Source organism: Trematomus bernacchii, unplaced genomic scaffold, assembly GCF_902827165.1.
Source record: "Trematomus bernacchii unplaced genomic scaffold, fTreBer1.1, whole genome shotgun sequence".
NCBI lineage: Eukaryota > Metazoa > Chordata > Actinopteri > Perciformes > Nototheniidae > Trematomus > Trematomus bernacchii.
The window spans coordinates 1-127,500 of record NW_022987941.1 but is presented as its reverse complement, the minus strand read 5'-3'; the positions used below and the strand labels follow the sequence as shown (position 1 = coordinate 127,500).

Here is a 127,500-nt window from a genome sequence, read left to right as displayed (position 1 = left end):
ATGAATTAAGGTGTTTAAATACCAATTACGGCCTGATTTATTACGCCTTTTAGGACCTTTTAAAGGATCTGCAGGACTCCTTGTTGCAGCCGCAGAACAAAGACAGCCCTGTTTGTCTTTCTTTACACTTTGGGGAGGATATGGAGTCTTTACCATAACCTCCTGCACAGAGGAACTGATTTGAAACCGGATGTTAACATTACAGAGATAAATCTGCCGGCCTCACACACTCCTACACACACACAGACAAATAGAAAATTCCTGGCAAGCAGAAACTGAACTTCCGCCCCAAAAGTCCTGACAAACAGAGTGAGTCTCACAGGGGAGCATCTGAGCGGAGAAAAGCCTCTCTGTGATCCGTCTGCAGGTCCTGACGACACCTCCAGGACTCATCCCAGCCTCTCTGTGATCCGTCTGCAGGTCCTGACGACACCTCCAGGACTCATCCCAGCCTCTCTGGGAACGTCCACAGGAAACAGACCCTCTGCAGCGGGGAATGTTAATGTTTCTATCTTGGGAGTGGACTTCAGGACTTCATCTGCACCGGCTCTGGTTTTAATTAACAACGAAGAACATGGTGCGTTCTTCAAGTGGACAAAAGCTAGTTTGTAGTAAATGTATCATTAAGTCTCATTTAAGGATATAAACTTCCTTCTCTGAGCTTTTCCCACAGTTTCAGTTTGATGTAAGCTACATCACTCCCAAGCTTCTTCCCACCTTCAACACACAGACGGGCTTCATTGTGTTAGCGTCCAACAGACAGAAGGTGCCACTGTGACACTTCACCTCTGTGGAGCCACCAATCTTCAATACGCTGTAATGTACCATTTCATTGGCTGTCCCCCTTCCCACCTGTTGCTCTCTTCGCTGTATAAAGTCATTGCTGTTCTCTGTAACAGATTCTTGAGCTACGTCAGTGGGTTATCTGTCCTTCCAGCTGGAAATAGATTCTGTTAAATGCTATAACTCTTTATTAAACAACACAACGTTGGTTTAAGCTTGTGTATTTGTTCTTGTCTTACCAGAAGGTGATTAAGTGTGGATTTTCCACCACACTAAGTGGTCTTGGGAAGACTTTCATTTAAAAACCCAGGAACCACATGAATCCCAAGACTATTTACAATGCTGTAGATGAAGAGGCTTCTTCTGAGACAGAAAGGGATGATTAAATATCGGCACAGGAAGTTCTGTTTCCAGCAGGGTGACAGAAAAACTACCGACCTCATTTCCATAAAACTGGTGGAAGAGTGAAGCATTGCACAAGGAAGAACTCTTAACAATTTGAGAAGCATCCGAATCACGGAGAAAATACACAACTCCATTTCACTTTTCTTAAAATAGCAAGAGAGAGCATTTGTGCTGCATTCAATCCCAGAACAACGCACCCTATAATCGGAACAACAACTCGGAAAGTCGGCGAAAAAGTTGATCAGCTGATCCGTTTCTTTTGCTCTTCGTTGTGACGTAAATACTTGGAATAATCTGAGCATTATAGGACAACACAACTTCTTTTATTGCCTCTATGATGTTTCCACAATAAGACATGAAGCTCAGAGAGAAGCCAAAGATGGAAAAGAACGACTTGGAGTTGATCGTCCGTCTCCAAATGCTAGAAGAATTAAGACCAACTAAGCAATGCTTTGAGGCATCTCCCAAAACAACAAATATGCATTAAAGCAGAATATCTGGTTAAATAAAACATGCTGTGAGCTATCTTTAAATAAATGTTGACTTTTTGAATTTATAACGCTCATAAAACTCATGTTTATCTTCACAAATACCAAAACTATAAGAAGCTGTGCAGCATTCGAGGCGTGATATAAATGACCTTCTTCTTAGATGTTTTTCCTGTCCTCTCAGCGACATCTGAGGCTGAACACAAACAGCGTGAAGGAAGTGATTTATCTGATGACTTTCTTCACTCCTGTAAGTGAACAGAAAACGCTCCGTATCGTGTCCCCCTCACAGCTCGAAGACTCCTGCATATCAGGAGCATCTTCGGGCTGGAATTGGACTGGAGGTAGTGAGATGGATCTGTATGAAATGAGACTTTAGAGACCTGCATTATCATCTCTGTGCAGCCAAGCAAAGCATTTCTCTCTCCCATCAGAGACCTTATTGATCTGCAGGATGACTCAGCAGATTCATACAAAGAATGAATGCCACACGACTGGCAACTTAATAGGGTTTGAACATGAAAACAAAAGGGATACGACAAAACTACACAACTCAAATATACAAGTGTTCTTGGATGGTTTTCCTGTCTTTTAGAATCATATACTTGCAACAACAAAAACTTGTATATAAACACGGTGCATTTACATATAGGTTTATTATTTATTTATAAGTTGTGTTGTCTGGCCAAAGAAAACACAACTTTTCGGACTTTTTTAATCATTCATTTGTGAGTTTTTGTTCCGTAAATCCACCGCTTGCTCTGTGAAGGTCTTTTTATGCATTTATTTATTTGACCTACAAACCACAATTGAATACGGTTTGAACATGAAAACAAAGGGGATACGACGCCAAAGGAAACACTTCCTTCATCAAAACTACACATTTCTCTGGAGCTACACAACTCAACTGAAGAGCAAAGTGTGAGTTGCTTTGAGACTTTTAAATGCAGAGATAATGGATTATGAGGCCGCTGTGAGTTCTTATAAAGTCTTATTAACACATACTAATAACACCTCTCTCATAAGGGCCTTTTAAAACTTATTACAATCACTTTATCATAAAGCTTTACAGACAACACTTGTAGATGATGGGTTTGTATTCTTTACCACGCAGCTGAAGTTCATAAAGCAGCAGAAAAGTTTGCACAATGACGTAAGTAACAAGAAACTCATTTATTAATGTTTATTGTATTGTATTTATAGAAGCAGGTTGCTAATAATGTCTTATAATCTTAAATGAACAGGATTATGAAGCCATTATGAACTCTTATATCGTCTTATTAACACAACAAATACTTTTAAATGCAGAAATAATGGATATTATACTTTGAATTTGTATAAATAATCTCGTTCTTTAGGGTTTCAAAATGAAAACAAACTTCATTAAAACTACACATTTCTCTGGAGCTACAACTCAACTGAATAGTTAACAAAGTGTGAGTTGCTTTAAGACTTTTAAATGCAGAAATCATTTAAAATCCTAATTGATAGTATTTTTAAGACCCTCAAATACGGAGATTTGAAGAACAACATATTGAACCGACACAACAAGACATTTAGAGACTTTACGTTGGATTTTGTTTCCTGGTTGTTGACATTTTATAGACCTTAACATTAATCCATTCATTGAGAAAAGTACCATAAATTAGAGCCAGTGTTTCCTTATATATATTTAAGACTCCTATGCATGTTATACTTTGAATTTGTACAAATGCTCTCGTTCTTTTCCGAGTGCATTCCCGCTTCTGAACTCTGAAACATGAGTAAGAGTACTTCTTAATAGTAGACGGTACAGAAGAAGTGGACTTCATCACAACATTGGATTTGTGGTGTCGAGTTTAGTCTTTTTTGTGTGTTTCTATTAAATGTAGACGCAATGAGTATTTCTACACCTCGAGTGAGCAATTCTGGTCTGAAAAACTGTCTCATTTTGGGGTTTTAGGACTCATTCCCGCACCTTAAAGACTTATTTAAAGCATGTGAAAGGGTGTACGACTATTAGGTATAAGTGGGAATCAAGTAACTAAATATTTTTAGAAATGAGTGCAGAAACACAGCTCATTATGGAGAGTTAATGGACACGATAGACTCATCTGTCACATGTCACATGACCTCCGTCTCTTCACAACATAAACATGTGACCCTCCTCACACACACTCTCTCTTCTGACCCTGAAACATGACATATTTATATTGTTTAGGAGAGTAAAAGTACTTCTTAATAGTAGACGGTACAGAAGAAGTGGACTTCATCACAACATTGGATTTGTGGTCTCCAGTTTGGTCTTTTTTGTGTGTTTCTATTAAATGTAGACGCAATGGCCATCGAATGTCTTACTAGTAGTCTCAGATGTGTTTTATTAACTTCAACGTGGATTTTTTGTACGTAAAACTGTTGAAACTTTCTTTCCGTGTGCATTTGGTGCAAAAGAAAAAGGAAAGCGCCGCGTCACCCTTTCAGAGAACGGGGATTTGAAGCGCTGCCATGCCAGTTCATTGAAAGTGAAACAAACCCCTCTTTCTGCAGGATTCAGATCATCAGACCTCCTTTCTGTCTGAATGGATCGAAGGCAAAACGCCAGCATGGCAGCTTGACGCTTTCTTTCTAAGGAGCATCAATGGAAAGCATTTATTACGGTGCACTAACTCCTACTTCTCTGATGGAGCTTTTGAAGATAGAATGTAGTTTATAGGCAAGGCAAGTCTATCACTGACAAAACTGAAGCATTGACTTTCATTAAATGTGGTATGTCAACACATTTCACACAACTGTTTTAGGTCAGGGGTCGGCAGCCCGCGGCTCTCTAAGCCCTCTGCTCTGGCTCCCTTGAGCTTAGACAAAAATAAGAAGGAAATCTAATTAAAATATTTGTAGGACTATTTATTGTCACGGTTGAAAATGTTTGGTATCTTGTATTTTGAGGTGATACTGTGACACATAACTTCACCTGGTCCAGAACTCTGCTGCCCGCATCAAAACCAGAACCCCCTCCATTAACCACATCTCTCCTGTTCGTCAGCAGCTTCACCGGCTCCCCGTCAAATCCATAACCCCACTCCTCTGTACCTCTCCGACCTCCTGCACATCAACACACCCATCCGCACTCTCAGGTCTTCTGCTTCCCTCCACCTCACTGCACCCCCCTTCCGCCTAACCACCACGGGGTCTAGAGCCTTCAGCCGCTCTGCACCCCCCTTCCGTTTAACCACCATGGGGTCTAGAGCCTTCAACCGCTCTGCACCCCGCCTAACCACCACGGGGTCTAGAGCCTTCAGCCGCTCTGCGCCCCCCCTAACCACCACGGGGTCCAGAGCCTTCAGCCGCTCTGCACCCCGCCTAACCACCACGGGGTCTAGAGCCTTCAGCCGCTCTGCACCCCGCCTAACCACCACGGGGTCTAGAGCCTTCAGCCGCTCTGCGCCCCCCCTAACCACCACGGGGTCCAGAGCCTTCAGCCGCTCTGCGCCCCGCCTAACCACCACGGGGTCCAGAGCCTTCAGCCGCTATGCGCCCCGCCTAACCACCACGGGGTCCAGAGCCTTCAGCCGCTCTGCGCCCCGCCTAACCACCACGGGGTCCAGAGCCTTCAGCCGCTCCGCGCCCCCCCTAACCACCACGGGGTCCAGAGCCTTCAGCCGCTCCGCGCCCCGCCTAACCACCACGGGGTCCAGAGCCTTCAGCCGCTCTGCGCCCCGCCTAACCACCACGGGGTCCAGAGCCTTCAGCCGATCTGCGCCCCGCCTAACCACCACGGGGTCCAGAGCCTTCAGCCGCTCTGCGCCCCCCCTAACCACCACGGGGTCCAGAGCCTTCAGCCGCTCTGCGCCCCCCCTAACCACCACGGGGTCCAGAGCCTTCAGCCGCTCTGCACCCCGCCTAACCACCACGGGGTCCAGAGCCTTCAGCCGCTCTGCACCCCCCCTAACCACCACGGGGTCCAGAGCTTTCAGCCGCTCTGCACCCCGCCTGACCACCACGGGGTCCAGAGCTTTCAGCCGCTCTGCACCCCCCCTGACCACCACGGGGTCCAGAGCCTTCAGCCGCTCTGCACCCCCCCCTGACCACCACGGGGTCTAGAGCCTTCAGCCGCTCTGCACCCCGCCTGACCACCACGGGGTCCAGAGCCTTCAGCCGCTCTGCACCCCCCCTGACCACCACGGGGTCCAGAGCCTTCAGCCGCTCTGCACCCCCCCTGACCACCACGGGGTCTAGAGCCTTCAGCCGCTCTGCACCCCGCCTAACCACCACGGGGTCCAGAGCCTTCAGCCGCTCTGCACCCCGCCTAACCACCACGGGGTCTAGAGCCTTCAGCCGCTCTGCACCCCGCCTAACCACCACGGGGTCCAGAGCTTTCAGCCGCTCTGCACCCCCCCTAACCACCACGGGGTCTAGAGCCTTCAGCCGCTCTGCACCCCGCCTAACCACCACGGGGTCTAGAGCCTTCAGCCGCTCTGCACCCCGCCTAACCACCATGGGGTCCAGAGCCTTCAGCCGCTCTGCACCCCCCTGCCCCCTAACCACCATGGGGTCTAGAGCCTTCAGCCGCTCTGCACCCCCCTTCCCTTTAACCACCATGGGGTCTAGAGCCTTCAGCCGCTCTGCACCCCGCCTAACCACCATGGGGTCTAGAGCCTTCAGCCGCTCTGCACCCCGCCTCTGGAACTCTCTCCCATCTGACATCCGCAACACTGACTCTCTCCCCATTTTCAAATCACGTCTCAAAACACATCCCTTCACACTCGCATATCCACCCTGATCATTATCCATCACACATCCTCTGTTTTTATTTGATTGATTGATTGATTGATTGATATACTGCATTGTTTCTGTCTCTTATGCTGGTGTTATGTATTGTGTATCTTGTTTTTTATGTGTTTGTACGGCGACCTTGAGAGCCTTGAAAGGCGCCTATATAAAATAAATGCATTATTATTATGTGTTACATAATCCTTTTTTAAAAACTGTTTTAATTAGGTCAACTCAAAGATGCGTCACATCCTGCTACGGTCCCGAGCCAGCGCCTTTTCTTGCAGGCGAATAACCGGACCCCCGGCTCGATGAGCGAACTGTGGATACATCAAAGAAAAGTATGGGAGGAACACAGAGGGTTTCATTCTGCGTGGACAGAGTGATCTGCTTTCACAGCAGACGATGCTGGCTTACCGGGATGTCTGATATGTGGAGAGGAGTTGTCAAAGCTGCTGCAGCTTTACGTATCGAGGAGAAACACGGAAGAGGAAGACAGCTGACGATCTTCATCATAACTCAATCACTCTTTAGGGTGCAGCTATACGTTTGATTTATTTTAATTATATTCATGTTCTTCCAATGTGCAGAGGACTCCCAAGAGCTGTGGTGATTTATTTTAAAGTAGGCCTGTGTGTGTGTTCTAATTCTCCTGATAAGAGTTCTTTGTTTGTTATCAGAGGGAAACAGTTTTCTAATGTCATAAATAATGAATGCAAACAAACTGTAGTTTTTGTCTATGATGTAACAATAAATACAACTTTATAAGCTATCAAACTATCAAATATGTTTTGCGGCTCCAGACAAAACAATTGGTGGAAAAGGGGGCAAAAAGGCTCCTTTGGTCAGAAAGGCTGCAGACCCCTGCCCCTTAACCCCTGAGCTAGATGAAAGCAATAATCTCAAGGTTCAAATTAATATTATTGCTTTCATCTAACCCAATACAGTGATGTGACACAACACATTTAATTAATTAGTCAATGCTTCAGTTTTTTCAGTACCTTTTAAGATATTAACTATTATAATAATTATCTTTTTTCAGGGTTTTTATTGTCAAACTTTATGGTATTTTAACCTTTGTTGACATTTTTGTTTTAAGCAATATAAGAAACATCACTTGTATGAGGGCGTGTGGCGCAGTGGGTTGTCCATAGGTGTTGGGATCAGGGGGTCACAGGTTCAAACCCCACTGCAGTCAGCATGTCGTTGTGTCCCTGAGACACTTCACCCCAAAGTGCTCCTGTGGGGATTGTCCACAGTATTGAGTATGTGAGTCTCTTTGGATAAAAGCATCTAACATGTAATGTAATGTAACGTAAAGAAACGTTTTCTATAAATGGCGTTCATTTGTATTTGTATGTTAATATTTATTAATTATTTAAACATTTTTAAAACACATGGTAAGGCAAGTTTATATATAGCACGTTTCAACACAAGGCAATTCAAAGTGCTTTACAACAATTAAAGATATTAAGAAAATGGCATTTAAAAACAGTCATTAAAAAGCAAAGTTTAAAAGTAGTGAGAGTCAGTGATTCCCTTTCTGCAAAGCGTTATCAGTCCCTGCTGCACGAGAGTGACTGAAAATGAATTCATGCTTTTAAAATCTGCCCAACAACATCATTAAGCTGTTCATCAACCAATCAGATCCTTCTAATGTTGGTGAAGCTAAGAGATGAACGGAAACTCATTTCCTTCCAGAAAAACCTGCCGTTCTTTCTTCTGGAACGAATTAAGAAAAGCTTCCAGTCCTGATGCAACAACCTTTAAACCTTTTTAGGACATACATTTGAGACCAATCATTCATGCCGTTAACCCAAAAGACATTTGGTTCATATGTTGAACAAACGCCTTGATTTTAGGGCTTCTGAAAGATGGATTCAACGTGTTTAGATACCAATTTATTACACCTTTTAGGAGTTTTTAAAGGATCTGCAGGAGTCCTTGTTGCAGCCGTAGAACAAAGACATCCCTGTTTGTCTTTCGTTACACTTTGGGGAGGATATGGAGTCTTTACCATAACTTCCTGCACAGAGGAACTGATTTGAAGGCCTTTTCAGATGCACATAAATAAAGAGTAACACCCCAAAGGTCCGACTTACTCGTCAAAGTGTATCATGATTTAGTGGCAGCTTTCCTTCTAAAGATATGGTATTAAAAAGCCCACACATCTCTGTTGTAAATGTCTTTCAGTTATCAAGTATTCCCTCTACATGTGAATCTAAATCGACTGAGTGGAGGCGCACTTTGTGACTAGAGAGACAAGAGACTGAAAATAAAACGGAAAGAGACAAACAGACATGAAAAGGAAGTCTGTGGACGAGACAGAGAGACACTTGTCTAACTCTCAGAGCTCTTACACAGCTCATCCCATTCAAGAGCTTCATTACATAATTAGGAGAGGAGAGGAATTTCCCTTCATGTCTCTCTGGACTGGACGAAAAGAAAGAGAAATCAAGTTCTGGGGATAGAGACGGGCTTGAGGGATATTTCAAGATACCAGACTGCCATGCTGGTAAATCCTCTTACAAACAACCTTCATGTGTATGGTTAGAACAGTGTGTGTGTGTGTGTGTGTGTGTGTGTGTGTGTGTGTGTGTGTGTGTGTGTGTGTGTGTGTGTGTGTGTGTGTGTGTGTGTATGTGTGTGTGTATGTGTGTGTAGGTGTGTGTAGGTGTGTGTGTGTGTGTGTGTGTGTAGGTGTGTGTAGGTGTGTGTAGGTGTGTGTGTGTGTGTGTGTGTGTGAGCTCAAACACAGCCCCCCTTGTGACGATGACCTCTTCACACTGCATGAACGTCCTGAAAAGTGTGTGTACCGTCTCCCGCCAATCGACTCCTGATTGCATATAACACACCATGTGACCTGGCAGCTGGCTGTGGACCAATCAAAGACCTGCTTCTCCTCCGGATTGATGCAATGAAGCTCCTGGATGCAAAAGTGGTGGCCAAGCAGGAGGGGAAAGTGTGTGTGAAGTGTGTGCGTGAAGTGTGTGTGTGCGTGCGTGTGCGTGCGTGTGCGTGCGTGCGTGTGTGTGCAGAGGCAGGAAACATGCAGCACAATGTAAAGACGGGGAGGGGCCAGGAAGGAAGGAAATCCTGCCTGAAAAATGGCCCCCGAGACAAAAGAAGGAGAATTCTCTGCAGGGCAAGACCCTTAAAGGGTGGGGGGGGGACTCAGCAGAAAGTCTGAGACCCTGATCCTAAATTTAGGATTTAAAGGCTGCTGTCCAGAAGAGTCTTGTGGTGAAAATACATGAAATAAACTAAATGTCTCTTTCCAGGTTGTCATGACATAATTAATCCACCTGCTAACGAGATAGCAATGGGACTCTTCCATGTGATCCAGGTATCAACCAGACACACGTTGGCTAACCCATGCCTCCACTGGACACACACACACTGTTTACACACTCTGTGTGTGTGTTAAACTGCAGATTAACACACAGGAAGAGGAGAAAGGAACAAGAGGTCATGACCTTCAGGGTCATCAGTCGTCCGGAGAAAACGACCCCTGAACACGTGCTAAAGAAACCCCCTTCATCCTCAACACTGTATCACACACACTAACACACACACACACACTTAGACTTGAACACCTGGGTTTCTAGGAGCCGGTTAATGACCCTCTGTTTTCTCCATTAGTCTCTATTTCCTGACTTCCTGCAGAAAACACACTCTGACTTCAGAGGCCTGTACGACGAAGCCGGTTCAACCTAACCTGGATATGTTTGAGTTACCCGGTTGGCCTAATCCAAAACAAACGTGCTCTGGCTAAACGGTGCTACGACGCTGGTTATCAAGTCGTTAACTCAAGCCAGCCGTGTCCTATCTAGTTAGGTGCGCGTTCACATGAAAGGGGTGGTATCTGGAGCATTCGACCAATCACAAACATGGACAAGCGTACTGACAGCGCAGCGTCATACTTCCTGAATGAAAAGTCAACTTTAATATTAGTCAAATATGAAGAAGTTAAACTTTAAACATCCATGACTTAAACACTTTATCCAGGATCAAAGCCACATAGCTGCACCTGCAAGGTGAATACAGCTGGTAACAGAGAAAGTGTTTGAATGCGTACATTAACAGGTTTATGATATCACTGCCCCGTCCAAGACACGATCTGACTTTAATTACATTTGACTCCAGTGTTTCGTCAACTTAATGTGTTGCTTAAAATAATACTTCTGCATACAGTATGTGACACTGTGAGTGTTGCACGGCCAGATACGGCTCAGCTGACTCAGATAAGGAGATATATGATACATTATGATGTGATATGATATGAATGATAATGGGACACATCTACGTCTGCACTCACAGTGCCGCGGACTGTACGTAATGTTACTCTGATCCGGTTACTTATGTTGTGGCAGATATTTAAGTAAGCTTTCTTAACGCTAATGTTATAATAGTCAGATTGCTCTGAAGATGGGAGGGGATATTCTATTAATGTTCACGTTCACACAGTCGGTGATTTTTGCCGGCCGTCTTTCCTGCAACGGCAGTTTTTCTGTATTTCCTTTCTCCTGTAATATGTCTCCGGAGCAGGTTAGCCGCTCAGCATCAGTTACCATGGAGATCTAGCCCGCTAAGAAGAGAACCAGCGTCGTAGGACCGGAAACCCAGAGCTTAGCTCGCTAAGCAAAAATCCGGCTTCATCGTACAGTCCTCTGGTGACCACCGACATGTTGACCAACAACAATGACTCATAAAGCCTCGTAAACATGTCAACAAATAACAGCCAGTGGAGAAAATATCAAATAAGTTGGAGGACAACTCTTTAACTCTCTGTCTCAAATGAGCATTCAAACTGTTTCTTGCACCTTTGGGGTCTTTTCTGCTCCTCGTTCACATTCTTTAGGACCCTTTGAAGATTTCTATGGGCATTTTCTTTATTGATATGCAGCTAAACCTACATTTCTGTGATAATACACATGCAATATTTCTTAGAAGGCATCCCTCGATGATCAGCAGCTTTTATAAGAGAATTCAAAGAGAGGTCTGAGAGATTTCCTGGCTTTGTCTGAAATCACCTGTGTTTCATTAACCATGTTTGAAACACTTCTCTCAGCGGCTGACGTGAAGCTGAATCTGAGCGACTAATGCACTGCAGAGCTCTTAATATATAAAGTGAACTCTGCAGAAACACACACTCATTCAAATGTTTCCTTGACTCTTTATCTGTTCCCCTCATGCAGACGCTTCTAAGAATGGATGGCAGTTTATTGGCTCGTCGTCGTCGTCCAACATAAACACACCGCCCACTATCTGAAGATATAATTGTTCATTATGTAAGACAGGCTGAGACGACTTCCTCTCTAAACTACTACTGTGGACGCTTGTGGATTAAAAAGTGATGTTTTAATACAAAGAAAGTCCCATTTAGACTTTTAATATCCGACTAAAGTGGATATCTGTGGGCTTCTGACTGACAAAGGGGATGCAACTACCCTTTCATTTCATCATTTAGTAACCCATTAGTCAGGAAATGGTGAAAAGTCTCCATCCCAGTTGCTCAGAGTCTGGAAAAGGCTTTAGAAGTTGTTCATAGCAGTACGTTTCTTCATGTAGAAATCTCAGAAAAAGCCGTTTTCAGCCCCGAAATATAGACATTTCCTCCATTATCTGTTTAATATCATACTAAGTGAATATGTGTGGGTTCTGCACACACAAGACATTTGAAGACAGAAACGTTCATTTTGACATTTTTGCTCTTTTTCTGACATGAAACCATTCATCTATAATTAAAGCACTCGTTAGCTGCATCCCCCTTTTCTCAAAATAAGATATAACGTGCATACCCCCAGATAAAACACCCTCACACCGTCTCCTCTGAGGGGGGGGGGGAGTTCAGTAATCTCAGCTCATTGTTCCAGAACATTTCCGACCCTCGGAGGAATTCGTCCTGCAGGAAATATGGTTTTCAGGAACAGACCCCCCCCCCCCCCCACTCACCCTGTGATACCCTTTACCCCCCCTGAAGTTAAGATGAAGTTATGACCCCCCACCTCACAGTGGGGGGCCTTTGATCATCCTAATGACTTAAGTATAATTAACTTCTGCTTGTCTTATATCGCACTTCTTAAATATATATGTTCACATATATTACACAGCAGTATTCATGTGTTAATACGCCCACTTTTCAAATAAAGTCAGTCAATTAAAGTTGGAAACATGTTCTAACAAATCTAAGTTGATAAGAAAAAAGCCCAATAACTTATTTACACAACAACCTTGAAATCAACCCTTCATATTTCCTCTCATTATCAGAAATCTGAAGCTTCTGTTTTAAGGAATGAGCTGCTAACACGATAAAGTGAACCCTCTGGAGAGCTGATTTTTAAAAGCATTTTCAAGTATCAAGAATAATTGACCTCCATTTGATTGATTTTTCCAACTGAAACAGAACTTATGAGGCGATAAACCTCTAGTGAGCGGCCCAGAGCTTTGTATATTTTTCTGTGTGTGGCCGTCGGTGAAAAAAGTTTGGACACCCGTGATTTAAGGGGTCTCCCTGCCCCCCAGATTATATAACAGTTGATCATAGAGCTGCAACCATTAGACGACTAACACACAGATTTATATAAGTATTATCACCGCAATAAACCGGATTACATTTTGTACATATCCCATATTCTATTGACATGTACATAGACTTCTTGCACTACTTTTAATTTAGTATTTTAGTATACATGTTGCATTGTTGGAGGAGCTCAGGTCAGAAGAATGTCTACTCTGAAGCATCTGATGATACAACCTTTGAATCTTTGAATTGAGAAGAAGAGATGTTTTGTTTAAAAAGTTTATTTAAAAATAAACTGACACCAAACTATTAATTTATTGGTAGCCAAGTATGCCCTAGACCAGGGGTATTCAACTAAAATTCAAAGAGGTCCAGTTAGAGAAAATGTCCCCATGCAAAGGTCCGGAACATCAAAATGTCTAACTTGCTTTATGAATTAGTGTGATATATATTGAAGTAGCCTGTAGCTTTATCAACGTCTGCATGTCATCAACAACCGACTGCCAATCAAATAAAGAAAGTACAATTCAAAAACAACAATATTTATTGTCAATGAACATTGAACTATACAGATATACAGTAAATACTGTGGATATGTGTAATGTTCCTCTCGGGCTGCATTTAAAAATAAAATAGAGAAATAAATAAAATAGCTTTGTTAACCGTTTCACATCATGACTTAACAGTTTCAGACGATTATCGAACAATATCAGTCTTTACACATCATAACAATTGAACAGTTTTAAAGTTTCTCTTTCTTTCCCTCTTATATTGCAGTCCCTCACTCACTTTTCTTTAATTCAGTGCGAGAATTGAGCTTGAGCTTGTCCTGCCAGGAGTTTAGATCTGGGCTGAAATGGTGTCAGGGCCATTCTCATACACACATGCAGGTGCTCATTGGCTAGCCTCGGTTAGCCTCGGTTAGCTTCGGTTAGCCTCGGTTAGCCTCGGTTAGCCTCGGTTAGCCTGCCCTGGAACCATATTTAGTTTTAATCTTGATCCTGGTGGACTGATCATATTGGGCTCTGAGACTGCTTATTTTTTGTGACCTCAGTTCTGACTTGAGAGGGAATGTTTGGTCAAACACTTTGTGTTTTGTCTCATAGTGGCGTTTTGGCACTTTTAATCAGGGTTGGGAGGGTTACTTTGTAAATGTAATCGGTTACTGAATACATGGCTCTGAAAGTAATCCGAATACAGTTACAGTTACGTGTCTTAAAAAAGTAACGTATTCAGATTACTTTTAGAATACTTTTGGAATACTTTATTTTTCCATAACAGATGGGTATGTTTTGGTGAACAGGAGACACTTATTTTACTGTTTTAATGGCTTATCAAGAGCACAACTCAAACACAACATCTTGGTGTCATTCTGGACAGCTCCCTCTCATCTGCACCCCACATAAAAAACATCACCCGGACTGCATTATTTGTACTCTCTTAAACCTTTCCTTAGAATATGTTATGAATGGTCAGGTGTCCTTGGGTGCTTTGAAAGGCGCCCCTAAATAGAATGAATTATCATTATTATTTATTATCTGAAACGACGTAATCACTTTTAAAACTGTTTCCAGTCACTTGCCCCATGCATTCAGCAGCAGCAGGCCATTCACTTTGATTTGATCCCGTTATGAAATGTCATCATTTCGACAATAAAGAAATGCTACATAAACGTTATCTTGCCCATTTTATCGAACCATCTCCGTTTCTATATATTTTAAAAGAGATCTCTCTCTCTCTGATCTGCGTGCGGGGGCGGGGCCTCACAGACATGCTGCAGCGCTGTGCAGTGTGCACACAGTTCTGCTGGTAATGAATATTACATTTTATGAGGAAACTTTTCCACCAATAATTCCAAAAAGTATTCCAAAATGTATTCACATTCACCGCTTCTCTCCCTGTATCGCTAATTATTCTCTTCACTCACTTTCCTCTCCGCTTCTCTCTGCCGCTCTCTCGTCTCTTCTTCTGTGTTTCTCTCCCTGTATCGCTCACTCGTCTCTTCTTCTGTGTTTCTCTCCCTGTATCGCTCACTCGTCTCTTCTTCTGTGTTTCTCTCCCTGTATCGCTCACTCGTCTCTTCTTCTGTGTTTCTCTCCCTGTATCGCTCACTCGTCTCTTTCGCCCCCTGTCGGCGGCGGTTAAAATAGAATCGCCCCGTCAAAATTGAAATCCCCTATTAATGTATTGATTATAGGTCCGGGTCCGTATAGGTCGGCGTCTGGGTCCGGATCCGGACCGCGGTCCGCCTGTTGCCGACCCCTGCCCTAGACCATGGGTCGGCAACAGGCGGCCCGCGGGCCATTGTTGGCCCGCCAGCAATAATATTTGGCCCGTATTTTTGAGAATAAAAAATTAAAAAATATTTTGAGATTTCTTTTTTTTTTTTTTTTTTTTTTTTTACAACATCGGACCGACAGTCGCACATATAGGCTATAATGTCCGAATAGATTATCTACCTACACCTGAAGAATGCTTATTGTACTTTGATCTATGTTGAGAATGAATGACATCAAATCTGGATCAGTTTTTATCAGATCCGTTGCAGCCCCTTTTTTAGAGATTTGGGTATGGAGGAAAATAGTGAAGGTTATGTTTTCTGACACTTGGTGAGTTCCCTGGAACACCGGGGACACATATTCATGTATACAAGACGTACACAAGTGCATTTTGCATGATAGGTCCCCTTTAACTATTAAATACATTGAGTTTGAGTAAAATACTTGGTTACTGATTAATTTAGGTTATAATATATTAAATAAATTGCAAAGCAAAACATGCTGTAATTTATTTATTTTGTATTTTTTTAAAGGTTTTCAACCTGAAAGAATCCTAATGTGTCCTTGAAAAGTTGAAATAAAGAAAAGGAAAAAGGATTCCAGTTGTCCATGCGTCCTCTGTTGCCCCTCAAGCCTCTCAAATTTGGGCAAACACTCAAATAAATGCCAAAAACCCAGAGAACTTGACAATACTTATCAGAATAAAAGTATGTTAAATAACACTGCTACCTAGTTAATAACTCACTCAGTGAGGAAAGGGAGGACCATCCTCCCTAAAATTTCAGAAAAAAATAAACTTTGAAGAGAACAATAAATACACCTCAATTTAAAAGATAAGTCTGTTAAAATACAGATAATAGCCCTGACTTTTAACATGGGACTGAAATGGGGCTAGAGACGACGAGCCTCTATCCAGAGGCTCTGGATTGGGCGCCTATATCATCAGTGAACCAATCAGCGGATCTGACTGTGCATCAGAGTGTTGATGGGGAGGGTTATCAGCGATATCAGAGTTTTTTCTGAACCGGGGAACAGGGGCGCTGCGCCCTCTTACCAAAATCAATTCCTTGAATTAGGCTTTGATTATGTTCTGGCCCGCCATCTTGTGGCTCAGCAAAAAATTGGCCCACGGCCAAACTTACTTGCCTACCCCTGCCCTAGACAGTGGCGGCGCCAGGGTATGGCTGGGGTAGGCTACAGCCATACCAAGAAATGGCTTAGCCCCACCTTAGCCCCACCATGAAAAATGATGTTAAAGTAAGCAAAATAAAGTCCGCCAACTTGCGCGGAGTAAATTGCACAGACAGCAGTTAGTAAGATTGATTTCAGTAGCCACTTGTCTGGACATACCGAAGACTAGAAACGGTTTTGAAAACTTTTGTCACGTAGTGATAGTCTTCTCAATAGAACATCTTTGATAATGTCTTCTGGCCAATCAGAATCACGATAACGGCGTGGTGTTGTTGCAGGAAGTCCCGACGGAGAATACTTTTGCGGTAGTACATCTCTATACATCGATACAACATTACGTGTTGATAGAAATCAACACGTAATGAAATAAGACCCCACGGTTTGATGATTGATAGGTGTGTGGGCTGTCTTTCATTTTGACACACAGAACAATGGGGGCTATCCACCCTTATCCACAATGTAAAGTAATTCACACAGCCTCTTCCCTCTTCTCTCTGTGAGGAGCAGCAGGTTCAGCTTTCAGAACAAAGTCACACAAAACTAATATGGCATTCATTTTTTTAAATGTGTAGTAATAGATTTATTTATTTTTCTTCTCAAGAGAGTACCAGAATGTGTATTTTATGTTAGTATTTAAAAAAATCTCCTGGGGGAGAATCCCCCCAGACCCCCCTGCAGGGGGTCTTCAGCAGGTCAACTCTTTCACCTGTGGGCAAATTGCAGGATTGGCTCCAGGTCGCCCTTTTTATTTACTACAAGACAAATGTGCCTTTTTATTTCATACAGTTCAATTTTGATTGAGACAGGGACATCATCTAAACCTCACGCGTGGCGTTTCACTGTCAAGGGGGGCAATATAGCGTGTATGTAATTACATTGCAAATACTGACTTGAGCCCCACCACTGTATGGGTTAGCCCTAACATAGATTACCCAACAAAAATACTCTGGAGCCGCCACTGCCCCTAGATAAAGGTAAATGCACATGTTATATTAAATAATTCATATTTCCTAATTAATTTCTCTGTTTATTTCTAATAAGGTTGATATCTGTTGGTTTCTGACTGACAAAAGGGATGCAACTACCCCTTCATTTCATCATCGAGTGACCTATTTGTGAGAAAATGATGCATCTCAGTTTCTCCAAGTCTGTAGATGTTTTTACATTTCAAATGTTTTCGTGTAAAACATGTGTTTTCAGCCCATTATCTGTTTTATATCATATCACATGAATATCTTTGGGTTTTTCACTGACAGAACAAGACTTTTAGCAAAAGATTTGATAGCAAATGATCCCCTAGATTATTACAAATAATTCCTTTTTCCAGCTGTAGATAAAAGTGACTTTTATGTCCTTTTTTAATCACTTCTTCTTCATCAGCTGCTGACTTTCTGTCAGATCTCAGTCTGATGCCTCCCACAGAGTTTCCTTGTACAGATCAGTCACTTCTGAAATGAATCCCACTCCCAGCAACACAGGGGGGAGAAAGGGGGGGGGGCACTGCATTCCCCAAAACCCCCTCAAACCCCCCCAAATCAGGACAGAGGACACATCTCCTCCTCCACATCCACTGATGCTCTGCTAAAGGTCAGAAAGTAGCAGAGATGTTAAAGTACACACATCCTTTCCTCAAGTAGAAGTACAGATACTCGTGTTTATAAAAGTACTGACTAAACTTCTTTACTCAAGGAAAAGTAAAGAGGCTTCGAAATGTACTTAAGTAAAAAGATAGTTAGTCCACAACGTTATCGATGAATGACGTCCCTGTGAGACTGAGCTTCTCCACAGCGAGTCTCGCAGAAAGCATCTCTTTAAATCTTGGAGTTCACAAATCTTAGTGAACAAAAACCAAAACAACCGCTGAGTTGACGTCTCAACAAATACTAATATGTTATCAACCAATTAGATCAGTTAATGTAATCGACTAATGGGAGTTCCTCCATAGAGAATCTTGTTTTGATCAGAGAAGCACCTCCAGACTACTTATTGGACTTAAGGAATCTTATTCAGCGTAGACCAAAACCACCCTTTAGTATCTTTAAAGCAGTTTCTCCACACAGACATCTGGCTTGTATCAAAGATGTGTTCATAGGTTTCTTCAGCATTCAAATAAAACTATTTGACCAACAAATCTTAATTGACTTTGACCGAAACGTCCAAAGAGGAGGCAGCAGTACTCTGTAGTTTAAAATAAGCATTTCCAAGGTTTCTCTCTATAAAAACAGTGTGTGGTTTTGATCTGACTCCACCTGCACCGAGTCTGGATCTGACTCCACCTGCACCGAGTCTGGATCTGACTCCACCTGCACCGAGTCTGGATCTGACTCCACCTGCACCGAGTCTGGATCTGACTCCCACCTGCACTGAGTCTGGATCTGACTCCACCTGCACCGAGTCTGGATCTGACTCCACCGAGTCTGGATCTGACTCCACCTGCACCGAGTCTGGATCTGACTCCACCTGCACCGAGTCTGGATCTGACTCCACCGAGTCTGGATCTGACTCCACCTGCACCGAGTCTGGATCTGACTCCACCGAGTCTGGATCTGACTCCACCTGCACCGAGTCTGGATCTGACTCCACCTGCACCGAGTCTGGATCTGACTCCACCTGCACCGAGTCTGGATCTGACTCCACCTGCACCGAGTCTGGATCTGACTCCACCTGCACCGAGTCTGGATCTGACTCCACCTGCACTGAGTCTGGATCTGATCAGAAGTTGGCACAGGAAGCAGCTCAAAGTAACTCACTGTGTTTTATATACTGTGTGGGAAATCATATGAAGGGACAACTATAACTTACAGCTCATTTCCAGATGAATAAGTCAATAGTTTGGTGAAAGCAAAGTCAGGAAATAGTTTGAAAAGTCCGTCAAAGTTCCTGAAACTCCAAAGATGTCCAAAGATATTCACTTTACTATAATTTTAAAACAAATAAAAGCAGCATTTTCTGACATATTTGCATAAAAACTACTTAAACGATGAATGCATTATATAAACAAATAGATGATGTCTCAGCTTCAGTGTCCAGCAGAAGCCTGAGTATGAAATACAGATGTCCTTGCATTAGCTTCCCTGATGAATTTCAGTTGTTTTAGGAGTTTTAAGGTGAAGTACAACAACTGGACTGTAACTTGGAAGCAAACAGTGCATGTAGAGAGTGAAAACCACGTGAGAGAATGTTCATTTTAACAGAAAACAAGGTCTAAAACCATTAGATTTAGAGGTTTATGTGCATTATTGTCTCAGTGTCTTCCTCTCAGACCCCAGACTGTGAGGATTAAACTCCTCTGGCTGTTCTGAACTAAAGCTCACACATGCCTGCTTTCACAATGTCACCCCATCAGTCTGATAGATCAATCCCTCCATCCCAGAGAGACCAGAACATCTCCCAGTATGAGAATAAAGTGCTCCCACTTGTTGCTGCAGCCTCACGCAGTTTGCATACTAAACAGCAGCCTGGGATTGTTTGTCCCGGAGCTTTTTGGGCTTCTTTTAACCCCAGAAATGTGCTTTTAACTCACCGAGAGGAACTCCAGGGTTTGCACATAGTCCCGCTCCGTGTGCAGCAGCTCGCTGAGGACGCACACCCGGAGCCGGAGCTGCTTCTCCGGGCTTTCCTCCGTCATTGTGAGGAGGTTCATGCAACAAATAATAATCCTGTAATATGTATTAAATCCTGCAGAAGAAAGTTTCCCCTCGGCCTTCAGAGGAGGAAGATGTGCAGCATGGTCCGGTGTCTGCAGGAAGTGGAATTTAAATAAATAAAAGTCCACAGAAGAGAGAAGAGTGGGCAACAAGTGCACAGAAAGTTATTTCCATGTGACTAAAGTCTGCATCCTCGATCCTGCCTCCACAGATTCACTGCAGAGGATAGATGTCAAGCTGCTAGTGTGTAAACAAGGCAACTTCCGGGTGTGGATTTCAGAATGAAAGAGCAGCAACAGGTTTGATATCTAAAACACCAATTTACACATTCAAACTAAGTGTTTTTATGATCAAAAATAGTTTTTATAATGTAGTAGCATTACTGGTGGAAACAACAGGCAGTAAGAGAGTGCTAAACTGCCTAGATTCCTAGTTTTATGTTATGTATTCTTTTATTTTGAAGGAACAGCTAATAGACTTCTGGGATTTTTGTCTTTTTTTCCCGAAAAGTTCACAAACTCTATTTCCTTTATACAAAATATTTAACAAATACTAATGAGGATGTATTCAATTGGACAAAAATAAGATTTTATTGATAATTTTGTTAAATTTACGTGCTACAAAAAGTGTAAACAAGATCACTTCCGGCTGCGGTTTTCAGAATAAAAGAGCAGCAACAGGTTTGAAAACAACATGATTCATAATAGAGTATACTTTGATTGAATACAAGCAGGACATTAATAATTAACCTGCTGAAATGATGCTTTATATTACACACACACACACACACACACACACACACACACACACACACACACACACACACACACACACACACACACACACACACACACATACACAGAGACAGACACACACTCAGACACACATCATTTTTTATACAATATTATTTATTTATTGAATCAAACATGTTTCCCACATATCCTTGAAGTCCTTGGAAGTTTGTGAATAAGGGGTTTGAACTCGTTTATTTTGGGCGAGAATTTCACTTTTTTATACTCTATTTATTTAAATACTACTAATTCATACAATAGCCTTCCTCAGTGTTGTAACACCTTGAACTCGAGGGAATGAAGCCTGGAAAGAAGTGACAGTGAACATTTCATTTGAACAGCCTGAGAGTCCTGTGAGGGGATTTAAGGATTCACTTCTCAACAGGTGGGGAATCCATTTATTCTGCAGCACACTCATGACATTTGTTTTTATTTAACTCATTTAAAAGCACATTAATCATCAATAAATTAACCTCTTCTCATTTGAATCATCAGCACATGGAGAGGCGTTATTTTAGAGATGTCTTAATCACAGGTTAGACTCAGTTTTGTGAGATGAGGACAGGTAAATGTTGACATAGTGCCCTCTGGTGGAGTGTGGTGGTACTGCATGCTCCAGGTATTATATTGTAATGTGTGTTTGCTGCCAGCAGGGGGCGCTACACTTCCAGATGTCATTGTGCATCCTCTGCTGGAGGCCTTCATGCAGATGTAACACACATTAACACAACTTCTGTCTTTATTGAACTGTGATGCTGTGATGAAGGGTTACAGTCTAGATTTGACAATAAAGTTTAATCGTATGGTATAAAATGGAGGAAATGCAGCAAACTCACTTTATGGAAGGTAGGATAACGTTCTCTAAAAACATTCTTAACATTTTTGGTGATAACGTTCTTAAGATGGATGAGTGCATTGAGACAATGAATAGGACGTATAAAAACAAATTTGCAGTCAATATTCACTCACATGCACTTATAATCACACTAAGGTATGTAGGCCCACAGTATTCATAATATCATGTGTAAAATATCAGAAAATAATCACACTTTTTTCTGACTATAAAGGTTGTGTCTCGTATGTAGGTTCTAACTGTTAGATAAGCTATCTGGCCGTGTGTGGTTTGTGAGGGCTGCGTATAAACAGTGTCCGCTGTTTATGCATATTGGATACAAATCGTTATTGCACCCTTTAGATTTGAGACAGACAGACATATAGAGCAACGGACCGACTGTCACTGCCCGTCCCTGAAACCCCTGTTAGTGTTTGCATGTGTTTGTTTCTACTGTGTGTCTCTCTCTCTCCCCCCCCCCCCCCCCCCCCCCTGCCTGCTGGTCTGCTCTACACGGCTGGGAGCAATCTCCAATCAACCACACCTGCAACCTGCTCATCAGCCACACTATGAAAGCCTGCAGCCTGCTCTCATTCCCTGCCGGATTGTTGCGTGCCGCTCTAGCTTTTTGCCAGCATATTCTTTGACAACTTTGCCTGCTTTTGCCTCACACTAGTGATGGCGAGATGAAGCCTTATGAAGCTTTGAAGCTTTCCAGCCAATTGGTTCGCAAAAGGGTTCATCTCATGAGGCTTCATCATGGGCTTCACTTGAACACAAACCCCCCTGTTGGTCAAAGTGTGTAAAACAGACAGATTGGACATCTCAATAGTGTGCTGTATCTCATACCGAGTTCCCAATGAGTAAAGCCTTAGAATAACTCTAAACAACGAACATAAAATCATATTTTCATGTTAACAATATTGTTTTTATTCCAGTTGAATGATTGTGATTGAAAAGCCTAAGGAGGCTGGTAAACATTGCAAAGAGGGATTTGTATTCCTTAATAATATTCATAAACGTAACCATGTTGTAGCCTGAGAAAGGCTAAACCATATCAAAGAATACATTCATTAACTACATTATCTCATTTAGCTGTAGCTTTTATAAACAACAAAAAAGACGTATTGTTCAGTCGTTGAACCAGGGACCCTGCGGTCGTGAGTCAACTGCTTTCCAGCTGAGCCACAGCCCGCACACTGAATCTCCCCGAAAACACTCCATTGTATTTATTCCTGTATTTATTCATGTTCCTACATTTATTTATGCTTGTATCTATTTATACTTATGACATGTTCCGACCTCTATATGAGTGAGGGTCTGAGCTCTCTTAATTCCATCGTGTCACCAGCGGGCCCGGGTACAGGAGGGGTAATATGGTTCTTATTATACATCGATGGGTATTATGAGCAGCGTTGTGGTTCAACGGTTCAACCGATCTGAATCGCTTCCTGAAGCAGTCACGTGGTATCGACAGGCAGCGAGGCTTCGTTTGTCATCGATGACGTCACTGGCCCAAAACGTTACAAGCCTCGATACATGCTTCACAAAAAGCTTCGGGGATTACTCGACACACGCTCCGAAGCCTCGGCGCAATACGTAACATCACTACCTCACACTAATTGTTATGTCTCTCCCAGGAGGAATCCAAGGCCTTCCACACTCCCAAGACCAGCCAGGCCTCTCTACCCACTCTGGAACAACTGTTTCCCACTGCCGCCATAACCAACCTCCACTCCCAGCTCCCTTTTCTAATAAACAAATGTTACTTTCACCAGCTGATTCCGAGTCTGATTCTGGGTCCCCTCCAGTACATGTGAAGGCCCGGACACACCAGCCCGGGCAGTCGGGCAACCCGACTCAGGTTTGTGTGTCCCGCACCGTCGACTCTTTACGGCACCTTTTCACACCTCCCGACGCCTCACGATTGAAAGGTACGCTTTTTTTTGGGATGGGAGGCTCCATCATCGTTCAACACCACTGGGTAAATTCAATTTACCGGGAGAAGGGGGGCTCCGACTCTGATCCATATCAGCACTGAGCTGTAGAGTGCCCCGAAGAACCAGGCCGAGAGACTCATATCCGAGGCATCAATTCATGGTACTCACCAGTGGCGGCTGGTGGAAAATATTTTAGGTTGGGCTGTGGAAATGGTGACCAAACAATACTAGGGCGGTAAACATTTTTTGAGAAAAGACCCCTTAAATTATGACTTGTGGTGATGTTAGAGGGGGGGGGGGGAAGGACAAATTGAGGCTTAAAAATATGAGAAGACTGATCAATACCTCCATAATCTTCAGTGTGGTTAGCTATGAATCTTCCAAAACTTCCAAACACCTTGTCCTGGACATAGTTTATACAGCATAAACTGTGTAACAGTACAGTAGGCCCACACAAACTGCAGAACACCAGGGCTTTGGGAACACTCAAAATTACTTAAAATGATTTAATTCCCATTTAACCTGTTAAGGGGCTTTTTTCCCCCGTTTTTTTTTCTCACGAAACTGTGTCTCAGGGCTTCTAACAGAGAACACAGACATATGAAATACAGAGAACACAACTAAGAAAACAAAAGAGGAAAAAGCAGTCACTACATTGTGCACATTAGGACAGTAAGAAAGGTGCTACTTATTACTGCAAGAGCAGCTGGTAGTGTGACAAAAGTAGTGTGACTCATTACATTTCAGAGACAGTAATATTGTAATGTAACTTATTACATAAAAGAGACAGTAATAAGTAATATGTACTGTATTACATTTAACTTGCCCAACACTGGACAGGACACATGTTTCTTGATGCTGATTCTAAACATCTGTCTGAAATATTATGTAGGGTTTCTCTCTGAGTGAAAGCAGAATGGGTTTAGAAAGATCTCCATGTACTGTTGTCAGTGTTTCAGGCAGAATGAGCTGCAGTCTGATTGTTCTCTGAGTTCTCGTCATCAGAGAAAAATGCCGGGCGTGTCAGAACCCGCTCTAACAAGTCGTGACTGTTTCTATCTAACTCTTAATAGCAGTGGCGGCTGGTGGAAAATATTTTAGGTTGGGCTGTGGAAATGGTGACCAAACAATACTAGGGCGGTAAACATGGTATGTTTTGTCTCCTTGGAAACGAGTCCAAACAACTCACAGACTGCACCGGGCGCTGACGTAGGAGCCCTGTGACCATCAGATTTGACGACGCTGATTGGCTGAAATTATGTTTCGGCGGCATAGTTTAAAGATAGCAACAGTTGGCTTCTGCTGCACTTGCTGCACTCTCGTCTGGGCGCTGTGCTCGCGCCCAGACGAGAGAGGGTAATGATACACGGGCAAGGCCAGGCAGGAAACATGCGACTTATCAGTAACTTTAGACATCGTAACACAATTTAAACGAGATTTATTGTAGATTATACATTTTACTGATACCAATTATATAATATTTACCTTGTTATTAAAAATAAAAATAAAAAATATATTTTTTAAATATATCTTTTTTTAATTTAAATTTTTAATGTGGGAAGAGGGGGGGGGGCGGCCCCTATGGGCCGGCCGCCACTGCTTAATAGTCTGAATCAGGGAGGTGAGGGAGAGTCTGGCAGGCTGACAGCTACAACCTGTATGGCCGGTTTCCACGTGACTCTGACGTGTTTTTACTCTCTGGATTTCTGAGGGTGTGAAGCTTTATATATACAGTCTATGGTGTGAAGGCGTCCTCAGATCAGATGCAGGCAGACTCAGGACTGAAGAGGAAGAGATTAGCAGAGTTTCCTTCTCACCTGAAGAGAGTCTGTGAGTATATCTGAAGAGAGTCTGTGAGTAGACAGGCAGTGATATCATAAAACTGTTAATGAATGCATTCAAACACTTGGTAGTTTTTTTTTACCAGCTGTTCTGTATTCACCTTGCAGGTGCAACTGTGTGGCTTTTATCCTGGATAAAGTGTTTAAGTCATGGATGTTAAAAGTTGAACGTATTCATATTTGTCTAACATGATAGTTTACTATTCAAACGCTTGTCCATGTTTGTGAAACCCTGGTTGATTTACTGAGTTGATAACCAGCGTCGTAGGACCACTTAGCGAGATGTCGTTTGTTAGGGTTAGTTAAGATAACTCAAACATATCCAGGGTCTGTTTGAACGTCTGTCTGAAATATTATGTAGGGTTTCTCTCTGAGTGAAAGCAGAATGAGTTTAGAAAGATCTCCATGTACTGTTGTCAGTGTTTCAGGCAGAATGAGTTGCAGTCTGATTGTTCTCTGAGTTCTCGTCATCAGAGAAAAATGCACGGCGTGTCAGAACCCGCTCTAACAAGTCGTGACTGTTTTTATGTCTAACTCTTAATAGTCTGAATAAGGGAAGGAGTGTCTTCCAACACTGACCTGGTTTCACTGAAGAGCCTTGAAAATGTCAAATGTTTTTTTTTAGTTTTAGATTATACGTCTGGGACTAGATTGCCCGAATTTGAAAAACATATATAACAGTACATGTTTTGATATATATGTTGGGCTATACAAAACATTAGCATGAAAAATAAATGGGAGATTATATCAAATTTAAAAAATATTCTTCCCCTAGATTTGAACCTCATTGTAATTTAGTTATCAGGGAACTTGTTTTTCCTATTTTCAATGATATATCAAAAACACATTTCTTATCAGTTCACAAAAGACCTCATTTTAATTAAAGCCCGTAACTGCTTTCATGTAATTAACGTACATATTTGAAGCCAAAAAATTATGTTTTTCTAAACCTAACAAAGAAGTTTTATTGAATGGTTACTGAGCGCAGTTCAGTTGTGTGGGATATCTTGTGGGGGGCTGGGCTGTACATTACCTGTGGATGTACATTGAAGTGACTGTTTGTGTGTGCTGTGATACACTGCGACACACTAACACATATTTAGGGGTCAACACACTGGGTTTCTGTGTGGTTCTGGGGCTGTGGGGAACATTCTGGGCTGATCCGGTCCTGTTGAGGCTCCAACAAGGTTCCTGAATATCTGAGAGGAGGGGCTACCTGTGATGTAAAGCTTGTGGTAATGAATGAGCATGTTGTTGTGTTTGTGCGAAGGTGGGGGCTCTGCTATGGATCAGAGTGAGGACAGAGAGGAGGAAGCCCCCCCCTCTAAAAGCTCTGGGGAACATGACATCTCCACCTGTCCATCACTCTTCTCCATGTCACAGCTCAGCACTCATTATTCACTCAAAGCTCTGTGTCTCTTCAAGCCCATAGCAAACACCACACTCTGCTGGACCTGGACCTGGACCTGGACCTGGACCTGGACCTGGACCTGGACCTGGACCTGGACCTGGACCTGGACCTGGACCTGGACCTGGACCCAGCTCTGTGTCCAGTAACCAGCTTACTGCCAGAGACCAGAACCAGGTGTGTGGTTGCCGGCTGAGTCACTCTCTTATTTCTCTCATGGTACTTATTTGTACCAGTAGGTCAACTTGGTTTGCAGAAGTAAGAAAAGGTATCCATTGTGACACATGCTTCATACAATATAGACAACAGACACATCTTTAAAAAGTCCCTCTGGCTCCAGAACATCCAGAAAGCTGTTTTTAAACCTCTTGGTTCTACACCTTTAGGGAGATTAACCTCCGGCCCGAAGGAAGAAGCTGAAGCTCAGGTTGCAGGGGGTGGGAATCTTCATTGAACATGGAGTTAGACAGCCTCTGTAACTGTCTGATGAGGAACTGCACGGTTGCAGCTTAAATGCTCCCGTCTCCTCAGGTGGACCAATCAGCCTGTCGAGGGCAGCCAATCAGCTACCGGGCACCACCTGCTTACTCACACGCATATGGCAAGCCATTTGAGTATTTATTCCATATCCTTGATATCAGACGGCAGCTGCCTGCACTAGTTGGCTCTTTGATTTCACTTGTTAGATATATGGTCAAACTAGTTTGGCACTCTGCTTTACTAGTTAAATAAAACATTACACTAGTCACTCTTTTTCAGCAACTAGTGGCACTTTTGTCCGACTAGTTAGCACATAAGCCTTACTAGTGACGCCAGGAGCAGCACTAGTAGCACCAAAGTCCCAACTTGTAAGCTTTTTGATGAACTAGTGGCCCTCTGACCGTACTAGTGACGCTAAAAGTCTTACAAGTTAACTAGTGCGCTGCAAAAGCTCTGACATGTTAACTAGTTACAAAAAAGAAGCACAACTAGTTAACTAGTGGCATACATTTGTCTGCACTAGTTAACTAGTAGCACCCAGAATCACTCACTAGTTAACTAGTAAAGGCAAAAGGTTCACTAGTTAACTAGTTGACACCTCGTTTGACCTTACTAGTTAACTAGTGGGGCTCAAAATGTCTACACGTTAACTAGTGAACCCTTTGCCCTTTACTAGTTCACTAGTGAGATACATTTAAATTCCACTAGTGAACTAGTGAGGCTCAAAATGTTCACTAGTCACACTAGTTGCACATAATGCTAATGAGGAGGAGGGGAAAGAAGGCATCGAGGTCTCCTATTGGCCCTAAACTATAGAGCGCCACCCAGCCCAAATAGTTTCTTTAAGAGCTTAAATACACTGTGTTTTAAAATACAGTCATATGACCACATTTACACAAATATAAAACAAAAGTAGGCTATTTGTGTAATTATGATCATATGACTGTTTATCAAATTAGGTAAGAACATTGAAGACTTTGTTAAAATGAGAAAGTTGCCTTAGGACTGCAGACAGGAATATAGATCCTCTTTAAAACATTTTATTAAGCTGCAATTTGAAAGGTGCTTGGATTAGAATAGCATTGTGATAACAGAGTGACATTATTGATGGATAGAAAGATGGAATAACCCTCTTCGGATCACAGCGTTCCTGACGACGCTGAAGTTGGCTTCCGATTCAGAGCTTCCGATTCGGCAGTTAAGGGGAAAGTTAAGGGACATTTCATTTACAGCGCTGAGCGAACAATCCTCCGTGTTTGAACCTCTTAAATCGCTGCATAGCCGATTTATTTGGACTGGATTATCCCAGAGAGGCTAAACATTCTTTATAACACAGTTTGAGATTTGTGAAACCTTAATTCTATTTGTGAACATTTTAAAAAGGGAGATTTCAGTGCTTTTTATCTCGACCACATTGGACCAGGTCCTAATCTAAAACCCTACAAATCTAAAAATGTTTGGTTTTTGTGACCAGTTAGACTCATTAAGGCCATTGTTTCCCTTTATAAGTGCAACTACGGAAGTGGATTAGAGTCAGCAGGGTTCGAGTTATTTGGGAGCCAATGGGAGCTGAGCTCCCATAAGGAGGGGTCTGAGCTCCCACGGACGCAGTGAAATCATACATCTGTGGGGGTCGCTAATACATTACCAACAACCATTATTTTAATCACAAATAATGCATGTGTCAATGTAATGAGTATTATTGAAAAGAAAAACATGTTTTCCAAAAGAACAACGCATCTCTTGAATAACAATATGCCTGCGCTGCACCTCCAAGGTGCGCAATACTTTATTGCACAATCTATGCCTGTGAGCGTGCTGCGCGAGCCGAGATGATGTGTGTGTGCGTAGTTGAACCTTTTCATACATGGCCGTGGTAAGTAGGGGTGCTGAGGGTGCTGCAGCACCCCCTGATGGAGGACAGGGAATCTGCACGTCCACAAGATTAAATGGAAATATAATACAAATATAATACAAAAAAAACTTATTTTCGGCCTTGATGTTCACATTCATAATTAAGTAAAGATAACACCCTTTTCACCCCGGTTACATTTTCCATGTGCCCTGAGAGGCTCAGTGAGGTAAAGGACTCTGAATGTTTAGATAGTTCACTTTAGTCTAAGTTATCACAGTGTGTCTCAAACGGTTTTATCACAATTTATGTAAACAAATATTTCCAAGGCACACCTTTATAATTATTAGGATAAATAAAAACAGGTTTGAAATCATTCCAATGTATACTATAGGACAGTAAACCAACAATATCCTTTAAAACTGGAGAGATTAAAAAATATGGATAAATAAATAAATGTTAACTGGTAAAATAAGATATAAATGAACCAGCACAAATCTTGCCTAGGGCAGCAAACTGGTCAGAACCGGCCCTGGTGTCATCCCCACAGCACCCCCCATTTGAAACATGTTCCCGCGGCTATGTACAACAATACGCCCAAACTGCCCCTCCTTAAAAAAAATGACAGCTAGTATCTACCTCATTGTTTTGTTTTTAGAAAAACAAAAACTAGTTGTGTCTTGTTCTTGTTCTGTCAGATGTTTAATGATTCAACATGTTTTTACACTTTCCTGTTTAGATTCTGCCTCGTGTTTGTTCTCATTGGGCCGTATGGAACAACATGTTCTATTCCAATGCTCAATTGCTCTACGTCGGATTTCCTACTAACGTAATAGACACTTTGGACATTTATTAATCCTAGTAGATTGTGAGTCATCACTAGGCATTTATAGAGCACCTTTCAACACAAAGCAATTCAAAGTGCTGTACAAAAATATAAGACAATAAGATCCAACAACACTAACATGTGTAGTCAAATTTGTCTGAAAATGATTTAGAAATGTTGCTTCATTTGGATGGAAAATTTGCGAGGCGAAAATGTACCTCACTCTTAGTTTATGAAATCATCAACTCACTATATAAAAAAATGAAAATTGGCATCAACAGCACGAAAACAAAACCGGTTGCAACCATGTTGTCAAAGTAGCAGCAAAAAGAGCCGATGTGATGTACTGCCCGCTTGTTTGTTTGAGAGCTTGAACAACTACTGACAAGTGAAGAAATGCATGGATGACATGTTGATGTGTGGTTCAGTTGCCTCTATATGCATTGAATAAAAACTGATGATTATTTGCGATGCATTTATGTGAAGCAGTATTTTATTGGTGTTGCTGGTTAAGATAAGTATGATGTAACTATTTTATAGACTAATATGTAGCTTTATCAATAATGCCGTGCCACATTTTATAAGCTATTTGTTTTGAATGTAAAGTAGTGAAGTGGGAGTTTAAACTAACAGAGATTTCATAAGTAGAGCTACTTCCTTAGGCCCGGGCAGCCGGAAATATGTTTTGTGTGCACAATTTTGGGCCTTTGGGGACTCCGTAGAATCACCGCAGACAATTACATTTCAGGAAGTTACTTTGGAACTTGCATGTAAAGTTTCATGCTATTTTTTGCTAAATGAAAGTTAAAACGTTTCGCTATCACTCATATCACTTTGTCTGATATCACTTTGTCTGATATCCTCTCTCTCTCTCTCTCTTTCTTAATGTCAGTCTAAATAATACAATTATGTTGGTGCATCATGGCATGTGGCTCAAAAAAAGTACAGCTATTATCTACCTCTTGTATAACTGGTCGGCCCCACCTGCATTAGCACAATGGACGAAACAAATACATTCAAGTAAAACCACTTTCCAGCAGTCAGCAGCACATTGTAAAAGCTGTTGATGCAACTGTTCACATTCATAATTAAGTAAAGGTAACACCCTTTTCACCCCGGTTACATTTTCCATTTGCCCTGAGAGGCTCAGTGAGGTAAAGGACTCTGAGTGTTTAGATAGTTCACTTTAGTCTAAGTTATCTCAGTGTGTCTCAAACGGTTTTATCACAATTTATGTAAACAAATATTTCCAAGGCACACCTTTATAATTATTAGAATAAATAAAAACAGGTTTGAAATCATTCCAATGTCATTTCATTTCATTTCAAACCTTTATTTAACCAGATTGGTCCCATTGAGATCATAGATTTCTTTTTCAAGGGAGACCTGCAGCATATAGGTTCCACATGAAACATAAAACAATAAAGGACATCATACATTATATTTACAGGATACATTTACATAGTTATAGACATTTACAAGTACCCATAGTATCAACGAGCATTTCATTTAGCCTAGCTTTACAAACATGCAGAGGAAGAAGATTGTTCCAAGCAAGTGGAGCTGCGCACATAAAAGCTGTCTTACCTAAGACAGTCCTTGCTCTTGGCACATGTATACTATAGGACAGTAAACCAACAATATCCTTTAAAACTGGAGAGATTAAAAAATATGGATGAATAAATAAATGTTAACTGGTAAAATAAGATATAAATGAACCAGCACAAATCTTGCCTAGGGCAGCAAATGGGTCAGAACCGGCCCTGGTGTCATCCCCACAGCACCCCCCATTTGAAACATGTTCCCACGGCTATGTTTTCATATTTAAGTTTGTAGCAAGTAGAGGGCTGCTGGCAGGCCCGGACTGGCCATCGGGAGGGCCGGGAGGTTTCCCGATGGCCTAGCGATTTTTTTTTTTTAATGTAAGCTATTGTGAACGCAACGCTGCGCAAATGTGGGTTTGCCTCACACAGGGTGACTGTCTGTCTACATGATGTGGCATCTGTTTCATATGGGTGTTTCCATAGATCTAGTCTCTTTATTTTCCCCTCAAAATGCACCAGATTGATGCATTTAACTCCAAAATTTAAAAAAAATCTTACCAGGGGGGGCATGCGTGTGTGTGTGTGTGTATGTGTGTGTGTGTGTGTGTGTGTGTGTGTGTGTGTGTGTGTGTGTGTGTGTGTGTGTGTGTGTGTGTGTGTGTGTGTGTGTGTGTGTGTGTGTGTGTGTGATTGAGTTTGAGTGTGTGTGCGCATGCATGCATGCGCACGCGTTAGTTTCAAAGACCCCCATAGAGCTCAGTTTATAACTCGAACCCTGGGAGTCAGTGTAAAGCTATATGTACATTAGTAATCATAGTTTTTCTATGTCAAAAAAAGTATAAACAGCATGCAACAATATCAAAACTTGCTAAACATGCTCATGTCTTTATTATATTTGTGTTGCAAAGGTCATGCCACAGTCTGACAAGCATAACTTGTTTAAGAATTCAAAATGCAGCCCCCACTTCAATCCATAAAGCATTGCATATATATATCATGTGCAGTGCTCATTAGTAGCCGTCATCCCATGCAGTTTAAATATACTGGGACCCCAGCAAGGCAGCGTTACACTGGTGAGTACATGTGAAAGCATTTCAGGAGCCTTTTGCTTCATTTACATTATGTTAGTGGTTTGAGTAAGAGTACTTTTTAGAAGTTCTAACAATGTATTTTTGAAAATGTATGAAACTAAAAAAATTCTCCATACGTGTTAAATAACAAACTAACTTTCTACAAATAAATTCAAGATGTTTTTTAAGATAGACTACATACATATTCTGAAGCCACTGTGGCCTCAGGATGCTTCAGACACAACGTTCAATAGCTTTAGCCAACGAGCTGCTGGGTCAGGTGAGGCTGCAGCAGCTCTGTGCCCTGATGTGAGCTATCATCTGTCTTTTGGAGTATGTGGTGTTCTACGGCTCTGTGCCTGTTAGCATGTTAGCCTAGCTCCTGCTGGGTGACAGACCCTGCAGTTTGTGATGGACTCTTACCGCTGATGCACTGGCAGAAAGAACATCATTGTGAGGCCTGGTCTCCTGAAAAGCAGGTGCAGCCTACAAACAAGAGCAGGGAGGAGGAGACACATGTTGGCACAGTCATGCATTACAATCATAAAGCAGAACAACACAAACAGTTAGCCAAAAGCAAAGCAGCATGAGCAGAACACTGAGAACACGCTGTGGTGTCTCATAGCAACGCAGCATGAGCAGAACACTGAGAACACGCTGTGGTGTCTCATAGCAACGCAGCATGAGCAGAACACTGAGAACACGCTGTGGTGTCTCATAGCAACGCAGCATGAGCAGAACACTGAGAACACGCTGTGGTGTCTCATAGCAACGCAGCATGAGCAGAACACTGAGAACACGCTGTGGTGTCTCATAGCAACGCAGCATGAGCAGAACACTGAGAACACGCTGTGGTGTCTCATAGCAACGCAGCATGAGCAGAACACTGAGAACACGCTGTGGTGTCTCATAGCAACGCAGCATGAGCAGAACACTGAGAACACGCTGTGGTGTCTCATAGCAACGCAGCATGAGCAGAACACTGAGAACACGCTGTGGTGTCTCATAGCAACGCAGCATGAGCAGAACACTGAGAACACGCTGTGGTGTCTCATAGCAACGCAGCATGAGCAGAACACTGAGAACACGCTGTGGTGTCTCATAGCAAAGCAGCATGAGCAGAACACTGAGAACACGCTGTGGTGTCTCATAGCAACGCAGCATGAGCAGAACACTGAGAACACGCTGTGGTGTCTCATAGCAACGCAGCATGAGCAGAACACTGAGAACACGCTGTGGTGTCTCATAGCAACGCGGTGCAAATTACTTATGACTGGATCATTTATGAATTGCTGTTAAAGCATAAACAGTTAGAATGCTTTAGTAAGTTTTGCTTTAACTTTAATAAAATGATCCTGTGAGGATAATAAGTGAATTTGAAGCAGACTCAGTGTCAGGGGAACAATAGGACCCAAATGCAGTAAAAGGACTAAAAGGTCAGGTAACAAAAAGCGAGCTTTATAGAAAACAAGGAACAACTTAACATACCAAAACCCGGGGAGTGCGAGGAAGGATCAGGACAAAAAACCTCAGGAACAAACATGGAGCGTGACAGGTAGCATTTTTTTTTTTTTAATTAATTAAAAAATTTTATTCTGCCTAATTGTCTGCCCTTGATGTAATACATTTACATTAATAATTGGATAAAGTAAACACCCTTTGCACCCCGGGCCGGCAACATTTGCCCTGTACGATGTGCGCTGTAAGTGATGAAAGTGGGGGATGTTGACTTATCAGGCGCCCGCAGCTCACAGCCAAAGTGCGAGCGAGCCTCCGAGCGAGCAAGAGAGAGAGAGAGAGGGCGCGCATGCATCGGTACCGCGGATTGTTGTTGGATTGAGGCTGATAACTACAGCTCAGTGAGGTAAAGGACTCTGAGGGTTTAGATCAGGGGTCGGCAACCTTTTTGATATGAAGTGCCATTTAAAAAAAAAATATTATCAGCGTGCCAACGATCGAGAATTATCAACGGGGGGGGGGGGGGGGTTGAGGATGTTGAGGAGCTTGACGCTCGTGATCTACCAACAGGAGGGCGGGGGGGCCTCGCTGCGGGGAAGCAGTGTGTGGACCTGTCAGCGCAACTTACATGATACCGAATTTAACAAACACATTTAAATAATTGGTTTAAACGGCATAATAATAAGGACGATCGTCCGTTCTGTGATTCTCCAGAACACACATGTTATGATATTAGGGTCATGCAGAGTGAGATGAGATCGCTGTCCCTTTAAGAGAGAGAGAGAGGGGTGTGGCGTGTGCGTGTGAGTATGTTTCTGGAAGTGAAACGAGGCAGCAGAAAAACAGAGGTCTGTGATGTATTTTGTGAAACAGAAGAACAGCTAAATAAATGCAACGGCCTCTCAAGAAGAGCTCGCCTCTCTCCAGTCATTTAAGCTAAAGTGGGTTATTGAACCTGAAGCTCGTTGCTTCTGCCCTCCTCGACTACGGTCTGGGAGCCGACAGGAAAGTTCAACACACAGATGGCCAGTCCGCCCCTTTGTAGCATATTATTTCAATGAGAGATGAGCAGATCGCCACTGGGCTTTCAACTAAAGACACACACAGCCACGCAAAAACTGCGACATTTGTAAAGCTCCTTATGGGTACTGCAATTTGTGAAGTGCTTTCTTCCGTGGTGAAACGATCAGCACTGCACCACGGAGGAAAGCGGCAGAAAGTCACCTGGAGTTAAAGAGAGCGGGGCTGCGTTGCGTGCATGGCTTCCTTCTGCAGGTAACGGGGAGACGCGCTCTGGCGGCGGTCTCGTTCAGGATCCGAAAATACAATTTAAATATTTTGCACACTTATTCGACTTATTCCTAGTGTGCCACTGGCTACGGTGCCGCGTGCCAATGCTGGCACGCGTGCCAGGGGTTGCCGACCCCTGGTTTAGATAGTTCACTTTAGTCTAAGTTATCTCAGTGAGTCTCAAACGGTTTGGTCACAATTTAAGCACACCTTTATAATTATTAGGATAAATAACAACAGGTTTGAAATCATTCCATATACTATAGACAGTAAACCAAAAATATCGTTTAAAACTGGAGATATTCAAAAATATGCATGAATAAATAAATGTTAACTAGGTAAAATAAGATATGAATGAACAACAAAAAATAAAATACGTTACATTTATTTGTTATTGGCTATGGGTTATTGGTTATGTTCACATACTTATTTGATTATTAAAATGTAAACCGCTCTTTTTCAAATGGGTGTTTAGAGTTGTACCCCCTAGATCTAGTCTCTAGTCATTCTGCTCAAAGTGCACCAGATTGAAGCATTTTACTTTAAAATGTTAAAACAAATCTTTCCGGGGAGGGCATACCCCCGGACCCCCCTAGAGCAGGGGTCAGCAACAGGCGGACTCATTCATGTTCATCCTGTCCACTGGGAGCACAGAACCAGTGTGTCTCATTTGTTCAGAGACCGTGGCGCTCAAGCAGAATACAAAAATCAAGTAACTGTATTCAGCTCGCGTTATATTTGAAAAACGAGTAATCTGATTACAGTTACTTTCGTAAACCTGAAGTGAATACATTTTGGAATACTTATGGGAATTATTGGTGGAAAAGTTTCCTCATAAAATGTAATAGTCATTACCAGCAGAACTGTGTGCACATTTGTTCAAACTAGCTCCACTCGCTTTAATTGCTCCTTTGAATGTAATCTTCCTCTGTGGTTTCCTACTCAACACATTTTTGTATTGTAATGCCACTCATATTTTATTTTTTATTTTATTTTAAGGTGACATTGAATGTTTTGAAAGGTGCCCTAAAATAAAGTTTATTATTGATTAGTGCCTATATCACACTATTAATGTTCCTTATTTTAGACTAGGTTTTTCCTGGTGTCAATAGGGAAGATCTGCACTGTTCTCTACATAACATGTTCAGCAGAGCAGGTATTTCTCCTGCCAGATATGGCACCCCCCCTACAACTTTGTCCAGGACAGTCACACTGTCACCAAAATCACACTGGTGTTTGCTGTTCCCCTCTAGTTTGTGCTCGCAAAAGCATTGATTTTACCTTCGTCGTGGTCGTGGTCGTTGGCCACTGAATCCGCCGTTTGAGCGGCGGCCTCCCACACCATCGTGCCCAAATCGAAGGTCGATGCTGTGCCGGAGAAAGGTCTGTGGCCTAGCAGAGCATCCAAGCACTCGTACCATTTACTGGTCTTCCGGTCGTTACCACTCTTGTTATAATAGTCTTTAATTTGTTTGTAGTCCTACCTGAGTTTCTTTATTTTTAGCCGGCGTGCCGTGGCGCTGTGCACGATTCCCAGCTCGAGTAACTTTTTCGAACAACGCTCGAACATTTTGGAGTTGGGTACTGGCTTCAGTAGCATTCCCTGGGTCGCGTCCTCGGCGTAGATTTCCAGAAGCGCCGACACCTCCTCATCACTCCACTGCTCCGATGATTTATTGATGCTTGCCATAACTGCTTTCAAAACAAACTACTCTCCGTTGGTGCGCTGGGTTTATGTAGCGAGCAAATAAAATGGCGGCTCTACAAAACATTTCAGAGTTTTACGGGGCGCGGTTTGCAATTCGCCCAGCCAATCAGAACTGGGGCACTTTTTTCCCCAAGGAAAGTACGATCTCTCAGCAGGCACTAAAAATGGGGGTAAAAGTTCCCGAGATTAAGTGCTCTTTTTGGTGTGAACGCGACATAAGGGGTACTAATGGAACTAAATGCGAAAAGTACGGTGAAAAGTACTCCGGTGTGAACGCGTCTATTGAGTTTAAACATCTCCAAATGTCATCACATAAACACAATACATGTTACTAATCCTTACAGGGTAAGTGTAAGGCTTACACTTACACTTACAGTCATTGCTTTCTGACGGACTTGACCCTTTTACTCTTCAGGTTGCATATAGAAAATTAGTAGCATTCTACTCATAGACTGTATATATAAAGATTCTACTGCCTTTCTTGGGCGGTGTCCGTCAGACGAAAAACGTAGAGCCAATCAGGAACTGAGAATTTAGTCCAACTTCCTTTTCAATCAAACTCACTTCCTTTTCAATCATACTCTCTCACACTCATAACTATTCTTATGCACACACCCTATCATTCTGTTTTATACACATACCTATAGTCATTCACATGAACTATTATTACCTCTTATATAAGCTATTATTCGGCCTTTCATTCACTGCTATTCTGTTTTACATATATGACTATTGTTATTAACATGAAATACTATTCCCTCTTATATAGGTTATTATTCTGTATTTATGTATGATAGTATGATAGGAAATGAAGGAAGGAATGACAGTATGTTAAAGACAGCCTCTCACTGCACCACACGCCTCCCACACACTAAACTATTCACACACACACTAAACTCTTCACACACTGCACACACACACTCAACTCTGCACACACACACACACTCAACTCTTCACACACACAGTAAACTCTTGAAACACACACTAAACTCTTCAGTAAACTCCGAACTGTCTGTACTACTGTATTAACAACGTGTCACATTAGGCACATTAGGACAGTAAGAAAGGTGCTACTTGTTACTGCAAGAGCAGCTGGTAGTGTGACAAAAGTAGTGTGACTCATTACATTTCGGAGACAGTAATATTGTAATGTAACTTATTACTTAAAAGAGACAGTAATAAGTAATATGTACTGTATTACATTTAACTTGCCCAACACTGGACAGGACACATGTTTCTTGATGCTGATTCTAAACATCTGTCTGAAATATTGTGTAGGGTTTCTACCTGAGTGAAAGCAGAATGAGTTTAGAAAGATCTCCATGTACTGTTGTCAGTGTTTCAGGTAGAATGAGTTGCAGTCTGATTGTTCTCTGAGTTCTCGTCATCAGAGCAAAATGCAGGGCGTGTCAGAACCCGCTCTAACAAGTCGTGACTGTTTTTATGTCTAACTCTTAATACTCTGAATAAGGGAAGGAGTGTGAAGGGCCCGTCTTCCAACACTGACCTGGTTTCACTGAAGAGCCTTGAAAATGTCAAATGTTTTTTTTAAGTTTTAGATTATACATCTGGGACTAGATTGCCCGAATTCGAAAAACATATATAACAGTACATGTTTTGATATATATGTTGGGCTATACAAAAAATTAGCATGAAAAGTAAATGGGAGATTATATCAAACTTCAAAAATATTCTTCCCCTAGATTTGAACCTCATTGTAACTTAGTTATCAGGGAACTTGTTTTTCCTATTTTCAATGATATATCAAAAACACATTTCTTATCAGTTCACAAAAGACCTCGTTTTAATTAAAGTCCGTAACTGCTTTCATGTAATTAACGTACATATTTTAAGCCAAACAATTATATATTTTCTAAACCTAACAAAGAAGTTTTGTTGAATGGTTACTGAGCGCAGTTCAGTTGTGTGGGATATTTTGTGGGGGGGCTGGGCTGTACATTACCTGTGGATGTACATTGAAGTGACTGTTTGTGTGTGCAGGTGGGGGCTCTGCTATGGATCAGTGTGAGGACAGAGAGGAGGAAGCCCCCCCCTCTAAAAGCTCTGGGGAACATGACAGCCAGACCAAAGCTCAGAGGTGAGATCACCACCTGTCCATCACTCTTCTCCATGTCACAGCTCAGCACTCATTATTCACTCATAGCTCTGTGTGTTGTGTTCAAGCCCAGAGCAAATACCTCATTCTGCTGGAGCTGGAGCTGGAGCTGGAGCTGGAGCTGGAGCTGGAGCTGGAGCTGGAGCTGGACCCAGCTCTGTGTCCAGTAACCAGCTTACTGCCAGAGACCAGAACCAGGTGTGTGGTCGCCGGCTGAGTCACTCTCTTATTTCTCTCATGGTACTTATTTGTACCAGTAGGTCAACTTGGTTTGCAGAAGTAAGAAAAGGTATCCATTGTGCCACATGCTTCATACAATATAGACAACAGACACATCTTTAAAAAGTCTCTCTGGCTCCAGAACATCCAGAAAGCTGTTTTTAAACCTCTTGGTTTCTACACCTTAGGAAGATTAACCTGTTAAGCCCTGAGCCTGTTTTTCAGGTCTCAGACTCGAAAATGACATTCCCAGAACAAATGACCATATCTTCCCTTCTGAAATGGTTAAATTAATAATCTTTATTCTCAAAGTAATGATAAACCTGTGAGTTGGATGTAGAAAAGTCAGAATCAATATAGATGTGTTTATTTTAAAGAAAATTCAGATTGAACATAGTAAAAAACTGTAAATTATAGTGTCCGTCCAACAATTATTTTTTACTTATAGTGAAAACTACCCTTGGATGATGGGTTAGTAGACTAAAAGCTTTAGGAATCCAAAGTACAACATATAATAAGTACCCTGTATCAAGATTGATGCAACACAAGTGACATTTGACCTTTTTAGAGAGGTTTAGCAAAAAAAAAAAACACTTCTGGGGTCATTTGGGTGGATTTCACCTATCTCTGGCCCCCCTTGCTCAATTTTGAACAGGACACATGTTTCTTGATGCTGATTCTAAACATCTGTCTGAAATATTGTGTAGGGTTTCTCTCTGAGTGAAAGCAGAATGGGTTTAGAAAGATCTCCATGTACTGTTGTCAGTGTTTCAGGTAGAATGAGTTGCAGTCTGATTGTTCTCTGAGTTCTCGTCATCAGAGAAAAATGCAGGGCGTGTCAGAACCCGCTCTAACAAGTTGTGACTGATTTAAATATTAAGAATCCCTCAGACGCTGTTTCTGCAGATTATGGTTTTTTCCGCCCCGGGGGCGGGGGGATGGGGTTTAACAGGTTTTAACCTCCGGCCCGAAGGAAGAAGCTGAAATTCAGGTTGCAGGGGGTGGGAGTCTTCATTAAACATGGAGTTAGACAGCCTCTGTAACTGTCTGATGAGCAGGGGCTCCAGGTTTAGCTGAGACTCACCAGTCAGTCTGCTAGACCACTTTATGATCTGACTGAGACAGTTTCTGCTCTTTAACGTCAGGTTACCAAACCAAGACATTAAAGGAAAAGACAGAACTCACTGTGCTGACTGTCTTCCAGTTTAGGATTGACTTCCTGAATGTCTTTCGTGAAGTCTAAGGTATTAAAAACAAGTTCAGAACCGATTAGGGCATTTGCTAACTCGACCTCTGAATTGAAGCCATCCAAAGTCACATGGCGGCTGTTCTTTGGATCCCGAAGGCCTGTTAGGGTTAAAGTACAAAAATACAATACAACAACATATTGTTCTGTAAGATAAAGATGTTCATTCTTGGTATCTTTGCTCTTCAGGGAAAAAAGATGGAGACACCTAGAAAAGTCCTATTAAGAACTTTAGAAAGTTTGTTGGAAAAGGACTTTAAAGGATTCAAGTGGCACCTGCAGGAGGAGGTCCTAGAACTCCCAGGAATCCCAAAGAGTCGACTAGAGGAAGCAGACCGGATGGACACAGTGAATCTGATGTTTCTGCACTACCGCATACACACCATTAAAGTGACCAGAGAAGTTTTGGGGGAGATCAATCAGAATGATCTAAAAGAAAAATTATCAAACATCCCATCAGACCCTACAGGTAGGTCTTTAAAAAAGGGAGTGTACCAAAAGTGATTTTTGTTTTCACAGCCATGCATCATGTGTTTAGACTCCTGATATCCCCCTCAGAGAACCATCACCTCCACATGGTGTTGGGGCTGAGGTACCCCTGAAAGCAGAGGGGTCAGGGTCCAGGTGAGGGGTAGTAAAACCTTTATTGATCAGCATTTTAGGAAGACAATTACCTTTCCTGGATTAGGAAGTTTGGGTTTTGGTAAAATTGTCCAAAATATATCGCCTTTCGTCTCTCCCTAACCACTATTCCTTAACCTCTGTGAAACATATTGGGGTTAATGATAGGAGGATTCATCAGGACTTAGGAAAAGAGACTGCTGTGCTTTGAGAGTCCGGCCGCACTGACACTATCCAACGTCCTTATGATGCGCCAGCCGATGTTATTAAGAAGGAGAAGACGCTTTATTTCCTCCCTAAGGAGAAATTCACCTCAGTTGTTCACTCGGTTGAGTACAGACTGCGGCAGTAAAACACTCTGCTGCACTGGCTGGGAATTGGACCCGGGGGTCCAGGTGAGAATTATACCACTGAACCACCAATGCTATATTAACGAGTTTCACCTGGTGGGACATTGGAGATATGTAATACAAGTGGGTGTTGGGGAGGGGATGGATCAGAGGAATGACCAGAAAGTCATCAGTGGGTTCCCTTTAGAACACAGGATAGAATTTAAAATTCTTCTTCTCGCCTACAAAGCCCTTAATGGGAAGGCGCCATCTTACCTTAAAGAACTCATTATACCCTACTGTCCTACTAGGGCATTGCGTTCCAAGAATGCAGGGTTGTTGGTTGTTCCTAGAGTCTCTAAAAGTACAATGGGAGCCAGAGCCTTTTCTTATCAAGCTCCACATTTGTGGAATCAGCTTCCAGTTTGGAAGACAGGGCGCAGACAGCCTATCTGTTTTTAAGAGTGCGCTTAAGACCTTCCTTTTTGATAAAGCTTATAGTTAGGGCTGATTAGATTCAGCCCCTAGTTTTGCTGCTATAGGCTTAGTTTGTCGGGGGACACTTTACTTCTTCCTTCTCTCTGTCTGTACCTGTGTACTCTCATGTTCCCAATAACCCAGCTTCCCCACATGTATTTTTGGTGTCTATCTACGCCGGGATCTTGAGTCGTGGCTGATCCTGTTGCTGTGGTCCTGAGTCCTGGATCGCGAGCCCTGGATCTTGAGTCGTGGCTGTGCCTGCTGCTGTGGTCCTGGATCATAAGTCCTGGATGGATATCCTCGTGGATTCATCTTCTTATTACAGACACATGCATTTCCAAACATTTGGACTACCTATGTTGTAAATGTATTATCTTTTCAATTTACACACGGCATCTATTGCACGTCTGTCCGTCCTGGGAGAGGGAGCCCTCCTCTGTTGCTCTCCCTGAGGTTTCTCCCATTTTTTCCCTTTAAACTGTGGGGTTTTTCCTTTTTTTTGGAAGTGTTTCCTTGTACGATGTGAGGGTCTAAGGACAGAGGGTGTCGTATTGTCATACTGATATTCTGTACAAACTGTGAAGTCCACTGAGACAAATGTAACATTTGTGATATTGGGCTATATAAATAAACATTGATTGATTGATTGAGTGGGCTCTGAAATGGCAGTGAGTCCTTGAGTGCTACGTTTTCCGAGGAAACGGACAATTCTGTTAGGAATGAGGTTTGTCCTGCCGAACTGTCAGATATCTCAGGAGGGGGGAGTCATGGATAGACCCCGGCTGTTTTCCACAGTGTAGGTTAGCTGCTGACTCAGTCTCAGGATGTTGAATGGGACTGATGCACACTGAGTTCAGGAGGCAGAGCTGAGGCTTGGAGGGGCTGATACAGCATTCCCACTAAATGTTCTTCTACGGACACATTTTTTATTATTCCGCCGGAAGTTTGCACCTCTTCTCCTCCTGCATTCAACATCGCAGAAACTCCGTTCAAACATCAAAGCGTTCAGCTCGGTCGGGAATCGATGGCTATTATTTGTATTATTCATAACTTAAATAATTCCAGAGATACATCCCATAATACATCCCATTTTTAACCATTGAAGTCAATGGAGGAAATCTTCAGACTTGAACAATCTTCATGCGACTTCAACTGGTAACTGTTCATTCATACTTTCACTCAGAAACCTCATTCCAACTTTAAAATGTTACACATCTTTCTGACATTATTCGTGTAACACAACTTTTAAATCTGATTCTTACTTTTAGAGATATTAAACATTGTTCAGACCTTGGTAAAGAGGCTTTCTTCAGATTTTAACATTAACTAGAGTGCGTGATGTCACAGCTAGAGGGTAGGAAATCTTGAAATTTGCCTTTTTATATTTTTTTTTAAACTGCCATAATTCCCAAACCCTACATTCCTGAGACATAATCTTTCATGACAAACATAGGAAAACATCTCGTAGCTTGAAAAATGACAAATAATTAAGCAAAAATAATTAAACAAAATGCCTCTTGAGGGCATGAAGTGACAAAAACTTTCAACATGTCTCCATTAAAACCCATTGTAATTTCCGGCTGATATTTCCTCACAGCAGCAGCCGCACACCTTTAGTTAAACTGCCAAAAAGGCCACATTATTAACCCGAAAGTACACAAAAATTACACTTCAGATACTCAACTTCCTTGACATGCTTAACGTTTTGAAATTTCACAGATATCTGTTATCGTTCTTCCACAAAACGTTCACATGTAACAGGTTTATCTCTCATCCAGAACAATGCAAACCTTTGATCTCTACAGAGCTCGTTAGCTCAAATATAAACACCTGTGTAATGGAACACGATGATGTCATCACTCCAACTGACAGCATTCAGTTCTAACTGTTCATTTCTGCTCTCTCTCCTCTCTCTCTCTCCTCTCTCTCTCTCTCTCTCCTCTCTCTCTCTCTCTCTCTCTCCTCTCTCTTCTCCTCTCTCTCTCTCTCTCTCTCTCTCTCTCTCTCTCACAAACACAACAGACACACACTCTCTCTCACACACACACACACACACACACACACACACACACACACACACACACACACACACACACACACACACACACACACACACACACACATTTTAATACTTTATTTGGTTCCACAAATTATATTACATAAGACAGGGAATCAAATATACGGGGCTAAGCAGCACAGGAAACACTTAGGGGAACACATAGCATCTCCTTCTCCACACGGCTAAGCAGCAGCCTTAAGGGAACACATAGCATCTCCTTCTCCACACGGCTAAGCAGCAGCCTTAAGGGAACACATAGCATCTCCTTCTCCACACGCATGCCCGGCGCCGTGGGAGGGCCAGGGAGGGCCAGGCCCTCCCATTTGACATTCCTGCCCTCCCCCAATAAACAAGTTTTTTATTATTTATCAATTTATTTTTTTTAAAAGATCTTTATTTTTTTAATTATAAATTAACTGTGAACTTTTATGCTACGATGTATGTGATGTCAGATAGTAACTAAAAAAAAAAATCGCAGGCTACGTCAAATAAATTCATGTGTCTGTTGTGATTTGTGATTCGTCCACATTTAGACCAATCACAGCGTCACACTCCGCCTATTCTGGATTTGTTATTGTTATTGTGCATTTCTGTAGACTCCCATTTCTGTTTGAATTACAAAATGGACATCAGAAATTGGCTTAAAAGGTCTAAAGATTTATTAAAACTAAATAGCGATGAAAGAACTGCAGCCGATGGTGCTGCTGGCGACCCTGCACCTGCCGTTGCAGCAGCACAAGCTTGACCTCGGCAAACCCCGGGGCTGAGTTAGCGAGCCCAATCCTTGACTCATCAAGGCGGGCGCCACCAACGCTGTCCTCCGAGGCACAGCTCCTTGTCTCCCTACCATCCCCACCTGCGTTGCCACACCCTGTACCACACCCGCCAGCATCCTCCTCCTCCGTGCTTGTGCCTCCACTACAGACGCTATCTTGCAGCACATCAACAGGTACTATTGGTACGCTCAAAGACCAACAGCCCCAGATGATCTTGGGGTTAATAAACCCAACCAGGTGAAACTGGATCGTTATCCAGGGAGATTGTTTTCAGGAAAGAAGCACACTGTTGCCACTGCATGGTACAACAGACCATAGCTTGAATATTCGCTAAAAGCAGACGCAGCCTTTTGTTTCCCCTGTAGACAGTTTAAAGTAAATACGTCTTCATCTGATGCGGCTTTTACTGTCAAAGGTTTTTGCGACTGGAAACCCGCATTACAGACTGATAAAGGACTGCTAAGACATGCCGCATCAAAAGAACACATTTCATGTGAGAGTTTGTGGAGAGAGAGACAGATACGCGAGGAAACAAATAAGGAAATTAGTACTTTGGTGCACACAGATCAGCTGGCACGGAACCGTTATTACGTGTCAGCTGTTGTTGATATTATAGCTTTTTTAGCTGTCAACCAACTCCCTCTCAGAGGTGACCACGATTCACTCCACAGCATGTCCGAGTCAGGCAGTGGGCTCTTCCTATCGCTGTTTGAGTATACGCTGCACAAAGATGCAGAGTTGGCCTTGCTGTTTGATATATATTGTGCCGCAGGCCCGCAGCACATGACGGTTTTGTGTGCCCTCCCATGAAAATCATATGCCCTCCCTTTAGATTTGTTCTGGCGCCGGGTCTGTCCACACGGCTAAGCAGCAGCCTTAAGGGAACACATAGCATCTCCTTCTCCACACGGCTAAGCTGCCAATAATAGCTGAAACAGAGCAATATTTGGCAATTTGTTTGGCTTTTCTCTTTGACATTCCAGCAATTCTCATTCTCATTTATATACATGGCCAAGACTTCCGAATATGAGTATGCTATATCTACACTTGTACCCAAAGCTGGTTATGACATGGAGCAGTGGTTGGTATTTGATATACTTGTCCTGGAAAGCCTGGTCCATGTACAGGTCAAAGGCACAGCCTACTTCTAATATTAGCACCTCCCTGTGGTTGGTGTCAACAAAAACAACATCAGGTGTATTTGGGATGTTAGCAAAGACATCATTGGTAAAGCCAAACCATTCTGGTAACACTCTAGTGTGCTTTGTACATTGCTGCGCTCGATGGTAAGATGTTTTGTACCGCATCAGACACAATGTCCACAATACGGTCATGACTGGCTATGTACAGGCGTTTGTATGCATTACATCCATTTGTTATGTGTGCAATGGATCTCTGTGTTGTTGTGAATCCTGGTGGTTTTAAACAGAATGGAGTGTGAATGTGAGGGTACCAGGTGGACAGATTGTACTTAGTGGGTAATACCTGCAGTCTTGCTTTGATGGTAAATGTCAGAACATCCTCACCAACAGCGGCGTTCTTAAACACTGAGTGTGAGACATTGGATACCACATTCACAAAAGGCTGAGGCAGGTGTATTTCCTCTAATGCTTTTAGCATCACCTCATGGGAGAGTGTACCAAACGCGTCTCTAAAGTCCAAAAACACTGTGTAGAATTTAGATGATCCATGTTTGAAATCATCTATTCCGGTTTTTAAGCAAAACACATGTTCGTTCATTCCCTGTCTGTTGATATATGCTTTCTGATGGGGGGAGAGAATCCCTGTGTCCACCAGCCAGGGTAAGATGCGGGTGAGTAGGCACTTCATAAAGACTTTGTATATAGTGGGGCAATAGTGAAATGTCACGCCAAGTGGAAGGATCATCTGGGACATTTTCCTTTTTTGGTATCCTGTGAATGAGGGCCCCTTCCACGAAGCAGGCACCTTCTCATTGATCCGGCAGGCATTGAAGATGTGTGTGAGTGTCTGTGTTGACGTGGGCCTGGTAGCTCTCAGCGTCTCATAGATGACCCCATCAGATCCACTAGCCTTGTTATTAGGAAGAGAAGCCAGAACTGCATCCACCTCAGTTGTAAAATCCTGGGTATCTGGGAAATAGCCTGGCTCTATTCTGTCAATGAAATTGTACCAAGGGGGCGTGGCCAGGGGAGTAGCCCTCGGCACAGTTTGACATTTGGCTTTATAGTAGTTATACACATTGGCTGTATCACTAACAGTGGGCGGGGTTTCCGGAAAACAGATGTTATTTAAAATGATATCGATTGCCTTTGATTTGCGGTGTTGCCAGAGATATGCCAGCTTGTTCCTAGAAACTTTCCTTTGCTGCCGTAGTGTCTCTGTCCCGGCGGCCCGCAGCGCTGGTTGTATTCTCTCACGGATGAAGTGAAGCTGCATTTCTATCCATGGTGTCAGCGAGTCAGGTGTAAGGTCCACCGGGAAGTCGGCAGAAAGAGGGAATTTCTTCAGGATTCTGGCGACATATTTCAGAAGCTGGAATCCGTACGGACGCGAGTTTCGTTGCGTCGCGGAGAATATTCCATTAATGAAAAAAGCGCTGGTCAGGATTGTCACCAGCCTGCCCCACTTCTCTGCGCCTCCGTGAGTAACAGCAAAGTTAGATCTTACCTGGAGCAGTTTTGTGTCCAGTGTCCCCCTGTACGCTCTTTCATCTCTCTGGAAAGTAGTCCACTCACAATCTGACAATAATCGCGCATATTGCTCCAAGTCTACACGAACATCTCCGGCCGGTGTTGGGCTTGGGTCGCAGACGTTCAGGCGTTGTTTGTAGACTCGCCCGCTGTTCAGGGCTTGTTTAAAGGCCAATCTCAGCGTGGGGTAACGAGACACCATTGTGTACCAAAAGCGTCCAGTGCATCTTATATCCCCACTGCAATAACGATGGCAGTTACAACGGGTGTATGTGAGCTTAGATGTTCAAAAAAGGTGAGCGAGTTCCTCTCACCACTCACGCGTGGCCGCCATGATGCCATACACACACACACCTCTCTCTCTCTCTCTAGTTAGCATTCTTTCTTTCTATTTTCATGCTGATTTTACTGATCACTCTTTTCAACTGTTTTTGTTTTTTTTTGCTGTCCTCTACACATTGGAATGATTTCTGACTTTATCTTAAAGTCTCTCTCTCTCTTCTCTCTCTCTCTCTCTCTCTCTCTCTCTCTCTCTCTCTCTCTCTCTCTCTCGCTATCTCTCTCTCTCTCCTCTCTCTCTCTCTCTCTCTCTCTCTCTCTCTCTCTCTCTCAATTCAATTCAATTTCAATTCAATAAGCTTTATTGGCATGAATGTCAGGTGAACAATATTGCCAAAGCGTCAAGGATAATACAATTCAATAGTGATATGATAAGAAAAGAAATAAAAATACAAATACAATTCATTCATTAAACAATTTACAACAATATATTATTACAAAACCTCAAGTATCAAATGTAAAAAGAAAGAAAGAAAAGAGACCCATGAAGTAGAGGAGTGATCAGAGTGAGCTGTGAGGAACAGCTGTTATGTGTTGTTGCTGTCTCTTAGGCTGTGACATGTGCTCACATATTTCCCTGCTTCTATGCTGCTGGCACTATTTTCTCCAAGTACATGTTGCATTTTATTCTGGTCAGACAGTTATTAAAAATCTTGGAGTTTACATGTTATCTTTGTAAATAACTTTGTTCTAATGTCTTTGTATGTTTGACAGTGCAGCAGGAAGTGTTGCTCTGTCTCCACCTCTCTCTCTCTGTCTGTCTCTCACCTGTCTGTCTCCACCTGTCTCTCTCTCACCTGTCTCTCTCTCTCTGTCTGTCTCTCACCTGTCTGTCTCCACCTGTCTCTGTGGACAGAGCTGACACAGCCTCTCTTCTCTAGGCAGCCAGGTCTGTGTCGGCCAGTCTCTACGGCCAGGCTGTGGTCACTGAGTCTGTACATTGTTAATGTCTTCCTCAGTTTGGGATCAGTCACGGCGGTCAGATAGTTTGCCACCGTGTACTGTCTGTTTAGAGCCAAATAGCATTGAAGTTTGTTTTGGGTTTTTGTGGTACATGTCCAATAGTTGATGTACTTTTATTTTGCTTTAGCTATGATTTGGTTGGGCCAGATTGTGTGAGGGCTGTCCTGAGGCCTTGTCCTGTTAGAGGAGGTGAGCCTCAGCACCAGCTGGTTGAGGCCTTGTCCTGTTAGAGGAGGTGAGCCTCAGCACCAGCTGGTTGAGGGGACTCCTCTCTATGTTCTCCTCTTGGCAATGGAGGGCTTTGTAATGGTAGGAGTTAGGATCACTGGTTTTTAGGTGGTTGTAGAATTTGACTGCTCTTTTTTGTAACCTAATTAAAAGGGGGAATTGGCCTAGCTCAGCTCGGCATCCATTGTTGGGGGTGTTCCTGTGGACTCTCAGGATGCTCTTGCATATCTCCGCATGTAGGGTTTCTATTGGGTGTTTGTCCCATTTATCAAAGTCTTGATTTCCAAGGGGACCCCACACTTCGCTACCATACAGTATGATTGGTTCTATTATTGAATTGAATATTGTGAGCCAGATTCTAACAGGTATATCTATATTTGAAGACTTTTTGATAGCATAGAAAGCCTTTCTTCCTTTGTCTCTGTCTCTGAGGTTTTCTCATAACTTCAGTGAAAAGTGCCTTTTTACTTTCTTTTCTTCTCTCATCACACATTCAAGCCCCCAGTGTTCATGTATCATTTCAATCTAAATTCTTCACTTTCTTCTTACACATTACATTTCAGCATAGCAGTTTAGCGTCAGCTTTTCAGCATAAAGCATTCCCACTAGCAATTTCTTCAGGAATTGCATTCTCTAGTTACTACCCCTACAGGTGGAAGGAGGTATCATTTGCCGTCCAACATGACTTGGGGAGGAAGGGACGGGTTATTACTGTGACCCCCCAGGGTATCTTGTAGATGGTAGGCTACTGCAGGAGTATACTGCGACACAGTAAGAGCCATCCACTTCCTGTATAACTGGAGAGAGAGCTGTGTCCACACCCTCAGTGGGTGTTGGGATCTGCTGGTATCATGCCTCATCTCCCGCCAGCAGGAATAAGAGTCAGTCAGGTTTAGGGCCATGGTTCTCTGTGGGAAAACTGATGGTTCTCTGTGGGGTGGAACTTATACTGGACAATGTACAGATAATTATGCAACACGATCCAGTGACTTGATATAAGGAAAATAACCTGCTATTTTGTCAGAAATGGGTCCAATTAGAAGGAAATATTTTGATGTGTCTTTTGTGTAAATGTCTTTCTTATTCATTCAGATATTCTCACTAAGTGCCAAGGTGAACTCAAATCAAACCTGAAGAAAAAATATGAAAATATCAAATTTATGGAAAAATCTGAATCCCTACATAAAATCTACACGGAGATCTACATCACCAGGGGACACACCGGAGAGGTCAACAAGGAACATGAGATCAGACAGATCGAACAAGCATCCAGTAAACCAGGCAGATCAGAAACACCCATCAGACAAGAAGACCTCTTTAAAGGCTCAACTGAAAGAGGTACACCAATCAGAGTGATGACAAAGGGAGTGGCTGGCATTGGGAAAACAGTCTTAACACAGAAGTTCACTCTGGACTGGGCTGAAGGCAAAGCCAACCAGGACATCCAGTTCATATTTCCATTCACCTTCAGAGAGCTGAATGTGGTGAAAGAGAACAAGTACAGCTTGGTGGAACTTGTTCATCACTTCTTCTCTGAAACCAGAGAGGCAGGAATCTGCATGTTTGATCAGTTCCCGGTTGTGTTCATCTTTGACGGTCTGGATGAGTGTCGACTTCCTCTGGACTTCCACAACACTGACATCCTGACTGATGTCTCAGAGTCCACCTCAGTGGATCGGCTGCTGACAAACCTCATCAGGGGGAAGCTGCTTCCCTCTGCTTGCCTCTGGATAACCACACGACCTGCAGCAGCCAATCAGATCACTGAGTGTGTGGACATGGTGACAGAGGTCCGAGGGTTCACTGACCCACAGAAGGAGGAGTACTTCAGGAAGAGATTCACAGATCAGAAGCTGGCCGGCACCATCATCTCCCACATCAAGACCTCACGAAGCCTCCACATCATGTGCCACATCCCAGTCTTCTGCTGGATCTCTGCTTCAGTTCTGGAGGACATGTTGAAAACTGAGGGAGGAGAGCTGCCCAAGACCCTGACTGAGATGTACATCCACTTCCTGGTGGTTCAGTCCAAAGTGAACGTCAAGTATGATGGAGGAGCTGAGACAGATCCACACAGGAGTCCAGAGAGCAGGATGAAGATGATGGAGTCTCTGGGAAAACTGGCTTTTGAGCAGCTGCAGAAAGGCAACCTGATCTTCTATGAGTCCGACCTGAGAGAGTGTGGCATCGATATCAGAGCAGCCTCAGTGTACTCAGGAGTGTTCACACATGTCTTTAGAGAGGAGAGAGGAACGTACAAGAACACAGTGTTCTGCTTCGTCCATCTGAGCGTTCAGGAGTTTCTGGCTGCTCTTCATGTCCATCTGACCTTCATCAACTCTGGAGTCAACCTGCTGAAAGAAGAACCAACAAACTCCTGGCTGCCTAAAGTCTTCAGACCCAAACCTAAACTAACAGATCTCTACCAGAGTGCTGTGGACAAGGCCTTACAGAGTCCAAACGGACACCTGGACTTGTTCCTCCGCTTCCTCCTGGGTCTTTCACTGCAGACCAATCAGAAACTCCTACCCGACCTGCTGACGCAGACAGGAAGTAGCTCAGAGATCAACCAGAAAACAGTGAAATACATCAAGAAAAAGATAAGAAAGAACCCGTCTCCGGAGAAAAGCATCAACCTGTTCCACTGTCTGAATGAACTGAATGATCGTTCTCTAGTGGGGGAGATCCAACAGTCCCTGAGATCAGGAAGTCTCTCCACAGATAAACTGTCTCCTGCTCAGTGGTCAGCTCTGGTCTTCATCTTACTGTCATCAGAAGATGATCTGGAAGAGTTTGACCTGCAGAAATACTCAGCTTCAGAGGAGGCTCTTCTGAAGCTGCTGCCAGTGGTCAAAGCCTCCAGGAAAGCTCTGTAAGTGGAGATCAAACTACATTAACTAGGAACAGGTTGAGACATGAGAATAAAACTCTTTGTGTTCACTGCTGATCTTTCCCCAGGCTGAGTGGCTGCAAACTGTCAGAGAGAAGCTGTGAAGCTCTGTCCTCAGTCCTCAGCTCCCACTCTTCTAGTCTGAGAGAGCTGGACCTGAGTAACAACGACCTGCCGGATTCAGGAGTGAAGCTGGTATCTGCTGGACTGGAGAGTCCACACTGTGAACTGGAGACTCTCAGGTCAGAGTTCAGCTGATATGTTAACAGTCAGTGGTTTTGTTCAGCCATTTCTATAGAACTAATTTCCAGTTTTATCAAATTAGAATAATAATACATTTCGATTCTCCTTCGGTTTGTTGTTTATTTTTCTTCTTCAAAACAATAAACCACAAAACCATGATAACAATCTGATTATATTTGAAGACAGATGGCGTCACTTATCTACATCTCAATGTATCTGACTGATTGACAAACACAAACATGCACAGACAAATAGATGGTATCATTTGACAAAGGAACTAGAAAAGATTGTATGTTGAAACCTTGCGCCAGAGATGGAGTACTCGAGTCCTGGACTCGGACTCGAGTCGGACTCCAGTGTCGATTTTCGGGACTCGTGACTCGACTCGGACTTGCGCACTGATTGACGTGACTCGGACTTGGACTCGTGAATTCTCGCGCACGATGACTTGGACTCGGACTCGGACTCGTGAATTCTGGCGTACACTTGGACTCGGACTCGTGAATTTCCCGCCCACGATGACTCGGACTCGACTTGTACATTGGCGCTCCGACTTGGACTCGGACTCGAGCAAGTTTTCTCTGGAGTCTGATGTCCTCTATCCCTGCGTGTGCACCTGCAAGGCGAGTTCACGTACTGGGCCCCGCTATTCCAGTCTAGAGATGTCCAGAGACACACCCCGCATCGTGCTGTATGCTTTCACACATTCTGCTTCCACATTGGAAAAGAGCAGCGCAAAATGCTCTATGTGGAAACAATATTGAAGAGAAGACTCCGTAACACATTACTCTAAGGATCGAGTTCAGACATATAGGCTGTCTTGAACACTATCATCAGAGTAACGTGATTCAGCCGATAACACGAAAGCACATGGCTACTTAACATACAGAATGACGTCATTTTGCATGCTAAGTAGCCATGTGCTTTCTGGGGCTTAATCTTCATCAGTAAACCAATTTAACCGGTAAAAGTTCCTTCAAAATAAGAGTCCTGATCTTATTACTATCAAAATAAAAGTGCAAAACGAAAACTTTACCATAGGAAAATATTGGCATACAAATATAATCACTTCTCTAAAAGGTAACTCATTTTAAATATAGTTAGACATATTATAGGTCATTTACAATAATAATACTAATAATAATAATATTAATATTAGTAATACGCTTTCTATTTGTATAGTACTATTTCAAGAATTGTAGCCAAACTGGCTTCACAGCAGTTCAATAGACAGATTAGTATAACATGACAGGATAAAAGCAATGTAGAGGAGCAGCTACATTTCAACACATATATCCACAAAGATTAATACATGAAGACTTGTGACCCGGACTCGACTCGGACACTCGTTGGGTGACTCGGACTTTGACTCGGACTCGAACACAGGTAATGATGACTCGGACTCGGACTCGACTCGGACACTCCTTGGGTGACTCGGACTCGAACACAGGTAATGATGACTCGGACTCGGACTCGACTCGGACACTCCTTGGGTGACTCGGACTTGGACTCGGACTCAAACACAGGTAATGATGACTCGGACTCGGACTCGACTCGGACACTCCTTGGGTGACTCGGACTTGGACTCGGACTCGACTACGACTCTCCCTAGGTGACTCGGACTTGGACTCGGACTCAAAGAGTGGTGACTCGAGAGTGACTTGGACTCGTGAATTGGTGACTTGACTACAACACTGCCTTGCGCTCAATCACATTTAATATTAAAGGAATGTTGTCATATTTATTCATTTCTTTCAAGGTTAACTGGCTGTAACCTGTCGGAGAGAAGCTGTGAAGCTCTGTCCTCAGTCCTCAGCTCCCAGTCCTCTAGTCTGAGAGATCTGGACCTGAGTAACAACGACCTGAAGGATTCAGGAGTGAAGCTGCTGTCTGATGGACTGGAGAGCCCACACTGTGAACTGGAGACTCTCAGGTCAGAGTTCAGCTGATATGTTAACAGTCAGTGGTTTTGTTCAGCCATTTCTATCGACTCATTTCCAGTTTTATCAAATTAGAATAATAATACATTTCGATTCTCCTTCGGTTTTTTGTTTATTTTTCTTCTTCAAAACAATAAACCACAAAACCATTATAACAATCTGATTATATTTGAAGACAGATGGCGTCACTTATCTTCATCTCAATGTATCTGACTGATTGACCAACCCAAACATGCACAGACAAACAGATGGTATCATTTGACAAAAGAACTAGAAAAGATTGTATGTTGAAACCTTGCGCTCAATCACATTTAATATTAAAGGAATGTTGTCATATTCATTCATTTCTTTCAAGGTTAACTGGCTGCAACCTGTCAGAGAGAAGCTGTGAAGCTCTGTCCTCAGTCCTCAGCTCCCAGTCCTCTAGTCTGAGAGATCTGGACCTGAGTAACAACGACCTGAAGGATTCAGGAGTGAAGCTGCTGTCTGATGGACTGGAGAGTCCACACTGTACTCTGGAGACTCTCAGGTCAGAGTTCAGCTGATATGTTAACAGTCAGTGGTTTTGTTCAGCCATTTCTATCGACTCATTTCCAGTTTTATCAAATTAGAATAATAATACATTTCGATTCTCCTTCGGTTTTTTGTTTATTTTTCTTCTTCAAAACAATAAACCACAAAACCATTATAACAATCTTATTATATTTGAAGACAGATGGCGTCACTTATCTTCATCTCAATGTATCTGACTGATTGACCAACCCAAACATGCACAGACAAACAGATGGTATCATTTGACAAAGGAACTAGAAAAGATTGTATGTTGAAACTTTGCGCTCAATCACATTTAATATTAAAGGAATGTTGTCATATGTATTCATTTCTTTCAAGGTTAACTGGCTGCAACCTGTCGGAGAGAAGCTGTGAAGCTCTGTCCTCAGTCCTCAGCTCCCAGTCCTCTAGTCTGAGAGAGCTGGACCTGAGTAACAACGACCTGAAGGATTCAGGAGTGAAGCTGCTGTCTGATGGACTGGAGAGTCCACACTGTGAACTGGAGACTCTCAGGTCAGAGTTCAGCTGATATGTTAACAGTCAGTGGTTTTGTTCAGCCATTTCTATCGACTCATTTCCAGTTTTATCAAATTAGAATAATAATACATTTTGATTCTCCTTCGGTTTTTTGTTTATTTTTCTTTTTCAAAACAATAAACCACAAAACCATGATAACAATCTGATTATATTTGAAGACAGATGGCGTCACTTATCTACATCTCAATGTATCTGACTGATTGACCAACCCAAACATGCACAGACAAACAGATGGTATCATTTGACAAAGGAACTAGAAAAGATTGTATGTTGAAACTTTGCGCTCAATCACATTTAATATTAAAGGAATTTTGTCATATTTATTCATTTCTTTCAAGGTTAACTGGCTGCAACCTGTCGGAGAGAAGCTGTGAAGCTCTGTCCTCAGTCCTCAGCTCCCAGTCCTCTAGTCTGAGAGAGCTGGACCTGAGTAACAACGACCTGAAGGATTCAGGAGTGAAGCTGGTATCTGCTGGACTGGAGAGTCCACACTGTGAACTGAAGACTCTCAGGTCAGAGTTCAGCTGATATGTTAACAGTCAGTGGTTTTGTTCAGCCATTTCTATCGACTCATTTCCAGTTTTATCAAATTAGAATAATAATACATTTCGATTCTCCTTCGGTTTTTTGTTTATTTTTCTTCTTCAAAACAATAAACCACAAAACCATGATAACAATCTGATTATATTTGAAGACAGATGGTGTCACTTATCTTCATCTCAATGTATCTGACTGATTGACCAACCCAAACATGCACAGACAAACAGATGGTATCATTTGACAAAAGAACTAGAAAAGATTGTATGTTGAAACTTTGCGCTCAATCACATTTAATATTAAAGGAATGTTGTCATATTCATTCATTTCTTTCAAGGTTAACTGGCTGTAACCTGTCGGAGAGAAGCTGTGAAGCTCTGTCCTCAGTCCTCAGCTCCCAGTCCTCTAGTCTGAGAGAGCTGGACCTGGGTAACAACGACCTGAAGGATTCAGGAGTGAAGCTGGTATCTGCTGGACTGAAGAGTCCACACTGTGAACTGGAGACTCTCAGGTCAGAGTTCAGCTTTTTATTTTCAAGCAGTTCAATTATTTTCATCCAGCTTTTTGTTCACGTTGATGAAGATGGTCCACCTCTGTATGATTTTCCTGCTGAGGTGACTTTTAAGAACACTGAGTTTACTGTATTCCCTGATTCCAGTCTGTCCGGCTGTCTGGTCACAGAGGAAGGCTGTGTTTCTCTGGCTTCAGCTCTGAGCTCCAACCCCTCCCATCTGAGAGAGCTGGACCTGAGCTACAATCATCCAGGATACTCAGGAGAGAAGCTGCTGTCTGCTGGACGGGAGGATCCACTCTGCAGTCTGGAGACACTCAGGTATGGACAGACTGACTTGCTCCTATTTTTCTAATTTCATCTCCTTCATCTCTGGTCTTCCATCATGAAGGACGTCTCATTTCCCTTGATTATGTTCACTGCAGTGAGTTAACCTTCAAGTCTTATTACATGGAAACAGCCATTCAGTCCAAACATCAGAACCACTGGTTTCCTGGCTCTAGGGAGGGTAATGATGGTCAGTTTATGGATTTGGTTCTGACTGAGATATCTCACCAACTGCTAAATGTGTTGAGATGAGATTCTGTTTGACATTTTAGATTCCCAGAGGGACGATCCGGACTCTTTAATATGCGTTCATTTGACGTAGGTTATTTTTGTGCTTATTAATTGTTTCACTTAGTTGTTTGTTTGTCTGTTTTTTGTTTCGTTAAACTTGGGGAGGTTGGTTCGGTTTTGTTTGTTTTCGGCAGCCAGTGTCTCTGCCAGTCGGCATCTCGGCGATCTATCCCAGCTGACCGGGACGCAAAGCATCAAAATCTGCGAATCTGTAAAAATGGATGAGTTTGACTACATTATATTCGCCACGTTGTCAGTCATGAAGTGCTTTAATGAGCGACCCGGTAAACTGAGGGCTCAAGCTAGCCGAGGAAGTGGCAAAGAAGGGATGTCCTTTAGTTTTGTTGAATCAGCTTCATATGTGCACGTTGTCTTGGTCAGGAGGAATGCATGTGCTTCTTTGGTGTTTAGCAGGAAAGCACATACAACAAGGATTGCTACTGTTTGGACCACAGTTTTGGTTTTCTGCACATTATGAGCTTTGAGCTTTGTTCTTAACACAGACCTGGAAGTGAAAGTAGTCTGTGTCACAACAAGCAGAAGGATCCGCAGAGAGACGGAAACACTCATTTCCTCTTTCTCTCCGTTATATAATAATCCTAAACAAAACGCAATGCCACCAAAAAAGATTCCTCCGCGTGCTGAGGAGGTTGACGACATTAAACGATCGTTAGACATGTTGACGGAGGAGGTATCTGTTGTAAGACAGCAACAGATAACATTATGAGCCTGGTGGAGGAAGTTAAAGCCCTGAGGCTACAAAACTCCGAAAAGGAAAAAAGGATATTCTTGCTGGAAAATCGGGTGGATGAGCTGGAGCAATACACCCGAATCCACAACATCATAATCACTGGACTGGAGACGAAACCCCGCTCATACGCCCAGGCGGCGATGAGGATGACCGGAGGGGACACAAGTGAGGAGGATGCTACATCTGTGGAGCTACAGGTGACGGCCTTCCTCAACTCCAAGGGAATAGAGATTGACAGCGACAACATCGAGGCCTGTCACCCGCTACCACACAGAAATAAAACAGATAAACCGGCAATAATAATAAGGTTTGCCAACAGAAAACATAAAACTGAACTTCTGAAACAGGGAAGACGGCTTAAGGGCTCGGATGTATATATGAATGAACACCTCACTAAAAGAAATGCTGAGATCGCCAGAAAGGCCCGATTCCAGAGAAAACAGCGAAAAATACATCAACATGGACTGCAAAGTGATCATTCACCTGTTCTTATTGTCTATCACTGCAGTTATAAGAAACCTAAAGTCTCCAGCCATTTCAAATACAAAAGATTGAGAACTGAAGAAAACATAACTGCATTAAAGAATACTTTAATGCATTTATGTTCATACATACACTCATATCACATCATGATACACTCTGTGATACACTCATATCACATCATGATATACTCTGTGTGATACACTCATATCACATCATGATATACTCTGTGTGATACACTCATATCACATCATGATATACTCTCTGTGATACACTCATATCACATCATGATATACTCTGTGTGATACACTCATATCACATCATGATATACTCTGTGATACACTCATATCACATCATGATATACTCTGTGATACACTCATATCACATCATGATATACTCTGTGCGATACACTCATATCACATCATGATATACTCTGTGTGATACACTCATATCACATCATGATATACTCTGTGATACACTCATATCACATCATGATATACTCTGTGATACACTCATATCACATCATGATATACTCTGTGATACACTCATATCACATCATGATATACTCTGTGATACACTCATATCACATCATGATATACTCTGTGATACACTCATATCACATCATGATATACTCTGTGTGATACACTCATATCACATCATGATACACTCTGTGATACACTCATATCACATCATGATATACTCTGTGTGATACACTCATATCACATCATGATATACTCTCTGTGATACACTCATATCACATCATGATATACTCTGTGTGATACACTCATATCACATCATGATATACTCTGTGATACACTCATATCACATCATGATATACTCTGTGATACACTCATATCACATCATGATATACTCTGTGTGATACACTCATATCACATCATGATATACTCTGTGTGATACACTCATATCACATCATGATATACTCTCTGTGATACACTCATATCACATCATGATATACTCTGTGTGATACACTCATATCACATCATGATATACTCTGTGATACACTCATATCACATCATGATATACTCTGTGATACACTCATATCACATCATGATATACTCTGTGTGATACACTCATATCACATCATGATATACTCTGTGTGATACACTCATATCACATCATGATATACTCTGTGATACACTCATATCACATCATGATATACTCTGTGCGATACACTCATATCACATCATGATATACTCTGTGCGATACACTCATATCACATCATGATACACTCTCTGTGATACACTCATATCACATCATGATATACTCTGTGTGATACACTCATATCACATCATGATATACTCTGTGTGATACACTCATATCTAGGGATGGGTACCGAGCCCCGGTATTAAACGGGCCCCGGGGCTGAATTATTAAAGACCGTGGTACCGTTAATCTCCGACGTTATCGGTCTTTTTATCGGTACTGGAGACATCTAAAAAATATGTCATGTGTATTATTGCTACACAAACATTATATTGCAGTTTTAGTGTCGCCAACTCCGTTTCTAATACGCAAGAAGACTGCAAAATGCGTCATTTTTAGTATTTTCGATCTCTCCAATCCAGACGAGAGATCTCTCTCCCCCGTCTGTGTTCGAGGGGGCGGGGCAGTTTACACACACGCAGCTGCTACATGCAGCAACACACACACACGGAGGAGATGGCGGAGAGAACGCGCTCCGAGGTGTGGTTCAACTTTACCCGTCTCGCTCGTTGCCTAAAGTGCAATAAGAGTTTAGCATGTCAGGGCGGTAACACGAGCAATTTGTCTAAACATTTAGCAAAAGTGCTCCACATTCAGACGGAGGAATGCACCGGGTTTGACTGTCTGTCCCCATCCACGAGTAACGTTTCCACGTCAGGTGTTATGTATGCTAGCAGCAACACACGGAGCTAACTCAATGATACAAAAACATGGGTTGATGATTAGAGGTAACTGAGTTATTTAGTTTGTTAAAGTTTCAGCCATTCTGTTCACAGTTCTGTCATCACATTATTTAATACCATTTGTTAAAACGTTGTTGTTTCTTTTGATGTGAAATATTATGTATTTAATTTAAATAAAAAGCAATGTTAGTTTTGTTCACAATTTGTTTATTTTCATTTGTCATTTAATCGTTTATTTGAATAGGGACAATGCACATTAATGAACACTTTAGACAAATAATGCTTCAAGGGTAAATATGCCGGATTTTAGCTTTGAGCTAATTTCCATTCGTAGTCCCTGACATACAACATATAGTTCGTTTACCTCATTTTTCTCTCCAAAAGAACCGATAAGAGTACCGTTAAAAGACCGGACCGATAAGCGGTATCGATAAAAGTAGTAGTACCGTTAAAACCTTAACGATACCCATCCCTACTCATATCACATCATGATATACTCTGTGTGATACACTCATATCACATCATGATATACTCTGTGCGATACACTCATATCTCCATGTCTGAGTTACTGTGTGGAGATCTGGGGAAACACAAAACCAACCTGCAGCCGTTATGCACATTACAAAAAAGGGCTCTAAGAGTAATCAATAATGTTGGATATCTTGAACACACTCATTCATTATTCTTGAAGTCACACACACTGAAGTTTACTGATCTGGTTACATTTCAAACTGCATCATGTACAGAGCAAGAGATCATCTACTTCCTAGGACACTACAGACGTTGTTCATAGACAGAGAGGGGGGGGTATCATCTGAGAGGAGATCTACATCTGAAACAACTCAAGGTCAGAAGAACTCTGAGAAGAGCAGAACAATCTGTGGGGGGGGGTTTCATGGAGCGGCTTGGAGCAGGAGTTCAAACAAAGCACACATAGCATTCACTTTGAAGGATGCACAGAAACACTTCTTTGGGAAAGTATGAGAATGAAGAAAGGAGATTGAAGAGGAGAAATGATTGTAAATGTATAAATGTAAATATGTAAGTAGGAATAACTTTCAGAGATGATTGAAAGGATAATCATTGATCAGCAGGAAGTGAGGGGGATCAATAAGCATCTGCTCCCTCCTGCTCCCTTCGGACACATAGGATTTATTATTATGATGAACATTGATAAATACTTTATTCTAACAATACGCTGTTCTGTTTCTCACATGTGTTTCTTCCTCCAGGCTGGACCGTGGTGGAGAGCAGAGGTTCAGAGCAGGTGTGAGGAAGTGTAAGTGTGGATCAGTCAGCTTCTCTCTAGAGCAGGGGTAGCCAACACGGTGCCCGCGGGCACTTAGTCGCTCGCAGGGGCAACGTGAGTCGCCCGCATGGCATGTTCTAAAAATAGCTCGCCAAGCAAATCCAAAATGTATAAAATACACAAAACAAAAAAGGAAATGTAATTAAAAGAATCGACCCTATGCATAAACGAAACCTAAATCATAGCGAACTCTATCTACTTACTACAACTCTATATCTATCTAACACCCCTCCTGTTCTTTGAGTAAACACTGAAGGGGTCCCACAGACCCAAACAGACACAAAGGTTAAAGGTCAGCATGTCATGATGTTAAAATGTGCTAAATATATACACTGCAAAAAACAACAAAAAGAGGAGTAAAAGTAGCTCACGACTTGTTTTATTTTTTGAAAGTAGCCCTCACCCTAAAAAAGGTTGGAGACCCCTGCTCTAGAGACACAGATGATGGAGGTGCTATTTATTCATTAGAACATGACCTCTTGAAGCTTTATAGAAAGATCACTGACAGAGAGGAAAGCCTTCAGGTGAGTCTGGTGATAAACTGCTGTCTGTGTCTCTCCTCAGATTCCTGTGGACTCACCCTGGACTCAAACACAGTGAGCAGAGGCCTCAAACTGTCTGAGGACAACAGGACGGTGACATGTGTGGAGGAGAAGCAGCCATATCCTGATCATCCAGAGAGGTTTGAGTGGGCTCAGCTGATGTGCAGAGAAGCTCTGACTGGTCGCTGTTACTGGGAGGTCGAGTGGAGAGGAGGGGTTATTATAGCAGTGACTTACAGAGGAATCAGGAGGAGAGGAGGCGGAGTGGAATGTGTGTTTGGAGAGAATGATCAGTCCTGGATTCTGTACTGCTCTGATAGAGGGTACTCTGTCTATCACAATAAGAGAAGAACAGACATCTCCTCCTCCTCCTCCTCCTCCTACTCCTCCTCCTCCTCCTCCTCCTCCCCCTCCTCCTCCTCCTCTTCCTCCTCCTCCTCCTCTCGTAGAGTAGCAGTGTATCTGGATCATGCTGCTGGCTCTCTCTCCTTCTACAGAGTCTCCTCCTCCTCACTGATCCTCCTCCACACCTTCAGAGCCACATTCACTGAACCTCTCTACGCTGGGTTTGGGTTCTGCCCTGACTCCTCAGTGTCTCTGTGTCCTCTGTGTCCTCTGTAGGAGGAGACCACTTCCTGTCCTAGGTCACATGGTGTTTTAAATGGAGGCTTCTCATTGGTTACCGTGTGTCTCACTGATTGTGTCTGTAATAAAGTTTTCTTGAAGCAACGTATTAAAGCTGATCCTGAAGACTGTAGTGATCGATACGTTCAATAAAGATTTAGAACAAGCAGCGTCTATGAAGTCAATCTGTTCCTCCTCCTCCTCCTCCTCCTGTTCCTCTTCCATCCTCGGCTCCTGCCTCTACCGCCTCCTCTCCTCTCCTCCTCCTGCTCCTCTCCTCTCTCCTCTTCCTCTCCTCCTCCTCCTCCTCCTCTCCTCCTCCTCCTCCTCTCCTCTCCTCTCCTCCTCCTCTCCTCCTCCTCCTCTCCTCCTCCTCCTCCCCTCTCCTCCTCCTCCTCCTCCTCCTCCTCCGCCTCTCTATCTTGCAGCATCAAATAATTATGACAGTGAGCAGGTTCCTCAAACTGTCTGAGGACAACAGGAAGGTGACATGTGCAGCCATATCCTGATCACCAGAGAGGTTTGAGCGCAGGGCTCAGCTGATGTGCAGAGAAGCTCTGACTGGTCGCTGTTACTGGGAGGTCGAGAGGAGAGGAGGGGTTCAGATAGCAGTGACTTACAGAGGAATCAGGAGGAGAGGAGTCGGAGAGGAATGTGAGTTTGGAAAGAATGATCAGTCCTGGAGACTGGACTGCTCTGATAGAGGTTACGCTGTCTATCACAATAAGAGAAGAACAGACATCTCCTCCTCCTCCTCCTCCTCCTCCTCCTCCCCCTCCTCCTCCTCCTCCTCCTCCTCCTCCTCTGGTAGAGTAGCAGTGTATCTGGATCATGCTGCTGGCTCTCTCTCCTTCTACAGAGTCTCCTCCTCCTCACTGATCCTCCTCCACACCTTCAGAGCCACATTCACTGAACCTCTCTACGCTGGGTTTGCAGTCTGCCCTGACTCCTCAGTGTCTCTGTGTCCTCTGTGTCCTCTGTAGGAGGAGACCACTTCCTGTCCTGGGTCACATGGTGTTTTAAATGGAGGCTTCTCATTGGTTACCGTGTGTCTCACTGATTGTGTCTGTAATAAAGTTTTCTTGAAGCAACGTATTAAAGCTGATCCTGAAGACTGTAGTGATCGATACGTTCAATAAAGATTTAGAACAAGCAGCGTCTATGAAGTCACTCTGTTCCTCCTCCTGCTCCTCCTCCTCTCCTCTTCCTCTCACACACACTAAACACACTAACTTCAAGTATCTTGGACTCGAACTTGAATTTAAGAAACATATCAAGAAAGTATCAAACACCGTTAAATTCAACTTGCAACTGATTTTAAAACTGAGCTATGAAAGAGTGATGCAGCGGCTCCCTCTGGTGTAGAAGCTGTGTGTGTGTGTGTGTGTGTGTGTGTGTGTGTGTGTGTGTGTGTGTGTGTGTGTGTGTGTGTGTGTGTGTCCAGCAGGTGGCGCTGAGTCCCCACAAACAGACACTGATATGCACAGGTTTGATGGTTAAATGGAGAACACATGTTCACAATAATATAGCACAATAGGCTTTACATTGATTAATTACAAGTATAGATATTTCTTTTTGAATGAAGGTTAATTTTCTTATTCTAGTTATTGATTTGACGTTATAATATTAGTTTGATGGTCATCAGGGATCATTAGATTGATGAATTTAACTCTAAACATCAATCATCTTTATTTAAATTGCATCATGAGGTAACTTATTTAAAGCATATTGTTATTTACATATGTGTTGTTGTTATAGCGCTGTGCAATGCACCTTTTAGTTATTATATCTTGAGTGAATAAAATATGGAATAAAAACATGTAATGGTATATTCCTTTCATTTTCGCATTTCATTTCTCTTCCTTTTCACTGTCTGTAACAAAGACATCTTTCCTCCTGTCCGTGCATGAATAATGATACCTCCTCTTCCTCCTCCTCCTCCTCTTCCTCACCCCCTATAGCCTTGCCCCCCCCCCCCCCCCTTGCTCCCACACTCTTCCTGTTAACCATCGCAACTTTATTGACATTACAGGAATCACTAATGAAACACCGTCTGATTCTCTGTCTGTGCGGCTATTAAAGGGAATCACACAGAACACATCTGAACCCCCCACACACACACACACACACACACACACACACACACACACACACACACACACACACACACACACACACACACACACACACACACACACACACACACACACACACACACACACACACACACACACACACACACACACAACACACACACACACACACACACACACACACACACACACACACACACACACACACACACACACACACACACACACACACACACACACACACACACACACACACACACACACACACACACACACACACACACACACACACACACACACACACACACACACACACACACCTCTTCCTGTATGTGTCCTACTGTACATGTAACATACGGGAAAACGCAGCAATGACAGAGGTGTGTGTGTGTGTGTGTGTGTGTGTGTGTGTGTGTGTGTGTGACTGGAAGTGCCGTGATGAGTTCAGGCTCTCACCAACGCCAGGAATTCACCACCTTTTATGAGGACGTCCAATCAGTGTTTATGATAATTAAAGTCAATAACAACAATAAGTGCATACCATATTTACTGAGAGAGCTGTGAAACCTGCTCTTCATGGAGACAGTCTTGATTCGATGTCCCAAATATCTGTAAAACACAACAAAAAAGCAGTTTTTCACAACATATAAAACACTTGTTTTCAGTGCTAACATCGTTCTGCCAGACTTATGATCACATAAACCGATATAAAACATGAAATGGACCATGCATCTGATTTTAACACTGATTTTTCCATACATGTGTCAATAAAGCTCAGTGTTGGTGCTCTTTGGGACCGGCTGTAAGATCGAGTGCTCGAGCCATCCTTGTTCACCACCGAGGCAGGCCAACTCTCATCTTAGGCCCCAAGAAAAATGTAATTAACAATTACAAATACATAAAATCTGTTAATAAAAGTTTTTATTAAGAAGTATACAGGCTGCATATCATGTGTTCTCAGCCTTGGAGAAACTTGACATGTTTTGGTATGTGTCTGAACCTCTCTTTAGTGGTTCAATAAAACAGATATTTGAACGTGTGCCTACTTTGTTCATGTGCTGTTGAGGTTAATTTCAGTAGTTGCGTGCTATAATGTATTTACAAAGTGTGAAGAGGAGGCAACTTTAGAATAGGGAACCTGTTCAGGTCAATTAGAGTCAAACTACTAGCTTATTGGTTATGAACAAGACTTACCTTTAAAATAGGGAACATGTTCTTCGATAGAAATACTTAATTTTGAGTTATTTAGACTTAAAGGTGGGGTAGGTAAGTTTGAGAAACCGGCTCGAGATACACTTTTTGTTATATTCCATGGAATGCTCTTAACATCCCGATAGCAATGAATATCTGAAGTGCTTTGACAACAAATCCATAAAGAAATTTCATCTGTGGAAGCTGTAGTACTGTAAAAAGCACGACCAATCATCTGAGCCGGCCCGGCTAAAGTACCTGGATGGCCTACCTGCCTGTCAGCCTTCCATCTGTGCACAAACTTATCTCGTGCCCTCATTGGTCATGTGCGCGTTCGTGTGTGTTGGAGGAGGGGCTCTGTGAGGAAGTGGCAGATTTTCTCCGGTTGTGTATTTTCAAATTCTAGCGATCTCGAGCCGGTTTCTCAAACTTACCTACCCTAACCCTAAATGTACAAAACCAAAAATAAATACATATATTTTCAGTTCAGTGTTGATGATGCTAGTAAAAAAACACGTCATGCATTGTGAAGTGCATCAGAACACAAGCAACACATAGTAACATTAAAGTCATATTTGTATTGCTTCCATTTCCAGCTCTGTTGTTAACAAAAAACGTGTTATATTTTCCATCCAATTGCTTCAATGCAAAACCCTGTTTGCATGTTTCCATTCCATTTATTTAAGAGACATAACATACAAACTCAGTAGTATACAAAGCTCTATAAATAAGACTGTTTTAATTTAAATGTCACTAGTGGAGATGACAGGTGGCCACATTGTGATTAATCTCAGAGTGTTATGAATGATACAACAATTACTTAAAAAGGACACCATTTGCAAACTTTCAGGATCATTTGTATTTAGTGTCTCATTGAGGGTGGTTCGTTTTGGGGGTTTTCTTTCCTGTAGTGTGTTATATAGGTTATTGTGTAAACAATATTTAACAAGAAATTAGCACATTAGGGCCCCTTAAAGAGGAACAATTAAACATGAAAAAGGAGAAAATGAGTCCAGGGGAAAGAGAGACACCGGACAGTTTTACCATGATGACGGCTCATTACTCATTTAGCATTGTAATCCCTCTCAGACAGGTTTGGGAAGTTGCATGGATACATTCCATCAGCGGACTTCACAAGGAGACATTTTTGTTCAAGATCATCAACTGGAACCAAGTGGATCAAGGTACCTTCATTTCCCCTAAAGATATGAGGCACAAAACCATAACCCTGTGGAAGGGGGAAGGACCTAGTCTGTGTGTCCAAAGGTTTGAAGAACATGGCCATTTCTGCTCCTGCTTCTGAGCTCAATGATATTATCTGCTCCATCTCCCCAGAGCGTCCATCTGTCAGACTTACACAATAATCATTGCGTCTTTTGGCGCGGGTATAGTTTTTACTTGTGTAGACCAAACCCTTGTGTGTCATTCTGTTGTGAAGAAGAATTGTAATCGGTGGTTCTATCAATGCTGTGAGGAAGGCATGCCTTTCGTGTTGTGTGAGGTGTTTGATCTTTCCATCATCCAAAACTGTTGTGTCCTGGTAGCGTATACATTTCTGTACTTTTGAATAACTATTGATCTCCTGAGAAAATGCAAGGACACGGTCACTGACTGCATACTGCTTTGATGTGGTACAGCTCTGTGCAGCAAGAACTTGTTGACCACTTGAAGAGCAACACATTTGGTTCCATGCACCATTTTAAGGAGATTTCCATTTCCATTCTCAAACACAAAAGCGGAGTGTGCCCACAATGGACCCCACAGTTTCACAGACTGGGGTCAGGAGATGCATATTGAATGTCATTGCACTCTCCCCATACAAAGACTGACACTTCACAACATACTCAAGGAGCATTGCATCTGCTTTGTTCACGTCATCAAAGTGAATCTTGTCCTTCAAAAGGAGAAAAACAGCGATAACGAGCAGGCAAAGGTGTTTGGTGTAGCGACCATCTAGTACACCTTCAAGGCAGGGCAAGCAATAAAACAATAGCCACGCCCGCCATTCAGAGGCTTTCCAGAATTTCCACTCACTCAATGGTCTAGGTAACCGAGTGATCAGATGTGGTGGCTAAATGCATCTGATTCGGTTTTCAATAACCCTCAATGTTGCAGGTCTGCCTGATTGGTGCCCTCTAGCATGAGTTCTGTCACTTGTCTGACAACACCTAATAACACAGCATGCATATAATCAGGCACAAACCCCCACGCAATATCAAATTGTGGCATGTTGATCAAGGGAGACACCTTGGTGAAAAGTGTCCGGGGTGACCTTTGACACCCCGGACACTTTCTTGTTCAATTAATGCCAACTCCATATCAGCCAACATTCCTTCTACATCTCTGTCACTGTTTGGATTTTCACACATTGTGTACTTTACTTGACGTTCCACAAGGGTACCAGGGTGGAGGCAAAAGCCACAGCCAAAGTAACCATTGAATTGTTTTGTGTTCTGCATGGTGGGCCTTGCCTTTGAGTCAACACAACAACAGACACCTATAACTTTGCTATTGACCTGCATTCCATTTTTTTTCCAAGACACTCCTTTGGATACAAGTAACTTTGACTGATCAACAAAAGGTTTAAGAAAAACATGCATGCAAGGCTCACTTGAACCAAACCATAAACCAGCCAGAATAATGTGTTTGAATCGCATTTTTGGTGGAAGTTCATTCAGGTGAAGCTGAATGGGCCAAATCGAAAACTTTGAGGACTTGAACACAGGTGAACCATCAGAGTTACAATTATACAAGAAATTATTAACATCCGATAAAATCTGACCAGCTGCTGACAATTCTTTGTAGGATTCACCATCATAAATGTCTGAAATGACTCTGTCTCCATTGCATGGGCGATCAAACCTGTAGCTCAACTCATTATTCTTAAAGATCTTGTTAAAATAATGTTTAGATCTGGAGACAACATATTTTCCAAACAGCTGATTAATGAGTTTGAGCAAATCACTGAGCTGAGAACATGTAATATTATGTCGAGCAGCATGGCTCATAATCATGATTAGTGCTTCAGCCCTGGTTGTAGTACCTGTTGCAGTTAGCTTGGAGTCCATATCAGGATCTTTCCCTAACATCCCAAATGGATTACCCACACTAGAGTCCAGGGGCGGACTGGGACTACAAATCAGCCCGGGACTCTCGACCGGCCCACTTCGGTACCGCCGGCCCACCTCGGTACCGCAAGTAAATTATCAACGGGGGGGTGCTAGTGAGTTATCCGACCGGCCCACTTCAGTACCGGCCCATCGGGATTCGTCCCGAACGTCCCGATGGCCAGTCCGCCCCTGCTAGAGTCTGAGTCACTGTCATCTGAGAGAGATTCTTGTTCCTCTGAGAGAGCTGAGTCATCATCTGAGAGCGCTGAGTCATCATCCGTCAGAAAATAAAACCCTCTCTCTTTTCCTCCGTACCCAAATCTTTTAAAAACGGGTGTACAACGAGCGGATACAGATTTCCATCCGAACTGACGTGTCCATCCGAGGTGACGTCAGCGGACCCACAGAAAGTTGCTATCAGAAACAATGCCTGACGTGTTTTGGACGTAATCTCGTCTTTGTTTACATTAGCAAGCCTCGCTAACACTCAGAGCTAACCTGTACTGGAGAGCACATGTGTTTAAAAAGCAGGAATTAAAAAAAGAACTCACCTTGTGATAAACCTGCAAGAGAAAAAGCATTTGAGCTCCATACTGTTTCAGAAATAATCCTTGACGTGGTTTAGAACAGGATGGGGTTTTATCACAACCGAATTTAACTTTATCTCTGTTGGCATAATCTAAATCAGGGGTATTCAACTAAAATTCAAAGAGGTCCAGTTAGAGAAAATGTCCCCATGCAAAGGTCCGGAACATCAAAATGTCTAACTTGCTTTATGAATTAGTGTGATATATATTGAAGTAGTCTGTAGCTTTATCAACGTCTGCATGTAATCAACAACCGACTGCCAATCAGATAAAGAAAGTACAATTCAAAAACAACAATATTTATTGTCAATGAACATTGAACTATACAGATATACAGTAAATACTGTGGATATGTGTAATGTTCCTCTCGGGCTGCATTTAAAAATAAAATAGAGAAATAAATAAAATAGCTTTGTTAACCGTTTCACGTCATGACTTAACAGTTTCAGACGATTATCGAACAATATCAGTCTTTACACATCATAACAATTGAACAGTTTTAAAGTTTCTCTTTCTTTCCCTCTTATATTGCAGTCCCTCACTCACTTTTTTTAATTCAGTGCGAGAATTGAGCTTGAGCTTGTCCTGCCAGGAGTTTAGATCTGGGCTGAAATGGTGTCAGGGCCATTCTCATACACTCATGCAGGTGCTCATTGGTTAGCCTCGGTTAGCTTCGGTTAGCTTCGGTTAGCCTCGGTTAGCCTCGGTTAGCCTGCCCTGGAACCATATTTAGTTTTTGTGACCTCCGTTCTGACTTGAGAGGGAATGTTTGGTCAAACACTTTGTGTTTTGTCTCATAGTGGCGTTTTGGCACTTTTAATGAGCGCCACGGTCTCTGAACAAATGAGACACACTGGCTCTGTGCTCCCAGTGGGCAGGAGGAACATGAATGAGTCCACTCAGGGTTAAAAGCTCTGTTCTCACTGTCCACTTTCCTCTTCTTGGAGAGCGCCATGTGTAATTATTTGTCTCTCCCTGTCTGCCGCTAACTCGCCTGTTCACTCTCCTCTCCGTCTTCTCTCCCTGTATCGCTAATTATTCTCTTCACTCACTTTCCTCTCCACTTCTCTCTGCCGCGCTCTCATCTCTTCTTCTGTGTTTCTCTCCCTGTATCGCTCACTCGTCTCTTTCGCCCCCTGTCGGAGGCAGTTAAAATAGAATCGCCCCGTCAAAATTGAAATCCCCTATTAATGTATTGATTATAGGTCCCGGTCCGTATAGGTCGGCGTCTGGGTCCGGATCCGGACCGCGGTCCGCCTGTTGCCGACCCCTGATCTACATGGTTCAAGAGGCGCACACGGTAAATGTTTCTCTTTTGTTGATATGTGTGACTGTTCATTTCTTATAGTTTACATACGTCTTCGGAGAAAGAGAGCGAGAGGGAGAGAATAAACCTTCAAAAGACATCAGTATGTTCGTGGCCTTATTTATTGGACCGGTGTAGCTACTCTTCCTATATTTGTGCGTAAATCGGTGGTTAAAAGCCGAAAAGCATCACATTCACCTCCAGAGTTCCCCCATAATGTTGCTGAACACCGCCATACACCGGGGACGATACTGAGGTGCGAGCTCCCTGCACGCAGCATGAGAAATTGCTTTTTTGTCGAGGGAACTGGAAGAAGCTTCCTTAACCCGGGTTTTAGGACGCGTCACTGTGGCACTCTATTTGGATCAGGCTCGAGCAGGCGGGAGTTAGACTCTGACGTCACTGTCGAGACGTTAGTGGCCGACACCGCCTACTATGGGCTTCTCAGCAACTCTGCAGAATCCTATGGGGACGTCACGGACACTACGTCCATTTATATATACAGTCTATGGTTTATATGCAAAACAGGTTTTATTAAAAAAATTCAGAACTGTACATTTAAAAACATGAACATTAACAAATTAAACGAGAACGAGTTATTTCTTTAAAAAACTTGAATGTATCCTTATTTTCAGGAAGAGGTATTTTCAGAAAATGTAAAACAAATGTATTAAATAAATAACCAAAACGTTTAGGAATGTCTCTTACCTTATAAATATAAATACAAAAATGTAAAACAAATATTTTAAAAATGAAATTTGCATTGACTGTGCACCGAACACTGAGGGAGGACGACATGTTTTCAGAGCAAAGAGATGACATACGTCCAACGGACAAAAGGATGTAGGAGGGGCGCTGTGGAGCAGACGACGACCACAACACGCTGCCCTCAGCAGAAAAAACACTTCCTGGTAGCGGCCGCTCAACACACGAGGACACAGAATCAGACATCTTCATGACTCTTGGAGGATTTCTTCTTCTGTGTCCCTTTAGAGACTCCGGTCTTCTTTTTCTCCTTGCCATCTTTTCCTTCGACACCAGTGCTATCTTCACTAATTTTATTTTTCTTCTTCTTCTTGGGCTCAGACGGTGTCTCATCAGTTTGTTCTTCAATCAGGGTCAGAGTGGGCGTCGCTGCTCTGTCTTCTACAAGAAGAGTACGTCCAAAAAGACAGCGCCTGAGATGGAAAGCATCAACGCTGTGTCTACTCTTCCTTGTTGGTGTTTCTGTCTTCTCTTTCTCCTCCATTGTCTTATTCTGTGTGTTCTGTTTATTGGGAGGGATGTTTTTTGCGGGAGGCTTTGCCCGGGATTTCCTCACTCTGTTTTCCACTGGTGGTGGTGCAGCCGAGTCCAGCGCATTGATGGTGTCCATCTTGGCCATGTCTGCATCTGTTGACAGAGTAAACATGATGAAGACATTAAACCAACGACTAGGTGGCACAAATGCTTAAAATAAAACATCAACAGTATCCACACAGCTTCTGTGCACAGCTCTGTTTGTATTAAATCACTGTTTCCCATGGTGATGTCATTCATTGGAGTTGTGGTTTTCCATCTTCCAAAATGTCCAGCATTTTCCAACCCTCTTAACTTTCTCCACCTTTGATTCTATCTCTTTCTCAATGTAAAAAAGACATATGTTTCATCTTATCTCGGGAGTATCTGACTTAATCTTAATTATTTAATGTCTTCGGGAATATTACCATTAGCTTCATTTGAAAGCGCTAGGAAATTATGATTGGAAAACTGTGATTGATCCTTATCCTTTACACACACTTGCACAACAATGTCCTTTGTCAGACCCACGTCCTACCTGTCATCTGCTGGAGGAGTTTCTTCCATTTACCTACGTCCAGACTGTCAGAGTCAGAATCCTCTCCAGCCACAGTTTGGGTCTTGGATTCTTTTGCCTTGATTTCTCCAGATTTACTTTGACTTTTTTTCCTTTTTGCCAGCACAGTCTAGATGAAAAAAAGAAAAGAAACAACAGCCTAATAAGTAAAGTTGAACAAACATGCGTTGAACAAGTTACTAAACCAGTGGAAGCATCCATTGAAACTCAGTGTGCTGCTCTGTGATGCAAATTAGTTTAAGCCAGATACTTGGCATCTCATCTTGGGTGCAAGTTGATCAATGTTTGATACCAAGTCCATCTGAGACCTGTGTACACCTTCAGACAGCCTACAAGTGAAGCACACATTGTTTTAGTGATGTGACGGTCGCTAACGAGCTGATTCTTTTGAACGGCTCTTTGGTACGAACGAGTACCAGCGTCTCCAGCGCTTTCGAATGGCAATGGCCGTGGCTGTCTCCTCCTGATTGGTGGAGTTGGCCCAATAGCCGTAGCGCCACCGTCCTGACGTCAGGACAGTGTTCAAATCTGGATCAGTTTTTATCAGATCCGTTGCAGCCCCTTTTTTTTAGAGATTTGGGTATGGAGGAAAATAGAGAGGGTTGTGTTTTCTGACACTTGGTGAGTTCCCTGGAACACCGGGGACACATATTCATGTAGAAAAGACGTACAAAAGTGCATTTTGCATGAGAGGTCCCCTTTAACACATACAGAGGGTAAATTCAAAGTAGTACATTCACTGACATGAATGACATGGATATGGCGCCACCTTGTGTCATGTTTACAATGCAGATTATTGACATTAGGTCTGGCAATACAGTCAATCATTATCCTGGTGATTATTTCTAATTATAATTAACTTCCAAATGAGTCAGTATAATGATTTCAATAATGACAAGCAACGTGTGGTTATTATTTATTGTTGTAAGGTAATGTAGCTAGCTTGTTAAACCCACTAGCTAAGTCATAATGGATAATGTTAGCTAGAATTGGCATCCTATTTTGTAAAACCTACCATTAGGCATAATTGGTCACTTCAGTTTGTTAATGTTATATCCCCGAAGTGTGATTACGTAACTAGCGTGGGGACTTTATTTACATAGCTAATGGCGCAGTTGCTATTTATTTTCATGTGTAATGTTGGTGTGTTTCAAGACTTTGGGAGACAACGGTACTGCATGTCACGAAGGGACAGATTCACCTCCAGCCAGTGATGCTGGGCTTATAGACCCAGAGCAAGAGGTCGTCTCTCCACTGGTTCCTCAACCAACATCTGTGCTTCACTGCGGCTCACAGTGTAACCTCAGACCTTTCCATCGTTCATCAGGTAGTGTAAATGTAACACAGAAGTAGCGCGCCCATTTGACACCAAAACGCGGTAAAGACTCGGCATAGCTTTGTACATGTTATAAACATATTAGAAAAACATCTCAGTATGATGCAGGCTGTTACAACTCCAACACTTGCTATGACCTCAATAATTAACATATCAATGAATTAAAACATCTCAGCCCGAATGTCAACAAAACCTGAACATAAGCTTTGTAAAGGTAGATGTTATGGCAGGGCTGTTGTATTGGATTGCATTACATTGTACAAGTGTATCTAATAAAGTGGCCACTGAATGTATGATGTTTCACAATTATATAAGGCCAACCTCTTTTTATCCTAGCTGTCCAGGTGCAGCCCAGGATGGTCAGTGTGTGGTGTCAGACAGAATCTCCACTGCCCAGTCCCGCACACAGTGATGATGAGTCATCCTCTGTTTCCATGGACCACCCTGGGGATATGGAGCCCAGAGGAGGAAATGATGAGCGAGTCGTCTGACGAGGAACCATCAAAAGAGCCACTGCAGCAAACTAATTTTGATCTCAAGTAAGGCTTCTTTTAATTTGAGATGATGTGTGTTACCAAATTGTGTCAGTCAGAAATAACAAGTGTTTTTTTTCTTTTTTCAGTGCTGCTGACAAGTTCATTGTGTGCCAAAGCCAGCTGATGTCCTTGTTCACCATTTGCCCTGCCTGTTGTGGGGAAACCCAGGGTTATGTGGAGCAGCAAGAGGGAACGTATATCAAGATAAAACAAGAGGATTTGTGTGAATTCCACTGATGTAAAAATAAAGGTTGTATCATAACCTGTATGTAAATGTTTGTTTTATTTTTATGTTGTATCAATTCACTGTGTATATACTTCATTAGTTTTATGGTATAATTGATTTTTGACTGACTAAGAGTTGTACTGGCAATGTTCTGCTTTTCACATCTCTTAGGTCTGTGCAACATGTGAGTATGAGCGTTTTTGGCAGAACCAGCCAATGCTGCACAGAAACATGCCAGCCTGCAACCTGTTACTGAGTGGGGCCATCCACTTTTCAGGTTGCATGGCTACCCAGACAATAAGGATGTTGAAACTGTTTGGGCTTCAGTGCATCAGTGCCAGCACCTTCTTCCGCCATCAACGCCTGTACACAATCCCTACTATCGTGCAGGCCTGGCAAAATGAGCAGGCTGGGATCATCCGAGAACTGAAGGAGATGGGGGGGTGGGCTAATCCTCTCTGGTGACTGCAGGTAGAACACTTCAGCTTGTATTATTGATATAGAAAAGAGGTCAAAACAATATTTAAATTACATTCATTTAGCTTTATCCATGTTTTTTGGGCTTTAACGTCTGAATGAAACAGTTTTTGACACTCATAGGTCAGACTCTCCTGGCCATTGTGCCAAATATGGCACCTACTCCTTGATCGAGGACAGAATAAACAAGGTTTTGGATCTTCAACTTGTCCAGGTAAGTTAACGTTATCAGTCACACAAATCAGATGTGCTTTCGTCTGATGTGACACGGTTAGTGATAGGACTGCATAATGTTGTTTTACAGAGCTCAGAGGTCCCAAGCAGCACCTGGTGTGAACTAGAGGGTCTGAAACGCAGCATTGACTTCCTTAAGGAGCAACACATGCAAGTTTCAGCCCTTATTACGGACAGAAATCGCCAGGTAAAGACACACAAGAACGAACAGACATATGGACACACAAGATTCTTGGCGCACCATATTAACAGCAACAAATACATTTTCTTTCTAGTTAGTAAGTAATTAAGGTGTTGTGTTTCACTCTTTAGGTTGCCAAGTGGGTGCGGGAGGAGTTGTGTCCAGGAGGAACGAGTCATTTCTTTGATATCTGGCATATTGGTAAAAGTATGTATCTTGATGTTGGTATGTTTGATTAGGCTCGCTTTTGTTTATAATTACATTTTCTTTTTTAACATTTTGTTTCTGTTGTGAAACAGGTCTAGGGAAAGCTTTGGATGCTGCTGCAAAGGAGAGGTGAGGACCTGAAGCTGTGGAGGCCAGCCATCATTAATCACCTGTACTGGACTGCAGCTTCCACTCCTGATGGAGATCCAGATGTGATGGAAGCCAAGTGGCAAAGTATGGTGAATCATGTTCAGGACATCCATGAACACGGCACTCCTGCATTTCCCTGCTGTGCACATCCACCTCTGGAGGGAGAAGCAAGGGACAAGGAGTGGCTGGAACCAGGTACAACGTACTCTGTACACTGTTGCTGACAATTCTTAGTCGTCCAACTGCTTGTTGGTGCTTAGTTTATTTTGGTTCCAGAGCACTCCATCAATATATAACCCAAAGTGTGCTAACACATTAACAAGGCGTTATATAAATAACACCTGATAGTATCACACAATCGTGCTTCATCAGTGTAGGTAATAAATGCATATGTAGACAATTCTAGTAACATCAGAACAAAATCTGTGTTTATGCACAACTGCAGCCATTAAACTGGAGAGGGTGACTTCAAGAACAGCATTGGTGAAGGATGTTCGGAAGTTGTCTCCAGACCTATTCCCTGGAGGCATTTCACTCCCTCATCCTCCACTTTGCACCAAAGCACACTGGGTTCTCCTTCCTTGGGATGTACAGCAGGTAAATATGATGTGATGAAAGAATGTGTACGGCTTAGGGACAACTTGTGAACTGCATAATCTGCTTTTCTACAGGCTTCTCATGGCAGCCCTGCACTTTAACCACAATAGCAGCAGAGAGGTTGCTCGAACCAGTGATGGTGAGGTGCGTTATGCAGTTTGCTACCCAAGGTTCTGCAAAGGTGGCTGGGTAGTTCGCCCTATCAAGGAGAAGCCATCATACGGTTAGCTGTTTTACTCGGTCCCTAAATATTATTTATTGTGTGATGCATCTATAATATCACTGAATGTGATCACTTGTTTCCTTCCTTCAGCATACGCTGCAGCCCTGATGGAGTCTCTGAGAGAGGGCTACTCCAGGTCACCAGAGACTCTACGGGAGAGCAGTGCAGTCTTGTCCTCCACTGCCCCTGCCCCCCTTTCCACGTCCTGCCAGGAGATCGCCAAGGATGAGGCAGTTGGCCTTTATCTTGCACGGCATTCCCGGTTTAACACAGGACATGAGTGTGAAAGCAGCAGATTCTGTGGTTCACAGTTTTCAGGTTAAGATTATTCTAAATTGTCATTTGTTTATTTGTTAGATAAAACCTGGTAAGAGATTTTGATGAAATCTGGTAAATAATTGGGCCAAGGATCAAGTTATTGAATTAAAAAAGTGTTCTCAACATTGCAAGATAGCCTCTCTTTCTCTTCCTCCCTCTCTCTCTCTCTCTCTCTCTCTCTCTCTCTCTCTCTCTCTCTCTCTCTCTCTCTCTCTCTTCTCTCTCTCTCTCTCGTCTCTCTCCCTCTCTCTCTCTCTCTCTCTCTCTCTCCTCTCTCTCTCTCTCCTCCAGGTGTCCATGATGGAGAGGGAGGTTGTGTGGCTCAGGCTCTATCTGTTTGGCTACACCTGGAAGCTGCTTGACATCCTCTCGGATCCATTTTCGTCATGTTTACATTTATATGTATAATTTTGTAATGGTACTCTGTACGCACAACAACTATAGCATCTCCAGGGTCTGTCCAGGGACAGGGATCCCTCGGTTGCTCTTCCTGAGGTTTCTTCCATTTCCCCCCCCGTTAAAGGGGTTTTTGGGGAGGTTTTCTTTCTCTGTATGTCGTACAGATTGTAAAGCCCCCGAGGTAAATTGTGATTTGTGATATCGGGCTATATAAATAAAATTGACTTCAAAAATTGACTGATGAAAAAAAAGTTTGTATTTATACAGTTATGTTCACTAGTGTTAGGCTGCTGCTGCATGCAGGCCTAACCATAAATGCAGTATCTGTTCGATTATATATAGCTGATCTAAACTTCTTAAGATGTTTTTATACAATAAGACACTATGATTGTGATACATTTTATTGATCGTCACCAAAATGAGGCCACTCAAAACCTTTGTAAGTTCCTCCTCCTTCTGGGAACTGTCTTCTGATGGCAGACACAACACATGAGGGTAAGGGCTTCCTAATGTGCCTGCCTAGAACTCCATAGGCCCAGCGGATGACCTGCCTGTAAGCTGTGTAGCGGTATTGCCTGGGGATAGGGACATAATATCTACAGGTAAACTTGATAGCCTTGTTAACATCATCAACAAGTGTGATATAGGTGGTGATGGTGTAATTATGGTAACATTGTAATAGAGAAACAGACAAATTAGTCAATTGAGTTTTGATATTGTCTCCAATTAATTATCTACATATAAATATATACTTCATAGCTGTACTATTTGCAATTATTATTAAACCCTTTCAACTTGACATAAAAGATGCAGTATAATTAAAATCTACAGGTTCTGGGTTTTGAAACCTGCTAAACACTCGGGGTCAATAGCAACTTTATTATCTTGGGCCACTAGGCTATAATAGTATTTATCTTTTTAATTGTAATCTAAACATACTCATGTCTGCTGGCCTGGAGCGGGCCATGCTCCTGCCTGAAGTTCATGTCGGCTATCTGTAGCACAAAGGGATTCAGACAGCATGCTTCAAAGCCTGGGTGCAGTGTCAGGCATGTTATGTCTGGTCTGGGGGTGAGGTTCTCCACCAGGGCCCAGAAGGCATCCACCTCCCTGCAGCACATACTCTCCACAGCTGAGGTCATGGGCTGGCATTTCCCACACAAGCACCTATCAAACAAAACGTTTAAACCGTATTACATCTCTCTCCCCCCCTTCGCTGCTCTCTCTCTCCTTTCCGGTACAGCTCCGTAAGACGTAGTGTGGAGTTGCATTAGGTAACGCGAGATACGGCTGATACTTGCGCATTAGTTTCTGTTATGGATCAGTATTAACAGTCCTGCCAGTAACGTTACTATATTATCAATACTACTTTAGTTATAGCCTGATATATGATAGCTAACTTTACAATGTTGTGATGTGACCGACGTTAGCTAACATTAACTGTAGCTAACGCCGGTCACTCACCAAGACAGCTGCCCAGTTCTCCACTGGTTCTCCTCACACCACAGCTCCATTTCTCTCCGATGGCCGTTATTTCTTCTAATCCTTGGCTGCTCCTGGTCTCTTGGACGCCTAGCAGGCTCATAATTATAAGGTTGTGGTCCGTCATATGCATTCGAATATACATTTTCAACCTCTTCTGTGTCAAAACTAGCATTGTGATCCATGTTTATTCATACTAGACCGGCCGCTCTCCCCCATGTGACGTCACACGCGGGAGGTCACATGGGGAGGCTTTTTTTTATGCGGAAGTAAAAATGTCTTACAAAAACGACGCCAGATGTCACTGTAGTGTATATTTATATTTTTTTGAAAATCATTTATTCACTGGTGTGTGAAAAAAGACCACAAAGATAAAAGCATAAACGTTAAGATAGAAACGAAAACATGTTCACAGCAGAGTAACAATTATGAATATATGTTTGTAGTTCTCAACGTGAGTATCCTCGTCATTCGGTTTGTGTCGCTGTATCGACGCCAGTGGCGGCTGGTGGCCTTTTTTTTTGGTGGGGCTCTTGACATATAGAATCAAGCGGAGAAATTACCCCTTAAATTATGACTTCTGGTGATGTTAGAGGGGGGGGGGGAAGGAGAAATCGAGGCTTAAAAATATGAGAAGACTGATCATTACCTCCATAATCTTCAGTGTGGAAAATATTATTTATCAACCTCAACATCTACCACTGTACCAGGAATTTGTATTCTCAGAACTGGTTTTTTCTTTCTTAAAACTGTTCATGTTTTATGAACCAACACCTCCACCAAGTGGCTTTACAGTGAACTGCATGTGGGATATAAAATTAATAGCATCTTTTCAGTAGCATTAATTATAAATATGTAAGTGGTTCAATACAAGTCACTACAGCATTTCAAACTGAACTGTGAATAAATGCAATTTAAAAAAAAATACCACAGCACAAAACGTCATACATTGTGTTTTTTCTTTGTTTCTCTGAGGATTATTTACAAACAGGTTTATTTACATATAGCAATAACTCAGAAATAAAAAAGCTACATCGTTTAACACGAACAACCAGTTAGCATAATGATAATATATGTGTTATGTACAATGTAACTGGCAAGGCTAGAGCAAGAAAGAACATAACGTTTGCAAAAGGTTTAAATAACTTCAAGTATCTTTCTTCAGATTATATGGAGGTTTTAGTCCGATGGGAAGCAGATTTTAAGCGACACTCTTTGTTTGAAGAGCAAGCATGGGAAACAAAAGACAGCATTTACCTGTTTGCATCCAGCTAGCCAAGCCTTTTTGGTGTACCAGCTACGTGTGAAGCCTTGTGTATAAGTTTTGTCTTTTTCACGAGATTGCTGCGATATATTCAAATCGGGTTGGTCCGGTCCAAGGTCTTTAAGCAACAATTTATCTGCCAAACTTCTCCTTTCGAAAGGATTGGAGATTAGGCGGGGACCGAGGTCCGGAGACTCCATCTGCACACGAAGCCATCCTCATCAACTACTGCGTCACCCGGATACGAGTCACTGTCCAAACTACTCACAGACTGCACCGGGCGATGACATTGGCGCCCGGTGACCATCAGATTTGACGACGCTAATTGGCTGAAATTATGTTTCGGCGGCATAGTTTACACGTTACAGATAGCAACAGTCAGCTGCTAGTGGCTGCTGCTGCACTGGTTGAGGGCTCCTCTCTTAGCGCCCAGACGAGAGAAGGTACACGGGCAAGGCCAGGCAGGAAACATGTGACTTATCAGTAACTTTAGACATCGTAACACAATTTTAAATTAGATTTTATTGTAGATTATACATTTTACTGATACCAATTATATAATATTTACCTTAAAAATAAAAATAAATTATATTTATTTTTATTTTTAATATGGGAAGAGGTGGGGCGGCACACCTAGCGCCCCTATGGACCGGCCGCCACTGATCGACGCATAACTAAAGTTAAACAGTCACATCTTATCTGGATAAGTGGTGCAAAGTGCAGAATACCGTTTTGATAAGGGAGACATGTGTGTAGACTTTACTATTAAACACAATCGCTGGTAGATAGCCACAGAAGTCGTATCACAAGTTATCCTGGGCGGATCACAGCTCCACAGCTGAAGACTTCTCCACGCTGCTTTCAAACTGTGAGTAAACAACGTGTGCTTCACTTGTAGGCTGTCTGAAGGTGTACACAGGTCTCAGATGGACTTGGTATCACATTAAGAACGATATTCAGTAATAAGTCTGGCAAAAATAACTGGTTTAAATGATTTATTCAAGCTTGCAATGTTTTGAACAGACATCCCCAGTCAGCTCATTGTCATTTTGTAGTCCTCGCTTCGCGTCCGGATATCGGCATCGCAACCACAACCTCACTGGTACTGAATGTGCATGTAAACGACAGAAGAAGATTTCCGTGTGTGTGTGTGTGTGTGTGTGTGTGTGTGTGTGTGTGTGTGTGTGTGTGTGTGTGTGAGTGTGTGTGTGTGTGTGTGTGTGTGTGTGTGTGTGTGTGTGTGTGTGTGTGTGTGTGTGTGTGTGTCATCATACCGTCTTTAACATACTGTCATTCCTTCCTTCATTTCCTATCATACTATCATACATAAATAACTATTCTCTCTCACACACAAAAACAACATCTCTTAAACGCACCATCATACTCTCGTACACACACCACTATCGACTTTCACAAACAACTATAATCTAATAGAACATTATAATAGTGTATGTGAAAGAGGATAGTAGTATGTGTGTAATCGGTAAACAATGTATGTAAGACAGAATAATAACCTATATAAGAGGGAATAGTATTTCATGTTAATAACAATAGTCATTTATGTAAAACAGAATAGCAGTGAATGAAATTTAATTATTATGTTATTATGTTGCATTGTTGGAGAAGCCTGTGACATAAGATTTTCAACTACATAATTACTCTGTAGCTATGTCAGATTGACAATAAAGAACCTTGAACCTTGAACCTTGAAAGGCAGAATAATAGCTTATATAAGAGGTAATAACAGTTCATGTGAATGACTATAGCAGGGGTCGGCAACCTCTTTGATATGAAGTGCCATTCCAAAAAAAAAATGTTATCAGCGTGCCGACAATCGTGAATTATCAACAGGGGGGGGGGGGGGGGGGGGGGGGTTGAAGAGCTCGACGAAAACACTCGGAAAAGTGATGTTTAAAACTCAGTTAATGGGGCTCATTCACTGGCGCTTCCACAAACAACAACCAACATAATTGTTACATTCAAATGAAGTAGCCTACATTATTCAAGTTTACATTAACTTTGGATAATAACACGGGAGAAAAGAGCGGAAGCGCTCTCTTTTCCTTTCTCCCCCTCTCTCTCTCTCCTGACAGCCTGTCAGTATCTCATGCAGCTCACTGATCCAGTAATAAGTGACAGTGAAGAATAAATATATTTATAACTAGTTCCAAAGGTAAATAAAATAGCTAAGTGTGTTAGGTCTAACTCTTGTGTGTTCTGCTCCGCTCACCGGTCCGTCACAGCGGGTGGAGCTGCAGGATTTCTGCTTCACACACGTTGCAAACCGCTATTTTATTGTCATTTTCGGACACCTTAAAATACTGCCAGACTGGTGAAGCGATTTTGGCGAGCTTGTTTTGCCGCACACAGAGAAAAGTGTCATGTATGTTACGTCTCGCGATCGGCCTTTTTAGAGAGCACCGATCGATCGGCAGAGAGTGAGTATCGGCCGATATCGATCGCCACGCAAAAACTGCGGCATTTTTACAGCTCCTTATGGGTAATGCAATTTGTGAAGTGCTTTCCTCTGTGGTGAAACTATCAGCACTGCATTACGGAGGAAAGCGGCAGAAAGTCGCCTGGAGTTAAAGAGAGTGGGGTTGCGTTGCGTGCATGGCTTCCTTCTGCAGGTAACGGGGAGACGCACTCTGGCGGCGGTCTCGTTCAGGATCCGAAAATAAAATAAATATTTTGTACACTTATTCCACTTATTCCTAGTGTGCCACTGGTTACGGTGCCGCGTGCCATTGGTGGCACGCATGCCAGGGGTTGCCGACCCCTGGACTATAGGTATGTGTATAAAACAGAATGATAGGGTATGTGCATAAGAATAGTTATGAGTGTGAGAGAATATGATTGAAAAGGAAGTGAGTTTGATTGAAAAGGAAGTTGGACTAAATTCTCAGTTCCTGATTGGCTCTACGTTTTTCGTCTGACGGACACCGCCCACAATGGCAGTAGAATGCTACTAATTTTCGCTATGCAACCTGAAGAGTAAAAGGGTCAAGTCCGTCAGAAAGCAATGACTGTAAGTGTAAGTGTGAGCCTTACACTTACACTGTAAGGATTAGTAACATGTATTGTGTTTATGTGATGACATTTGGAGATGTTTAAACTCAATGAGAAAATGCGTTAGCATTCGCGCTAGCGTTAGCATACATGTTAGCGTTAGCCATACTAGCCTGTACACCTATGCTGTACACATGCTTATTGAACAGCTAGTGTAAATAACCCCATTTGTGTTCTGTGAGACTGAAGGGGATGTTGCATTGTTTTTGTTGCTTTCGTTGCAGTTTTATATACGTCTTAAATGTAATTTAGGTTAACTTCCTTTTTCATTTAGATGCTTTTATTTTGAAGGCGAGTTAACGCTGTTGACAGGAAGTTGTTGTTGCTATGGAAACAACATGACTGCGAAAAGAAATATCTTCTATAGAGTGGCGAAGTCCCTCCCCTTCCGGTGGACCTCCATGGGACCTTATTTCGGAAAAATTATGTATTGAAGTCAATGGAGAGAGAAAGATTATCTTTCGATCCCGTTTGAATTGTGCCACGAATTACACATATGATGTTTATCAATTTAAAAGATAATTTTGCAAGTAAAAAAAAAAAGAAATGTGTCGTAAAACTGTGAAGTAACACATTTGTTTGTGTGAAACGCTCAATGAACTACATCTCTGGTCAACAACACACGTCACCAAGATGGCCGTCACTACTGTCTTGTCAACAAAACGATTGACTACCCTCACTATCACCACAATGAAACACGTCCTGAAGAATGTCATGCAAAGCTGCCTGCCTGCCTTCCTTTGATTCTCTCTGAACTGCCTGGTCGTTTTAATGTTTAATGTCAACCATTTGTGCAGATAGCATGAAGTAGAGAAGATCGCTAGCGTTAGCGTTAGCATTTCTCCCCCGGGCTTAAATGGTGTATTATAGAATGATCACACCGGTGTGACAGTACTCTTCAAAGGGTTCACGAAATATGACTACTACTCTTACTGTTTAACATTTTGGGTTACTTCATGTTACTTCATGTTAAGGCTAATAAAAATGACAAGGCTGTAATGCTAACTAACGTGCTAGCTACTAGCTAGCTTGATCCAGACACTCCTGGTCCTTTCATCAGACGGGAAGCGAAAGAACGAGCAAGACCCATTGCTGGTATGATAACAACCTGGTACTAAGCACACAGGCATCTTGTTAAAGTTATCTTATCTTAGCCAGCGCCATATAGATAGATTATATCTATATGGCGCTGATCTTAGCTATCTCAATTATGACATCACTTACGCGACTCTGGGATTTGTAGTCTTTCTAGTTGCGTATTTTTCATCGTCTTATATTTCAACAGTTTTACGACAAACTGTGACTTTTTTGACATGGAAATTATTTTTTAAGATTGACAAACATCATATGTGTAATTCATGGCACAATTCAAACGGGATCGAAAGATAAGTTTTCTCTCTCCATTGACTTCAATACATTATTTTTCCGAAATAAGGTCCCATGGGGCGGAAGTAGATGGGCGTGACTTCGCCACTCTATAAAGACGGAGAAATTAAAGAATAAAGTGTATGTTTAAATGTTAGCACCCCCCGAAGAGGCACAAGGTTGGTATTTACTGTAATATAAAATTGTAGGTTGTGTCCTAATTCGTTTATAAGCTGTTTTGTAGCTTTGCTGTCTGTTTATCAGTGACGTGCGGTGAGGTTCATGGCTGGTGGGGCACTGACTCTTTCAGAGTCAGATTTACAAATATTATAGCCTATTTTGACCTTTGAAGCTTTTTTAGTCTGATGCTATGATTAATTTTAAACAGACCGATCAACAAAAGGATACCCAACATCTAAATATTGGATTGTTCTTTCTAAGTAAGATCCCATTTTCATTACAGTTGTGGTCTTACCTTGACTTGAAGATGAATATAAGTCCATGCTATCCTTCTGGACAACAATCTCTATTACTGTTTTGTAAAAGTCCTCCTTATCTTCCTGTAGTTTCAAAAGTCTAGTTTCTTTGTTGTTTGCGGTAGAATAACAGTAGCAACAAGAACCTGTGGGCTCACGTGCGCCCCCTTCAGTGCGGCAGAGGTTATGGCTGCCTCCCCTGGTGATTTTTTCATTGCCGTTGTACGAGAGACCAGCGAGCCTAAATATCATATATACGTGAAATAAGTTATTTAGAGACTATGGATGGCGAGGATAAATGTAATAAAGGGATCTACAAACATTACATTGGTGACATACAGTGAGATGGTAACAGGCATGCGCTTAGGGCCCGCTTTCCAGACAGTTTCTGTGGGGTGACGCATTCTGAATTGAGGCAGGGCTCATCTGTGCCTCACCTCACCCCACAGTAACTGGCTTGAGCGCGCTCACAAAATAAGTGGCCGCGCTAAATTAGTGCCCGTGCTCCAGCAAGTTACTGTGGGCTTACGAGAGGCAGTGCTCGTGCTTGCCTCACTTCTCATCGCTCCCGTAGCGGAGCTCGGCAAATTTGCTGATTTTTACTATAAAATGAGATTGGAATCATACAGAAATCACATTTACACAAGATCAGTGGAGACATTTTATTATTATTATTATTTAGTTTTTCTTTAATTGTTTTTCCGTTACATTGGAGTATGACAGGTGAGGCTCTGCCTCCCCTGCCTCCACTGACTGCACGTCGCTGCTGTTAATAGTTAACTTTTGGTAGTATGCTAAAGTGATTCTAATACGGATTGAGCCTAAATGTATTTGTTATTTTTGTGTCTTTATAGCTCTTACGTTGACTCTGGAGTTTCAATAAATTCTAAATCATCAGTAAAGTCTACGACCATATTTCGGAGGGATATGCTACAGCTAGCATTAGCTATATTTACCTTGTTTACACTTAGCGGTCCTAAGTGTTAATCTGTGTATGTTACACTTGCATGTATGAGATCATTAAGTGCCTTGTAACTTCTTTTTGTATAGTTTCACTCCGTTTGAATGTCAGTGGACTGCAAATAATTAAATAAAGGAGCATGGCTGCTCATTCCCTGGCTCTCAAAAGAGTTTGGCTGGCTATTTAATCTGTTCACACTGAGACAGTACAACACAGTACACCTATTGTGTAAAGCAGGTCACACAGTATGATCACAAATACATAAACTCTGTTAAAAATCAGTTTTTATTAAGAAGTATACAGGCTGCATATCATGTGTTCTCAGCCTTGGAGAAACTTGACATGTTTTGGTATGTGTCTGAACCTCTCTTTAGTGGTTTAATAAAACAGATATTTCAACGTGTGCCTACTTTGTTCATGTGCTGTTGAGGTTAATTTCAGTAGTTGCGTGCTATAATGTATTTACAAAGTGTGAAGAGGAGGCAACTTTAGAATAGGGAACCTGTTCAGGTCAATTAGAGTCAAACTACTAGCTTATTGGTTATGAACAAGACTTCACTTTAAAATAGGGAACATATTCTTCTGTGGAGGCGTGTGGCGCAGTGGGTTGTGTGTAGGTTCGGATCAGGGGGTCACAGGTTCAAACCCCACTGCAGTCAGCATGTCGTTGTGTCCCTGGGCAAGACACTTCATCCCAAATTGCTCCTGTGGGGATTGCCCACAGTATTGAGTATGTAAGTTGCTTTGGGTAAAAGCGTCTTTAGACTTAGACTTTAGACTTAATTAACACTTATAGTTTCATGTCTTGTTACATAAGGATATATAATATTTGTTAAGTGTGGATAATTACTATTCTTGTGGTACTACTGCCTTATTAGGTCCATATTGAGCATATTAAGACCAAACAACTTCCTTACTTGCAATAACTAAGCACCAATTAGAGGGTTATTGAGGAAAAACTCTCAGCTAATGGCCTATTACTTGTAGAATATGGTCATGTAGAATAAGGCATTAATAGGTGTTTTATAGTGACTAATAAAGAGCCAATATACTGCTAATATGCATGTTCATTAACAACTAGTTGATGGTGAATTGGTGCACCTTAATATAAAGTGTTAACAAAAGTACTTATTGCAGCTCAAATGTAGCTAGCAGTGCTCTGAGCAGCTTCAGGCTTTGTTTTCAAGGCTGTAAACCAGTCAAGGAATTAATGATTAAACTGGCTTCCTGTTGGATCAACCTGACGTCCTTTTAAAGTATACTCTCTCACAACCAGCACAAGGTCCTCTCACATAAACTGTCATAAGCTCTCAAAAACACAAGCATTGTCTTTCACATACACACTACTATACCCTCATACATACTACAATCCCTCTCTCACATACACTATCATTCTCTCACACACACACTACTATACCCTCATACATACTACAATCCCTCTCTCACATACACTATCATTCTCTCACATACACACTACTATACCCTCATACATACTACAACTCCTCTCTCACATACACTATCATTCTCTCTCACACACACTACTATTCCCTCATACATACTACAATTCCTCTCTCACATACACTATCATTCTTTCTCACACACACTACTATTCCCTCATACATACTACAATCCCTCTCTCACATACACTATCATTCTCTCACATACACACTACTATACCCTCATACATACTACAATCCCTCTCTCACATACACTATCATTCTCTCACACACACACTACTATACCCTCATACATACTACAATTCCTCTCTCACATACACTATCATTCTTTCTCACACACAAAGTTTGCTATCTTGCATACACTACTAGAGTATTATATTGTAGTATGATGTTGTCTGTAAGTGGGAATAATAGTGTTCCTAAGAAAGTACAGTTTGGTATGTAAGTAAGTTTGATTTATGGCCCAGACAAAAGTGTGTGAAAGAGAGTATGATTGTGCGTGTAAAAGTGTTTAGCTGTATAAAAGAGTTTAATGGTGTATGTGTGAGATTCTGATATTGTTTGTAAGACCAAGTATGAGTTGTGAGCTAGACGGCCTCTCATAGGTTTGTGTCACTGTATCGACGCATAACTAAAGTTAAACAGTCACATCTTATCTGGATAAGTGGTGCAAAGTGCACAATACCGTTTTGATAAGGGAGACATGTGTGTAGTCTTTAATATTAAACACAATCGCTGGTAGATAGCCACAGAAGTCGTATCACAAGTTATCCTGGGCGGATCACAGCTCCACAGCTGAAGACTTCTCCACGCTGCTTTCAAACTGTGAGTAAACAACGTGTGCTTCACTTGTAGGCTGTCTGAAGGTGTACATGTATGAAGGTAGATATGGTGCAAAATGCGAGAACGTGTAAAACCTGATGTGAGCACTTGCAAAAAAGAAATCTGAACTTGTGTGCATACATTTACACTTGTATAACATATCCGTATCTGTGAACCACATTTGAAGTCACAGAAGAAAAAAAAAGTGTTGTCGCTACCAGTCCGCTGACATGGCGCGTCAATCAACGGTAAGTTTTGCCCATTACTTCCCCAGTATTACTTTGAATATTATTAATGTGATTGAGGATTAAATCCGCTATGAAGACCACCGTTTTATATCGTGCAGTTTAGCGGCAAAATAACGTTAGTTAGCCAGCTAACGCTAGCTTTGTTGAATTTATGCTAGCTAAACAAGTAGTGGCTGTAGTCTATACAGCAGTAATTAATATATTATAGCCTACTGCTTTGGCACTAACGGTTGATAACCGTTTATGAAAATAAAACCAATTGAACTGTACTGAAATAAAGACAAGTTTTATAATTGTCTTGGGCTCCTGCTGTGTTTTTAAAGCCTTTGTAAATTATCCATGCTATTTAACGAAGACTTCAGAATCTTAAAATCCCTTGACGTTTGTATGCAATTGTGCTAAATTCAACACTGGAATCAAGCAAATATGAATATGTGTGCATGACATTATTTATATTTTGCCATCACTTAATTATACGTTTAATACATTTAAGTCAAACTAAGGTACATGTGATGGTAGCTAGTTAGTGCTCTTACCTGTGATGCCTCCTCCAAACAGCATAATAACCAGACTGTACCATTAAAAGTACCAGTTCTAGATCCTTGACTTTAGACAAACAATTCAAAAGACAAAATGTATTTAAAGACCAATCTTTATCTGAAGGTGCCTCTTAACCTGGGATATTAGTTATACAGTAATAGTATTGACAATCTAAAAAAACTGAGCAACTCAACGGTTCAGTTTTATATTTCTTATTGTCTAAAGCATTTATTATTTTCATTTTCCCCCTCTCATATTCAGTGTGGACGGATTGAGACAGCGTGGTGTCCAGAGAGCTGCAGAGACTTCAGGGAGAAATCTCCGTGTGATGGACGTCCTGTCTGTTGGTTTGGAGAGGACTGAGGGTCTTTCCTCAGCGAGGAGGACCAGGCCTGATGGAGGAGCCCATGCATAGCTAATACCACCTGCACAGGCCTAGTCTGTCACTTTATTTGACTAAATGTGTTTACTTATACATTTAATAGGTTTACACCTTCTGTCCATATGTGCTTTTATTTAAAATATTTTTGAACTTTTGGTTCACATTTCAATAAATTGTATTTGTATTTGTACTCCTTTTGTCCATTATTCTTACTGAAAATGTTAGATTACACATTCACATCTGACTGAAGATTGGCCCCATTTATTTGCGTTGCAAACTCTGCGGTACAAGGTACATGTTGTGAAGCTCATAAAGTGAGGCAAATAGAAATAATCAGCTGATGGAGTGTAGATGTGGAAATAGGTGCATTCGATCAGCTGACTTCACAATAAAAGTAGTTTCTTAGTGAATGTTGAACATGTTGGATTGTGTATTGCCCGAGTCAGGGTCCTTTTTATTTTACTGTAACTTTGGAAGTTGTGTTACCAATGCTTACTGTTTATTTGATACCAATTTGGTAATGCAATTAATAAAAACAACAAGATTTGGGTTCGTTCTTCAGATATGACTGACGTTAACATCTAAGCTCAATAATGAACTCCAGCTCAACCAACCATATTGTAATATCCAAGTAATCATCTTGAAATATGACATTAATAATTGTAATATACACACATCTTATTGTGAGGTTGATTTCACATACACTACTTCGACGTTAGCTTGTCTACATACTTCAGCATAGCGGATTTAAATTAACCTTAGCGATGCATACAGTTCCTACCTACATAATAAAATATCTCTCTAAGTTACCAGGATGACCTTATTTTACCAACCTCAAACAGAAGCCGTTTGTTCTACAGTATTATCTCACTTAACGCTAAACACTTGTCTATTTCGTTTTAACCTTTATACAGTCTATGGTTTTAACTTGCAGGCTACGATTAGCATCGTTAGCACAGATGTAGCTACCACTCGCTTACACGCTAACCCAAGCCTTAACATTCATTATGTAGCTGATTAAAATCATAAACACATAAATAAGTACTCGAATTTCACTTACCGCAAAACCGCATTCATGCACCGTCTGTTTTAACCGCAGAGCGAGTCACAATAGTCCGATATAAGCATGAAGACACGGACCGTTAGCCCCGCAGTCATCTGGTTCGACCTGACTATGGCTGTGACTGTGTGACTGACCCGAGCCTCGTCGTTCTGATAGCTCCGCCCCTTCGCTCCAACCCCCCTCCCTCCCCCCACATCTACAGGTGAAAATTACTTTTGCGACACATTCATCGCAAGAAGTGTAGCAAAAGTCATGGCCGCAGATTCGTGGATGTATACTGCCACAGAGCAGATTCGTGAAGTTGTAATGACTGATTTGAGAGGTTGTAATAACCAAGTTGCAGTTGTAATGGAAAATATATTTAAAAAATATATATTTTTCTGCAAGTGAACATTTCATCACTACGTTCATTTTTTTTCTACAAGCTACAAAACTTTTATTTTTCTTCTGTGGCTTCAAATGTGGTTCACAGATACGTGGATATGTTATACAAGTGTAAATGTATGCACACAAGCTCAGATTTCTTTTCTGCAAGTGCTCACATCAGGTTTTACACGCTCTCGCGTTTTGCACCATATCTACCTTCATACAAAATACCTCGTTTTAATTAAAGTCCGTAACTGCTTTCATGTAATTAACGTACATATTTTAAGCCAAAAAATTATGTTTTTTCTAAACTTAACAAAGAAGTTTTGTTGAATGGTTACTGAGCGCAGTTCAGTTGTGTGGGATATCTTGTGGGGGGCTGGGCTGTACATTACCTGTGGATGTACATTGAAGTGACTGTTTGTGTGTGCTGTGATACACTGTGACACACTAACACATATTTAGGGGTCAACACACTGGGTTTCTGTGTGGTTCTGGGGCTGTGGGGAACATTCTGGGCTGGTCCGGTCCTGTTGAGGCTCCAACAAGGTTCCTGAATATCTGAGAGGAGGGGCTACCTGTGATGTAAAGCTTGTGGTAATGAATGAGCATGTTGTTGTGTTTGTGTGAAGGTGGGGGCTCTGCTATGGATCAGAGTGAGGACAGAGAGGAGGAAGCCCCCCCCTCTAAAAGCTCTGCGGAACATGACATCTCCACCTGTCCATCACTCTTCTCCATGTCACAGCTCGGCACTCATTATTCACTCAAACGTTCTGTGTCTCTTCAAGCCCAGAGTAAACACCACACTCTGCTGGACCTGGACCTGGACCTGGACCTGGACCTGGACCTGGACCTGGACCTGGACCTGGACCTGGACCTGGACCTGGACCTGGACCTGGACCTGGACCCAGCTCTGTGTCCAGTAACCAGCTTACTGCCAGAGACCAGAACCAGGTGTGTGGTTGCCGGCTGAGTCACTCTCTTATTTCTCTCATGGTACTTATTTATACCAGTAGGTCAACTTGGTTTGCAGAAGTAAGAAAAGGTATCCATTGTGCCACATGCTTCATACAATATAGACAACAGACACATCTTTAAAAAGTCCCTCTGGCTCCAGAACATCCAGAAAGCTGTTTTTAAACCTCTTGGTTCTACACCTTTAGGAAGATTAACCTCCGGCCCGAAGGAAGAAGCTGAAGCTCAGGTTGCAGGGGGTGGGAATCTTCATTGAACATGGAGTTAGACAGCCTCTGTAACTGTCTGATGAGCAGGGTCTCCAGGATTAGCTGTGTCACACCAATCAGTCTGCTAGACCACTTTATGATCTGACTGAGACAGTTTCTGCTCTTTAAAGTCAGGTTACCAAACCAAGACATTAAAGGAAAAGACAGAACTCACTGTGCTGACTGTCTTCAAGTTTAGGATTGACTTCCTGAATGTCGACATCTGAATTGAAGCCATTGTTACGCCCAGGTCTAGGGGAACCTAGGCGCAGCACAAAATGTGCACTCTCCCCACTCTTCCCATTCCCAAGAACATGGACACCGAGACAGAGAAAGCCGTTTGGTGATTTTAATTACCAAAGTTTTTACAAGGAGGCGCAACAACCCACAAAACAAACAAATCTTTGAACACATAAATCTTGCCTAACAAATAAGAAAAATAAACGTACAGGCTTCTTACCTACTCTGACGTAAAAACAGGAGAAAACGAGAATAAACCAAAAGAAAAGGGTTTCACACTCCTGGGCAAATTCAAGCGTATCCACAAGGACAGGTTAAAGTAGTTTCTACTTCTGAGGTTTCAAAACAAGCAAAATGACTGGTGTACGGTATAAGTACACCCACAGCACAACAGGACAGATATATACAGGGGTGCACATAACTGGTACGCAGGTACGCATGCGCGGCACAAATCTGAATTGCGTAACGTCACTTGTGTCACTACGCGCCTTTGCGTACCTCAAAACATCAAAACAAAACACATATTTCGTCTACACTTGTTTCTTGTCAACACTCAATGGAGTAAACTACTAGGCATGTCAAAAAACCCAAAGACATTAAGCAGCTACGTTGCCGTTTCGCTCCCTGCAAAAAATCTTTCTATGACTGATTGAACTGGAGCTGGGTGAGCCGCGCAGGACATAACCGACGGACCTGTGAAGCTTTCCAGGAGGCAGAGGCTTAGATCACTGGACAACAGAGTTGGTCGCCGTGTGCACAGACAGGGTTAACGTCGGTATAAACAACAGAATTGTGCCAAAAGTCCGCCAACTGGCTGCGGTGGGAGACTCCCCAGTGCACATTCTGTGCCCCGCGCACACACTGGAGAACTGCGCAAAATCATCTGATCACAACGTTCACGCTCTGTGGTCAAGCTGCTGCAGTTTTATTTACACCAAAGTGGAGTGAAACACACAGCTGCAAACTTACTCAGGGTGTTATGGAAGAGTTTGAAATCAGACAGAGGTGGAAGAAGTACTCAGATCTTGTGTAGGAATACTCTGTTACAGTAAAAGTCCTGCATTCAAAATGTTACTCAAGTAAAATTAGAAAAGTGTTATCAAAATATAGTGAAAGTAGCGACAGTAAAAGTAGTCATTGTGCAGATTGGTCCATTTCAGAATAATATATATGATATGTTTTATAATGATTGATCATGAAAGTGTTCTCAAAGCTGGTAAAGGAGCAGCTAGTTTGAATGACTTTGTATACTGCAGGGTAGCTTGTGAATTTACTCCAGGTGGAACTAAAGTCTGATTTAACACTTGATTAGATTTCACATCATTCATCCACATCTGTAAAGTAACTAAAGGTATTAAATACATGTAGTGGAGTAAAAGTAGAAGTACAAAGTAGCATAAAATAGAAATACTCAAGTCAACTACAAGTATCTCAAAATTGTACTTGAGTAAATAAGTGTGCTTTGTTACTTCCCACATTTGAAATCAGACATGACTTCAAGTCATGTGATCATTTCTTAGTATTTGATCCTTCAACTTGGCCTCAGGAAATGCAAGGACTTCACAGTTTTGGCAACAAGTTTTGGAGAAAGCAAATCGGAGGCTTAAAAAGAGACAGGGAGGTGCATCTTCATCATCTTCATCATCTAGCATGCAAGAAGTGTAAATTGAGGACAGTGAAGGAGACACTGAGGAGGACCACGCTTCGTGTGGGGTGAGTACCAAACGCTGTCTCTTGGTACTCATCTGAGTAACTCACTAAAAAAGTTATGTGCACCCCTGGATATATATATACGCAACAGTGTTGGGAGTAGGAGAAGTCGAGTCAGAGAGAGGGCCGAGGAACTGCACGGCTGCAGCTTAAATGCTCCCGTCTCCTCAGGTGGACCAATCAGCCTGTCGAGGGCAGCCAATCAGCTGCCGGGCACCACCTGCTTACTCACACGCAGCCACACAGACACAGACAAGAGGAAGAATAAATATCTGCACACAAATGACATAGCGACCCAGGGTCGTAACACCATTCAAAGTCACATGGCAGCTGTTTTTTGGATCCCGAAGGCCTGTTATGGTTTTCAAAAGTACAAAATAAGAACATATAGTTCTGTAAGATAAATATTTTCTTTCTTGGTATCTTTGCTCTGCAGGTAGAAAAGATGGAGACACCTAAAGTCCTATTAAAAACTTTAAAAGCTTTGAAGGAAGAGGAATTTAAAGACTTCAAGTGGTACCTGAAGGAGAAGGTCCTAGAACTCCCAGGAATCCCAACGAGTGAACTAGAGAAAGCAGAGCGGAGGGAAACAGTGGATCTGATGCGTACGCACTACGGCAAACACGTCATTAAAGTGACCAGAGAAGTTTTGAAGGAGATCCCGAGGAATGATCTATTAGAGGCATTATCAGAATCCTCATCAGACCCTAAAGGTAGGTCTTTAAAAAAGAGTGTACAAAAATATAGCTATATATATAAATATAATTTGTTTTATTTTTCACAGCCATGCATCATGTTTTTAGACTCCTGATATACCCCTCAGAGAACCATCACCTCCACATGGTGTTGGGGCTGAGGTACCCCTGAAAGCAGAGAGGTCAGGGTCACTAGTTTCTGGCAGGGTCACCCTGTTGGTTCCAGGTGAGGGGTAGTAGAACCTTTATAGATCAGCATTTTAGGAATCCAATTACCTTCCAAAATATATCGTCTTTCGTCTCTTCCTAACCACAATTCCTTAACCTTTGTGAAACATCTTGGGGTTAATGATAGGACTTAGGGAAAGAGACTGCTGTGCTTTGAGAATCCGACCGCACTGACACTATCCAACGTCATTATGATGCGCCAGCCGATCTTATTAAGAAGGAGAATTCTACCACTGAACCACCAATGCTATATCAACGAGTTTCTCCTGGTGGGACATTGGAGATATGTAATACAAGTGGGTGATGCTAAAAGCCAGTGTTGGGGAGGGGATGGATCAGAGGAATGACCAGAAAGTCATCAGTGGGTTCTGAAATGGCAGTGAGTCCTTGAGTGAATCATTTGCCGTCCAACATGACTTGGGGAGGAAGGGACGGGTTATTACTGTGACCCCCCAGGGTGTCTTGTAGATGGTAGGCTACTGCAGGAGTATACTGCGACACAGTAAGAGCCATCCACTTCCTGTATAACTGGAGAGAGAGCTGTGTCCACACCCTCAGTGGGTGTTGGGATCTGCTGGTATCGTGCCTCATCTCCCAGCAGCAGGAATAAGAGTCAGTCAGGTTCAGGGCCATGGTTCTCTGTGGGAAAACTGATGGTTCTCTGTGGGGTGGAACTTATACTGGACAATGTACAAATAATTATGCAACAAGATCCAGTGACTTGATATAAGGAAAATAACCTGCTATTTTGTCAGAGGAAGGCTGTGTTTCTCTGGCTTCAGCTCTGAGCTCCAACGCCTCCCATCTGAGAGAGCTGGACCTGAGCTGCAATCAGCTACAATCATCCTGGAGACTCATAGGCCACATTGGATTTCTCAATTGTGAGGCATTTTGGGACATTGTTGAGCTTCATATACAGCAGAGTTGGATTCAGCACCCCTTAATACCCCGAGAAATGTTGTATAGTATGAATAAACACAAAATGCCTTTGGGGTTCTGATTTTGTGAAAATTGACCCCGTCTATCAGGAGAGAAGCTGCTTTCTGCTGGACGGGAGCATCCACTCTGCAGTCTGGAGACACTCAGGTATGGACAGACTGACTTCCTCGTATTATTCTAATTTCATCTCCTTCATCTCTGGTCTTCCATCATGAAGGACGTCTCATTTCCCTTGATTATGTTCACTGCAGTGAGTTAACCTTCAAGTCTTATTACATGGAAACAGCCATTCAGTCCAAACATCAGAACCACTGGTTTCCTGGCTCTAGGGAGGATAATGATGGTCAGTTTATGGGTTTGGTTCTGACTGAGATATCTCACCAACTGCTAAATGTGTTGAGATGAGATTCTGTTTAACATTTATGATCCCCAGAGGGTCGATCGGGACTTTTCCACCTGCACCACCGTGACATGTGATTGAATTGATAAAGACTCTCTGATTATCTTTACATCATTTCTTCTTCTTCTTCTTCTTCTCTCAAGTGCATGAGTCGGAAGAAGCAAAGTGGATTTTCTATCCTTTTTAGACTTTTCTATAATCAATAATGTTGGATATCTTGAACACACTCATTCATTATTCTTGAAGTCACACACACTGAAGTTTACTGATCTGGTTACATTTCAAACTGCATCATGTACAGAGCAAGAGATCATCTACTTCCTAGGACACTACAGACGTTGTTCATAGACAGAGAGGGGGGGTATCATCTGAGAGGAGGTCTACATCTGAAACAACTCAAGGTCAGAAGAACTCTGAGAAGAGCAGAACAATCTGTGGGGGGGGGTTTCATGGAGCGGCTTGGAGTAGGAGTTCAAACAAAGCACACATAGCATTCACTTTGAAGGATGCACAGAAACACTTCTTTGGGAAAGTATGAGAATGAAGAAAGGAGATTGAAGAGGAGAAATGATTGTAAATGTATAAATGTAAATATGTAAGTAGGAATAACTTTCAGAGATGATTGAAAGGATAATCATTGATCAGCAGGAAGTGAGGGGGATCAATAAGCATCTGCTCCCTCCTGCTCCCTTCGGACACATAGGATTTATTATTATGATGAACATTGATAAATACTTTATTCTAACAATACGCTGTTCTGTTTCTCACATGTGTTTCTTCCTCCAGGCTGGACCATGGTGGAGAGCAGAGGTTCAGAGCAGGTGATCTGAGGAACTGTAAGTGTGGATCAGTCAGCTTCTCTCTAGAGCAGGGGTAGCCAACACGGTGCCCGCGGGCACTTAGTCGCCCGCAGGGGCAACGTGAGTCGCCCGCGGGGCATGTTCTAAAAATAGCTCGCCAAGCAAATCCAAAATGTATAAAATACACAAAACAAAAAAGGAAATGTAATTAAAAGAATCGACCCTATGCATAAAGGAAACCTACATCATAGTGAACTCTATCTACTTACTACAACTCTATATCTATCTAACACCCCTCCTCCCCCCACCCCCACAATGAATATCGACCAATCACGTTCTTGCTTGATTTGCGGGACCAGCGTTGCAGTCTGGAAGAAAAGGCACCTCCCCGCTGATGTTCCTTCTGGCAGAATCTACACAACACATCAGCCCCATTGAGCAGCCTATCATGCAGCCTCTACAGCACATGAGGGGCAGAGCTTTACTCTTATGGAATGCCATTTAAGCCAAAATTAAATAAATAAATAAATACATAAATACATAAATAAATAAATAAATACATAAATAATTAAATAAATACATATATATATAAATATGCCTATGAAATACATTCTGAAATAAATAAATGAGGCAATAAATATGTATACATGTACATTTAAATACACATTTATTTATTTCAGGGGACTTGTATTTCATAATGACACATTTCCATTTCTTATATGCAAATGAACGGGGCGTGGTTAGCTCACAGATCCAGACCAAAGCAACAGCACCGCAACACTGACTCAATAGCTCTGGTTTCACACTCAGCCTGGTTTAGCTCTGGTTCTTCCTGTTTCAGCCGCAGCAGAGCCGGCTCTAAACACCGAACACCGGTTCTTAGCTGACCCCACTTGGCTGCCCGGCAAGAACCAAGAACCACGCTCACGTCGGAAGGGGGCGAGATGAACCTGAGCCATAATAACAGTTTATGGCGAGTATGGAAAATGAAAGTTGTAACAAGCAGTAGCGCTGAGCAAAGTGACTAGAAGGCAACCACACACTTATAAACAAACACACTTTATAAAGTCAGGCAACACTAACCAGGCTTCCTGTGATTCTGTTTATTTGTACCTTACTTTGACCATCCGTTCGCTGTTATTGATCATTGTGGAGAGCAGGCAGACGTTTTGTTTTGTATTATCGCAGCTATCAGATGGAATCAATACATGGGCTGTACAGGTTGTCATGTCCGACTATCACAAGTAGAATCATAATGAAAAGGTAAAATGTGCCTGTAGAAAACGGCTTATGCCACAATAGGATAGCAACAAGTAGTCAAGATAGTCAGTTCAGCTTCGGTTGCTGTTGCATAACTGCGGTCAACTCAGCCGTCTCTCGCCTTCGCTTGGTCAAATCAGCAGCTATTCATTTTTGAGTGCGCAATTAATAGCGCCTTTACGGTAAACTGACACTGTTTGACTCAGTCCTAGTTTGACTGCTACAATCAAATGAAGTAGGCTACTTTTACTGTGTACTTTTACTGTGTAATACTTTCTCAAAGTCCCTGAGAACAAACTCATGCCACTTCTGCTATATTTGATAAAATGATTTGTATCCATAACTTCTTAGTTAAATTGATACTGTTGGACTCAGTACTACTTGGACTACTACCACAAGTACAATCAAGTACTTTTACTGTGTACTTTTTGAGTAATACTAGGTCAAACTTCTGTCCTGAGTACATTCTTTCATGTATTCTGCTATATTTGATAAGAGATAATATCTATATTTCAGGTATTTGTTTAAATAAGAAGTGACCTTTGAATAAATATTGCAAAACAAAGCCTATATCACCTGCAGGCTTAGCCGTGTGTATTTCTTCCTGCACTACAAGATTTCGATGTATACACATCTGGGCCATTTATTGTGTAATCTCTCCAAACATATACAAAGGCCTGTATTGGAGTCAAAAAGGTGCAGTAGAAGGACTTTAGCAGCATCATGAGAGGCCAACAAGCGTGACAGGGTGTGTCACTGTGCTGAAGGAAGGTTGTGAACAGCTATCCAGGATAGTCTCTAAAGACTTTCCAAGGGGTAACAATGCTGCTGCTGGAGTACTGATGTAGTGGATCTAGTGTTGATGTCATCTGTCTACCTTCTCCTCTTAAAATACTCTGTCTAACATTATCTGTACATTACATTACATTACATGTCATGTCGCTTTTATCCAAAGCGACTTACATACATTCAGTACTGTGGACAATCCCCACAGGAGCAATTTGGGATGAAGTGTCCTCCCCTGATTCGAAGTCCAGCACACTACCCACTGAGCCACAGCCTCCCAGTATTGTGAACGCTTTTAACGCTTATTAAATATAGCAGAAAACATGCATTATTCTACTCAGGAGGGGAGTTTGACAGGGGATTACTCAAACACTTGATTGTACTTGTGGGAGTAGTCCAAGTAGTACTGACTCCAACAGTATCAATTTCATGTAGAACTTGTTGCAAAAAATCATTTTATCTCTCATCAAATATAGCAGAATACATGAATTATTGTACTCAGGAGGGGAGTTTGACAAAGGATTACTCAAGAAGTACACAGTAAAAATACTTTATTGTACTTGTGGGAGTAGTCCAAGTAGTACTGAGTCCAACAGTCCCAATTGTATTAAGAACTTATGGCAACTTATCTCATCAAAGATAGCTAAAAACATGCATGATTGTACTCGGGAAGGGAGTTTGACAGAGTATTACTCAACAAGTACACAATAAAAGTAGGCCTACTTCATTGTATTTGTGGTAGTAGTCTAACAAGTACTGAGTCCAACAGTACCAATTTTATTAAGAAGTTATGGATACAAATCATTTTATCAAATAGCAGAAGTGGCATGAGTTTGTTCTCAGGGACTTTGAGAAAGTATTACACAGTAAAAGTACACAGTAAAAGTAGCCTACTTCATTTGATTGTAGCAGTCAAACTAGGACTGAGTCAAACAGTGTCAGTTTACCGTAAAGGCGCTATTAATTGCGCACTCAAAAATGAATAGCTGCTGATTTGACCAAGCGAAGGCGAGAGACGGCTGAGTTGACCGCAGTTATGCAACAGCAACCGAAGCTGAACTGACTATCTTGACTACTTGTTGCTATCCTATTGTGGCATAAGCCGTTTTCTACAGGCACATTTTACCTTTTCATTATGATTCTACTTGTGATAGTCGGACATGACAACCTGTGCAGCCCATGTATTGATTCCATCTGATAGCTGCGATAATACAAAACAAAACGTCTGCCTGCTCTCCACAATGATCAATAACAGCGAACGGATGGTCAAAGTAAGGTACAAATAAACAGAATCACAGGAAGCCTGGTTAGTGTTGCCTGACTTTATAAAGTGTGTTTGTTTATAAGTGTGTGGTTGCCTTCTAGTCACTTTGCTCAGCGCTACTGCTTGTTACAACTTTCATTTTCCGTACTCGCCATAAACTGTTATTATGGCTCAGGTTAATCTCGCCCCCTTCCGACGTGAGCGTGGTTCTTGGTTCTTGCCGGGCAGCCAAGTGGGGTCAGCTAAGAACCGGTGTTCGGTGTTTAGAGCCGGCTCTGCTGCGGCTGAAACAGGAAGAACCAGAGCTAAACCAGGCTGAGTGTGAAACAAGAGCTATTGAGTCAGTGTTGCGGTGCTGTTGCTTTGGTCTGGATCTGTGAGCTAACCACGCCCCGTTCATTTGCATATAAGAAATGGAAATGTCTCATTATGAAATACAAGTCCCCTGAAATAAATAAATGTGTCATTATGAAATACAAGTCCCATGAAATAAATAAATGTGTATTTAAATGTACATATTTATATATATATGTATTTATTTATTTATTTATTTTTGGCTTAAATGGCATTCCATATACTCTGTGTGCTGCAACTTGCATATATATTTATTGCACTTGACGCACACACACGGCGTCTCTTCCACCTGGGACAGAGGGGACATGTCCCCCGCTCTTTTAGAAATCCCGTTTGTGTCCCCCCACTTTACAATATGTTTTATTATTTATTTTTTAAACGCAAGCCGTCATCGCCACGGAGGAGCACACAGCGTCAGAGAGAGAGAGAGAGAGATAGAGAGACGATGATAGACGAGATCTAGATGGAGATGATATCGATACTCTCTACATAAGAGGCATCCGCTCTTCTCTAGCTCTCTCTATCTCTCTCACTTCTCTCTCTCTCGCTCTCTCTCTCTCTCTCTCTCTCTCTCTCTCTCTCTCTCGCTCTCTTCTCTCTCTTCTCTCGATCTCCTTGCAACACATCAGATCAGAATAAACCCGTTTGAATGATTTGTTATTGGTTGAAGGTTAAAGGTCAGCATGTCATAATGTTAAATGTGCTAAATATATACACTGCAAAAAACAACAAAAAGAGGAGTAAAAGTAGCTCACGACTTATTTTATTTTTTGAAAGTAGCCCTCACCCTAAAAAAGGTTGGAGACCCCTGCTCTAGAGACACAGAGGATGGAGGTGCTATTTATTCATTAGAACATGACCTCTTGAAGCTTTATAGAAAGATCACTGACAGAGAGGAAAGCCTTCAGGTGAGTCTGGTGATAAACTGCTGTCTGTGTCTCTCCTCAGATTCCTGTGGACTCACCCTGGACTCAAACACAGTGGGCTGGAGACTCAAACTGTCTGAGGACAACAGGACGGTGACACGTGTGGAGGAGAAGCAGCCATATCCTGATCATCCAGAGAGGTTTGAGTACAAGGCTCAGCTGATGTGCAGAGAAGCTCTGACTGGTCGCTGTTACTGGGAGGTCGAGTGGAGAGGAAAGGTTAATATAGCAGTGACTTACAGAGGAATCAGGAGGAAAGGACAAGGAGATGAATGTGTGTTTGGAGAGAATGATCAGTCCTGGAGACTGTACTGCTCTGATAGAGGTTACGCTGTCTATCACAATAAGAGAGGAACAAACATCTCCTCCCCCTCCTCCTCCTCCTCCTCCTCCTCCTCTCATAGAGTAGCAGTGTATCTGGATCATGCTGCTGGCTCTCTCTCCTTCTCCAGAGTCTCCTCCTCCTCACTGATCCTCCTCCACACCTTCAGAGCCACATTCACTGAACCTCTCTATGCTGGGTTTGGGTTTGCGTCTGACTCCTCAGTGTCTCTGTGTCCTCTGTGTCCTCTGTAGGAGGAGACCACTTCCTGTCCTGGGTCACATGGTGTTTTAAATGGAGGCTTCTCATTGGTTACCGTGTGTCTCACTGATTGTGTCTGTAATAAAGTTTTCTTGAAGCAACGTATTAAAGCTGATCCTGAAGACTGTAGTGATCGATACGTTCAATAAAGATTTAGAACAAGCAGCGTCTATGAAGTCAATCTGTTCCTCCTCCTGCTCCTCCTCCTCTCCTCCTCTCCTCCTCCTCTCCTCCTCCTCCTCCTCCTCTCCTCCTCTCCTCCTCTCCGCCTCTCCTCCTCCTGTTCCTCCTCTCCTCCTCTCCTCCTCCTCCTCCTCTCCTCCTCCTCCTCCTCCTCCTCCTCCTCCTCCTCCTCCTCCTCTCTATCTTGCAGCATCAAATAATTATGACATTGACTTCAAAATGTAGCTTTTCACTATTTTCGACCATATATAGCAATTGTTCATGTTAGCTCTAATAAATGCAGTTTTTCTGGTGTCTTTACAAATGCATCCTGTTTTTGAGAATCATTGATCTATTCCATAAAGAAAAAACACCCCACAAGCAATGGCATTACGTAAACAAACATTTAAAGAGTTAACATTCTGATAATGAATGAATATTGGTATTTGGTAGTTATGATAAGGGTGGTTAAGGATCTTAGCATTTCACTTAAATACATTTTTCGGGAGCTGACTTTTTTTCTCTAAGGACATCAGAGCAACTCTTTTATAAGGTCTAAAACTAACCGGTCTGTCAAAAATATCCAGTCAGTACCAACAATGCCACCCCCAATATAAAATCATCTATAATTTGACCTAAGGTCCACATGTGCAACTAAATAAACAAGCACCATTTGCTGAAGAAAGACTGATATTTGTTCAACAGCTCAGAGAAGTAGTAGTTCATTTGTCAATAGCCATAACCTAGGTATGAAAAGTTTTTGAACACTATATAAGTGCATTTTCAGCAGTATTAACAATAGGTACTTCAGCAGCCCAAGATTTCAAAAGGTCAAATTATGTGTTTAGTCTCTTTAAAATGTGACGGTACATAGATTTTGGTCTAAACTTTACAATGATATATTACTTTAAGCTTTGGGAGTAGGTTGCCCGCTTTCATACTGGCTCTATGCGTAAACATGTAGAATTTTTTTTGAAAGAATTGCAATGATATGGGGTTGAAATAAGGAGTAATAGCATATAGAAAGCTTATATTCTTGCAATGCTATAATGCATTTTTCAAAACGATAGACCTTTAAAAAGTCACTATGAGACATGGTCCATCTCCATTGGCACAACCAACCCCCTGGCTCATTAACTAAGTATAGTTTATAACCTCAATTATTGAGTTATACATTCATATGTTATCAATTCATCTGTTCATTGCTTTCACGATGATGAATAGCTTAACTGTTATTTTTACACAACAGTAAGAAAATACCAATTCAAATGTCCAGAGGCATAGACATTACATACACAATGATATAAAACAGAAAAACAACAAATCCTCATATTTACAAAGCTGGACTTATTTATAAATATTGTTATTGCTTCATCAATTGTATTGATGTAATATCTCAAAGTGAGAGTATTCACAGAGAGGCACAACTTAAAGATCAGACAGAATGGCCGTTTCTCAATGTCGAGTAAAGCTGCTGCAGAGCCACTATTTCAAGTATACCACGTCATCGAGTGGCGCCGAATGCTGGGCATTTAACATGCATTTAAACAGTCATTCGGCGCCACTCGATGACGTAGTCTACTTGAAGTAGTGGCTCTGCAGCAGGTTTACTCGACATTGAGAAACGGCCACAAACTGACTGAGCAGCTCCATCGGCTCCTGTGTTCACTGGTAAGTTTCTAATGCGTACAAGAACGTTTCTTTTCTATATCCCCTTAGGGGCTCTGTATGTTGCAATATATTTACAACATGTTTTGACAGCAGCATTTGTTTTCCTCGAAGGGAAACCAAACAGTGCAGCTGATCATAGTTTTAGCTGGTGCTTTCAGGAAGATTACAGCTAAATACAAGCTACAGTATGACAACCAATGAGCAATACTAGTCCCTCTCATGTGCGTTTTGAAGTAAGAAGATATGATTCTACACCGTATTGAAGTAAACATATATTGTTTGAACGGGTTTTGATGTTTGTTGTGGACTGTTCCTAAAGGTTTAAAGTGCTCTATATCCCAACTTCTGATGGGTTTATATAAATGTTGGGACAGACACAGTAAGAAGAAAATTGACAGTGGTAATGTTTCAAATGCTATATGTTGATCTCGTGAGGTGAGATCAAAAGAGGGATTGAAGTAAGAAGATATGATTCTACACTGTATTGAAGTAAACATATATTGTTTGAACGGGTTTTGATAATCACTTAGAAAAAGAATGTTATTCTCACTTTTAAATTCACTGACTTAGAGATTCTGTGTTTCACACACCAACATTGATCCTTATCACCACTAAGAGCCAGATGCTGTTTCTAAGTCGTTAAAGACATCGTAAAATAGGAAAAGATCCCCTGGAAAAGGTAGGGAGGGGAGATCGGGACGGAGATAAGAATTGACTTTTGACCTTAGGGGACTTTGGAATTTCAAGTCCTGGAGAGAACTATTGAACCCGGCCAGAAGCGAATCCAGCCAGTCAGGGCACTTGGGGGAGGTGGTCAGTTTAAACAGCTCCTCCCCAGGGGTTCTCTGATTCGCTTGGGAGAAAAGTGGGAAGGAAGAATCGACAAATCTCTGCCCCAAAGACAGATAGAAATACTGACGTTTGTGTGTGTAAAATTGCTTTTGGGTTTGGTGAGTTTGTTGGTCCTGATATCTGTGTCCGCATCGAATCACAAACTTGAAGTCCAATTTCTTCTCGTTTGATGAGTTTGTCTGGTCCCGATGCATTTATCCGCATCGCATCACAAATCTAAAAGTCCGGGGTACTCGAGTACTCTGTATAACTTGTATATGTGTTTGGTTTCCTACTAGAAGTAAACTCAGATAATTTGTTATAACTTTGATTCCGGTGTTTTCAATTCCTTTCTTAATTTAATAGAGATCCAGCCTCATCCAACGAACGGCGCGTAGCAGAGGTATTCTACTCCAACAAGTGGTGACTCCCGACGTTTGTGAGCTGATCTCTAGAAAGGAACACCGATAGCCAGGGGACAGAATCCAGTCCAGGGGGAGGACACAGAGATACTGTTGACAACTACACCAAGGCGCCATATACAAAAGGTGAGCAGACACCTGTTTTGATTATCAAAAATCTGTGATTGATTATACTAAAAAATTTAGAGTTGTCAGCAGCGTTCTCAGTGTTTTTAGTCACGGTGGGAAATACAATACATATTCTAGTTAAATTAGATTATTAGTGCTTAGAGAAGGGTATTCAGTCCTGGATCTAGAGCAAAAATAGTGTTTGAGTGTGGCGGGTAGATCCCAGCCCTTCACTCACTAAATACGAAGGCTGCAAGGCTAGAAAAAGAGGGTTAAATTCCCCGCAGATCATGATAAGATTGATTAATGCGGTTACCTTGCAAGCGCTTTAATTAAAGATTACTTAGGTGTCAAAATAGGGTTAAATTCCCCGTAGGTCAATATAACATTGATGAATACGGTTACCTCGCAGTGCTTTCATTAAAGACTGTAAGGCTGTAAAAGAAGGGTTACATTCCCCGCAGGTCATGATCAGATTGATTAATGCGGTTACCTTTCGTGGTGCTTTAAATGTATAACATTTCTGTAATTGTTATATGGTGGGTGATAGAGGAGGAGAGAGACGCGACCTCCAACTAATTATTTGGAACGACCGTATCTCATCACAAAACTGTTGTGGGGATAATCAGGCTCATTAAACGTGACGATAAAGAGATTTTGTTGACTGAGTTTTTAACTCTTGACCTGAAGTCGCAATCACCGTGAGGAGATTGTAGAAGCCTACTTCTGGAAGTCACGCTATCTGTTGAAATAAACATCGCACAATAAAAATTTGCCTGAATGTGATATGATAAGGTATGAGAAGCTCTGTGTGATTTTTTAAAAGTCAAATCTGTGTAATACTTGAGAGACAGAGAGCAACGAGAAGGTGGTATAATGTCTGAGACCCTACCTCCACCCTAAGGAGATAAGGGCTCACAAATGCCACTTATGAGTATTCCATCTAATACTCCTAAAGGAAAACACATTGTTAGACCTGATATTCAGGGATAAGGAATGTTGGAAATAGTAATGGAAGATATTGAAAAATCTTAAACTGGATCAACCAACCATGTTGGTGAACCCTGCTAATATGGAGCTAATACATGTAGAAAGAGTAGCAGCAGCTCTGGCAAAGACAATAGGTCCTAGCATGCAAGCACAGAGCGGTAATATGATAAGGGCTATTAAACTGACCCTTTTTGGAAATGGGATTTTCCGTTACATAACGGAAGACTCAATTCAGGCCTTAAAGAACGCTTTACAAACAAGTCAGGGAGTGTTAAATGTGGAGCTATGTTGCTCAAAAGGGAACTTACACTTTTGGGAAGAGATCTCCCTTTCTCTGTCCTGAGGTGCTGCTGACTCAAAGCAGCATACAGGGTCAAAGACAGGCGTGACCTCTGGAGAGGAAGAAAATCTAAATCTGAACAGACCACAGAGCCCATTAAAAGGTTTTATGGCCTCTACACTGAGAGGAAGATCTGGAGATTGTAAGGAACTCTCCCTGAATATCCACCCCCACACCATTGAGGGGAAGAGTGTTCCTTTCACCAATAAACAAATCATCTCTTAACCAAGTCAGATTTCAAAATAGCCATACCTCAAGTTGTTAAGAAAAGAGGGAGATTCAAAAAGTTATCAATAATTGCCCAGTATATTAAATAAATACAAACAGACACGTATCAATATAAGTCAGATAATGTAGACGAGGTCAATCATGGAAGAAGGCTGACATTTAATGCCTGATATATAAGTAATAGTAATAATAAATATATAGCTGATATTAAATAACTGATGTATAAGGCTCGATGTTTCTGAAAATAAGAACACCGTTAACGGCGTTCTATTTCAGAAAAAGGGGGAAAAGGATAGGATATACATCAGACAATATGTATGTGAGATTATTACGTTTTTAGGAGAAATTTATCAATTTAAAATACTAGTTATGGTATTTTTTGTTTTGTTTTATTTGTTGCTTTTAAGAGAAATTGATACAGTTAAAATAATCTAGCTTTGGTTATTTTTTGTTTTGTTAGTTTGTTCCTTTTTGTTTTATTTTTATTTTTGTTCTATTTTTTAATTTTATTTTTTATTTTTTATTTTTAATTTTAATTTTTAATTTTTAATTTTTGTTTATTATTTTCTGCATAGTCTCTTGTCCACACTCCAGTCTAGTTGGTGCCGCCAATAAACACTAAAGAAGTAGAAAAGATGATTTCAAAACCATATTTCCAGCAACTTAAGGGCTTGGTATGAGACTTCTCCACACAGGCTGCTGACGTCAAAAGGGGGACCCGAGAAACACAAGGCCAACACAGCAGATTACGTCTGGTTGGAGGGGACCTCCCATGCCGTCCGCTCAGATGGAAAGGGAGACAACTGGTACCACTGGAGCCAGTGTGCGGTCGGGAAAAACACCTGCGAGGACCCTGGACGACATCAGAACAGATCTGGCTCTCGTCAAGGCAGTCGACCCAGGAGGCGCCATCAGCGGGCCGGAGGAGGAGGATCAGGACATCTCTCCAGCAGTCGACCCAGGAGGCGCCATCAGCGGGCCGGAGGAGGAGGATCAGGACATCTCTCCAGCAGTCGACCCAGGAGGCGCCATCAGCAGTCCGGAGGAGGAGGATCAGGACATCTCTCCAACAGTCGACCCGGAAGCCGCCATCAGCGGGCCGGGGGAAGACAATCAGGCCACATCTCTCTAGCAAGCACCCCAGAAGCCGCCGTCAGCGGGCTGGGGGGACGAAGATATGGCAAACCAAGACGGCACAGGGAACTCCATTTCCCGCTGAAACAGGTTGATATAGCCGGTGTGGAACTTTGTCTGAACAATCCATTTTTTTTGAGGAACTTTCAACTTTATTTTTATATCCCACAATATAAGGGATTTGTATTTTTTATTCTACAGAACTATGTGTTACCAAAAGAGGGAAAAGTATGATAATGTCTTTTCTGATTTCTGTGGCTACTTTTATTGCCATTTTGGTGACATGTGGTTGTTGTTGTGTGCCTTGTATCTGCTCACTGTGTGTTAGACTCATCAGTTCCACCATTGAGGGAAGAGTAAAGATGACTCAGCTGACAAGGACTTTGCTTTTTAGACATATTTTATTCTCCCTCCACTGTCATAATAAGTTGTTGTTGTGGACTGTTCCTAAAGGTTTAAAGTGCTCTATATCCCAACTTCTGATGGGTTTATATAAATGTTGGGACAGACACAGTAAGAAGAAAATTGACAGTGGTAATGTTTCAAATGCTATATGTTGATCTCGTGAGGTGAGATCAAAAGAGGGATTGAAGTAAGAAGATATGATTCTACACTGTATTGAAGTAAACATATATTGTTTGAACGGGTTTTGATAATCACTTAGAAAAAGAATGTTATTCTCACTTTTAAATTCACTGACTTAGAGATTCTGTGTTTCACACACCAACATTGATCCTTATCACCACTAAGAGCCAGATGCTGTTTCTAAGTCGTTAAAGACATCGTAAAATAGGAAAAGATCCCCTGGAAAAGGTAGGGAGGGGAGATCGGGACGGAGATAAGAATTGACTTTTGACCTTAGGGGACTTTGGAATTTCAAGTCCTGGAGAGAACTATTGAACCCGACCAGAAGCGAATCCAGCCAGTCAGGGCACTTGGGGGAGGTGGTCAGTTTAAACAGCTCCTCCCCAGGGGTTCTCTGATTCGCTTGGGAGAAAAGTGGGAAGGAAGAATCGACAAATCTCCGCCCCAAAGACAGATAGAAATACTGACGTTTGTGTGTGTAAAATTGCTTTTGGGTTTGGTGAGTTTGTTGGTCCTGATATCTGTGTCCGCATCGAATCACAAACTTGAAGTCCAATTTCTTCTCATTTGATGAGTTTGTCTGGTCCCGATGCATTCATCCGCATCGCATCACAAATCTAAAAGTCCGGGGTACTCGAGTACTCTGTATAACTTGTATATGTGTTTGGTTTCCTACTAGAAGTAAACTCAGATAATTTGTTATAACTTTGATTCCGGTGTTTTCAATTCCTTTCTTAATTTAATAGAGATCCAGCCTCATCCAACAAACGGCGCGTAGCAGAGGTATTCTGCTCCAACAGTTTGGAAAGTAACAAATGTGCGTCTGTTCACCCATTTTTTAAATCATGCATTTCTGCTCTACCCTGTCACCTGTTTCTCTATTAGAGTACCAGGATGTAGACAGAAGCCGCAACCAAAGTACCCATTAAACTGTGTGGTGTTTTGCATTGTAGGTCTTGCCTTTGAGTCTACACAGCAACAAAGTCCAACAGCTTTGCTGTTCACACAGGTTCCATTTTCCCTCCAAGACACCTTTGGATGCCAATGTTTTTGCCTGATCAACAAAGGGTCTGAGAAAAATAGACACGACAGACTCATGGGAACCAAACCAAAGACCTGTAAGCATTACATTCTGCGCGGGCGGTGCACGCTTTGTGACGTGCAACAACATGTGACAAACAACAAAAACGTGTGAGTTTTAACAACATGTTTATTTATTGACTTTTCATTCCTGTATGGCAATATTCATTTTGCACAAAGATGGCACTGTTTGTCAGAGCACTTCATCCTTCTGGGTTATATATAGAGGATATTAACTTATTTTTTTAACACGGTATTTATTGTGAAATACATGCCTTGTACATGCCATAGTGTTGGATGATTTATCCGACTAAGATATTTTAATTAGGTAGAAAATAGTGATATTACAGTGTAAAAGTCCTGCATTTGTGGCACCCCTGGGATGTGTGACCACATTAATATAATTATTATTTAGAGTTAGAACATGCATTTATTTTGTACATCTGTTATTTTCATTTCACTAACGGGGTCGATAGATGCAGTAAGTAGTGAGGCGGAACGTTTGTGTTCGATTCAATGGTTCCGGGGGACCGATTAAAGCGACGGACGTTCCCGGGGTTTCCTCCGAAGTAATCTGGAAGGAAACTAAACACAACGTGTCCTCATTTCTTCTGTTTCACCTGCACCATACAGGTTGGTAAACTGTGCATAAATCACAATGAATCCCCCATAAGGTTTGCGAAGATAATATGTAACGGCCCGCTAACAGTTAAAGACTTTGTAGCGCTGTTTACATGTGTAAAACCGTTAAATAGTGTGTGTGTATTAGCCTAGCTTCCCCGGTACGGCGCCATTTTGGGGACAACGTGATCTGACGCAGTAAGGATACAAGTTTGTCAGTATATCTGAAAGCTCCCGTACACTGAGTGTTTACATGCATGTATAGTGATTGTGAGTTTGTAATAAATATGTACTTTGTAAGGGTTATAAGTTAGTTACTGTTGGTAAAACAGTAAGGTTGTTTCAGGGTTCCTACGGTCATTAAAAACCTGGAAAGTCATGGAAATTCAAAATGCTAATTCCAGGCCCTGGAAAACGATATTTTTCCCAAAGTTTTGGAAAAGTCATGGAAATGTAACCAAAGTTGCATCAAATATAATTTATATTTTAGCTAATAGCTGAAATAGTAATACTATAATGATAATAAATACTGTATCGTATAGTAATGAAACATAAAATGGCATTTAACTGACGAGGTGTTTTGCTGGTGAGAGATTTTAGTTGCTTTAGCGTGTAGAAGCTAGTAAGCCTATTGGATTTGTTTCAGATAGGCACAACATGTCTCATATGCAGACCTTATTTTCCTGTTCCATGTTCAAATAAACCGTTTTCAGTGGTACCGCATGGAAAATTAGGTAAAGGTCATGGAGAAGTCATTGAAAATCATTGGTGAAAAAGTGTATGAACCCTGTTGTTTGTTACACTTAAATATGTTTCAGTAATGCATTTTAGTGACCTGCCATTAATGGCAGAAGGTAAATAGTCAACATGACAGGTTAGAGGGGTCATGAAATACTACTTTTAAGTGAAAGTAAAAAGAAGAGTAGTATTAAATACAGGTTAATACTGTATACAAATGTATTTAAGGTACACAGATTTTATTGAATGTGAAATTCAATTCGACATAGGCCTATGTGTTTATCACATAAAAGAGTAACATACAGACAGAGTGAAGGTATGTGAATGGTTATTGAGGAATGTAAGTCGAAACTGAAATGCATAAGATAATTAATATGTTTATATGATTTTGTGTAATAAAACAACCTCAGAAGTAATCTGGAAGGAAAAATCTGTAAAGTATGGCATATTATGATAGACAAATCATAAACGTTTTCTATTGTTATTGAGTCATGAAATGATTATATTCCCAAAGTGTCTGCGTTTCAGTTCATTGTGTGATGTGATATTTAAGTGTACTTTTGTCAAAGTTGCATGGTATGAGGCTGCTACTTGTTTAAGTTACATCATTACAATATACCATCCAGATACGAGCTTTCAGTGATTGCTGAATATTAACAACATGTGTGCAAGTGGACTATGACTATAGACAACGAACTACTAGATGTTACTTAATATTAGTTTTTCTTGTAAGTTAGCTACTCATAACATATTCCCTTCTGTCTTAGGCTGGAGGAGCAGGAGAAAGTGACACACTGCGTGTTTTAAATATCAAGTTGCAGCAACATCTTTTCAAACAGCTGAACCCCACAGCAGATGAAAGTAGTGGTGAGATTGATTTGTGTTGTTCTTATTACACTGTCCTTATAGGATGCCATTTGATCAAAATGTTGAATTTGTCATGGTTGATTCCTGAAAGAAATGTGATAGTCAAAGATTGAAGAATTATTTAATTACATAAAATGTTTTCTGTAATTATGAACCATTTTATCTTAAAATAATGTATCCACTAATGAACAATTATGATGCAAACAATATGTGTTTGAACAAGTTTTGTCCCATAATATAATTGTATAGACTTTCATAGACTAGTTTCCAGAAATGGGAATAAACTGTCTCTACTTGCTCGGCTAAGCGCTAAGCCATTTTTAACTTTTGAGAGATGTTTTTTACGATGAGTTCAGCGGCACCTCTCAGCATCCATTTGACATCAAACTCTAAAAATAATAAAAATAGTTTTAAGCTGTTTGATCTTTTATGGGGTTAATCATCTTTTATATTTTTACAGAAAGTGACAATGAAATAAAGAAAGAAAGCCTGTAAGACTTAAAATAAGGTTTATGATGCTTACTTTTATTTCTTCGTATTTTCAATCATTTTTCAAATTGGTGACATGGTGGCTTGTCTCCTCTCTTACTGTCAAAGATCCCGGTGCCCAAAGAAGACCATCATTGGTTAGTGTTACCTCCAAAGTGCGATCTCGAGCCGGTTTCTCAAACTCACCTACCCTACCTAAATGTACAAAACCAAAAATAAAATAAATAAATACATATATTTTCAGTTCAGTGTTGATGATGCTAGTAAAAAAACACGTCATGCATTGTGAAGTGCATCAGAACACAAGCAACACATAGTAACATTAAAGTAATATTTGTATTGCTTCCATTTCCAGCTCTGTTGTTAACAAAAAACGTGTTATATTTTCCATCCAATTGCTTCAATGCAAAACCCTGTTTGCATGTTTCCATTCCATTTATTTAAGAGACATAACATACAAACTCAGTAGTATACAAAGCTCTATAAATAAGACTGTTTTAATTGAAATGTCACTAGTGGAGATGACAGGTGGCCACATTGTGATTAATCTCAGAGTGTTATGAATGATACAACAATTACTTAAAAAGGACACCATTTGCAAACTTTCAGGATCATTTGTATTTAGTGTCTCATTGAGGGTGGTTCGTTTTGGGGTTTTTCTTTCCTGTAGTGTGTTATATAGGTTATTGTGTAAACAATATTTAACAAGAAATTAGCACATTAGGGCCCCTTCAAGAGGAACAATTAAACATGAAAAAGGAGAAAATGAGTCCAGGGGAAAGAGAGACACCGGACAGTTTTACCATGATGACGGCTCATTACTCATTTAGCATTGTAATCCCTCTCAGACAGGTTTGGGAAGTTGCATGGATACATTCCATCAGCGGACTTCACAAGGAGACATTTTTGTTCAAGATCATCAACTGGAACCAAGTGGATCAAGGTACCTTCATTTCCCCTAAAGATATGAGGCACAAAACCATAACCCTGTGGAAGGGGGAAGGACCTAGTCTGTGTGTCCAAAGGTTTGAAGAACATGGCCATTTCTGCTCCTGCTTCTGAGCTCACTAGCCGCGTTCACACCAAGTACTTTCCTGTACTTAGTTCCGGCACTAAGAGCCCTGGCGCTTTTAACCCCAGGGTACTTAGTACAGATCGCGTTCACACCGGAGTACTTTTCCCTGAGGGAAGATTACAAGTACAGTAGGTGGCGGTAAGCACCTTAAAGTTGTTTGCAACCCGCTACAAAACAAGAGAAGAAGAAGAAAAACTGATACAGGATCTGTTTAATCGCCATGTCGGTTTTCTTTATTGCACTCTCAAGACATAACATTAAATAGAAATATTTTAAATGTAACTAAAGTGTCAGTTGTACATGTCAGTAAACATTGTCAATATAAAATAAAGTGTCAGTTGTACTATATAATAACAGTAATAACAATATAAAATAAACTCCCAGCTGTAGGGATAGTCTCAGCAGCAAACCCACCTTTATTATATATCTTCCTGAGACCCACTGCATCCGTCTGCCATAAACACTATGCAAACATACATGTTAGTTTTGGCCCATAGTGGACTCCATGTTGTGTTGTGTGAAATGGGGGGGGAATTAAAAGTTTAGGTCAAATAATATTTAAAATTATATAAATTGTCATATTTGTGTATGTGCCCCTGCCATTCCCCCACAAGGTTGCAACATTGATGATAAATAAATGACAAATAAAGCTTTGCCAGTTTATAACCGATGAAACATGATGGTATCAGAATAATCACTTACATGTGATGTATAGGATGCTACACAGGTCACAAAAGATAAAGTGTCAGGAGAAATAAGCTTAATCGCCATGTCGGTTTTCTTTATTGCACTCTCAAGACATAACATTAAATAGAACAATTTTAAATGTAAATAAAGTGTCAGTTGTACATGTCAGTAAACATTATATATAAAATAAAGTCATAACAGTAATAACAATATAAAATAAACTGTCCCAGGTGTAGGGATAGTCTCAGCAGCATACACACCTTAGTGCAACGTTGTGTGTCGTGTGTCAGTATTTACAAAAACTATACCAAATAAACTGTTATTAAATGCAGTTTGTCGCTCATCCTGCCGCTGCGCCGACGCTTCCTCATGGCGCAGCGCCCACACTTCATCCTGGTGCTGCTGGCACTCCATCTGCTGCTTGAACACTTCTGCCTGGCGCTACCATCGAGGTGAGCATCTTGTCCTCCGTTTCCTGGGCCTTGGTGAACAGCACCATCTGATCTCCACGCAGCGACTCATTCACCACGGCACGCCGGTCCTCCAACGCCTGGGCGGTGTCAAAGAAATTCGCATCCCGTGTCCGCTTTCCTAAGAGGGGAAAATAAGCAAGATACAAGATCTGTTTAGTCGCCATGTAGTTTTACAACATACTAGGAATGTATTTTTTGTATTTTCACAAATAGAATTAAGGTTTCACAAATCTGAAACTGTTCTAAAGAATCTTTTGACTCTCTGGGATAATCCAGTCCAGATTTGATGAGTCTAGGTATAGTGGTTTTAGATCAGGACCTGGTCTAATGTGGTCTACATGTAAAAAAAGCACTGAAATCTCCCTTTTTTGTATTTTCACAAATAGAATTAAGGTTTCACAAATCTGAAACTGTGTTATAAAGAATGTTTGGCCTCTCTGGGATAATCCAGTCCAAATAAATCGGCTATGCAGCGATTCAAGAGGTTCAAACACGGAGGATTGTTCCTTTTTGAAGAGTGCTTCATGTATGCTTGAACTTTGTTTAATGTTGTTGAGGCAAGTTAAACATAAAATATGATGAATATTATGAAAATAAACATGATTGTGAACATCAGTTCGATGCGTAACGTTCTTTCAAGTCAAAGTTACAGTGCGTGTACCTTTGCGTTTGGTTGCTGGTAAGGAGGACGACAAAGCGCTGTGATCTAGAATGCAAAGCTCACTTGTTTCCAATCCCGAGAGTTGTCCATCCTCGCCTGAAACAGACGATTAGTGCCATGAGTTAGTGAAGCAAATTACAGAAACACTGCACAGTTATTCACAAGTCAAAACGTTTTCAGAGCGGCCGAGAATATCTAGCTAGCTAGATGTAGCTAGCCGGGGCCGGTGTTAGCCTATTATGGCTAGCATGGCTAGCTTGATCTACTGAGCAAATAAAAGTACATCTGAGACCATTATTGTGCAGATTAAAACCCCAGTGCATGTAGTTGATTTTACCTTCATCGTGGTAGTCATCGTTGGCCACTGAATCCGCCGTTTGTAGTCCTGCCTGAGTTTCTTTATATTTAGCCGGCTGTGCACAATTCCCAGGTCGAGTGAAAGCTACCGAACTGGCTTCAGTAGCATTCCCTGGGTCGCGTCCTCGGCGTAGATCTCCAGAAAGCGCCGACACCCTCCTCATCATTTCTTGATGCTTGCCATAACTGCTTTCAAAAACAAACACAACGCACGGAGCGTTGTGTTTTTGTAGCGAGGAAAAACAATGGCGTCTCCACACAACATTTTCAGAGTTGTACGGGCGTGGTTTGCAATTCGCCCAGCCAATCAGCACTGGGGCACTTTTGGAGCACTTTTCACCCACAGAAAAGTACGCTCTCTGAGCTGGCTCTAAAAATGGGGGTAAAAGTACCCGAGATTAAGTACGATTTTTGGTGTGAACGCGACATAAGGGGTACTCACGGAACTAAAACGCGAAAAGTACGGTGAAAGTACTCCGGTGTGAACGCGGCTAATGATATTATCTGCTCCATCTCCCCAGAGCGTCCATCTGTCAGACTTACACAATAATCATTGCGTCTTTTGGCGCGGGTATAGTTTTTACTTGTGTAGACCAAACCCTTGTGTGTCATTCTGTTGTGAAGAAGAATTGTAATCGGTGGTTCTATCAATGCTGTGAGGAAGGCATGCCTTTCGTGTTGTGTGAGGTGTTTGATCTTTCCATCATCCAAAACTGTTGTGTCCTGGTAGCGTATACATTTCTGTATTTCTCTGTGTTGTACCACAACACAGAGAAATACAGATAGAAATGTGTGTGTAGTTGTTGATACATTGCTGACAGAGGGAACTACATTTGAATACAGATTTAAGAAATATCAGTTTTTTGAGCATGTAATAAGCATGTTTTGTTTTGACTATATTACAACTATATTATAATAAAATAATATAGTATTTATATTATTGAATTGATTATTATTATTAGTAGTAGAAGTAGTTTATTTGCATTAATTATATTTTAATCTTTTTGAGGCTAGTATTTTCACTATATTCATTCTGTAGTGCACTATTAAGATCAGAACATATCTTAAGTCTGCTTGAATGATGGATTTCTTGTCTGCATTGGTCCAGGAGATCATCAACCTCCCAAAGATGCCACTACAAAAACCTGCTCTGGAGATGTTGTAATTTCTCCACAAAAGTGAGTTACAGGAACTGTACCCAAATCTCTGGATTGCCCTCGGCATTGCAGTAAACTCTTCCTGTTACAGTTGCGTCTGCTGAGAGAAGCTTTTCCAAACTGAAGCTTATGAAGACGTACCTCCGGTCGTCAATGGCACAAGAACGCTTAAGTGGCCTGGCTATCATAAGCATCAACGCACAGTTGGCACAGCAGCTGCCATACGATGACCTTGTCGATGACTTTGCATGCAGGAAATGCAGACGTATTCACCTGTAAACGCATACTGAACGACATACATGCACATTTACCATTTACCTCACTGTATAAAAAAGTAACTGTTGATAAGAATTATATTTGCAAAGTACTTTGTTTCCCAAAATGTTTTCACTCCTGTCGGTGGGGGGGGCTCATCTCACAATGTCGCTTGGGGCCCCAAGTTGGCCAGGGACGTCCCTGACTGAGGACCTGACGTGGACTCATCACCGAGGACCTGACGTGGACTCGTCACAGAGGACCTGACGTGGACTCGTCACAGAGGACCTGACGTGGACTCGTCACAGAGGACCTGACGTGGACTCGTCACAGAGGACCTGACGTGGACTCGTCACAGAGGACCTGACGTGGACTCGTCACAGAGGACCTGACGTGGACTCGTCACAGAGGACCTGACATGGACTCATCACAGAGGACCTGACATGGACTCATCACCGAGGACCTGACATGGACTCATCACCGAGGACACGACATGGACTCATCACCGAGGACCCGACATGGACTCATCACCGAGGACCTGACATGGACTCATCACCGAGGACCCGACATGGACTCATCACCGAGGACCCGACATGGACTCATCACCGAGGACCCGACATGGACTCATCACCGAGGACCCGACATGGACTCATCACCGAGGACCCGACATGGACTCATCACCGAGGACCCGACATGGACTCATCACCGAGGACCCGACATGGACTCATCACCGAGGACCCGACATGGACTCATCACCGAGGACCCGACATGGACTCATCACCGAGGACCCGACATGGACTCATCACCGAGGACCCGACATGGACTCATCACCGAGGACCTGACATGGACTCATCACACAAACACCATCACCTAAACAGCTCGACAGCGGCTCTTCTTCCTCCACAGGCTAAGGAGGTTCAACATGGACTCCAGGATACTCTGCAACTTCTACGGAGTATCCTGACTGGTAACAATAATAAGCCATAAACCACAATGGGCTCTGATTATGAACCAATAAACCAATATTAAACAAGTCTCTGCTTTGTTGTTATACATATCAAATAGAGCTGCACTAACCCTGTCTGACGCAGCGATGAGATGAAACTGATACTGCCCGTTGCAAGTCTGTAGCAAGGATGTTTGCAGAGTGAAGTCCTACACTGCCCTCTGTTGGTGAAGCTGCGCCACTCTCAGTCCTACGGTGACAAAAAACCACCTTCAACTGAAACAAAGTTAAACAAAAATCCATGTTGGTTCTTAAACAGTGTGAACAATTGGCAAATGCTAAGCTAAGCTAAACATTGAAGGATAAACATTGGCAATTAAACAGCAGCAGAAATGTTCCCACACCACGCCGCTCCTCCGCTCCCTTCACTGGCTTCCAGTAACTGCTAGAATCCACTTCAAGACACTGGTACTTGCGTACCATGCTGTGAATGGATCTGGCCCTTCCTACATCCAGGACATGGTTAAACTGTACACCCCAGCACGTGCACTCCGCTCTGCATCGGCCAAACGGCTCGCTGCACCCGCACTGCGAGGGGGACCCAAGTTCCCATCAGCAGAAACACGTGGGTTTGATATCCTGGCTCCAACATGGTGGAATGAGCTCCCCATTGACATCAGGACAGCAGAAAGCTCACACATCTTCCAGAGCAGACTGAAAACTCATCTCTTTCCACTCCACTTCGAGCGATAGAATCACTAACAAAGCACTTATATACTAACAAAGCACTTATATACTAACAAAGCACTGGCTTATCTAAAGCTAGTTGAGTAGCACTTGAAATGTTTTGGCTCTATGAAACCTGATGTTCTTATATGATTCTGTTTTCTTCAAGTTTGTATCTTGTTGGTCGAATGCACTTATTGTAAGTCACTTTGGATAAAAGCGTCAGCTAAATGTAATGTAATGTAGTGTAATGTAATGTAATGTAATGTAATGTAATGTAATGTAATGCAGTGTAATGTAATGTAATGTAATGTAGTGCCTACCTGTACCACCAACCATGACTCAGCAAAGAGGGAACAAAGGCCCACAGGTGCCTTTTATAGCAGAACCTGATTGGGGGAGGAGTCTGGATCTGCATTCAACAACACTGCCCTGTTGTGGAGTGTTATGGGTAACAGCAGATCCAGACTACACACTGCACCACAGTGTGAAAGTGTTATCATTGTGCACTTCCTGCCATTCCTGCCTAAACGTGCATGAGGTGATTTGCTTGACAGTTTATGTTTGAATAATAATAGTAATATATTGTATGTATTTATGTATTGGGGCAGCGATGGAGAATACTCCAGTTGACCCCTCCGTGCAGTTTCAATGCAGGTACTGTCTATTTTCTGTCACAGTTATCATCGTATCTCTGTGAGCTTCCAGCTTTTGGTTTTTAATATCGGAGACAACACACACAGAACCAGGGACCCTGTTGCTACATCGGCCTCGGTGAAGGAAGGTAGAGACGGCTTGAAATGAGCAGAAGTCAAAGGGATTAAATGAGACAGACCTGGGTACAGCTCTTTTCCTTGTAATTGGTCAGCAGCTTGGACCAGTCCATTGAGCACAGACATGATGCTTTCACTGGAGAGGAGGAGGAGGGTAACCTTTATCAACTGACAGCTGTTAGTGCAGTGGCTGTGAAGAATGATGTCTGTTATCTCATGAACCCTATCACTCAAGGTCATTCGGAGTCAATGGCTGTGTGACACTGAGATGACCAACCAGTGAAGCATGGTGTCTGGAGCAGACACTTCAAACAACCCAAAGGTCACTGAACAGACCAATGTGAGACATAAGGCATGAATTACAATTCATCAATGTTATTTTAATAAATGCTTTTGTTTAACATCAGGTCAAATCATTATGATGCATGGTTACCATACTGAAAGACAACTGAACCTGTGATCCACTCTACATATGACATTGGCAACACTGAGACACATTTGTATTAGCTAGTTTCATTTGTTTGATCAACATAGTGTTCCAGGAGAGGGGTTTGACCAAAGATGACACCAGCATAATTGATGTATGTGGAATCAGGACAGTTGAGACATCCTTGATTGATAGAAACATGTTTGCAAATGTAGGAATCAATGTTCAAAGCTTCATGAAGTGATGTTTGACCACAAGATGGCAGAAAGAGGCCTGATAGATCATCAATGTATCAATGATATCCAACCGATTAGCATATAACTCCCTGTATCCAGCAGACAGAGAAATGTCTGTGTTACGCTGGACTATTGGTTGTGCTGTGTTACATGACCTGATAGTGACAGTAGAGAACCAGGAGAAAGAGGACAGAGACATGCACACATGCAGAAAGGTAGGAACACTGCATCTCCTGGCGTCTCAACCACAGAAGGACCCGGTAGGGAGCTTCTTGCTTTCAAATGACATGCATATTCATTATCTCCAGGTTTATAGAAGTGGTGCAACTGAAGCTCACAGTCTGTTATGAAGAGTGTGAAAGCTGTGGAGCTGCTGAGCTGTTACTACACTTTCCAAGTCTATCGTCAGCATTTAAACCCTTTGCTGTTTCCATTAGTCATCTGATTCAGTGTTTTTGTAAAACATAGAATGAAACAGATATTCAATTTCACATTGATTGAGTTAGAACAGCTGACCTGGAGCTAGCAGAGTGTGATTCTCTTCATGTATTGAGAACAGGAATCATCTGTCCTCTTCCCATCACAGCAGATATCAATCTACAGACCTAATGTAGGACGCAGCGCAATGCACCCTTTAAATCATTTCTCAGTCCTTTAGTATTTCCAGTGTGTAATGTTAAATAATAGATTACAGCTATTTGAATTATTCACTGTTAGCTTGACATGGCTGTTCAGTTTGAGAGCAGTCGGTTAAGCTTCTCCGTGGTTATGACCTGATTTAGTTTATTTGATTGTAAAATAATGCATCTCTTTGTAAACACAGCACACATTTGTGTTTTCTCTTCACACTAAGGACACAGATCTCAGCATTCATTGCAAATGTGAAAATGATAACATATTTATATGAATGTGACAGGTAGTCAATTAGCTTTGGTGAAATGCACTGTTGTTATTAAATGTGACTCTGGTACAGTTCATCTCATAATATGATAAATGAACAGTTCTTCCTGAAGCTGGATAATAAATCCACTCAAATAAACTCAGCAAGATCAGCGAAGATGAATCTGCGTTACAACTTTAACTAACATTGCCTTGTTAAACTGAATGAAAATATGCTTCAAAGAGACACAGTTACAGACATCTTAGGCTAGAGGAGACCAAAGTTAACTTTAGATTTGAAAAGATGCATTTCATTTGGTCAGAGGGTGGACAGGGTGAAGGACCTGAAGAGACAAACATGGATTGGTTTCAATAGCAAACATTTATTCAAATCCTTTGGACAACACAATGTTTGACATCTACCCTGATCAACGTGCTCTGAATGTGCTAGCTTGAAGTTACACATGGTCACGTTGTGTTATACAAAAACGTAACCATTGAGCTTTGAAATGTTTGAACTCAGATGATGGTAAGTGCCGCATAGAAATCAAACAGCTGATCACAGTATCAGAAAACTTTAATGATTGATCCAGGGACAACACAAGAGGCTACACATGCAGAGAGCATCCATCCACAGCTCGACATATTCATCTACATTTCTACCCCGTGTACATCACTCTTTGATTTCAAATCAGACAGTTCTCTTAAACAATACCATATCATTGTTCACGTCATATCTGCTCTTTTCCTATCCAATCCATACTTTATATAAGATATGTTATTCTGGTGGCTTTCTTGATGTTTCTCTGTGGCATCCTAGGTGCAGTATGGACAGTATAAGGCTTTGACCTGTACTGTGCACACTACATGGTGTCAGATCCGCCTCATAAAGAAGTCCGTTACAGGCTCACATACACAGTACCATCTGCTGCACATAAACAGTCAGTCTTGTTCTGTAAAGATTTAGATGATTCTTGAATAAATGAGTGCTGTATTGTTTCAGAGGGTAGCTGTTATGTATTGCACATCATAAGACATTGTTAGTCACAAATGTGGTCCTCTTTGAGACTTTGAAAATGTTGCTGTACTGAGTTGGTTTCCTGTCTAACTCTCAGGTATATGGGTTATAACGTTTTGATAGCAGTGCCAAAAAGCTAACAATATAGTAGTCCAATTATTGATTTGTGTTGGTACAGCTTGTAAAAAGCACAAGAGAACAAAGAAGGATATTTCTGGTGATGTTTATCTTAATGTCTGAAGGTAAAAGACTGACAAAATGCTAGTTAGCTCATGCTAACGTGCAACCGTCATTGGATTGTGTTGGACACGTTTTACTACCCCCAATATTTTCTCAGGTATCCTTTTCAACATTTTGAGAGCAGTCATAAAGTCTGCACATGATTGCTCCATTAAAGAAAAAGAAAACAAGCCTGGAGGGGCCACAGTACTCCGTTAAAAAAGATTGTCATATAACTCTTACTTTGAAACACAGAAATAAAGAACATTTCTAAACACAACTGTAAATTCAATCATTTCGAGTTTTTAGCACATTTATGATAAAAATATTGTGATATACTTTAGAAAAGTGACCATGCAAATCTTATTGGGCTATAGAATAAATCATGTCCATAATAATGCAGGAATGCTGTACAAATACTGAAAATGACATGATTTATATTCTTTTGGATGAAACATTCTAGCTTTGGCAAATGTGCTCATATTCACTCTGCCTGTTCTATGTTTGTATAAAACTGAATGTATGTCCAGTGGGTGCTAATTAAACCACTGACAAACTAATACATATGTAAACCACTGTAAACAACAGTCAGTATCCTGGTCGTATTTTACTGGTGTAAAAAAAAAAACATATTGAAGGGTTTCTCAAAGAGCTGGCAGCCTCTAATGTCACACACTGAGTTGGATTTGGTATCAAATCTGCTGGTTGGTTTATGGCACGAAGAAAATGAGTTCACAGCCGAAACTGGAAGGAGGTGCTGTTCATCGCGTGCAAACGGCATATCGTGAAGGAGCGCTAAAACTAAGACCCAAAGGTTTCATTTGATGACTGAAATGATACTGAGGTATTACCATTCAACAACAATATCAGATATTCCTGTTGGAAATGCTACATGTAGTTACTTTAGCTCTGGGAATAGTTCTGAGCACAGTGCAGAGGGTTTGCTGTCAAAACCAAAACCAATCACAACCAAAGTCAGAACCAGAGCCACAACCCCATATCAGTCTGGCTCTGTGCATCTAGTACTGTCGTAGGTCCCTGATGGTCATCTGATCAGAAAGACTTCTCTACAAACAACTGAGAAATCAACATGAACAGGAAATGAGAAGTGGTAACCCTACTTGGCATTGCCCCCCCCCCCTCTCATCGCTCCCCCCCCCCCCCCTCTCATTGCCCCCCCCCCCCCCCGTCCTCTCATTGCTCCCCCCCCCGTCCTCTCATTGCTCCCCCCCCCCCCCCCCCTTGCTCCCCCCCCCCCGTCCTCTCCTCCCCCCCCCCCCCCGTCCTCTCATTGCTCCCCCCCCCGTCCTCTCATTGCTCCCCCCCCCCGTCCTCTCATTGCTCCCCCCCCCGTCCTCTCATTGCTCCCCCCCCCCCGTCCTCTCATTGCTCCCCCCCCCCTCTCATTGCCCCCCCCCCCCCGTCCTCTCATTGCTCCCCCCCCCTCCTCTCATTGCTCCCCCCCCCCGTCCTCTCATTGCTCCCCCCCCCCCGTCCTCTCATTGCTCCCCCCCCCCGTCCTCTCATTGCTCCCCCCCCCCGTCCTCTCATTGCTCCCCCCCCCGTCTCTCATTGCCCCCCCCCCGTCCTCTCATTGCTCCCCCCCCCCGTCCTCTCATTGCTCCCGTAACATCCATGACTTAAACACTTTATCCAGGATCAAAGCCACATAGCTGCACCTGCAAGGTGAATACAGCTGGTAACAGAGAAAGTGTTTGAATGCGTACATTAACAGGTTTATGATATCACTGCCCCGTCCAAGACACGATCTGACTTTATTACATTTGACTCGAGTGTTTCGTCAACTTAATGTGTTGCTTAAAATAATACTTCTGCATACAGTATGTGACACTGTGAGTGTTGCACGGCCAGATACGGCTCAGCTGACTCAGATAAGGAAATATATGATACATTATGATGTGATATGATATGAATGATAATGGGACACATCTACGTCTGCACTCACAGTGCCGCGGACTGTACGTAATGTTACTCTGATCCGGTTACTTATGTTGTGGCAGATATTTAAGTAAGCTTTCTTAACGCTAATGTTATAATAGTCAGATTGCTCTGAAGATGGGAGGGGATATTCTATTAATGTTCACGTTCACACAGTCGGTGATCTTTATCGGCCGTCTTTCCTGCAACGGCAGTTCTTCTGTATTTCCTTTCTCCTGTAATATGTCTCCGGAGCAGGTTAGCCGCTCAGCATCAGTTACCATGGAGATCTAGCCCGCTAAGAAGAGAACCAGCGTCGTAGGACCGGAAACCCAGAGCTTAGCTCGCTAAGCCAAAATCCGGCTTCATCGTACAGGCCTCTGGTGACCACCGACATGTTGACCAACAACAATGACTCATAAAGCCTCGTAAACATGTCAACAAATAACAGCCAGTGGAGAAAATATCAAATAAGTTGGAGGACAACTCTTTAACTCTCCGTCTCAAATGAGCATTCAAACTGTTTCTTGCACCTTTGGGGTCTTTTCTGCTCCTCGTTCACATTCTTTAGGACCCTTTGAAGATTTCTATGGGCATTTTCTTTATTGATATGCAGCTAAACCTACATTTCTGTGATAATACACATGCAATATTCTTAGAAGGCATCCCTCGATGATCAGCAGCTTTTCTAAGAGAATTCAAGAGAGGTCTGAGAGATTTCCTGGCTTTGTCTGAAATCACCTGTGTTTCATTAACCATGTTTGAAACACTTCTCTCAGCGGCTGACGTGAAGCTGAATCTGAGCGACTAATGCACTGCAGAGCTCTTAATATAGAAAGTGAACTCTGCAGAAACACACACTCATTCAAATGTTTCCTTGACTCTTTATCTGTTCCCCTCATGCAGACGCTTCTAAGAATGGATGGCAGTTTATTGGCTCGTCGTCGTCGTCCAACATAAACACACCGCCCACTATCTGAAGATATAATTGTTCATTATGTAAGACAGGCTGAGACGACTTCCTCTCTAAACTACTACTGTGGACGCTTGTGGATTAAAAAGTGATGTTTTAATACAAAGAAAGTCCCATTTAGACTTTTAATATCCGACTAAAGTGGATATCTGTGGGCTTCTGACTGACAAAGGGGATGCAACTACCCTTTCATTTCATCATTTAGTAACCCATTAGTCAGGAAATGGTGAAAAGTCTCCATCCCAGTTGCTCAGAGTCTGGAAAAGGCTTTAGAAGTTGTTCATAGCAGTACGTTTCTTCATGTAGAAATCTCAGAAAAAGCCGTTTTCAGCCCCGAAATATAGACATTTCCTCCATTATCTGTTTAATATCATACTAAGTGAATATGTGTGGGTTCTGCACACACAAGACATTTGAAGACAGAAACGTTCATTTTGACATTTTTGCTCTTTTTCTGACATGAAACCATTAATCTATAATTAAAGCACTCGTTAGCTGCATCCCCCTTTTCTCAAAATAAGATATAACGTGCATACCCCCAGATAAAACACCCTCACACCGTCTCCTCTGAGGGGGGGGGGGGAGTTCAGTAATCTCAGCTCATTGTTCCAGAACATTTCCGACCCTCGGAGGAATTCGTCCTGCAGGAAATATGGTTTTCATGAACACACCCCCCCCCCCCCACTCCCCCACCCTCACCCTGTGATACCCTTTACCCCCCCTGAAGTTAAGATGAAGTTATGACCTCACAGTGGGGGGCCTTTGACTTAAGTATAATTAACTTCTGCTTGTCTTATATTGTACTTCTTAAATATATATGTTCACATATATTACACAGCAGTATTCATGTGTTAATACGCCCACTTTTCAAATAAAGTCAGTCAATTAAAGTTGGAAACATGTTCTAACAAATCTAAGTTGATAAGAAAAAAGCCCAATAACTTATTTACACAACAACCTTGAAATCAACCCTTCATATTTCCTCTCATTATCAGAAATCTGAAGCTTCTGTTTTAAGGAATGAGCTGCTAACACGATAAAGTGAACCCTCTGGAGAGCTGATTTTTAAAAGCATTTTCAAGTATCAAGAATAATTGACCTCCATTTGATTGATTTTTCCAACTGAAACAGAACTTATGAGGCGATAAACCTCTAGTGAGCGGCCCAGAGCTTTGTATATTTTTCTGTGTGTGGCCGTCGGTGAAAAAGGTTTGGACACCCGTGATTGAAGGGGTCTCCCTGCCCCCCAGATTATATAACAGTTGATCATAGAGCTGCAACCATTAGACGACTAACACACAGATTTATATAAGTATTATCACCGCAATAAACCGGATTACATTTTGTACATATCCCATATTCTATTGACATGTACATAGACTTCTTGCACTACTTTTAATTTAGTATTTTAGTATACATGTTGCATTGTTGGAGGAGCTCAGGTCAGAAGAATGTCTACTCTGAAGCATCTGATGATACAACCTTTGAATCTTTGAATTGAGAAGAAGAGATGTTTTGTTTAAAATGTTTATTTAAAAATAAAATGACACCAAACTATTAATTTATTGGTAGCCAAGTATCCCCTTGATGAACCGCTAGATTATTACAAATAATTGCTATTTCCAGCTGTAGATAAAAGTGACTTTTATGTCCTTTTTTAATCACTTCTTCTTTATCAGCTGCTGAGTTTCTGTCAGATCTCAGTCTGATGCCTCCCACAGAGTTTCCTTGTACAGTCACTTCTGAAATGAATCCCACTCCCAGAAATGCACATGCTGTCGGGTCGCAGCCCGAGGAGAAAAGAGAAAGTGAAAGGGACACACACACAGTAGGTACCCCGGAGGTACCGTCAACATATATGTCCGTGCGGAAACAATACCCCCAACTGTAGTTCCATGCGTGAATTATGTAACC

General features: G+C 42.0%; 3 protein-coding genes and 3 long non-coding RNA genes across 14 annotated transcripts in view; 5 read left to right on the top strand and 1 right to left on the bottom strand.

Annotated features, from left to right (window-relative positions):
* The window catches only part of prex2 (phosphatidylinositol-3,4,5-trisphosphate-dependent Rac exchange factor 2), a 114,549-nt gene extending 94,290 nt beyond the window's left edge, over window positions 1-20,259 (bottom strand). The window contains exon 1 of the mRNA XM_034115537.1: window positions 19,939-20,259. Coding sequence (XP_033971428.1) covers window positions 19,939-20,058 — 120 coding nt within the window. The 5' untranslated portion in view covers window positions 20,059-20,259. The remainder of the gene's footprint in view (window positions 1-19,938) is intronic.
* Window positions 20,260-25,285: 5,026 nt separating this feature from the next.
* On the top strand, window positions 25,286-63,744 carry LOC117470688 (NACHT, LRR and PYD domains-containing protein 12-like). Of its 8 annotated transcripts, XM_034115516.1 has the most exons (16): window positions 25,290-25,455; window positions 26,892-27,051; window positions 39,104-39,200; window positions 39,287-39,416; window positions 40,873-41,152; window positions 50,243-52,022; window positions 52,109-52,282; window positions 54,043-54,216; window positions 54,579-54,752; window positions 55,115-55,288; window positions 55,651-55,824; window positions 56,187-56,360; window positions 56,508-56,681; window positions 61,349-61,395; window positions 61,990-62,107; window positions 63,112-63,744. In XM_034115516.1, exons 3-16 carry the CDS (start codon window positions 39,118-39,120, stop codon window positions 63,572-63,574), a joined length of 4,119 nt encoding a protein of 1,372 aa, XP_033971407.1. In that variant the 5' UTR covers window positions 25,290-25,455; window positions 26,892-27,051; window positions 39,104-39,117; the 3' UTR covers window positions 63,575-63,744. The 8 variants fall into 8 exon arrangements, with proteins under 8 accessions (XP_033971411.1, XP_033971407.1, XP_033971405.1 ...); XM_034115514.1 differs by lacking the exon at window positions 63,112-63,744 and having other exon boundaries at window positions 25,291-25,455; window positions 61,990-62,758; XM_034115515.1 differs by lacking the exons at window positions 25,290-25,455; window positions 63,112-63,744 and adding an exon at window positions 25,462-25,478 and having other exon boundaries at window positions 61,990-62,758.
* Window positions 63,745-73,723: 9,979 nt separating this feature from the next.
* LOC117470692 lies at window positions 73,724-74,813 on the top strand. The gene is made up of 3 exons (XR_004554714.1): window positions 73,724-74,060; window positions 74,406-74,608; window positions 74,692-74,813. It is a non-coding gene; the product is annotated as an uncharacterized LOC117470692 (long non-coding RNA).
* Window positions 74,814-75,031: 218 nt separating this feature from the next.
* LOC117470691 lies at window positions 75,032-77,830 on the top strand. Its single transcript, XR_004554713.1, has 9 exons — window positions 75,032-75,302; window positions 75,432-75,522; window positions 75,613-75,729; window positions 75,855-75,930; window positions 76,023-76,275; window positions 76,526-76,677; window positions 76,752-76,900; window positions 76,991-77,218; window positions 77,510-77,830. It is a non-coding gene; the product is annotated as an uncharacterized LOC117470691 (long non-coding RNA).
* Window positions 77,831-88,392: 10,562 nt separating this feature from the next.
* On the top strand, window positions 88,393-102,683 carry LOC117470690 (stonustoxin subunit alpha-like). Of its 2 annotated transcripts, XM_034115522.1 has the most exons (6): window positions 88,393-88,516; window positions 91,901-92,066; window positions 94,722-94,998; window positions 96,237-96,294; window positions 97,334-97,383; window positions 101,960-102,683. In XM_034115522.1, exons 3-6 carry the CDS (start codon window positions 94,731-94,733, stop codon window positions 102,511-102,513), a joined length of 930 nt encoding a protein of 309 aa, XP_033971413.1. In that variant the 5' UTR covers window positions 88,393-88,516; window positions 91,901-92,066; window positions 94,722-94,730; the 3' UTR covers window positions 102,514-102,683. The 2 variants fall into 2 exon arrangements, with proteins under 2 accessions (XP_033971413.1, XP_033971414.1); XM_034115523.1 differs by lacking the exon at window positions 91,901-92,066 and having other exon boundaries at window positions 88,394-88,516.
* Window positions 102,684-110,623: 7,940 nt separating this feature from the next.
* Window positions 110,624-113,853, top strand: LOC117470696. Its single transcript, XR_004554715.1, has 3 exons — window positions 110,624-110,704; window positions 112,198-112,297; window positions 113,635-113,853. It is a non-coding gene; the product is annotated as an uncharacterized LOC117470696 (long non-coding RNA).
* The last annotated feature ends 13,647 nt before the right edge of the window (window positions 113,854-127,500 follow it).

Excerpts from the sequence above, each read along its gene's own strand:
- LOC117470688 (XM_034115514.1), top strand. The coding sequence starts at position 39,118 with ATGGATCAGTGTGAGGACAGAGAGGAGGAAGCCCCCCCCTCTAAAAGC. Across the intron at positions 41,153-50,242 it reads CATCCCATCAGACCCTACAG|ATATTCTCACTAAGTGCCAA; the intron begins GTAGGTCTTTAA and ends TTATTCATTCAG. Across the intron at positions 55,825-56,186 it reads TGTGAACTGAAGACTCTCAG|GTTAACTGGCTGTAACCTGT; the intron begins GTCAGAGTTCAG and ends ATTTCTTTCAAG.
- LOC117470690 (XM_034115522.1), top strand. The coding sequence starts at position 94,731 with ATGGAGACACCTAAAGTCCTATTAAAAACTTTAAAAGCTTTGAAGGAA. Across the intron at positions 96,295-97,333 it reads TGCAGTCTGGAGACACTCAG|GCTGGACCATGGTGGAGAGC; the intron begins GTATGGACAGAC and ends TTCTTCCTCCAG. Across the intron at positions 97,384-101,959 it reads AGCAGGTGATCTGAGGAACT|ATTCCTGTGGACTCACCCTG; the intron begins GTAAGTGTGGAT and ends GTCTCTCCTCAG.